The 131362-nt window shown below is 39.1% G+C and overlaps 3 protein-coding genes across 12 annotated transcripts; 1 reads left to right on the top strand and 2 right to left on the bottom strand.

Moving 5' to 3' along the window:
- Positions 1-23712: 23712 nt before the first annotated feature.
- On the bottom strand, positions 23713-27155 carry ABRACL (ABRA C-terminal like). The gene is made up of 3 exons (XM_084201755.1): positions 27116-27155; positions 25489-25555; positions 23713-24283 (listed from the first exon to the last, which is right to left on the bottom strand). The coding sequence occupies exons 2-3, from the start codon at positions 25547-25549 to the stop codon at positions 24099-24101; spliced, it is 246 nt and encodes an 81-aa protein (XP_084057881.1). The 5' UTR covers positions 25550-25555; positions 27116-27155; the 3' UTR covers positions 23713-24098.
- An 18904-nt stretch (positions 27156-46059) lies between these two features.
- Positions 46060-107736, top strand: REPS1 (RALBP1 associated Eps domain containing 1). Of its 5 annotated transcripts, none has more exons than XM_084203161.1 (20): positions 46060-46368; positions 61642-61765; positions 65648-65847; positions 73798-73951; positions 79905-80032; positions 80510-80672; positions 80975-81038; positions 81888-82042; positions 86577-86698; positions 91262-91342; positions 94281-94368; positions 95155-95256; positions 97463-97535; positions 99809-99927; positions 100673-100737; positions 101785-101970; positions 103168-103263; positions 103861-104009; positions 104666-104771; positions 105855-107736. In XM_084203161.1, the coding sequence occupies exons 1-20, from the start codon at positions 46216-46218 to the stop codon at positions 105921-105923; spliced, it is 2397 nt and encodes a 798-aa protein (XP_084059287.1). In that variant the 5' UTR covers positions 46060-46215; the 3' UTR covers positions 105924-107736. The 5 variants fall into 5 exon arrangements, with proteins under 5 accessions (XP_084059287.1, XP_084059291.1, XP_084059288.1 ...); XM_084203165.1 differs by having other exon boundaries at positions 103861-103966; XM_084203162.1 differs by having other exon boundaries at positions 97466-97535.
- Positions 107737-114705: 6969 nt separating this feature from the next.
- On the bottom strand, positions 114706-121908 carry CCDC28A (coiled-coil domain containing 28A). Of its 6 annotated transcripts, XM_084201739.1 has the most exons (6): positions 121814-121908; positions 120797-120985; positions 118025-118188; positions 117230-117384; positions 116581-116603; positions 114706-115430 (listed from the first exon to the last, which is right to left on the bottom strand). In XM_084201739.1, exons 2-6 carry the CDS (start codon positions 120952-120954, stop codon positions 115376-115378), a joined length of 555 nt encoding a protein of 184 aa, XP_084057865.1. In that variant the 5' UTR covers positions 120955-120985; positions 121814-121908; the 3' UTR covers positions 114706-115375. The 6 variants fall into 6 exon arrangements, with proteins under 6 accessions (XP_084057865.1, XP_084057860.1, XP_084057862.1 ...); XM_084201734.1 differs by lacking the exons at positions 114706-115430; positions 116581-116603 and having other exon boundaries at positions 117119-117384; XM_084201736.1 differs by lacking the exons at positions 114706-115430; positions 116581-116603; positions 121814-121908 and adding an exon at positions 121691-121774 and having other exon boundaries at positions 117119-117384.
- Positions 121909-131362: the final 9454 nt, after the last annotated feature.

Raw genomic sequence — 131362 nt, forward strand, 5'->3', positions numbered from 1 at the left:
CTGGAGCTGGAGTCGCTGCCCCCGCGGCCGGGGCGGGGTGACGGGCGAGCGGGGCCGGGGGTCTCCGTGCGCGCCCCTCGCTGCAGCCCCGGCCCCGGCCGTGCGCCTAGGGCCGCGCTCCCGCCCGGGCGTGCCGGGCGCTGTGAATGTCCAAGCAGCGGGCAACACTTGGAAAATGTCACCTGAACGTGCAGGAATAAAAAGGAGATGGAAGGAAACCAAAACAATGCGGTCTCGTGGGGAAGGGGGGCGGGTTAGGGAGCAGAAAACCTTCCAGCAGCACAGCCCTGACTTTGGATTCCTCAGCTCATGTGGTTCCTGATGGGGGTAGCTCCGTGGGTGACGGACTGCGGGGGCGAACCTCCAGGATATGAGTTACAGGAAGACTCAAACTGCTGCGCTCCTGTGGAGCAGAGCTGGAAGCGCTGTGCCTCGACAGAGGCGTCGTCGAGGAGCAGCAGCCTCATCTCCTCCGGGAGTCCGGGCTCGGTGGGAGGCACTGCGGAAAATGGGTAACTGGCAATCGCGGGATTCCGGCACCCAGGGGCACGAGGTGCTGCCCGTCACCTGCAAAACAGCAGCACTCGTGACAGTCCTTTTCCTGGCTGACGAGCAGCAGCTCACTGCTCATAGGTGTCACCTGCCCGTATGCTCACGTTGTACCTACCAGCTTATCCAATTTGGGAATAAAAAACTGCAGCCTATCATAAGAACATTATACCAGCTCCCAGGATGAGCCGTTATTCTGAGCTTGGCAAGCTTTTCCTTGCACATAAATTAACTTTTTTTCCTTCTCATCCAGATCCTGGAGATTAGGTTTCCATGACTTCCTTACTGAAGAAGCAGACAGGCAAGCAAGAAATTGAGCATTTATGTTAGTGGTCTGTGGCTGGGAGGACAAAACCATGCCTGAGCTGTTTGGGCTCTAGAGATCAAATCAAAGTGGATGGGTCAAAATAAGTGAGATCTCTCTGATAGGAATGTGCCACATTTTGTAAATCACAATTTTGTCTGAAGTAACTGGGCAAACTGTTTGACTGGAACTGTTCTCAAATCTTTTCCTTTTAAAAATTACATACATTCTGGATCATCTTGTACCTGTAGCCAGGGCCTTAGTTTCCCAAGAAAATTAGCAGCTGCATTTTCAAATACTCTTGAAGCAACTATCACAAGAAGTTTCGAGTCAAATAGCTTAGTTTCTTTGCCTGCAGATGTCAGCATTTCAGAGATATTTTTTAAAAGTTCCTTGTGTTGGTGGAAATGTTCTGAAGTTATGTGCCTTCCAGTGTCTTGCATTCCCATAGTTAAATGTCCTGTCTGCCTCAGTTCACAGTTTTGAAGCTTCTAAATTGCATTTCTATCTAGAAACCAGAGAAATGGAGAAGTTGTGGCCAGTTTCTGCGGCCACAAGTCTGGACAAATCCTGATTCCAGCCACCTGAGCCTCAGGACTTCAATCTGTTTCAGCAAGAGCAAATGTTACCCCTAGTCCTGTAGATTTACAAAGGGAAAAAAAAAAAAAAGAAAAAATAACCTTTGCCCATTTCACAGGCACATAAATGTGCTTGCCTGCCTTAACAGGGGGTCAGACCTCCAAGAAAAACTTTTCAAGTCTTCAAGTTCCTATAAAACGGTGAAAACTCCGTGCCTGATTCACATGTCCAGAGTAGGTGTGTAGTGTCAGACTAAATGGTTCTGTTTGAGCCAAGACAGCAGCTCCTGACTGTGAATCAGAAGTGCTGGAGGAGTAACTTCTGTGGCTGGGTACAGGAGTGTAATATCTCAAGCATCAGCTTTGCAAAATTTAAGCTTCCTGGTTCAAGCTGGAAGCTTGAAGGTCAAATCTTGGTGCTGTCCAGTCAGCCTTTACACCCTTGCAAGGGTCATGCCATGTACAAGGAAGACCTTCTCAGAGTGACATCACAGACATCAAGTGCAGAGATTGAGTCATTCCTGGCAGTTTTAGTAGCCACAGAGACCTGCTGTAATGTGCTGGGACTGAAAAAATCCTTCCACCAGCTGGGAAGTACTGATGCTGCCAGGTATGCTGCCTGATTTCCCTACCTGGTCTGGCAGAGGAATGAGATTGGCACGGTCCCCCTGGAACTTGTCCTGCTCACCCATGGTGGTTGTGGGGTAATGAGGATCCCTACACATATGGGGTCTCTGCCAGCCTCTCCAGAGAGGCCTTCCCCTTCTCTGTCCCATGGAAGTGAGGTGGCTTTGCTTGGGCCTGCAAGTCCTTACTGCACACCATCAGCCAGGACGTGTCCTGGAGATGCATCTTTCTGGCAAGTGCAGCAGGTCTACACCAACCTGTGCTGCAAATTATCAGCAAATTACATCTCCGTAATCCAATCCTTTGCAGAAGCCTTGTTTTTCATAACTCAAATATAAGTATCTCTTTTTCTTTCTATAGAGTAGAAAAAGAGTAGTTGTGACCAGTTCATGCTGAAATTAGGTATTTTAAAAATCAGGTAACTCATTATATCATTCACACAAATTTTGGAAAGCTTAACCAGATTTCTGATTTCTGTTCATGCTTAGATCTTTTCCATTTACCATACTTCCTCAGAAGTTCTTTTATGAGAATAGATATGATCTCTTTAGTAAGTAAACAAAGAAGATGTTAGCAAAGCATCCCACCTTTCACTGCATTTTATTCTTGTCTGTAATTTTTTTATATTTTATTTCTTTCTCTATACAATGACCTAGCAACACTCCCAGAAAGCTGACCTTAGCAGACTTGATTTGCAGCCATTCACAAATTGTTAAATCTCACGGAATTTTGATTTAGAACATAGAAGACACCTTAAGATGCAGCTGCAGCAGTGAAAACAGCATCACATTTGTATACTTCAAAAGAGCTGCACATAGAAAGAATCAAGAGGCTGAGAAAATGTATAAAGTCTGTTTTCTACCAAGAAGAAAAATTCCTCAAAGCAATATGTTTTAGGTTTGGCCGATATTTCATTCTCGGTGTAATCTCCTTTGAGGTTAAAAAATGACCTTGAAAACATCAATAACAGAAATAAATTACTGCACCTAATTAGCATGATGGTATAGAAACAAACAAGACTTTCTCAATGGATACTGACTAGACACTTGAAATCAGGGTCAATCGACAAGAAATGGAAGATAAAATAGTGCCATTCTACTTAAATTGCTGACAGAGGGACATATTCTACTCCATGGCTGTCAAAAAGTGTGAGAGAGAGCTAATAGGAAGATGTTGTGAATCATTTTGGAATCTTCCTCTCAGAAATATTTAGTACAAAACCCCTGTTTTCTAAACTTTCTATGTAGGTGCATGTAAGCATAAGTTTTAAAAGAAATCATTAGATTAAGACAGTGAAGACTCAGACTCTGCAGTTCTCCAAACAATGAATTGAACAACAAATGTTCATTCACATCCATGTTCAAACTGATCAAATAGAACTACCCATAACAAAGAAATAAAATTCCTTTGTGGGAGATAAAATGGAGTACTTTGGTCGATTTATTGCTAGCTATCACTGTCACCTTTCCAGATAACAGATTACTGCTCACCCAGCTGCTTGAGACAACTAAAAACTCACATCTGGGCTCCAGTTAGTTGCCATTCACAAATACCCATTGTGAAGAGAAATGAGTCCCTCAGCCTCTCACTCTGTCACCCCCATCTGTGATTTCCACCGGTGCCACTCTCACCGCCCATCCCCTGTTAGTGAACCCCTCCCTGAGTGCCTGGACAAATCTGTGCTGCAGCTCCCCTCTCCTCAATGGCTTGGGCACAAACTCCAAAATCAGGAGATGAAGTGACTTTGGTTCTTCAACCCAGTCTCAGTGATTTGGTCCTAGAAGTCACTTACCATTTTTCCTAAGTAGTGTTATGTGACGTTTTCCAACTTTAAAGACAAAAGAAGCTGGGTTTCCTGAAGCATCTTTCTCTGTCCCTAATGTGGAATAGTGGCAGGCAGGCTCGTTGCAGTTGGCCAGTGAAGTTTGTCGGGGAAAATGTGAGCTTCTCAGCTCAGAGGTAATTTGTGACAACTGACTGAAAGCAGACTCTTGTGAAGCCCCAAGTATTTTTCAAGTCTTGGGAGCTTTGCTTCCAGATCATCACATTCATAGCTTTTGCAGCTACTGAGGGAAAATTGGTGGCATTTCTCACCTTCACTGCTGCTGTTCAGAAGTTGGTGGGTGATGAAGCTGAAGAAAGATATATCAATTTCACATAGTTATTGCTGAGATTACAGGCAGGGCACAGATTTTCCATGGGAACATCACGTGTCTGTGAAAAACACCTGATTTTTGGGAAGCTGCAAAACACAAAATTATTCATAACCTGGGAATTTTCCCAGTTCTCCACGAGTGTTTACTACAAAGAAGTTGATAGTTAGCATTTCTTCCTGCCATTTCTTAAGAAAAGGAAAAGGAAACACAGCATGTAATGTGTCAGCTGTTACTCATTCTTTGAATAATGGATGCTATTTTGTGCAGAGGCTCCAAGACACGCACGGGCAAGTTTTCTCTGCAACTGTAGGAAGGTGATATAGCAACAGTTGTTGAAGGAGAAGGGATGGGAAAGTCTTTATTTCACTTTGTGGTGTTTGCTTTTGAAAAACTCAATTTAGTTTCCAAAAATCCAGTAGGGAAACATTTGCCATCCCTGGGATGAGCAACAGGCAAGGGATTAGTCCCTCCTGCTATCACTAATTATGTGTAAACGCATGGGTTTGGGGATTTATAATGAGATCTCAGGAGATGGGTTCTGCTATTACTAATTGCTACTGCTCAATTGAATGGGAAGATTGGTTTAGATATCTGTGGTAGGGATGCAGTAAAGCACTGCAGAGCTGTACGTGAAATTCAGGAAAGTGGTGCTGGATGCAGTCCCTTGAGCTCAAGGGAGTTGAGCACTCGTGATCAAAGGTGAAGGTCCTCACTCCAAAGCAAAGCATGAGCATGCTGTTCTCCTTGTGCTGAAACTCAGTCCCACTGACCCAGACCTTATTTCCTGGTGATGGGACCAGGGCAGCTGCAGCACAGGGATGAGGCTTCTTCCTCCAGCCTTCTAAACACAGCCAGTGCAGCAGGCTTACCTGTCCCTTCTCGGTGACCAGTCAAAGCCCTTTGTGGGAATAACAGTCAGCTATTCCACATTCCATGTCTGAAAGCATCCCTGAGGTTTCCAGCAGTTGTGTATGCCTGCCTTTGCAAGCAGCAGGGCAGGCTGAGCTCAGCACTTGCCGTTCTCCCACCATCCTCATCCTTATAAACAGATGGGCCTCCTGTACAAGTCATGTCTTGGTTGCATTTAGCTAACAAAAGCAACAATCCAAATCTCCACTGCCCCCACAAGGAATAATGAGGATTAGAGTCTCATCCAGAGTGCCGAAAGGCTCATTTGCATTCCCGGTCTGGCCATTCCCCTCTTTTCCATTTTGTGAAAGGACACTCTCCCCAAGGTCTTTCTGTTCTGTTCCTAAGACAAGAGAGCTAAAAAGCTTTCCTTGATGGGGGAAAGTGGAAGATCTTGTTCATCACATCTCATTTATACATAATTCCTACACATCATACGCTTCTGGCACAATTACCATTTAATTCATTTCTCTCCAGAAGAATACACCAATCGTCTCCGTGGCTGCCCTGTTTGTCGTCTCCGGCTGTGGGAGCCGTACCAGCCAGGTGCAGGGACAATGGCTGGCTATTCATTGCTCTGCACCAGCTGTTACCCTCAGCATGCACCCAGTCTGGGTCCTGCTGCTAACAACCCTGGTATGGCTGCTGCTGCAGCTTTAATTTTATTTCAAGAGCTAATCCCAAATGATTGTCCTGAGAACATGCCTAAGTATAGTGAGGGGTAAGTATATTTTGGGGAAAGACACGTTCCAGGCTTTAAATCTGTCACAGAATAGCTTATAGCTCTGTGTGAACTTTTAGGGGTTTTTCCCCCAGACTCCTGGGAGCTGCTGACTGGTGCAGTCAGATAATGCCAGGTAGTGAATCACTCCCCTGCCATCAGCATCCACCAAAATCTGTGTTCCAGCATATAGGTCAAATTGTGACTGACTGCACCGGCAATAGCCAGTGCCTGATAAAAAATGTATGGGTGCCAATGTGGATGCCATGGGACAGAGAGAGAGACGGCAAGCGTTTCTCACAGCGGCTAGTGAGAAGTTTTAGGGTGCTGGAAAGATGTGATAACCTGTTGACTATAAACAATTTGCAGGTGCTGGTTTTCTACTTTATTTTTCTGTTCCTCTCAAAGACAGTGCGTGAGAAAGATGTTTCTGTTAGTTAGCCAGTGGAATAGAACTTATCATTCCACTCTATAAAACTGCGTGTTTCTTCTGAATAAAACCTTCTTTGCCTTTTCTACCATCCTGCCTCTCACCTGTTCCTGCCCCGACCTCGGCGCACAAGTGACGTGCCAAAAAGGAGCCCAGAGTATATTTCAGCCCTGCAAAGATCCTGGAGCCAGCAGGGAGTCCATTCCATTGGGTCTGCTTGTGACCACGGGAAGGGGTCTGCACCAGGCAGCTTAGAGGTCACAGGACACTGCTGATTCTGGGTTTTTATTGCATGGGAGAGGAGAGGAGAGGAGAGGAGAGGAGAGGAGAGGAGAGGAGAGGAGAGGAGAGGAGAGGAGAGGAGAGGAGAGGAGAGGAGAGGAGAGGAGAGGAGAGGAGAGGAGAGGAGAGGAGAGGAGAGGAGAGGAGAGGAGAGGAGAGGAGAGGAGAGGAGAGGAGAGGAGAGGAGAGGAGAGGAGAGGAGAGGAGAGGAGAGGAGAGGAGAGGAGAGGAGAGGAGAGGAGAGGAGAGGAGAGGAGAGGAGAGGTTCATAATGAGCTGATGGCATAGGAAACAAGAGAAAATTTGCACACTAAATGTAATGAGGCCTCTGAAGCCTGGACTGAGGATCCAGGTCCTAGTCATTGGCTTTCAGAAGCATGAAATCCATCATTTCCCATTTAAAAAGTGAAGAAGACAGTTTGGGTTTTCAGAGAATTTCTGGTTCTAGTTTCAAGTCCTACTGTTCACCAAAACATTAACTGTGAGGTTTTTAAAAATGGCTTTGAACAAGATGTGTTGTAGCAAAGGAAGTGATATAATTTGTAGCTGTATGAAAGCAATGTAAAAAAAGGAAAAAGAAAATAAACTCAGAAATATTTTCTTAGCCTTGATGATGTCATTCACAGATGTCTTCCAAATAATTATCTTTAAATTAATAATTTTCAGCTAATTGCTTTACTTTAAAACTTTTTTCATTATTATTAAATAGAGACAAAACCTACTCATAGCTATGTCTGTTACATTTAGCTTAAATTGATTGGATTTTCCTCCCCCACATTCTCAGCTCAGTCTGTTATATTATCAGTCAAAATCCCACATCGAAGAATGTACTTTCTGCCTCTGAGATTTCTGCTCACTTCCCTCCAGATGAGAGAAGGAATTTGCCAGTGCTTTGACCTTTCTCTTTCTACTTATCCAGCTTGAACCAGTAGATGCCAAAGGCAGCTTAGTTACTTCATATTTTTCCAGTTTTATATGCCAATAGGGCATCATTCTTTATATAGACTCAGGTCTGAAGAATAGTACATTTTGTTCTTTTACAGGCCAACAGAACAAGACAAATGGGATGCTGTAAACATATAAACAGAACTAAAATGAATGAATAAGTGGAACTGCAAGCTTTGAGAGAGGTCATTCAGAAATAGCTTTAATTCCAATAGACTCTGTATTAGTGACTCAAAGTTGTGTACACAGCCAATTAAACCATCAGTTCACACTGCGATACAGGGATGGGGTCTGCTGCATATGTTTTGTGAATTATTGACTTTCCCTACAGGAGAAAATCTTCCCAACAATTCCACACATGTATGGTATGATGTTGAGCAAATCATCCTCTCTCGTGTGTTTAAAATCTCACATTCCTTAGAACAAGGGCCATTATATGGATGTTCTTTGTAAAATTCCTTGAAATCCATGGCTAAAATCATGCCTTACACTGAAAAATCAATGGCATTATGCATTTAGAGAGGACCTTCTCTGAATGCTATCCTGAAATTACACAAAAATGTATTCAGTAGTTCAGGAATGTTCTAGTGAGATGAATCTGTCTGAAAAGGCCATATTCCCAGTTCAAGGACAATATTTTTTTTTTCTTTTTCATTTTCAGCTTTGGCCCAAATTATATCAAACTCAGAAATCATTAGTATTTCCCGCAAATGGCAAGTTCCAGGGGAAAAAAATAATCAGAAATAACAAGGAAGGATGGCTTCCAAGAGAAATTACATTCCCAAGTGAATCCTGGATTCTAGACAATGAGTGCCTCAGGCAGGGGGTAAGGAGGAAAAGAAAATTAGTTTTGCAGGACGCCTGAAGAGAACCAAGCAAACACTGAGTATTTAAATTAGCATTTATCTTCTTTTTGTGTTTTAACCTCCATGCCTAGCCAAAATTCACGGTGCTGTAGTAATTTTCTGGCGAGAAGAGTAATGATAAGAGAAGTGGGTGGTTTTGACACAGCTCCACTTGTTTACAAATAACATACAAAACTTTACTTCCTTGAACAAGGCAAAACCAGCAAGCTGGAGACAGCTTCTCAGAAGGGGGTCTGGCACGGCCACCCGCCAGCACTTGGAACAGCAAGATCCCAGGAGATTTTCCCAGCACCATCTTCCCTGTGCTTATCCACACTGCAGCTTGTGTTTGGCTTGTTCCCCTCCCTCCTGGGTCCCCCTGAGCTGCTTGCATGGAGACACAATCCAGGCAGTGGGTGCTGCAGACTGAGGCCTCTCTCAAAGCCCCCGCTGCTGGGCACAGCATTTAGCTAAAAGAGGTCACTGCAGATAGTTTTGGGGAAAAGCTGAAAAAAAACTTGTATGGCAACTTGAAAATTCAAAAAGGAAAAGATAAGAGGACACCCAATGTCCTTGCTTTGCCAAAGAAACATACCCTTACTACGAGGGTATTCGTTACTCTGGTCCTGGTTGCTGCTTTGAACATCTGAGGTTTGTGATTTTTCAGGAGCAGACTCCATTAGGTAACAATTCAGTAGCCTTCTGCCACAAGAAGTATTTGGGATGACTTGGACAGGATGAGGATGGGTAAAAGTCATAAATAACACAAAGATGGTACACAAATGCCATCAGCATCTCCACTTGGCACAGCCAACACCATTCCTGTCACAGGCTGAAAGGTCTCTCTTTCTGTAAGAAGTCCTTTTCAACTTCCAAAAGAAAAGTGTGTTGGATATCACAGAGTTTCACACCAGGGAACGTGCATGAAATCACTGTAGATGATAATAATGAAATTGTAGTACATGTGGGTAGCTACATTTCTCTTCACAGAGAAAAGCAAGGCACAACTTCCCAAGAATTTTCTGAGATTCAAGTGCTCTGAACCTCAGAGAAAGAAAAAACAATTCTTATCTCATTTACTACTCCTGTGTTTTAGAACAAGTAGAAGGCATTGTAGAAAATTGTTTCCCTGAAAAGAATTAGTAATTAAATTCTAGTGTGAGAGTTTTGATTCATTAACCAATTAAATCCGTGTTTCTGTGTCAGGACTGTCGCCTAAGAGTCACGAAATTCTAATCAATCGAGTACAGTTGAGTGCTTGTACAAATTCAGTTTAGATGTAATGTAATATAGTATAAAATAATATAGTGTAATAAAATAATTAATTAACCTTCCAATATCCACAGAGTCAAATGCATCATTTCTCCCCCTCGTCAGGGTTGCCTTAATTTACAATATATATGTAATTTCCAGCAGAAAAAAATCTGCTACCAACCAGAAAGGAGACACTAGAAAAGAAATGGAGATGTCTTTTTTATTCTCTAATTTGCCATCGTCCCTTGATATCTCTGAGTAAGACTGAGGGCTCTGGAGCAGATCATTTGGGCTCCTTCCCTCTTTTCTGTAATATAGGCCTCTGCATTACAGAAAGGAAAAGCTGATATTGGAACCACAAGATCAAGCAATTCTAGTGAATCCATATGAAATTTATGGAGTATAGCTCCAGGCACATGATGAAAAGGGTGGAAAGTGTGAAGGTGATATTTAGTCTTTGGAAACGCTGAGAAGAGATGAAGAGTCTTGGAAGAGCTGAGCTTTTTTTTTTCCTAAATTCCCTTATCTCTAATCTGAAAGAGTAGGTCTCTCAGGTATTGAGTTTAAATTTAGATTGCAGTGTTGTTTACCACTCTGTTACAGAAGTCAGATAGATTTAACTTCCAGACCTGTAAATCCTTTGCAGTAAAGCAGGGAAAATAATGAAGTCACAGAATGAGCAGCAGTTAATGGAAGTGTATGGATGAATGGCCTGTGGGGTGTTCCCATTGACTGCTGTGCTGATTTATATTGTTGTCATCACAAACTTCTGGAATCATTTCTCATTGTACTCAAAGAATATTGTTACGATTAGGTTGAAATTTGTCTTTATGGGAGGTATTGCCCTGACAGAAGGATGAGGATGATCTGTAATACAATTGGCCCCTTAAGACTGCCAGATGACATTCACTGCATCTCCATCACCACGCATAGGGCCAGCCCAGAAGTTGGGGAATGGTTAACCAGGGGATTTCAAAACACCCATACCTCCACTAAACCTTCAGATAAAAGACAAACAACCACCTTTGTGTGGAACCGAGGAAGGGGAAAACCAAGCACCTCCCTCCATGGTTGAGGAGGAGTTGAAAGCAGCTGCTCCTGCTGAGGTTCATGCTCATGCTGCTGGGGGGTGATGTGTGCACACATTGCAGCTAGTCACACTCTGTACATCAGACTGCAAAAACCAAGACAAATTAATCATCATTTCTCTTTGCCAAGTAAATACTGAAACATTCATCTTTCCTACAGGAAAAACGAGTCATCAAGCTGTCACAGAAAGAGCTGGGGCTGGTGCCAGGACCAGGAAATAGCTATCCAAGCTCTCCAGTGCACTAGCTTTCATCCTGCTTCCCTCAGGCAAAACAACTGATCTCCATCAGAATTAAACTCAAGCTAGCTCCTCTGGAATAGGGGAAAGTGGCAGCCCACCTGTCATGGTATCCCTTGGACCCGCTCTGGGAGGAACAGATTGCACTTCCTAACTTTTGGATACGTGTAACTTGCTCTTTGCTGAGAGGAAATGAGGAGCCCCATGCCGTAGTTCCAGGGGGTTCTGAATGCTTCTATAGCAGCAAAATAGCAGGCCCAAAAAACAAGAGTGACAAACTTTGAAGACCGGCTCATGTTTCACTTCCATCTAATTTTCCAAATTTCCTATGTGTGCATCCAAAACACAGATGAAGATTAAAAGCTTCCCATTAAAAAATAAAACCAACAGCCTGGACTTTTCTTAACCTCAGAGGCATCGCAGTGAGATCCTCACAGATCCCATAGCTGACTATTTTTTTCAAAGGCAGGCTAACACAGGCTTCTTGGTCCTGTTCTTATAGCTCAGCTCATCCTACAGACTCTCTGTTTGTAGGACCGTGAGATTGCCTGTCTTGATACACACGTGCAGATGTGGTTCAGTTTGAAGAGTTTTCATCTCCCTACAGGACAAAGAAAGGCAATAGAATAACTAAATAAATAAATAAATAAATAAATAATTAAATAAGCTTTCAAACTTAGCAAAGAAAACAGGATGCTTGGACAAACCTAGTGCTCTCGAGGAGCTGATGTTTGCTTTTCCCTACTAACTCATCAGTAATTCTCTGTGCTACAAAAGAACTATGTGGTGCAGCTTGTTTGCTCTCAGGGTTGCTGCTAGCTAGCCTGAAATCCCCTGGCCACATACTCAGGAAGGAATCCTTTCATCAAGAAGCTTTGCACTTTGCACCACAAGTATTGCACCTGCCTGATACTGCCCTTCATTATAGCCTTGAGTGGGACTGACCATAGTGGCAGCAATGTGCTGACAACCCAATTTAGCTCCAGTCTGATGAGATAAGGCAAAACTCACAGATTTTGGCACTGCCATTCAGGAGGGCTAATAGCAAGAGCAAACACCAAAAAGTGTGGTAGAGCAAAAGGAATATAAGGAAGAGAAAATAATTTGAACCAACTGGAGGAGTTCATCTCCAAGACAGAACCTTCACAGAGTGAAGGTTGTATTCATGTGCACAAATATAGAGGGGACAGATTTTATGTCTGCTCAAAGCTGGTTAGGGAAGGCAATAAGCTCTGCCCTTCCTTTCCAGAAAGTGAAAAGATAACTTGTTCTGAATTTAAAAAAAAAAAAAAAAAAAAGAAACAGGAGAATTGCCACAGTGGGCTGCTCTTACTCCACCTGTGCAAATACTTTTGTGTCCATAGACAACAAATCTGGAAGGTCCATCTGCTTCTAGCCAACGCATCAACATCCACTGATCCCACCTCACATGCACTTATTCTGTGTCCCTTCATTTTACCAGATCATAGAAAGGGAAGAGAAGGGAGAAATCCAGTGATCCAGTGGATTTACTCTGATCCTTGAATGCAGCTTTGGATCTGCTTTGTATGGTCTCAGAGCCATCCCCTTGTTTATATAAACAGCACCCCAAGCTGAACAGGAGATTCTCTACAACTCATGGAGAAGAAAAAGGAGAGAAGAAAGGGTAGTGATAAAGAGTATTTAGCTTAGGGAAATATAATTTAGTAGTGTCAGAGTTTGCATTTTATGCCAAAAAAATCCCATCAGTTTTCTCGGCTTTTTTTATGAGAACTTGCTGAAGTTGAGAGGCAGAGTGTAATTTTACAGACTCTGACAAATTTAGCTGACTAGCAGAGCAAAAAAGCTTAGGAAATACCTTTTACATTCAAAGGTAGAAAATAAGACATCTTTTGGTTAGTATCAACCTGGTTTTTTACATGCCTAGGATATAAATGTAAATCTCTGCCAAGCATAAGGAGTTTTTAAGAGTGTTAATCACCTAGCCCTTTTTATAGTGTGGGAAGTGATTTGAAATCATTGGGGAACATTAATACTTTGTGGAGAGAGTTCCAGGATAGAAGACTGCAGTTTGCAGCACTGCTAAGACATATAAATCACTTCAGCTGTGGTGGAATGTGATGATTTGAAGGCATTTGGTTTGGAAATGGAAAAAAGACATGATCTTGAAAGATTCAAACCGCTTTGAATATACTGAGCCAAATCTTATAACTCTGATTGAGATATTTTCAATAAACATCAAAATACAAACTGCAAAATCGACTACTTTCTTCTGGAAAACTTCCAATAAAACTTACCCTTTCTAGATCAGCATATGTTTAGAAATACTGGGTTTAATCATACAGCAGTTTGCACTTGATGTAATCACCTGCTGTTGTGCAAAGTGAGCTCAAACACCTTTTCTGATCTACTAATTTTGTACATAATTTAGCCATCTGTGTGAAATGCAAAGCTGCAATGGAGGAATGCTTTGCTCTGCAAGGGGAAAGAAGCTGGAGAGACAACATTCTTGCTTCCACAAGACTGCCAGGCTGTAATTAGCAGAAAAAAAGATGGAAAGATGGACACTTACAAAATCGTGTAAGTTACATAAAATGGAAGTGGAAAAAAGTGGGAGCACAGCAGCTTCATTCCTATAAGCAATATCAGCCAGAGTGTAGGAAAACTGTAATCTTTACCATCTCGTCCTCTGACCTTGCTCATAGGCAGTCTTGAGGACTGAAGGGAAAACTCATCCTGCATCCAGTTTACATATTATTTATAAAAGTCTTGCACTCTCTGAGACCTTGTACTGAGCTAATATGAAATGCTAAGAAAGGAAATCTCTAAAAAAGGATTTAAAACAAACAGCTGTTGATTGGTGATGCTCAGTAAGATGTCATTAGTGACACGGGATCAGACAGGGTGTGTTTGAAGATTACACTTGCTTCTAAAAGCCATTGTGTATCCACAGAAAAAAAGGAATAAAACACATTTATAAGTTTACCAAATTATAAGCACACCAAAATCATTCTTCTGATGAAGTTTCCCTGCCTTTTGCCATGACTTAGTTTAACAATAAGAATGACGTGAGAGAGCGAATTGAACTTGTATGTGCAGGTTGTGAGGAGTTACATATTTAGCTTGATTCGTTTTTGCTATTGCAAAAGATATCTGACCTTTTCTGGAGGAGCTCAGTTGCTGCCTCTGCCTTGTGGCAGGCCTTTGCAAGTCTGGGGCAGGGAGTGGTGATGCCTTGCCTCCCATGAGCTCCATTCAAGCTTGGATGACAAGCTTTTTTCAGGCTGCTACAGTCCCGTGGTCATCTGCATTTACCCCTTTAATATCCTCCCAAATTAATGGAGCACAAGCATTTGTGAAGGGGTGGAACAGAGTGGGCTACCAATACTCATACACAGACCCAGAGTGAGCCCTGCTTTCCATCTTCCTCCTGAAGGATTTGTATGCAGAAATGCTTATCAACATGAAGATAATGCTTATCCATGGGCATTTAGATTCATCATACAGCACTTACATGGTGTGCTTTAGAATGAGGTTAAACACCCTAGAATTATAAAATGCATCTTCCATAAAGCCTTAATTTGGATCCTAGTGTATGTACAATGGAAGATAACCCTTTATTATTTTTTTTTCTACAAGGATCTTGTTATATAGGGAGAACAGTGACAAGAAGTTTGGGAATTAATGAGGCTCCTTGCTTCACTTGTTCCACCATGTAAGAAATTAAATTTCTATGAAAAACAAAGGCAGGAAACTAAAGTAGAGACATCTAATTCTAATGTATTTTAGAATAAAGCAAGTGAATATTACAAAATGAAACCCTGCCACTGCTGCACACTTCCTCCCTGACTGTAACCACAGGTCCCTCAGTCTGGTCCATGGGTGGTGAATGATTGTTTAGATATGACAGGGTGGAGAAGTGTCTGGGTCTGTATAAAATGGGCCAACATTAGAGTACCTGGTAGCTCTGGAAATCAGAACAGACCAAAATTTTGCAAGAGGAAGGCCCATGACAGCACATGACACCAAGCAGGATTAGGTAGGTTTTAATATCCTAACTCTATGTGATACAATGAAGTTCTTACATTATAGGAAAAGTCTATTTAGCAAAATTCCCAGCAGGACAATTTTTAATGTCCACTCCAACACATGAAACACTCAAGCTCTCATGAAGGCCAGTTACCCTGCTTGAAAACAACATCTGAATGTACTTTGCCAATTTTTTTCCCATTTTCATGAGTACATTAAATGACTTCATCTCAGAAGTGAGACAAGGAGTGTTAGGAGGAATCAGCTAAAATTCATCTGTGTAGTGATCCTGACCAGGAGGATGCTGTGCATCAAGGAACCCATCACCCTCCACAGCAAACCTGAGCAGTGCCAGGCCAGTGCTGTGCCACCTTGCAGATCCAGCATGGCCTTCAGCCTCAGCTGTGCTGCCCAGATTGACCCCTTGACCATGGGATGAACTTGGCCACCTCATTATTCAGAGAGGAGACTGTGGGCAGCTTGCCTTTGGTACCAGCAATTGTACCATCCTGTTTGGCCTTGGCCTCATCTGAAAGTGCTGTGAGAAGCTCGCATGAAAACATCCTTCAGGAAAAGAGCTGGGTTTTTTTAAAGGAAATTATCTACTAGCTCAAAGGATCATAAAGGGAGAGCCTTTCCTTAGAAGGTTCTGCCCTGAGAAAATATATATGGGGCCTGTCTGATGCTGTGGGGACTTAAGAATTACTTACTATGTTTCTCTCTTTATTCTCTTATTCAAATGGCTATTTTATTAATCTACTTGTTGTCAGCCATTCTTCCTGCAATCCAGAAACAGCCCTTCACTGTATTTCTCTCCATCTCTCTCTCACTTTATCACCAACACAGTGCAAAACAATGTCTTACATGGATTTTTAAAAATCTTTTTGCTGTAATAGTGGAAAAAAAAGTCTGACAAGAAAAATATTTGGAAAGCAACTAAATGAAAGTCTAGATGATACTGTCATTTACAGCATTACATCAGTAAAACAGATGTTCCAGTCAGGACTGGCTTTGTGTTGCATAATTGGACAAATTCAAAGGAACAATACATACTCTGAAAATTTTCCACCCAAAAACCCTGGTGCTACCAGAAAAGCCACAGGGATAGGATCTGTGATCAGATGCCTTAATGAGAACATATTCTGGGGTTTATAGGCTAAGAATTCAAAAGGTGGTTTTGTCTACCCATTATGCAAAGATGGAGATATTTTGTAGTATAACAGGTATGGTTATATAGCTTGGGCATACCCTAGAGATACAAACAAAACCAAAAGAGAATAGGTACCTGTAAAATGGACTGCTGCTGTTATAGAGGCACAAACCCACACTTTACCTTCCCCAACAAGGGCAGAGATAGTCACCCCGTTGGATAGTCACCCCAAAAGGCACATCTCAGGGTTGGGAGGTAGAAGTGCTCACCCCTCAGACTGTGGACCTCCAGGTGAGGAGGAGCTACATAGCTGTATCCATGGTAGAGACAACAGTGTCTCTGGAGCAGAGCCTCTTCTCATCACCATGGGCAAGCCTGGGCAGAGCACACAGTAGAACCTCAGATTTTCTCAGAAGTTTCATCCTGGACTTCTGCCCCAGGCTTGCTGCCTTCCAGCAGCCAGGTGACCAGATCACCCAGAAGCCTGCCCAGCTGTACCACCCCAGTGAACCTTTAAACCTGAAACACAGCTCATGCCAGGTAGATTTTTTAAAATGATAATGGCAATGGGTTGAGATGGTAATGTAAACCATTCTCGTGAGACAGATGTGTCTAGAGTATGATTTTATGTCCAAGCTGTGGCCTTGGTACCATCTGGTTTAGTGGTTGTGAAGCCACAGGAGCATGATGTGACACATGGGTGGCTCGCACCCTACCTGTGCTGAGGATGGGAACATGCTTAGATGGTGAGTGCAGTAATAAAACTCATGGTTTTCACACTGATTGCTTCTTTTCTTCTATAGCCACAGCCTAATACATGGTTTGATCTCATGTGAACTGCCCCACTGGCTTCTAGATGCTTGCAAAAATAAAGATTCTATAAGATACAGAAGCATTCTTAGAAATTTGATGCAAAGAAAATTTTGTGGCCTCACCTTAGCCATACAATACCCTCAAGATTTAGATTTAATGAAAACATTACTCTTGTACTGCAGACAGCAGCTTGGAAATATGACCAGAAACATTAGGAAGGCAAAGAAAAAGCACCTCAAGCATTCTTTAAAAATGAACTTTCCAAAATCTAATTTTTGCATCAGCCTCTTGATATTCTTGCAGCCTGACTCATAAAATGCTGAGTGTGTGTGGGAGAGGCAGAGGGGGAGAGAAGGGATGGCACTGCCATTTAAAAAATAATTATAAATGGATAAAATGCCAGCTGTCTACATTTTACCCTAAAGACATCATTAACTGGCCAAGATTATTGCTATCATCTGTAACTAACAATGCAAAGATGATTAGTTTTTTTTCTTAAATTTAAAGGAGACTATCATGAGATTTGACAGCAACACATTCAACTTGCAAGGAACAGCTCAAGTCAGGAGTTTTCTAGACAGTTTTAGTGATGTTTCTGTTTTTGTTCAAAACATAGCAATTTAAAATATGTGCTTGCATGATCACGAGTAGTCTGGATTGCCATAAAGCAAAAATTCGCTGTATCATTTAGTTTGCTGTGTTTATACCATTTACTCCCTCTTGCTTCTGCTGACATGAGCTGGTTTTGTTTTCTTTTCTGCAGAATGGTTTCACCCCTGGCTGTCACCCACCACAACATCCTGCTGGCGCTCGGGCTGCAGACCGCAGGAGGAAGGTTTGACTTTTACATCCAAATGCAAACCCTGCTGTCTTTGGCTGCTTTCAAAATGTAGGGGAAGCATGCTGTGTACAGGCCTAAACTTAGCAAAGGCAGTGGGACTCTGGTATTGCCATGTTTTAACCCTTCATTCTCTGGGCCATGTATTCTTGTACTTTTAAGCCAAGACGAGTTCAGTAATGTCAACAAAGCTGTCAAGACCCATACTAGGGTGCACATCTATGAATGGGGTCCCAAGCATGATTGGGAACTCCTTTTTTCCCTATGCAGGGTGTCTGAGAGAGAGCCAAGTGATGTGGGCTACAAACTTATGGGTGCCTTCCAACTTGAAACATTCTATGACTTTATAAACTGCCAAAAGTGCTCGTAGGGAAGAAAACAGCTCTGAGAAGTCCCACTGGGGCAGCTCCCTGCCATGGGGCCAGCTGGCTGGATATGCTGGAGTGGGACACAATGCAGATGTAAGCACACAGAGAGGCCTTGTTTTCCAGACACAAAGACACAGGTTAGGGAATCCACTCTTGGCACCGAACAAACTGTTCAACCTCAGTGTCGCTTGACACAGAAGCACAGACCAGCTTCCCAAGGAGCCTGAGGCACAGCTTTTCACACAGCAATGTCTCTCTGCCTGCTGACGTTTTTTGGCACACCATGTGCCTGGCAGCAACCTGCACCCCACTGCTGCTGATGTTCCCACCCCCTTCAGGCCAGAACCAATCCGTCGGGATAATGAAAGATGTCTGAGTGGGTGCGGGGAGAGAATTACAGACATTTTTGTATCAAGCTAAGGACTACTCAGTCCTGCTTCCCAACACACATCCTCGGTTGAGACAAGGTGGCAATGCCTCTGGGTATAGGAATGTTTGCATGATTTTAGGTTCCCAGCAAAGTTTTCCAGTGAAACCTTTGGTGCCTACGGACTTGGAGCTACCAGAGTACCTTGCAGATGTCACATAGTTGAATTTAAATATTCCAGTGCCACTGAAGTTACCTGCAACACAGTTATTTCCATGTTTGTATCTTGAGTTCTGTGTGAATTGCTTCGAGGTGCTGAAGTCCTGATGAATTGTGATGAGTGTCTTTGACAACTGTTGACTTTCTTTTTTTCCCTAAGAAAACTGAAAGCAGATTTCCAAGAAAATCATACTGTGCTCCAAAATAGGATTTTATAAAGGGAGCTTTTTAGAACATCAGCTGCAGAGGGACCAAGGCTTCCTGACTAGTAAAGACCTGGCAGTAATATGTCTTCCATTACCAAAACTTTGCAAAAGACCTAATTCTGGAAGTTAGAGACTATCAATTTTACTAACATGATCTTCTGTGGCATTTAGCAGGCTTAGCAAAGAGCAGGAAATGCAGATCACAGTATTCCCATTCAAACATAATTGCCATTTTACTGCTTGTTTCCCCACTGGGAAAAAAATTAGTCAGATTTTGAATACCTGTTGTACCAATAAGTATGCATAGTATGCATATACAATTACATGGTACATGCCATTGTCCTCTCTGGAGAAGAGCTTTAAGCATGGCAAGGTGGCAGCACAACCCTTAGTGTCACTCAGCTTTCAGTGGTTGTGCAGGAAGAAGCTGCAAAAAGGAACAAGGTCATGGATATAATGCTGCTATATTTGTGAAGGTGCTGTACTGGAAAATGCTCAGGTCTGACTCTAAGCATTTCTCTGAAAGGAGTTTTGATCTGGATCTGATCTGACAAGACTCAGGAGAGCATTTGTAGGTCAGACTACTCCCTCTCTAGGTTAGCAGGCTGATATTTGAATCACTCAGGTGCTCTGGTAGAGATAAGCATAATCTGCAATGACATCTAGGCTACACCAGAAGAAAATGCTATTCAAAATGTGTGCCAGCAGAATGGTTTTGGCTGCTTAAATACACACTGCAGTGCGTTTGTGGCTAAAGCTGCACTCAGAGTGGCAGAACTAAACTGAACCACCACCCTCAGGAAAACTTTATTAGAATAATTTCACATTAGGCAGTTTATGTAACTGGATATTAAAAACACTGCTTTCCAGAAACACTGTCAAGCACTTATCCTCAAATAACCCATCTGACTTATTTTTAATCCAGAGGTACCTGGAAATACCAACCATACAGAACACTGGAAATTGTTGCACTGGAGCGACACTTCAACTTGCTCTTGACTTTCTTTGAGAATGACATTACAGATCAAAATGCTGAAGATATCTTGCATTGAAAAGCAAATCATTAGGAGATCTAAACTGGTATGGTTTTTGCTGCTGAGAGAAAAGGCAGATCACATGAATTTTGCAAAATTACTGACTTTGCCAGCTTCCAAAAGAAACACATTGTGCTTTTTAAAGTCCTTGAAAGCATGATTCCTATCATGTTATCAGACAATGGATTTTCAGGTAATTCTGAACATAACTTCTGCTGGAGACTGTGGAACAAACTTCTAGCACTGTTTTATATACTAAGTGGAGATGTACAAAGATATCATGAAGGGTTAGTGTTTTGGTATGGAGCCATAAGGCCAGTCCTGTGACAGTTATGTGGTGTCATCTTGGCAAAGGCTCTGCAACTGTTTAAACATGCTTAATATTTTGTTCTGCCAGACTAAAAGAGAATCTCAGGCTATTTATAAAACTAATTTAAAATAAAACCACTAAGTATCAGTGGCAATATAATAAGTTTTCAGTATATAGGAATTTCCTGCTTCTCTTCCTCTTGTTCTTTCCTTCAAGGGTTTTTTGTAGCAAAGCTGTACACAGGAATGAATGGTGAAAGTGACATTGCTTTCATCAAGTGAAATCCCTCGGAGCAGAAAGAATACCTCCAGCAAAGTTTTGGAGGGAACTTTGAGAAACAAGTAAAACACAGCATGCATTTTCAAAATTCATTCCAATAAGAGAGGCACATAAAATATAGTGTTGCATATATTTCAATCCTTGCTTTGCTCATGCTCCCAGTAAAAACTAAAAACAAAAATAAATTTAAAAAAAACTATGCTCACAAGAGAAATAGCTGCAAAGTTTAAGATGTCACCACCCCACACAAGAGGCTATGCAGACCTGCACCTCGGCACCTTCACAGCTTAGTTAAAACTCCTTTGAAAAGCACATTTATCTCCAGTCACTGGATGTTGTAGGGAAACAGCTGAGATGAGCGAGTGTGAGAGCACACACTCCACTCCACAATCTACTCTAACAGTCCCAGCTGAAGATATGCACAGGTGACATCGTAAATTGTATCAGTAAGCTTTGCCTGGGGCTCATCCAACCTCTCTTCGAGTTCCCACCATGCTCTCAGATCTTGTGAAGATGGAGACTGAATCAGCCGAGCTACACTTCCGCTGATTTCCCAGCATTATCACAGGCAGGTGACTGCTACCAAGAGCTCCTACATGCCACGATTCAGGACATTCCTCTGGCTGCCCTGGGTGATTCTAGACCCTGGCAAGGGGCTGAGAGACCGTGGCACAGAGTCAAAAACACCTGTGCCTTCGATTTTAGTCCATGGAAAAAATTACCAACTTTGTGTGAAGATTTACAAGCCACAAGAGTTTGAGTAGAATGATAGTTAATTTGTCACAGGGTAAAAAAGTAGAATTTAGGTTAGGGGTTTTAGAATGGGAGTTCAAGAGGCAAGATGGACAAATCTGGGTGTGTCCTGCCCTTCTTCTCCTTCTTCTTGTCCTCCATCTTCTGCTGGGATGGTGACACTTTTTGATTGGTTTAGAGTAGAAACAGACTGTCTGACATAGGTGATAGGTACTGGAAAATTACTGTAAATAAAGGCACACATAGTTCGTAGTATAAAAAGTTAACACCACCCCAAGGGCAGACGCTGTGCCACAACCTGACCTGCTGGACAGATCTCAGCAGGTCAGAGAAAGAATGTAAAAGATAAGAAAAAATAAACAACCTTGAAAAGCAGAATTGACAAATCTTGACTTCTTCTTCGGTCACGGGGCTGGGAAAAAAGACTTTCTAATACCTCGGGGGTCATATCAACCACAGAAACCCAAGGCTTACGCTGTTGTCAAAAATCTCTGATTCTTTCTACTTCCCCACAATCAGAATTACTTTCTGTTTTGGAATGACTGGTGCTCCTGGCTGCCCTGCAAATTTCCTTCAGAGCTGTAGCTGGCACGATCACAAACCCATCACAGAGGAGTGCTGATTGTACTACTGTTTATAGAAATAGGTAATTCCTCCCCCCAGCTTTCTATTATTGTATCAAGTGCTCCAGGAACTATGTCTCATATCCAGGCCATTTGCTGTGGAAATTATTTCCTTAACAGATGTGTTGTCCCATGCATGGGAAGAAATGTTAGTATTTGATTTTCTCTGGGGAAAAGTAAATTATAAAGTCAACAGTGCTTGTCTATAACCTGAAGTGAAAACCCTACACAATTCTGAGGCCAGTATATACTGGATTAAATTTTGCACTGGACACAAATTCTTAGATACACATCCTTGTTCCTATTGTTCCTCTCCTGCTTTCAGAATCAGAGAGAAAATGAAACTCAACTGCCCCAGGCAGTACACAAGCTACACTCTCCTCTGATTGTTACATTTATTTTAATTCCAAGTTTCTCTGTCTCTTTCTACGTGGTGTTCCCAGAAGCCCTGAGCACTTTTATTAGTATTGTTAAAGTGAGAGAGATATAAAGGTCTCTTCATAGTCCTGTCTTGGCTCAAACTCAGCACTGAGCCTTACGTTTACTGGTTTGGTTTTTACTAAATTTTCAAGGCTGAGCCCTTCAGTGCCTAAAGAGCCGTCATGAGCTTGCACAGAAAGCTACTTCCTGGCTGGGAAAGGTTGGTACCCTCTGTACCAAAACTGGCATCTCAGACAATCACAAAGCACTCGGTATCTGTCAGCATACTCGGACTATTCTGTAAATCCAGACAATCCAGACTCTTGTAGCAAAACAGAAGCAGAAGAAAATCCAGCCGTAGTTATCTGGCAACTCACAGCCGTCTGGTCTCACCCCTCTGGCAGAAGGCATGGGTTTCTGTCCCCCTTCTCTCTACCTGAGGAGCACAGGGGTGCAGGCACTTGCCAGCTCACGTCTGGAAGCAGAAGAGCTGCACCAGAGTGACAGAGCCCTGGAGCCAGTAAGCTGTGCTGAGCTCCTGCATTCCAGCTGGCTTGGACACAGACAGCTCAAGTTTCTCTGTGTATCACTTCCCTGCTCTCCAGATTCTGGGGCCAGCACAAGTAGAGGCAGCCCAGATCTGTTTGCACACAGGATCTAAGTTGTTTTCCTGTTGCACAAAGCAGAGCAAAACAAGTCGAAAGGGGCAGCAGCTGGAACTACACAGCTTTGTAGAGATTCCATAACAAGGCATGCATTTGCTGGATCTGTAAATGAGGAGACACTTTTCAAACATTTTGCACTTGTAAAAGGCTGTTAAGGGAAATTCACATATCCTGCAACTTTAAGAGCTGCAGCTGTGGAGTGCAAGCACAGAGCAGTAAGCAGTTTGTTACCCACTGCTGCTTTCCTCATGCAGCAACTCCTTCTCCCTACTGGAGGGTACACTTCTACCTGACAAAAAGAATTGGCAGTAAGCTAGAAAACAATCAAAAGGGCTTTTTTCTTCCCCTCCCCTGCCACCTACTGCCTGGAGAGATTTAGAGAACGTAGGACTTCTATGAGGAAAAGAACCACAGCCTGAAGCTGCTGTACTAACTTCCAGTTAACACTGCATGGAAGCATTCAGGGAGCTCCTCACCCACTTCCTTCACAAGTCTAGAGGACAAGAAAACGAAAGCATATGACCCTGCCACAGATGAATGAGGTACATTTAACATTCATGCCTTTTTGTGCACAATCTGGTCAGTCCAAAGGGCAGTCATTCTTCTACCGAATCACGCCGCAAAATTATTTCTATCTCACTGTTGTGCTTTCTGAACAGTTGGCTAAATATGCTTCTTGCAGGAATTCAGTTTGCTTTCATTTCAGATTGCAAACAAAAAGAGAAACCAAAGCAAATTTAAGAATGTGCTTTTATTTTATACTTTCATGGCACATTTTCATTTGTAAACATTAAATTATCAGTCCTCTTCTTCATATGTTGAAAATAACCACCAGACATTTGAGAGAATTACCTGAGATTAAAAAAAAAAAAAAAGAAAAGAGAGAAAAAGATCTGGCATCTTTTACATCACTCACATACAGTACCACTTTAGGAAGACTTACAAAAGGGAATGTTTTCCAAAATAGGACAGTTTTCTTTTGACTATAAAGATATAGAAAATACATCAAAACACCTTGGAATGATCAGCCTTATTAAGAGCATGTGGCAAATCAAACAATTGTTTGATTGATCAAACTGTTTCAAGCAATTCCATTAACACATGGCTGAAACACTGCCTCAGTCCTGCAGCAGCATGATATCCACGTTGTCATGAACACCTTGTAAAAGCAGCTCTCCCTGGTAAGTGACGATCTTCCGTCGCTTTGCCGCCTTAAGCGTTCCCACCAGGGCTTCAAAGAGGTTGGCACACTTCTCATCAGCAAACAGCACACCAAATTTCACGCTCACTTGTCCATCAGCATCTAAATAAAAGACATAATTTAGATTTCCTTCAAGTTAGGAGATTCCTGGGAAGATAAGGTGGCACAGACCCTACTGTGTTTCCCAGTTTATTTGGGATCATATTATGAATGCTGATGATAAATACTAGGCAGAACTTCTGCCTAATCTAACTTTGCCTTTCCTTCCAGAGAGTTGTATCAAGGACCATATATCTGCTCTGTTTACTTTTATTGATGACTTTCTGAAACCTATGACAAGCAGAGGCTATTGAACCTCTTCACAGTGTTTGGAGAAAATTAGTTTTAAATAATTAAAATCCTAAAATATATCAAATTGAGGGAGACCCATAAGGATCAAGTCCAACACACTGTTCTTCCAACCTAAATCTAAACCATACAGTAAAATATTTTCTTCACAATTTTTTCACTCATTAATCTTTGAGGGTCACATCGAAAAGGCTGCAATGCGAATTTTCACACGAAGCAAAAATTTTAAAATGTACATTAAAGTTATGCTATTCCTAAAAGCAGAAGCAGCCATACAAAATGCAAGATGTACATATGCATTCAGTTTTGAAAAACAAGTGGAACTGAACAAATGGCACCAGAACTGACACATAGGAACAGGTAACACATCCACAATCTGCATAAATATTTGTAAAGAAACAGGAGTTCTAGCAATGAAAAACAATCTTAAGAGAAAATGGTACCTTCTAAGCAAATTTAAGGAAGTTTGGAACTACACATATAACTCCTGGATTAGTTTGAGGCATACAGACCAATTTCTTCCAAACAATACGATCATGAACAGAATGAAATGCATGAATTCTGAAGTAAAGAAGTTACCAAGGAAGGAGGTGAAAGGAGAAGGTGCAACTTTCTTCTGTGGTGACTGTAGCAACTATTGAAAGCCTAAAGAAAAGGTGACTCCTACAGCTGACTCAGGATTCAGGGAGCAGGATTTCAGGCTTATATCCTCTCTGCTGCAGAGGCTTAAATGTTTAACTTCATATCAGAACTACTTTAAAGGATGGAACACAGGCAGTGCTTTACAGTCCAACATGAGTGCATATGCAGGTTTTCAGGTTACTTGCTCATTTGAATTTGCCAAGCTCTTAGTTTGATGTAACATGACTACGTGTGTATGACATGCATGCATGGTGACACGTATGTACATACACACATCAACAACGTGACCACATCCATAGAGATACTACAATACTTACTTTTGGTTCCCAGCCGCCGAATCTCCTCAACTAAGAGGCTAATTTCATGTTCCACATTCATTGTGTTCTAAAAGGAAAAAATATTTACAAACTTATTAGGAATCCTGTAAATCCTTTGCACCATTCTGGTCTGTTCTCAGTTCTTTAGGAATGTCACAACACTTCACAAATCCCAGTAGCTGAGAGATGCATGACTACAGGATAATCTAGGATTTTAGTCTTGAACAGAAAAAGAGTCTCTGCGCCTCTGCATTTGAAGGGAAGAGAGCAGAAGTTACAATCTTGTTACATTCTGAACACAAATATAAGGAGCCACTCCGTCGTTCAAGAAACCGGGATTTGCACTAGTATGAAAGTGGAGTTAAAAAATAGACATCTGAATGCATCACAAACTCTTCCTAAGAGAAAAGCTTCCCCTCCTTTCTTTTTTTACTGAGTTAAAATAGGCAAGAGTGACATAGTTCCACTTCCTGATCCCTTATGATTTACCCAAGACGCAAAAAAACCTTTGCAGCAGAGTCTGATTTTTAGATCCAAAATTCACAAGCAAAAAAATTAAGTTTCTTTTTAACATGCAAACCTGAGCAAGATTAATTTTCAGCATGGGTTCCAGGCAAAGCCCCAAGCAAGGCACAGCTTCATCCCTAGTGCACGGTACCAGCAGCACTGCAGCAGATATCAGCTGCAGACCGACAGGTGACACTGAAACTGGACGTGCTGCCGCGGGACCACCGCTGCAAAGGGCAGGGCAGCAAGGCTGCACAGCTGCAACTGCCTTAGGTGAACTCCACAGACTTCCGGATTTTGTTGGACTCTGCACTAAACTGATCAAGTCAGCAAGGAAAATATGACCCATCTCTCAGAAAGCTTACACTCCCATTACTTGTCAGACTGCCAGTTTTGATATTGGTCATCAGAGCGGCATAATTGTCTTCTCTTTAAAAACGGTCTTCTCACTTTAAAGGCTCCTTTTTACACTCAGCTCTTTTTAAATTCACGTTGATTTCTAATTATTTTCATACAAGTACATAATCAATATAAACAGCATTATTTAGAATTTTAAAATTTAAATTCTACATTATTAGGCAAGACTTTAGAGATCAGAGGAGCGTGGCTGAGCAAGGAGTAGGGATGCTCGGTATTTCAAAACTTAAATACTTGCTTTATACTGTAGATGCTCACCACACCAACTACCAAAAGTACACGCCAGCTATTAGACTCTGATACTCCTGACGCAAATACGCTGCTGCAAGGCAGTATATTGGTGGTATGGAAATTAAACTTCTCCTTATTTGGCAGAAGGGCGCCGAACCGCTGCGAGCACACGCACACGGGCGCATCAGTCACCCACCGCGTCCCTGTCCCCTCGCAGGCACCGATGGCCCCTGGGCCGGACCGCGCTGGGAGGCAGAGCGCGGCTCGCTGCCCACAGCCCGCCGGGATCCGGCTGCCGCCGCCGCCAGCGCGGGGAGCCCCGGGAAGCGGGCCCCGCCCGGGCGAGCGGCACCGCACCCGCAGCCCGGGCAGCGCCTCTGCCCCCGGCGCGGAGGGAGGGAAGGACGGCTCCCTGGGCCGGACAGACGGACGGACGGCTGTCCCCGATCTGCTCCCGCCCGCCAGCACTCACCCGCTGCCGCTGCCGTGGCCGCTCGGAGCCGTGGGGCAGCGCCGGGCGGGGCCGGGCCCGGCGAGGGGCGGGCGGAGGTGGCTCTGCCCCCGCCGGGCCGCGCCGCCTCCCGCGCTGAGCTCCCGCCGCCCCGGGGCGGCGCTGCCGGCCATCTTGGCTCGGGCCGTCATGGTGTGCTGTGGGAGCGATGCCGTGCTGCCCTGCACTGCCCTGCCGGGACCCCTCTCCCCGTGCTGTGCCAGGGTTAAGTTCTTGCCGCGGCACGGGCGCTCGTGAGTTGGCTAGGTAAAACGCCTTCCAAGGCCAGCCCTTCAGCAGGTACCCGTCTTCCTTCTGGGCCAGCTATCTGTAACTTACAGTGTTGCTTCAGTCACTCTCCGTCACCGTCCCATGCCCCGTATGCCCCATCTCCGCTGGCTTCCCGGGGTGACATCATGCCACATTCCTTAGGCCACCCACATTTATTTTCTCCTAGAAAACTAGTTCTCCTGCCGAAGAAAATGAACGAGCTAAATTAACACCATTTACCGTCGATAAAGTTGTGTTGCAGTGTATCTGTGTTTCCATTCAGCGCCCATATCCTCGCACCCTACGCTGCAGAAAGAATGCAACTTAATTTTTTCTGTCTTGGATTATGGCGTTCACTACTACTCTTGTCTCTCTTCCTCTTCACCTCATAGAAGCGTTTACGTCCTCTCTCAAGGACTCGGGCATCTAAGCTGAGAGCTCCACCAACTCCTACAAAGCAATGAAGCTGCCGCCCAGCCCCCAGTCAGAGTCAAGGTTCGTACCAAGGCTGTCCCAAAAACTCTCACTGCCACAGCTGAAGGCGTTGCCGTTGCCGGCTGTCTCTCCCACCTCCTCATCAGGCATGACTGCCCCTAAAGCAGACTCGATCAAAGAAACTATTTCCAGCCCTTGCAATTCACAGCTTTCATGCGCTAGTTTCTGAAGGTGAGGCTCAGATTCTTTCTCAGACCGTGAGCTGTGCCATGTGACGCTGGTCCCTTATTACATTCTCCCATCCCAGGTGTGAGGAGGAATAAATAGGTGATGGCACCTCAAACCATTGCAGCAAGCTCTGCTAGGGCTCAAGCCTGCAGCTAGATAAATTGATTTGCGCAGTGGAAATGATGCCAAGAAGATCACATTTTTATCGCTCCAGGGATTGTAGTCCAAGCCCATTGCTTTTCCAAGGGATTTTTTGGATGGTGTTTTCATGAAAAGATTAATTTTTCCATTTAATAATCACTATTGATCAGTTACAGAATCTCTGGTAGTTAAAAAAAAAGAAAACCATACTGCTTTCTGGTTTCGATATGCTAACAAAATATTTTCTGGAACAGATTAGATATTATGATGATTTTACATCAGTAAGGGGTGCTCTTTGCAAAAAACAAATCTTGATAGTTAGAAAAACACAAGATTAAAAGGGATACATTCCTAAACTGCTAAGGAAATAAATGAAATTTAAATCTATCTGGATTAGATCAAAAGACATTGAAAATTTCCAGGAGCATGTAGTATCTCAAGAGCACTGATGCTCTGTGCATATGATGCCATATGTGCGTACTGCTTTTCTAAGGTCTTTGTTATATTGGCTGACAAAATGCTAAATGCTACAGTAAAAAAAGGTAGTTTTTTAAGGTAGATCTGAGATAAAGCTTTTAAAAGTGCAACTGATTAGTATGTTACCAAATACGCCAAAGATTCCAGTTGTTTAGCAGTATAGAATAAAAGTGCTTATCATCTGGTTTTATTGTTAACAACATGCTTTCAGTTGCACATAATCTAGATTTCTTAATCATCAAAAAACCTCACTACATTTGCACAAATAATGTAGGCCTTTGCATAATGCGATTGTTGTTATGGATTATTTGTTTGATCAAGTAATTGTTTGTGACTTTTCAGACTAAAGGTAATATTATTGTACTGATGATGAAATGTATGTTAAATATTATTTTCAGTTTTGACTCAGACCCTAATTTATCAGAAGCATCAACTCTATATCTGAGAAAGATGTAATTCCTCATCTTGTTTTCTTTTAACCCATGTTTTTGAGTAAGCCTAATATATTTTTTTTATTCTGTCTTTTGAAAAGGAAGTGTTATGCCCAAGTATTTGTCTGCAGGCATCAGGAGATTATTTAAACACTTTTTTTACTATTTCTTTCATGACCCTTCCTAGTCATGTAATGTTAAAATAGGTTAATAAGAAATCAAAACCATCTTTTACCATGACAATTAGGGTAACAGATAGTGCCAAAGTACAAAAATTAGCTGGGCAACATCAGAACTCAGTGACTGATTATGTCATTACAGGGGCAGCAGGAGTGAGCAGGAAACATGATAATTATGGAGATGGTGATTTCCCATCATTCTGTTTCCACAAATTGATGCTGTTTTAAAAATGAAAGTGCAAAATTGTCCTTTACAAGCTCACAGGACAGACATGGAAATATTGCTCATACATATTTCATATAAACGGTGAAGGTCATCATCAGACTCATAATTCATTGCACATTTTATCTGAATAAGAGTGCTCCCTAAAACTCAAGAAATTCTGCCTTAAAGCAGACCATTCTGATTTGACCTTCCTTGGCATCTCACTTCATTGTTGCTGTCCCCCCAGATGCCCATGAAAGCAGCCAAACAGAGGAATTATGCCCAATGTAAAAAACATCACTTGAGAACAACACAGTAGACATACTGCATCTGATCAAACCATCAATTTAACTGGACATTTTGCCTCCAGCAGGGACCAAGAGAAGGCATTAGGAAAACAGTGCAATCAATGAAAACTATCGGTTTTTCTCCTGGCTGCTGGCACTTACTGGAGAAAGTAATTATTCAATCTTCTCCTTTCTCCAACACGCTCCCTAATTTAATCTCATATAAGATGAATGGGTCTCCACGTTGCTGATCCTTCTTGTTTCTCTTTATAATTTTTCAAACAGTTCTGTGTTAGTTTCTGGGACTGAAGTAGCAGAACTGTCAGTATTACTCAGCATATGCGTATAGTATGTAAGGATGTTTTCTGTTTTGTTCTCACTCCCAACAATAAAAATTCCCAACATTTTACTTGACTTTTTGAAAAGTCCTAAGCTCTATGCACAACGGTTTCAAAAGCTATTTCCAAAGTGGTAGTAATTAATTGTTCTGTTACAGGTAATTAGGATTACTCTTCCCCCCAGTACACTACTTTGCATTTTTCAGTACCATCAGGTATTTTACTGTGTAATTTAAAATAGGATCACACAAACTTAATCACCTCTTTCCCCATGTCTTCAATGACAGCTTTGAACAGCACAGAAGGTCCAAACAGAAACAGCACTAAGAGTGCACTAGTAGTTAGTAACCTCTCTTGCCCACGACTATCAGTTACTACCAGCTTTAGCTCTTTGTCTCCTTCTACCTTTCAGCTCTTCATTGATTCTGAATAGAATCTGAATAGCTTCTCACCCCATGAGAAATTAGCTTTATAAAAGTACTTAATGTTTACAGTAAACACATGGTAAACATTTGTTGTTACACGTTTCTCCAGAGACAGGTGTGTACACCATTAGGGCCAAGCCTGAAAAATGTAGGGGAAAGTTACAATGTCCTTTGCTAGGTAATAGCCATTTACATTGTTTTCCAGCATATATTAACTAGACAGTCTCACTTTACTTGTATATGTTGATAACCCATGCTGTTCTTGTTTTGTATAATAATGTTCTTTTCAATTTTTGTTGTATTAGATGTGCTTATGCGTAGGCAGGCATATGCATCACATGTGCATACACAGTATTTTCTGTTGAGATCCTCCCCAGCTAAAAACTGTTAGGACTGACACCATGATTGCAGATTTCACTGTTAGATAAGATCATCTTAATAGGCTTCTTACATAATCCAGGTCTTACTTTCATCTTACAACACATTTTTGTTTGACATATTGATTTAATAGAGACATCAATTCCTGCTGCATCAATTCCTCCTGTGTCCCATCCCCTTGCTTTAACGCCAGTAACTTGTACCTGTTCAAAGTACCAGACTCTCCTTACTGTCTCCAAAGGTGGATGGAAACTGTGGTGCTGTGATTCAAACAGGAGTGTGTGGATGTGTCTTGTCTTAGCCCAGCCTTATCAGGTATCTGTGCCATCAACCTGCCCTGAGTCTCTTCTCACCATAGGTGTATTGCACACATTGCACAGGTGTGCTGTAGGGTTGTGACTCAAAAGCTTCATCAGCCCAGGCTAAAACAGGTCTTAAAAGTCTTCATATGATTTAAAGATTTCAAGTGGTAGAGGACCTACTATGTCCCTTATTCCTGTGGACTTCGTAACCCCACAGAAAATGTATGATATCTGTTTCTAGAACGTGACAGGGTCCTTGGGTACAATGAGAAATTAAAATTCAAGTCAATGCTGTTATAGAAAGCTGAGGGGAATAAGTAATATTCAGAGATTATGGATATTAGGGGCAGTCAGAAGAATGGCTGTATTTTTTGAGACAAGCCAATCAACGAGGAAAGCAGCACTCCATCTCCAAAGCAACTTCATAGTTTTTGATCCAATCATTGTCTTCCTTGACCACTCTCTCTGTCTTAAGTCAGCAGTTGTTTCAAGGGAGAAAATAATTTAACCAAAATGAAAAGCATAGTGATGCTCTGGAAAACTTTCCATGAATTTGCATGTAGAGCCACATTTAAAAATATTAATTGTATGGGCTCTTAGCTTTACTTTTCCTATAATGACCAAAAAAGACCAAACCAAAAGAGAACAATCGGAAGAAATCCCAACACTTTCTCTTTTTTACTCTCTGTGAATTGAAAAAGTAACTTAGCAAAACATAAATATTTCTTTTAATGTAAAAGCAAATATGCCAGACCAGCCTCAGAGCAAGAGAGACTACAAATACAAACACAGTGACTGCTGATAGTGTTGGTTCTTGAATGAGCACTTCAGTTGAGGTAGGTGGAATGATTCACTTAAGCTCACTGATGTCTGTCCAGGAGAGAGGAGTTATTTCAGGAATGGCCTCAGTGCGTCACAGCCGCCTTATTATTCACTAGGTGCCTTGAGCAGCATAACGCTTCTGCTTCCTAAATTTAGCATGTAAACCTTTACTACAGTGGAATAGAAAACAGGAGTATTTAAAATCTTGAAGTAAATCACTGAAATTACTTACCCCACCCCTAAGCCAAGAGTAAACCTCTGCATGAAATGACAGAAAGATACTGTATCAATACAAGCTAAAAGACAGGTCCCATAACATCAGTTATGCAGCAAACCATGTGTCTGAGAGCAGTTACTTGAAAACTGTTAAGGTTGAACCCAAAGCCTTTCTCAACAGGCACAAAGTCAAAATTCGTTGGGGGGTGATGCTTTTCTGCACAAATGGATGTGAAGTAAAGAGGATGTGCATGAATGTTTTGAGAAAGCAGTGCATTAAACACTGTTTGGAGACAGTTTACAAAGAGAAAAAAAAGTATAAGTAGCTGATTTTATGTACTGTGTTTTAGATTGTTCTTTGTTATAAGAGCTGAATATTTGAGAGAGAGCTATATGAAGACTAAATACTTTCTTATATTCCTGGTGTCAAAAAATCTGGCAAGGAAACAGCAGCACATCTCCTGATCTCCAGACAGCATGGGAACAGCTGAATCATTCAGACCCTCTGTCCTCTTGTTTGGTATGCGTCATGAAAAAAATCACCTCCCTTTCTCCTTTCCCTCTACATATATACATACACATACTGATATTTTGGGGAGTTTTTCAGAAAACTAAAAATACAGGCTTTCCATAAAATATGTCAAATAATGGCAGCAGAGATGACAGTTACGTTAATATGTAATTACTATTCACATTCATATAAAATGCTGTTGTAGATGCAATATCTTTATTTATTGGTTTCATATAAATTTCCTTCCTGAAGCTCAGGTATTTATCATGAGTCATGACAGAAGTATATCAAACCTTTTCCTGAAGAAAATCTTATTGAAATGGAACTGTGGATCTGCATTTGTCAGAATGAATTTACTTAGCATATGAAATTGTGTCATGGCAAAAGTCATCACAGTAGTTTCCTTTTAATTAGTGAAATGTCAAGACCTGCTGACCATGCAATCATGGTTCACAGAAGTTTACAGTTAGCTAAAAACAGGGAAGAAAACTTTCTTTATCACTGGATTCATGACAGTGATAAAGATGATAATGATCACTTAATTCAAGATTCCTGTTCATAAGCATTTTTAAGGATCAATTTTGTCTGTAATTTTGCTTATCTGCATTCCAGGTTCTTAGCTGAAAAACAGTGCTTATGGTGCAAATCGCACCATTTGAATCTGATAATATTTGCAATTGCACTGAATTTACATTATATTTTTAACTAACACTTTATTGTTTCCTGCATATTGGGAAGTGTATTTTTTTAGGGTAAGATCTGTATACAAACTGCCTTTTAGGAATTCTTTTCTGACTTCAAGATACAATGCCAGCACTGAAATCCAAATGAGGTTCAAATTCATGTGTCGTCAAATTTTATTAATTTCACTGGCACTGCAGCCACAAGTCATTGGATCCTAAATAATTTGATTTCCTGCTGTGTGAAACTGCAAGAGGGAGCAATGATCAGACTTCCAGCATAGCTCCCCATGGAGCACTGGCCATGGTCTTGCATATTGTCCTGATAGCCCAGGAGGATTCCTGTGATGGTGAAGAAGGTTAAGCTGTGTGTTGATTTCAGAGAGGAGATAAATATCTACCAGGGATGTACTATGAGAATATCAAATTAATTAGTGCTTTTGTCTATGCCACATGGTTTGATTACAAATGGGATGATTTTCTCCTGCATTTAACACCTAAGTTTTATGAATTTTTCATCTGCAAAGTGAATTGCAATTGTATATCCCAAGCTTCTTGGATAAGTCTTACCCTTTATTTTCCTTGAGGAAATTATGCCTAAGGATCTCACACATATGGCTGAAGTTTAGATTTAAAAATACAGTTAAGAAAATTATATGGCCACCCTTTTGTTTGGTTTATAGTTGTCCTATGTGATTGTGTTACATGTACATGAGTAATATTTGCCTCTGAAGGTATTGTGATGTCATATTTTGACATATTTGTTCTCTGTCCCACAAATAATGCAGATGGATATCACTTCTTTTATGTTTACTGATAGAAGCACAAAAGCTGTCTTGCACACAGTGTTTTCTCTGTGAACAGTTACAGAAACTTCTCAATGCACTTCCCCTGAATCCAAGCCTTCCTTAAATAAGTTTACACCAAGTTGTTCTTACAGTTTCCTGCCTCTGTTTTTCACAATGTGTCATTCAAAAAAGCAAGGGTTTACCACTTTGAGTGCATCACCACTATGCAGTGTTTAAGGAACCAGCATATACTCCACTGTAAACAGTTAATCTCCATTTCGACTTTAATGTAATCTTGTAAAACAATATTAGATGACATGAAAGTAGGCTTCTGTTCATCTGTGAATTTGGCAGAAATGATGAGGGTGAGGAGGAGGCTGATGATTCCAGAATTTGTATATCTATTGCTGCTCCAAAATCCAGAAATAACTGTAATTACAGTGCTAACAGGAAACAGAAATTGGAGGGGTAGGTTGTTTGGGTTTTTTCCCAAACAATCAGTTGTATCACAGATCAAGCAAAGTAAGTCAATTTTAACTAATAATTAGTTAAGAGTGTTAACAAATACAAAGGCTCAGTATTAACCGCTTGCATATAGCAAATAGTCATGAATAAAGACTTGGTATGTTGGTTAACTGGTTACTACAGATCAAAATGTTTCCATCACAGAGTCAAGCAGAAGGCTTGAGACTAGTGTCTCACTCCAGAAGAAATGAAGGCGTTGTTTTGTTTACTCACTTTCTGAGGAATACATATCCTTTATTTCATTACTGGGAAATAGAGCTTATATGTGTTCCCAAGTTAAAACTGACTGCACAGGCTATTTTTCTCACGGGTCAGATGTGAGGAAACAGAACCATTTCACTTCCTTCATAATCTCTATATAAAGAGAAGAGGAAAAGGGGACCAGACCTATTGTTCTTACAGTTTCCTGCATCCTTTTCTACTATGCCTCATTCAAAAAAGCAATGGTTTGCCGCTTTGAGTGCATCATCTCAATTTAGTGTATTTGGATATCTAATTATATATATATATTTATATACATATACATACATACATGCATATATACACACACACACACACACACACACATATATATATATATATATATATATATATGTGTGTGTGTGTGTGTGTGTGTGTGTATGGTTTTTCCAGTACATTGACAATGTCAGAAAAGCCCTTATTGATAAAAAGGTTGTATGTGAAAGGTAGCTTCTGAGTTTGTGGGAGGGGGTTCCAAGTAAAGTATTGTAGCTCTGCATTAAAAGTGTTCTCTTTCTTTCAAGTTAAAAAGATCAAACTACACAAATAAATAATCTGACCAAAAATCTCAATAAACTATTTTTGGGTTTCCTTTTCTCAGCAGTTTTTCCCAAGTCTTCAGTCAATTGAGGGGCTGGAGTACTGTGATCAAATATAAACAAGAGAAAGGTTTTGAGTTATAGAATCATAGAAGCATTTAAAAATACCTCTAAGTTCAACAAGTCCATCATTACAAAACACATTTGGTGCGCTCTTGGCCACCCTGGTCCCAGGCTTTTTACCAGGGCTGCAACAACTCTTATTGAAATGGACTGGGGAGAGGAACAAGAAATTTCTGTTCTCTCTCTGTAGATGAGCTGTAGATGGAGATGTGGGGAAGTAAGCATGAGCCCACTGTGTGCCCCTGGCAAGCCCTGCTTTGCTCTCCAGGGCTATTCCTCCTATCTCTATCCTCTATAATGAATTGCAGGGATCGTCCCTGAGGCTTGCCCTCACTGTCTCTCAGACATTTGTAAGACACCTATAAAAAGAAGCACTACCCAGACATTTCCCACAAAGAAACCTCCTACTAAGTACATCAGTCCATGAGTCAGGAGAGGACAAGGAGGCTTTTGGTTCCTGTTCAGGCCAAGAGATCTAGACTGCTACCTTAGCCAGGTAGCAACAGGTTCTTGCAAAGAATCAGCATTGCCTTTTATCACAACTGGTTTTTGATCTACTGGGGAGTACAGAAGAGATAAGAATTCAGGACACAGCCCTTCAGTCAGAGAGGTGACCGTACATTCTAATAGCTTCCTGATTTAATTATTTTCTATGAGTATCAAAACTGCTCTTAGCCTAAAAGAAAAGGCACACGGGAAGAGTAATGATGCAAAGGGCTGCTTTTCTTCACCTTTTACTTCATATTCCAGTATAAGAGAGAGATGTGCTTCATGCACTCAAGAGTATTCTCTCTCCTCTGTCAAAGACACAAATTCTGGAAAATTATTTTGGTGGAAAGCACACACAAGTTGACAGTTCAATGTAAAAATGCGTCGACAGCAAAAGATGCAATAATCTCTCTGTATTTATGCACATAAATCCATTCCATCCTGCCAGTCTATAACACACTCATTTTATGATTAAAGAACTGTAAAATCTGAACTTTTTTTTTTCCCTAAAGGAACAGGGAGAAATAAAGTACTTTGCAATGATTCCACTTAGAAAGTTGTAGCTCTACGTAGGCTTAGGCCAAATTGTACCAAATATAGCCCTGCTAAAATGACTGGAACAGAACATGATGTTTCAAAAATAAAGAGATTGCATTTATTTAGAACACTTGAATGTGTGTTAATTAAGTGTATTTCCACTCTGCTCAAATCATGGGTTTAGTTCAAATAACTTTTATTGATTTTACATTACAGGACTGTCATTAGCATTTGCTAACTGAGTCAAGTTTCAATGGTAATAGCTTTTCTTCAGGAATTATTTATACACTGACAGGAAAACTACATCCTTCTTCTCTGACATCTTGAGAGTCTCAATGCAAACAGAAGAGGTTTCAGTTCTGTGTATATTTTCCGTATCTTACTGTCAAATTCAAGAAATGGGGTCTGTGAATGTTTTCTGTAAATAGAAATGTTAGTACAATGAAAATGCTACTGTATTTTGAAATCAAGTTCTGCTGTCAAGTATACCGAGGTAAGTACAAATTGCTCCTCAATGTGATGGAATTATCCTAGATTTTATAAGAATACAGGTGAACTGGGGATGTGTAGGTGAGGTCAATGATCAAAGGAGATGGGGATTTGGCTGTGGGAGTCTGGGTCAGCTGCTGGAAGGGCAGCCGCAGCCAGGGCCACCCTTGTCTCAAGTGCCTTCATCCCAGGCTCTGCTGCAGGGCCTGGCCAGAGCTGCAGTCCCCCTGCATTGCTGCCCTGCGTGTCCCTGGCTGTGGGCTGCTGGTGCAGACCACACAGTCCTACCCACTGCCCGGGCTGGGGTGGCAGCGTGGGGCTTTTGCCAGCAAAGGTGGCCACTGCCTGTCTTGTGATCATGCATGGATCCCAGCTTCCCTTGCTAATCCCTCACAATAAATGTGGATAAAGAGATGCAGTTGGAAATAGATCTTCAAAATAAGTCAAGATGTTCAGAAGGGAAAAAGATAAAAACATAAGACAGGGGACAGAAAAAACTCGCATAAAAATTAGAAAGTGGGAAGATATGAGAGTCTGTAAAACATATTAAAGCAAAGCTATTTATAGAGAGGAAGACCTTTAATTATCAGACTCCTTCCTAGTGCCATCACAGATGGAGCACACAGCATCTTAATATCCCTCCTATACCTGACTGAAACATCAGAGAAATGTCACAACAGTGTTGTTTTTTCATTAAATGAAGCATATTTGAAAGTACATGGGGGTGTTTTTGCTCCAGAGGAATTTAAGAAATAAACTAGATTATAGCTATCCTAAAAAATTTAAGACACAGAGGGGGTTTTAGATTTTATTTATCTTAACATACAAAGAACATCACTGTGGACAAGAAAAGAGAATTAATTAGAATCCTTGGGGAACTGATATAAATGAAAAACAGCTAAAAGAACAGGCTGAGTCAAGTTCTGACCAAGAGGGAGAATCGCTCTGTGAAATAGCAAACCCATGAATCCAGAATAGAGAAGGTACCAAAGCACAAGGAACAGGCAAGCTGGAATACAAACCTCGTGACTATCAATATTGTGCAGGATTGTATTGCTGTCTGTGAAGTAAAAATATGCAGAAAGAAAGGTTAAAGGGGGGAATTAAAAATCTTGCATAATTGATTATAATTGAAAACTATTTAGGTAAAAAATAGTAAGATGGAAACTAAACTGTAAGTAAAGTAATCTAACTGTAAGGAAAAGGAGAGATGCATTTATATATACAGCTAAAAGCAGGGAAGATAAAAAGAGGAGAGGGTTGAGTATGTGTGTAATATGGGAGAGATGTGAAATTTTGCTTTCAGCACTTCTTCCCACCTCATAACCAATTTCTGACAAATTCAGTAATGTGCCAGAAGTTTCCTGAAGTAGCTATTAACAACCCTCACAGATGGAGATCATTATTCAGTGGAATAATGAGGAATAATCAGGAAGGAATAATGAGGAATAATCTCATCAGGAAGGGATAACATCCTGTTTCATCATCAAGTTACACTGCACTTCCACATTCAGGGAGCAAGAGGAAAGAGTGAAAGGTAGGAAAACAATGAGAATGGCTCAAGAATCCAGGGTGACGGAAGCTGAGCAAATAAAGGTAATGGAGGTTAAGCATGTTTTCAGACTAGCTGGGACTTCAGTAATGAAAATTCTAGAGCTTCAAAAGAAAAAAAGAAATTGAAGGAGTACAAAGGTATTCCAAATTATTTTTTAAAAGTAATTTGAATATAGCCTTATATATATATATATATGCCTTCAAGGCAGTTGCTATCAATATATAAATAATTCCATTAATAAATACGTAAGTGTCAAAAGGTACAAAGAAAAGTTAATCTCATCCCTCTTGACTCCAGAAAATTACAGAGAATGTATTTATAAAAGATGATGTAGACATTGTTATGAATAAACTGTAAATAAATATGGCAGCAAGACCAGATGAATTTACAGTTAAATACTGTAAGGATCTAAAAGGAGTTTTAATTTCAGTAAGAGACTTATAGTATCATACAAGCAAGAGACATTCTTTTCTTTTGGAAGAAACAAGGATAGTTTTAAAATCTAAAGAGAGGTGGTATCCAATCAGCTGCTGAGGCAGGTAAATATCATCACTCTGCCTTCAATATATTCTGTAAAGGAATGCCTCTCTGAAAACTACCAAACACATGTAGGTCTGGCAGGGTAAGCGTAGGGGGCTCACCACCTTCTGACATGCAGAAATGAAATCTCCTGTAGATATCTGCCAAACTCATAAGGAGTAAATTTGCTCTTTCCCAGTATCTTTCATTTGACTGCTTTAACTGAAACCCTTTCCTTTAAAGGCTTTCTTTTGACTGCTTTCTCTTTTCAATCACATGAGGTATTTAGGTGAAAGAGAAAAGAATTAGTTTTTTAAATATGGGCAACTTTTACAAGGACCCTGATATACACATTCTGTTATAAACAAGAAATAGGTTATCCATTTTCTTAGGCTGCTATGCTTACAACTAGAACCCAGAATTGCCAAGTGGGAGCCCAATTGAAAGTTTGTAATTTCAAGTTGTTGGAATGTTCTGTAACAATGTACTTTTTTGCTGCCTGTTCTCAGTGACTGCGGGCCCAACCCCCCACCTTCGGCGCGGTCCCGCCGGGGCAAGAGACGAGTGGAGGCGGCTCCTCCCCAGCGCGGGTCCCGGCGGGGCCGGGGAGGTCCCCGCGGGTGGTGTCAGCGGGGACCGGCCCGTACCGGGAGCGTCCCGGGAGCGGCGGGCTGCCCCCCCCCATGGGGCACGGGTACCAAGGGGGGGGGACGGGGCACTCCGGGGATGACAAGGGGGGGGAAGAGACTGACCCCCAGTCCCTTCCCAGCAGAGACAGCTGCAGGGCGTAACCTACTGTCCTCTAAATGCTAGTAGATTGAAATGCTAATGTAGTAGTTAACGCTGTATTGTACCAGTATCACCTTGTCTGGGGCTGTTTCTCTAAAGGGATGGGAGGGGGATATCCAGAGATATGCAAATAAATCCTAGACCCAAGGTGCAACGGGGGGTGAAAACCCCCAAACTCGTCTAATAAACCCCCAAAACAACGAGCCAACTCAACTAAGAGTAGAGCGGGGTCAGGATATCAGAGTCCCAAGCCTGCAGAGATGCTGGAAGCCTCGGTCGCCCCTCACCCTAGCTGAAGAAGACCACAGCTCGAGTCAGGACCCCGGGACTGGCCGGCAGGAAAGATGGGTAATACCCTAGCGCTCTTGTGAGGACGGGACCCCCAGCTCTGCCCCTCAGTGGACAGAGCTGCTGCACGATTCCTCCTCCTCTGAGTCACCCGGGAAACAGCGACAGGAGCTGCAGACCTGCCGAATGCCCCTATCCTGAGCTGATCACTTTTAATAAAGGCATCAAAAGGAGAATCGTCTCCTGCCCATTTATTACACATACAAATTAAATGTTTAAAGGACAGACTGGGGAAAACTGGTGGAATAGTGAACAATATGTAAAGGACACTATTCATTCAGCACTAAGGAGGTTTAGAGACAGTAGATGTCTTCAGCCAGGATCCCATGCGTATTCCAGTGCTGACACAACACTCTAGGGAGGCTGCTGAGAAAGAAGTTATTATTTTCCCTTCTACGATGTGCCTGCACACTCACTTTGGTGAGTAACCACATTACTTTAGATCCAGTGTTCACATGACGAATGCTCCTTGCAAAGGTGCTCTCCTTGTATAGAAGGAAAAGAGCAAAACCCCCATTGTTGTTACTGTCTGCTACCTGGCTCTCTGTGGAAAGGATTTTTACATTCACCATGCAAAATCTCATAGCCTTAAATGTCGGATGCCCTTTTGATGGAGAAACAATCCCAACAGGACTGCTAGAACTGGTAGGTTCTTTGAAATATGGATGCCATTTCATAGAAGGTAAAAACAGCACATGATGAAACTGATGTTTTTCAAAATGGCAAAAATGTAGGGTTGGAAACAGGTTGTAAAATGTAACACAGAACATACATGCAGAAATTTACTAAAGTATGGGTACAATATCTGTAAAATGGCTATATTCCTACTAAAATGTTGCTTCTATAAAAAGGAAATACATCTGCTTTTAGAAAAGCAGAAAAGGAACTTCTTTCATTTGTAATTGTTAACACTGTTCTCAAAACCTGCTTCTGTGGGGAATAAAGTACCTTATTTCCAAAGGTATCTTCTTTTTTGAAAAAAATAAGGCAGTAACAACAAACCAGTTCTAAAGTCTGAAACAGCAAATATTTTTAAACATCTCCCATTCATTTCTAGACCTAATCTACTTCTCCTTACACTAAAGAATCAGGATAGAACAAGTTCCCAGAACTCCTGATGAGCTGCAAGTAAAGGGAGTATATTGACAGAGATTGTAAAACCTGCTCCACAGCATTATGTATGCGGAAGAATTTAGAAAGGCAATGACAAATAACCTCAGGGCTATTTTTCTAAACTTGGAGAACCAGATGCGAAATGGAAACTGGACCTGAATACATACTTTATAAGGCTGAAAGTCATTTGAAAGCATTTTAATTAAAAAAAAAAAAAATAAATCTGAGCATATATCTTACTTCAGTGCAAATCAGGTGGTACCTGAGACCCACTAACTGTAATAAGAACATCAAAAGCAGGTAGACTGTAGACATGGCACACCCCTATCACCTGATGAGTGCCAGGCCCAGCATCTGTTTATGAGTTGTATTTATTTTTAGAAATTAGTCTCAACATGTGTAACAGCTAGTTTTCAGAAACCAATAGTAAGTTCACAGCTGATAAAAGACACTGGAACCAGTTTTAAGTGGTATTGCCCTTAAACAAAATAAATTTCCCTTTAGTTTTTATTACTAATGAGCATACATAGTTCTGGTCAGATATCAAATTTTAAAAGTATGTCTTTTCTAAGAATAATGTATTATTGATGTATAATTTAGGTCTGATTTTAAGAGTTATGGGCAGCAAAACAACCTTGCACTTCAATCCCCTTGCGTCACTGGACTTGGGCTTCCTGTGAAAACGATGATTTTCTGTAATTCTGATCTCTTAAAGAACGAATCCTTTGATATCAGTATATGAAATCTAACAGTTTCCTCACAGACAATAAAATACAGTAAAATTAGGCACCACATGGAGAGTAGTTTAACTCTAAGCTATTCAGAACTCTGAATTCTAAGAAGGTACATTAAAAAGAAAAGAATAGGTGCAATACCTAAAAATCCAGAACAAAATGGTCCTTTTCTTGTTCTGTTTAAAACACAAATCAAGATACTTGAATCAAGTGTTTCATGTACTGAAGGCTGAATCTACTGTATCAAAAGTGTATCACTACTGATACATTTTGGTGGGTACTTCACCATGAACCTTCTTTATGTATCTAATATGAGCTCTGGGGAATGCTGTGATACAAATCTTTCCAAACCAAAAGACCTAAAAGTCTAAATTGTTTGGGTCAGTTGCACTGGCAAGTGCCAGTACAGAGCAGTTACTCACTTAACTAATATGCATGAGTACTATTTTCCTCACTTCATCCTATAGCAAACAGCATATTCTCCAGACAAACAAAATGAATTGCCATTGAGAAGCCACTGAAAAGATTTAATTTATCTCAATAGATGCTAAGACTGGCATGAGGGGCACCAGTAAAGTTCTGAACAGAAAATCCCTCCTTGGGCTGGAGATTTTCAGGCTGATCAGGAGAGGGAAGGATGATCCCATAGTCAAACACAGAAACCTTGTAGTGGAACTCTCTGAGGCAAAAATGCTTTGTCCACATGTAGATCTTTGGAAGCAGAAATTAATTTGCTACATGTCATGTAATTTTTATTATTTCTGCTCAGTCTTTGAACTGGCACAAAGCAAGTAGGTAGGTTTATGGTAGGTAGGAGTTGGAAATGAGACCCAACAACCTGATTCCCAAACTATCTACTTGAACAGCTTCAGAGAGATGCTGTAACACAGGGAAAAGCATTCATCTCTCCAGTAAGCAATGATGTAACATTTTCACATGACATATTTAGTCATGATTTAGTGAAATGTACGGTTATTGAACACACTTCAGAACTGTTTGACACTTGCACATGTGGGATTAGTCCATGCTGGGGAACTTCCTCCTTGTAGTAGTATTTGTGTCTGGTACAAACTGCTGCAGCCAAGTGATCTCCATTAATGTATAAAGAGAATTCTTCCTGCAAAGATGCAAATAATAAAATAACAACTCAATTAAAATAATAAAATGTCCACATTACTCTTACAAATAAACTTCAAAATTATTTTGACAATAAGAGTATTTTGAGGTCCTTACACTAACTTATAAATAAAGATACATGTACATTAATGTTTCAAACTCCAATGCCTGAACTAGCACACAATCACTGTAAGAAGCAGAGGCACTTGGAACCCGAACACTTAAGTGTAAGTGATTTAAAAACCTCTTCTACATGTGCCTCTGTGTAACTAATAGGATTGCAATACGCAATTGAGCTGTGGAGCGGGGTAACAATCATTTTACTTGCAGAGATACTGATGGGACAATAGCTCCAAGTAAGTGACAGATCATGCTAAATTTGCCTTAAGTATATAAAATCATAATAATTAAATATAATATTTTTTTTTAAAGTTGTTTCTTTAACATAGGCTATTTTGAGGAATTTTAACTGAGAACATGATCAATGTGTTTGGTTTCATCATTAGTGTCATTGGAGTTGACAAACTCCAAAAGTTTGATAATGGTATGTTTCTGGGAAGAACATTTTGTCTATTATTTTAACTATAAACTAACGTATCTGTGATTTTCAGAAACTTTAGTTAGCAGAAAACTTTAGTTAACTGTGTATTTCAAATAGCAAGAAAGATGAATGTCTACTTTAAGTTCAAAATGTAACTATCTTAAGAGGCAGAAAGGATGAGGTGCTTAAGGGAAACAGAGCAGTCAGCAACAGCAATCTGAAAGGAGAAACATTGGAAGACTTGTGAAGGAAGGTGAAGTGGAAAAAGAAAAGAAACATAAATTTAAAATGACAGAAAAATATTAAGTAGTTGATTGCCAACTCAGCAGGATTTAAATCAGACCAGGTAGTCAAAAGGTCAGGCAGGAGACCATGGCATTTGTTACACGCCCTCCAGAAGCTGAAGTAGCTTGGAGACAATTTTGTTAGTGTACTGCAGGAAAAGCATTGATCTCCCAGGGGGACTTAATTTCATCTTTCTAGAATCTGAAGGGAGTCTACAAGAAAGATGGAAAGTGACTATTTACAAGGGCATATAGTGACAGGGACAAGGGGGAATGGCTTCAAGCTGAAAGAGAGTAGGTTTAAATAAGATATAAGGAAGAAATTCTTTACTGTGGGGGTGGTGAGGCACTGAAAAAGATCGCTGAGAAATGCTGTAGATGCCCCATCCATGGAAATGATCATGGCCAGGTTGGATGGGGCTTTGAGCAACCTGGTTTAGTGGAGAATGTCTCTGTTCATAGCAGGAACGGTAGAACTACATCATCTTTCGTGCTCCTTCCAACCCAAACATTCTACAATTCTACCCAAGGAAATACACAGATGCTTGGAAAGCACATGCAAGGGAGACACAGGGAGCAAGAGCTCTTGATGTGGAGATAGGTGAGCTCTTGCCTATTCTTCCTTGCAAGGCTGATGTATGGAGCTATTATCCATTTACTGTGTGCTATGTGGTGTTGATGAATACTGTAGTGATGGTGGAAACAGGAAGCACACAGAGAAGGGCAAGCACTTACAGCTGGGCCTATATGGCACAATAGGCTGCCCTTCACCAGTTATCAGCAGAATCTGCACTGGGGATGATGCCAAGTGCCCCAAGCCCCACAGAAGTGATTATTCTCCTGTACTCAGCACTGGTGATGCTGTACTTCAAGTCCTGTGTCCGGGTTCTGGGTCCTTCAATTCAGGACAGACACTGAGGTGCTGGAGCAAGCCCAGAGATAGGCATGAGGAGCAGCTGAGGGAGCTGGGGGTGTTCAGCCTGGAGAAGGCTCAGGGGAGACCTTATCACTCTCTTCAACTCCCTGAAAGAACGGCACAGGCAGGTGTGGGTTGTCTCTTCTCCCAGGCAACCAACGATAGGAGAAGAGGACATTGTTTCAAGCCGCACCAGCGAATGTTCAGGACAGACATCAGGAGGAATTTCTTTACAGAAGGGGTGACCAGACATTGGAATGGGCTGTCCGTGGAGATGGTGGCATCACTGTCCCTGGAGGCATGTAAGGAAAGCCTGGATGTGGCACTGAGTACCATGGTCTAGTCGACATGGTGTTGTTCAGTCACAGGTTGCACTCGATGATCTCGAGTCTTTTCCAACCTAATTGTTTCTGTCATTCTGTGAAGGCAGGCTCGGGAAGCCGCTTGGCACTGCCTCAGCCTCTCACACGACTCACTAAACCGGGACGGCCGGGACGGTCGCGCAGCTGAACATCCCCAGATTTACTGGGCAGCTTCCCCGGGGGCCTGTGCAGTGCCGGCCGAGCCAGAGCGCGACACTCCCCCGCACCGGGCTCCGAGCGCCCGCGCCCCGCCGAGCTCGGGCCCAGGGGCCTCCCCCGCGCCGCCACACCCACAGGGGGCGCTGGGGCGCACGGCCGGGCCGCGGAGCGGGCCCGGGGCGCGCGGACCGCTGCCGCTGCTGCCGGCCCCCCGCCGCCAGGGCGCCGCAGATGGCGCCGGCACCGCGGGGCGGGGCGGGGGCAGCGGGGAGCGCCGCTGGGTCTTCTCCCCGCTAGCCCCGCCCCTGGGCCCGGCGCTTCCGCCGCCGCCGCCGGCGCGGAGGGGGCGGGTTGCCCGCGGCGCTGGGCGCTCCCCACGCCTCCCTTTCCGGGCGGCGGCGCGCGCAGGCGCGGGGGAGGCGCGCAGGCGCGCGGCCGCGTGGGCGGGCGGCGGGGGGAAGGTGCGAGCAGCCGCCCGCGCGCGGCCGCCGGCGGCGCGTGTGTCCCGTGTGTGCCCCCCCTCCGCCGCCGCCGCACTGCCGCCTGCCCCCGGCCCCGCCGCCGGATGCGGATGATCCGCGGCGCTAAAAGATGGAGGGGATGACGCTGAGCGAGGCGGAGCAGCGCTACTACTGCGACCTCTTCTCCTACTGCGACACTGAGAGTACCAAGAAGGTGGCGTCCAACGGGCGCGTCCTGGAGCTCTTCCGCGCCGCGCAGCTGCCCAACGACGTGGTCATGCAGGTACGGCCGCCGCCGCGGCGCCCCCGGGGGTCGGCGGGCCTGGGCACCGCCCCGTCGTGCCGAAATGGCCCCGGCCCGGCCCTGCCCTTCCCCTCCGCCCGGCCCGCGCCCCCTGCCCGCCCCGCAGCCCTTGGGCGGGGGCGTCCCGCCGGCGGGGACTCGGGGATCACAGAATCTTTGGGGCTGGAGGGGACCTGTGGAGATCATCGCGTCCGACCCCCTGCCGAGGCAGGGTCACCTAGAGCAGGTGACACAGGAACGCGTCCAGGTGGGGTTTGAGTGTCTCCAGAGAGAGGGACGCCGGGACCTCCCTGGGCAGCGGGTTCAGTGCTCCGCTGTCCTCGGTGTAAGGAGGCTCTGCCTCGTGTAGAGGTGAAACTTACTGTGATTTAGTTTATGTCCATTGCTCCTCATGCTGTCGCTGGGCACCACTGGAAAGAGCCTGGCACCATCCCCTTTGAGATATTTATGTGCATTAATGAGATCCTTTCTCAGTCTTCTCTAGACTAAACAGGCCTCGCTCCGTCAGTCTATCCTGATAAGAGAGCTCCAGACCCTGATCACCTTTGTGTCTCTCCACTGACTCCCTGTGTTAGCTCCTTGTCATTCTCGTACCGAGGAGCCCAGGACTGGACACAGTAGGATGGAGCTGTTGTCTGACCACCTGAGCCCCTCCGGCTGCAAGGGAAGGGCAGGGGACACAGCAAGTTGTGCACCCTGTGCCAGCTCCCTCTCCCCTTATGCACCTCCGAATGCAGGGCTGGGAAGGGGCTGGTGATGTCTCTGCTGGCAGCGTCCAGCAACTGGTAGGAAAATATCCTGTGCCAACAGAGGCCATCCACAGTGTGAGAACTGTAGAGTGTAAAACTGAGGGTGAGTGAGATTGTCCCCATGATCTGCTGATGAAGAACAGCATAGAAGGAAATTGGTTTTATGTCATTGGGAGCTACTGACACTGGTCCACTTTACCTAAGCTATGCAGTCGTTTTTGGACATCGCTTGCTGGCAGGTATTAACTTACCTGTAGTCAGCCAAATGTTTCTAATAACAAAAAATGTGGTGTTAAGACTGCTGCGGGCCCATACTTGCAGTATGTATGTGCACAGTTTTAGCGCTTCCTTGGCCAGGTTATGTCTAAGACTTGTGGCAGTATTGCAGAGCTACCTGCATAGGAAAGGGCAAGTCTGCTTTGGTGTGCATATGTGATTATTTGAGGAACGTATTCCCAGTGAACCATTCTTATGAACAGCTATTTGTAATAATTTGCTGCTCTTGCAGTTCCCTCTGTCATTGTTCAGTGCTTTAAAGTTTACATAGTCTTTTAAGCTGCTGTGGGTAAAGCTGTATTTAGAAAGCCATGCCGCCTTTTATGCGGTTTCATCCTCAGCCCAGTGAGATAAGCAGCCCTTTTAACAAAGTATTAAACTTACTGTTGCTAGAAACGCAAATTGCAGGATACTGAAATTCAGTGCCAGGAAAACACTTACTGACTAGGGGTTACTGTTGGTGTGTTTTGGGCCTCCCAGCTTGGTTAGTTGAAATGAGTTTAAGACACAATCAAGTGGAAGAGGGTTGAATAAGAAATGGTTCTTCCTGGTAAAACCAGTAATCTCTTATTTGATGACTTGCTAGACTGGACTTAATGGTTAGGAGAGTCTGCATGCTCAGTATTATGACTGAGGTTTCTCAAGGGCCACCCATGCCTGCTTTTTGTGTGTGGCCAGCCAGTTTCAGAAAAATCATCCCAGGGAAAGTGAATATTTACATCTTTGCTATATGTAGAAATTTCTTTTACATAAAACTTGCCTGAATCAGTGTATCGTACGCTAGTATTAGAGACTTTATTTTATGCAGGAATTTAGTGCAAGAACTTGGAAAGACCTGGAATTCTAAAAACAACTGTCCACAGATTATATCCTTATCTTTTGCAGAGAAGGTCAGATATTTTACTGCAAAGTAGAATGCATCTGAAGAAGAGAGACTACTCAGGCGTCATTCCATGGGTCCTAAATAAATTAACTCAAGAAGCAGACCTGGCTTATCACTCTAGTGATCTCAAGGAGAACCTTGCAGTTAAAATGGCAAACAAGATATTAGATTGCCTGAGGAATGAGACTGTAAATAGTACAAAGAAAGTTGAAATGCCCTTAGCAGTTTGACCCATTATAAGTATCTTGTGCAGTCACAGTTGGTCACCTCTAAAGTACCTCGTAGTTTGAAAGTAATTTAGTTGTCTAGTTATTTTACATTCTTCTTAAGGTATGGCTCTACACCATGTTAACACAGGCATGAATATATTGCATTGGGGTTCTTCAAAGGGAAGTTGCATTTGATGCTTTGAAAGCTGAGACTATGTAACTTAAATCTCAAGATGAAATAGCTTAAGAAATAAAGAAACCCTGTGAAGGAGGTGGAATTTTCTTTTGACTATATGGGTGCTGTGTTTTTACCTGTTCATTTGAAGCACCTGATGCTTGTGGGGAAATGAGCTTGATTCAGTTACCCAATCCTTACATAATCCTGGAATGCAAGTGTAGTACTGGTCACATGAATGCTAAGTACTTTTGTAGGTGTGCAAAACATAGCGTAAAATGGTCGCTCTTCAAGCTCAAGGGGACCAAGTAGTCCTGAGGAACTACTTTGTAGTTTTTCCTTTTCAATGCTACAGGTTGGTAGGTACCTTTGAATAGTTCAGAACTGATTCCATTAGAAATGAAAATGTCTGACAGTTGCATTTTTAGACTCATAACTTGTTTTACTTGCAAATCTGTTGTATAAAGGGTGGATATATTTGCAGCCTTTTTTGCAGAGTTGCATCCTTGTGAGAGATCTGTCTCACAGGAGCAAATGTGTCTCATTGTTCCTAATCAATTTAATTTCTCCCTCTGAGGGACACTGTCAGCTGCCTGTTTAGTGGGGATAAATGAACATATAGAAGACTGAAACAGTTATGGGTGTTGTATGCTGAGCTACAGCATCCTGGAAAAGAAAAGCTACATGTCTATTTTGTACACATCTGCAAAAGGACAGCTTTATTATCAGAATAAAATACCATACCAAAGATGCGTGTGTCAGAACACCAGTCTCTGTTAACCCACATTTCTTCTTTTTTATGCACGTCCCTGAAATGAGCATTAAGGTAGAAGACTTGCATAAAAGAGCGAACAATAGTACATGCGTTGGGGTAAGAAGTCCAGCTACTTCACAACAGTTATGAGTCTTTAGATCACTCTCAGGGTGTGGTTTCACATTGCAGCTGACAAAAATCTAATGGTGAGTTGGCACTGAAGAAGGTGCTCCTGTCTTCCCTCAGCTTTGTGTTCCTTCTTGCAAAGACACTTCTGCCTGTCCAGTGCTGTTGTGGCCAGAAAATTAATCGCAGCTTTTTGTTGGTTATAACTCTGTATCAAGTGACAGTGGGGTTGAATGAATGTCAGTGCTAGCACAAGAAAGGAGGCAGGAAAACTCTTTGGCAGAGGGGAAGTAGAGAACTTTCTTTGTTCTAGAGCAATTGGATATTTTAGTTGTGACCTGGCTTGGGGTTTGTTAACTTAAAGCACTGGAAGATAGAGCTGCCTCTGGCTTTCCTTTGAACAGACAGTGAGCTGGTCCAGGGAGCTTGTTCAGCCAAAAGTTAGAAGGTTGTGTCAGATGTAGTTTTCACTTGCCTCATCTTGTGTCTCAGTTGCATGTGCATTAGTGTTTGTGTGTGCAAGCAGCATGACACAACACAAGTGATCCTGAGGAGCTGTCATCCACCATATTTATGCACTTCAGGAGCTTCCTTTTGCTGGAGTTGCAGCCTGGTCCTGTGGGCTGGATGTTAGCTGGGATTCATTATGTGCCTTGATACAAAAGAAACGTAGTTGCCTGTTCTGGAGTGGCTGCACAGAGGAGCGTGCTTAGGGAAATTGGCTTCAAAGGCATGTTTCACATCTGACCTAAAATGCTCATGTATGTATGCTAATAAAGTCAGTTTTTGGTTGCTGCAGTGGTGGGGAAATTGCTTGTAAAAGCTACAGTTGGCCAGAAAATGTGTTGTGAAATTAATTACTTGTGTATGGAATGAATATAGGAACTGTTCCATTTGATTAGTAGAATTCTTACTTAGGTGAGTTAATCACAGAATGTTTTCTGAATTTGTGCTCTTGATTATGAATCACAGAAACATCACCAGACAAGAAGCAAGTCAGTGGTGCATATGATACTCATCTGAAATTAATGAGTCAGAGCATCTTGCTTTAAAATACATCATTACTATATAACTACAAATGTGTGAGTATTCACGTATATCTTCTCTAAAATGAATGAACTGTTGTCTTCAGTGCTGGCATTGTACAGCAATGTTACCTAACTTCTAATTTAGTGTTAGAAAGTCTTTGACAGATGAATCACACAGTTATGCCCAGTTACTTCAATTACAGTAAGCTTCCATTAGTCCAGTAAAAACCTAGTGTAAAGCTATTTTTGGCTCTTGTTAGCCACTTTCAAGCTTTTTGTTCATTTTTTAAGGAGTCTTTATGGACAGATTAGTTTTGCTTCTTCTTGTTTCATTGATAGGAAAAAATACACTCTGGTTGTCTACCTCAACTCTCCGAGTTTGCTGTAAGAAAGTGCATACCCATGATGCAGCTGCTTCATTGAGAAGTCCATACTCTGAGATGCAGGCATGTGCTCCTTCTGTTCTTGGGGTGGCAGTTTTTGGCAGACAGAGGGAGCAGAAGATGCAGTGGTGGTTTTCTCAAATGCCAGAGCTCATTTGCTGACAAGCAGCACAATTATGAATGGAATAACAATCCATAGGCAGAACATGACAAAATGAAATTGCAGGTTCTTGATTTAAAATGTTGGCTCCTTTGTTGGAAAATGGCTGTAGAGAGAAAAGGATCTAAGAAAATAACAGCTTGCTTGCAATTATTGTGTTGTTGCAGTTACTGTTTCAGTGAATTTTCCTACAGAAAGACTACCTGTTTGTCATGTCAGTAGGGTCTACTGAATGCCAACTTTGAATGGAAGCTGAGCCAGGGTATGCTTAGGATTGCCTGTTTGGTAGAGACATGCAGAGGACTCAAACTCATTCTGGATAATTTGCTGAATTTATTATTCTTTCAGAGCTGATGGGGTAAGATAAGAAATCAGAATTCCTTATACACGGCAAATTTCATGCCTTCCTTTCAGTCATAGGAATTCAGAGTCTATTTAAAATAATAGCACTTTTAGGTCTTATAAAATGTATGCCATGTAAAAAGCTTTCTTCTCTAATACTGACCTTGTTACTAGTCTGTAACAAGTTGAAATGAAAAAAATCACTTTATTTTATCCAACTCATATGTTTTGTTTACTTGATTTTTTTTTGTTATTTTAAATCTTATATTAAAATGTCACTTAGAAAAGATATAAAATTTGTTTAGACTTCTTTTGAGGCAATATTCACAACAGATATTCATTATCAAGGTATTCTTCCAGTGTAGATACCTCTAACTATAGCAATTTTCTTACTAATCTATAGTATGTTTTTAGCCTGAGTACCATAAAATGGATGAATCTGTAGACTTAGGAATATAATGTTACCTAATTTACATATAATTTTACGTGTTTATATATTTTCATATAGAATATGTTTGCACACATATATTATACTGTATCCCAGTCCTCATTTAGTAAACAAGAGTTGTTAAAAACCTAAGTGCCTGGATCTGCAGTTAAAAATATCTGATTTGTGAATCACCTATTTTTTCCTTTCAAAGTCACTGTAATAGATTATTCTTCTTTCAGCTGAGCAGTAGGTTAGCTTTGATTCCCTGTATTGATGAAATACATAAGAGTGTACTTTCTGTTAGTGCCAGGAATGGCTTTTAATCTGCTGTTTATCCTGTGAATTATGCTTTGAGTTTCTGCAGAATTCTGGTAAAAATGTTTATTTAAACATTACTGGTGTTACTTTCACAGAGACTGTAGTGGGCTGAAAATGAATTTATTTTTACAGTTAATTAGTTGGCGTGGTCTCATGTCTCAGCAGCATTTAGGAAGAGAACAGTCCTTGTTTTTTGAAACAAAAGGTAGGAAGTTATGTCAAAACTTTAGGACTTTAGATTAAGTCTATTAGACTTATATTTGTTTTTAGTGGAATTCTTGGTGTAATTGGTTTTGAGCTTTTGAAATTGATATTCATACTGTACAGTCACTTATGTAGTAAATAATTCGTTCATAATTCTGTATGCCAACACAGCACTCAGATAATTTCAAGTATCACAGCTCAGCTTAGTTTGAGAACAGTTTATTCTTTTCTTTTTAAACATGCTGTCAGATGACAGCAGGGGTGATTAATATCCTTTCTGACATAACTGGATAGAATTCTAGAATCAGAAATATCAGGGCCTTTGGCAAATGTAGCTGTCTTAGAATCAAGTTGGCTGTATGAAATTATGGATTGTAAATTTGATCTTTTACCGGTAACAGCAGTTTTTTCATGTTAGAAGTTTTAAGTACTTGACTGACTGTGAAAAATGGTAAACAGGCCTTCGTCTTAGTCTAATCTTCAGTAAATGTTACTGCAGATACTGTGAAATTACAGGACTTTGCTGGCAGTCTATGTGACTTTTCAATTTTTTTGACTAGCTCTCAAAATATTAGTCCTTGCAGACAAGTTTCCTACCTATTTGATCATAAATATTTTCTGGTTTAGGTTAGTCCTTCTTGTAGAATTCCTAGATGTCAGATTGGAATTCTGCTGTTCTTTTAAATTAGTTTGAAGACAGAAGTGAGTGTGGGAAAAATATGTTGACTATCAGATTTCTCACTGGAGTTCCAATAATGATTAATGTAAGAGTATATTTCCCTCTTACTCTCTTTCCTTTGGCATTTCTGTTGACCATAAGGATATTCTTCAGCCAGCAATGTCATTCTTTCTAAATTAATGTACCAAGTTAGTGATTGTGTTCATGACTTGCTTGTTTTTCCACCTGGGGTTAGTGTCTGAAAAGTTAAATTATCCCTACACTTGTTATACAAAAAATACAGCATAACTTAGGCATGTCTGACTATGTATAGGAACTGTGCTTTGAGAGGTTAAAAGACTTGGAAAAGATGTCAGTCTGACCTGAATTTCTGGAATGATTGACTTCTGACGTCTAAAATGCTTCTGAAGTATGGTAACAGAGCAGTGAGTAGGCTCAGTTTTGAACATATCTTTCAACTTCAGTAATCCCAGAAAAGGATGACCAGGACTGAGCTGTGTAAAATTTAGCATTAGGTGCTGACATACTCCTGTTGCAGACTAGTAGTTGGGAATTTTGTAGAAAGGTCTGTTGTTATTGTTACAAGAGTGTAACAATTAGTTTTTCTGATTTGAAGCATCTTAAAAGAAATTAAGACCTAATGTTAACAGTGGAGTCTCCAGTGCAACTCTGTAATTAGGCAGTTTTTAGAATTTTAACCAAGGTTTGTTTAAACTTTGATAGACACATCGTTAAGGCTTCTTGACCTCAGTGGGAGAAATAGAGCAGTGCAAAGCTAAGTAACTAATTAACAGTGCTCAGAGAAAAAAGAGGCTGGGATGGGAAAGGAGTGTAAAGTAATTAACACAGTAGCTTCAGGTAAACTTACATGGATGTGCTCAGGAATAACAGAAACAGACCAGAACAGTCCTATTTGTCCAGGCCACAATATGACCACTAAATCTGGGACCAGCGAATGCCTTAATCTTTGTTTTACATTAGCAAAAGAACCAGAAGCTTGTGCTCATTTGGGGTTTTTCTCTGTTAGTATTGTTCTGGCATAATAATGGAAGGTGATGTGTGGGGGAAATGTTAAAACTGGAGAAGCAAGAAAATAATTATTAGCAAAGAACATAAATCACTGGAATACTTCAATTATAGAGAAGGTCTGAAAAGAATGAAAATGTCTGTATAAATGCTCCTCTCTTCAGCTTTTAGTATTATGGAAAAAATATTCAACTGAATGCTGCATGATAGGAGTATCCACAGTTAGAATATATGTGAAGTATCTCTCCAGTGCTTGCTGAAACTAGATGCTTTCTTGATAATTATGTGCGAGTAATTCCATTCATTTGTTTATGCTAAGGAAGATAAATTATGTTTTGAAGATCGGTAGAGGTTCAGAAGTTATTTACTCATGTAAACTTCAACCATACGAACAAGCAAACAAAAGTTTGCTTGCTTAAAGTTAGGGCAAACTTGGTTAGTCTTCATAAGTATTCAGTTGGACTTTCAGATATTGCAAGAATAAGACCAAGTGCCTCAAAAGATTGCAGACGAACAATGTAATTCTGTGTGTGCCAGCTGGGGCTTGTTTGCCATTTCTGCTTCAGCCTTTGCTTGTCAAAAACATAAACTGCAAACCTAAAGACCAAGTTCCAGCTATCTGATGTTGACCAGTGAGAGATAGATGCTATAAGATTCATTGCATTTGTTCATAAAAACTTGTACTTTTTTATTGTAAATAAAGCCTGTGAGTGAATAACTTCTGAAGCTCTGAGGTGTTTGTTGGTTGTACAGTAGACAGATTCAGTTTAATAAAAGAGAAAATAACTAACACAGTAACTTTTTATTGGCTTACTGAGTGGAGTAATCACATTGTGTGACCAGACAGATAAGCAGCAGTTATTGCTCAGGAATGGGGAACTGCAGCTGAGAGCAGAGGAGGGAGGAGCTATTTAGGTTAAGCACTAATGTAGAATTACATCGTAAGAGAAGACAGGTATGGGGAGTATCTCACTTTAAAAGAGCCTCTATGCATCAAAAATGAGAAATGGTTCTTGTAGTTCCCCAGGCTGTCTTTTGCTTTCAGATTTTTTTTTTAATTTCCAGTTCTTCTGGGTACTTTATTACCATTTCTGCTTGTGAAGTGTCTTTCTCATGAGCACCAACTGTGCCAAAGAAAAAGCAGTAGAGAAAGTCTTAATACAAGCAAAGAGCAACTCTGCCTTGAAGTCTACCAGGTGTGACTTCTTACTTGGGAGGATGGTAGTTGCTTTCTAAGTGAATGTTCATCTGGCTATCTGTATTTTCCTTTGTTGGTGCTACTGAACATACAGAAGGGTGTAGAATTCTTTATTCTGCCCTGTTTTTGAGGGTGTATGACAACATTTTCTTTGAGTTGTAGTCAAGTAGGACAGTCAATTACTATAGATATTTGGAAAAATGGATCCTCTAAGTCAGGGTCAGTTGCACGTAGGGTGCATCTACCTTATCTTTGTGGATTGATGAGTGGTGGTGGTTGCCATGTACTACCAAATCACAAGAGAATTACTGACCTCTGGAGAGCCATAGAGCTCTGCATGAGAGACTCTGCAAGTCAGATTCATGTGAAGAGATTGTAACAGCTTTTGCAGAAGCTGTTAGTAAGACCACAAATTTTGATTGCAAATGGAAAAATCAAAAAAGCTACTACTGCATTAGGAAGTGTCTTTAATAAATGAAGCTAATGCACTGGGAATCTACATGCTACCAGGAACAACAAGAGGTGTTGCAGACAACTTTTGGGAATGGGTCAAGTTCAGCAATTACCTAAATATAACTGTTTCAAAAAGCACCACCAATAATAAAAGTTCTGTGAGGTTTTTGTGTGTGTGTGGTGTTCAGCATATTCACTTGTTAAGAATTTATCTGTCATAAATCAGAGTTTTAAATTTCCGTTGATTTTCACTACTTTTCTATTAGCAAAGTGAAAGCATGACTCCAAATCTGACAACCTGTACTCAGGGAGTGGGCATGCTTGTAAAACAGATCCCAAAGTACAGGGGCAGAATAATTCCTCTGAGCCTTAAAGTACTGGGTCATTTTTTGAACAGCTAATTATTTCTGATGTGATTAATTCTGAAATTTCATTTAACTGAAACAGATGTATGTTTGACCCTGGAATGACCTGTAGAATGGGAAATCTTAGTTCTGAGTATCTATAGAGAATTAATTGTCCAAGTAGATGAGTAGCTTTTTCTTCCCGATGGCATTTTCTTCCACTGTATATCTGTGCGGTGTGAAAATCAAGGGCAGAGGAGTATTAGGAGAAGCTCAGACAGTAAGAGACTCGAAATAGTTCACTGCCAGAGAGCGTGTGTTGGCTTGGAAGTCCTCCAGCACTATTGGTTTTATTTCTTTCAAAGCCTGTGTTCTGAAGCCAGGTTCGTGGAATCGGCTGAGATGTATCTTCATGGAACAATCAGTAAAACCTTACTATTTGTTATGCAACAGAGAACAGCAATGCCCTAAATATACTCTGTGCCTTGGAATTCTTAGTATCAACTGATTAACTATATTTACTACAATGCCTAAGTACCTAACAAGATAAATGTACATATTAGAGGTAATTTTACACTTGCTGTTCAGCAGCACGTGAACATTTTCTGCTTCACAGTGACTGAATATTAAATACAGCAGTATTCATTATCCTTCATAGATGCATTTTGCAATTGATCTTTGGATAGGTGTAAGACTGTTGAAATGTTTGCAATGTGTTGAAACGTAGAATTCAGAGCAATACTTGGACTGTTTCTTTTAGTGGCATTCTTTTTTTATGTCTGCGATTGTTTTTTTATTTGCATCCACCTTGTGCCAAGCTTTGTGGAGCCCCGTGAAGAACTGGGTCAGAGACTTGACTTGGTTAAAAATAACTCATCAAAAGATAGATCTTTGTCAGTTCTCTGTCTTGTTCCTGTTGCACAGTGCAACAGCTGTTGCATCTGTGAAGCTACCTGTAAAGGGATATCTTTGAAGAGGATTTAAAAATTCTAACTAATATTAGCAGACTAATCAGTATTCCTTTGTCCAGTTGACAATAGGTGAGAGACTGTAGTTGAAAAACTGTGCCAGGCTGTGGTCAGTGATTAGGGAGGTAGATTGAGATAAATGAAGTGACAGGAATTGATCTAACAGCAGTTGCAGAGTAATGTGATTAGAAGATAACGAATTGGGATGACAGAAACTATTCAAGCTAGGAAAAAAATGAGTGAAGGAGATTTTCATAGTTCTTCAGTGTGTAGGGATGGTCAGGGGTTTTTTCCACTACAATAGCAATGATGAGGAAGCATTTTTTCAGAATCACAAATCCCTGAATTACATTAGAGATGTGGCTAATTTTTGTTCAGCTGAGGTGAGTGGAGTACGTGACTTCAGGACAGCATCATTGTATGACAGTGTGTTCTAGAAACCAGTTTGAGGTTGTATTCCAATAAACTATTAAGTTGGAAAACATTCTGTCATGTGTTTTCAGTTTGAAAACTCATCAATGAACTACTGTGTATGGGATACAGAAATAACATTGTTGATATGGTGCATTTTTAAATTTTAAATTGTGAATTAAAATCAGTCCACAATCAGTTACATTTTTATTAATTACAAAACTGAAGCAAAATATGTTTACTTTTTAATCTTTTTTGTATCTTGACTAAACAGCTTTTTCAAAATGTAATGCTTGTTTTTCATTTGAAGGCTGTTAATATGCACAGTAAAACTCAAAATAATTTTCTAAATATTGAAGCACAAGTATATTCATATGGTTTGATTTAACTCAAGTTTGTATCAAATATATATTGTATAATGAATATGAGAACTTGTTTTGTATTTCTGGTGCATGGTTTACATGGAATTGTTCATGGTCATTGTTAAATTTAAACATAAGAGAAAACTTTGTTGCTGTAAAGGTGATCACTTAAAGAGGTTTTCTAGAGAGGTTGTTGAATTTCCCTACTTGGAGATAAATACTCAAAATCCCAACTGGACACAGTCCAAAGCAACCTGCTGAGCCTGCTTTGAGCAGGGGGAGTGGAGCAAATGATCTCCAGAGGACCTTTGCAAGTTCAGTTATTGTGTGATTCTGTGCAGGGTTTCTTTGTGTTTAACAATTTTCATGTTTATATTCTTGGTGTAAGACTTCTTTTTTAATCAACAATGTCCTAGTTTGGATGAGATGATACAAAAGGTCCTCCTCTAAGTTTGTTCACTCCCCCTCCCATGAGCACCAGCATGTCTGCTTTTGCTTCCAGCCTGCTAAAGTTGTCTTCAGGTCTTGCTTCTTGCCACCCTCTGGTATGTATGGAACAGTAGGTACTTAAGTAACTCTCTCCAAGCAGATGAAATATTTTTGTCTTTACTGTGTAGGTGGCGTGTATGTTGCTTCATTTATTGTTTTAGCATTGAAGTCATCCCTGTTTAAATACTGTTTTACTTCTGCATGAATAATATTTACAGATAATGGGCTTCATTTGCCTTGTAGAAGAACCTGGGGGCAGGGAGACTGTGATATTCTGGAAGACACTCCCAGAGAGATTTCATGAGTTCTGGGAAGTGTGTTTCACTGCATTTGATAGAGAAATTATTTATTCCACTTCACCTGGCATTTGTAAAGGTGCACAGACCTCTTGAAGGTAAAACGTATTATTTGAAACCTGTAAGGGTTCTAGAAGGTATCTGCTTGAAACAGTGCCCTTTGACAGCATACCGCTTCCCAGCCATGTCTGGTCTCTGCCAACTCCTGGTATTTCTGATGCTGTTGTTACATATTTGTGGTATCATGATTGAGCATGCAATTTAGTAATTCACAGCTACTGCACAGAGGTGTGGTTTTGTGAGTTTTTTGTTTGGGGTTTTTTTTGTGTGTGTTTTTTATCGAGGGCTTTCAACAATTCTGGAGCTTTACTGAGTTGTTTGCCTTACTCTAGTAAATTGCAGTAGTATGACCTCAGGTTCTTCATCTCTAAGGAGACTAAAACAATTGTGAAGCATTTTGTCTTGAAGATGGCTCTGCATTCCTTGAAGAGTTTAGGGAAATTCCTTATCCTCTCTCTTCTTAAGCAGATGAAAGGCCTAAATCTCAGAGAAGCAGTTATTTGATAATTTTTTCTTATTATTCCCCCATTCAGTATAACTTATTACCTGTTTCTTGTTTAAATCCTGCTTCAGGGAATTTCCAGGTGCATTGTTTTGAGTATGTTTGGGCATGATGTCACTCAGCAGAGGAGTTTCCATTAGGTGCTTGCATCTAATGATTTTACTCAACCTTCAGTCATGTTTCTAATTAGGTTATATTCTGTATTTGAAACAGAGGACTCCTTTAGCTAGCTGTGAGTGGATTTGACGCCTCTCGTTCAGCAGCAGCAGAGCATTCTTTTTTGAGGGGGGATGGGTGGGGAGGACTGGGTGGTTTTTGCTTTGGTTTTTTTTTTGTATCCTTAGCTTTTTGCTTTTCTTGATACTTATATCTGGTGTATTTCTATATATTTACTTCGAATCTATGCTTGCCTTTCCTTTCTCATACTTATCTGTCACAGTAGCTTAGTTATTAATTCAGTTTTTAACTGAAGTTTTTTTGTTCTCTGGCAGTACTGACAACAAAAGGTAGTTTGTAGTTCAGCCGTGACTTTGAAATTGCACAAAGCCATTACTTCCTAATGATTCCATAAGCTCAAAATGCCTCTATCAAAATGCTTCTTTTCATAAGACTCATGAGAGTCTGGTTAACTCATCTCTTGGTGCTAGGCCACTAAATCCATAAGCTTTTTCTACTTTGCCTGTAGTCAAGTATGTTGATGTTCCATCAGTCTGCCGGCATGCAGTGCTTTAAAGAAGAATTGCTTTTGCTATCACACTGGTTTTGATTCCTAGCTGTCTCTTGAATCTCCACTCCTTTAGCTCTGCTAGATTTTAAAACTCAGGATAATTATTTTTGGCATTAGGTTGAGTAAAGGTTTAGATGTCAATGGCTCAGTTTTTATTTGAATTGTCATCTGTCACTGACATTTACACTGTGACTTCTTTCCTGGTGGAGCTTTCTGTAGTCCAACCAACCAGTTGAAATTAGTGTGTGATCCCCTGACTTCTCTCCAGACATCATGCTGCAGAAATACTACAGTGGGAAAATGCATATAACATAGGAGCTGTGGGACAATGTGTGAAGTGTGATGCAGACACAGACAATTGAATTAATGCAGTATTTTTTGTCCAGCAAGATTTGAGCCGCATGTACAACCCTAAACCTGCTGATCCTCTTGTGACTTTTTTGGAACTAAGTGTCAACTTCCTACACCTTCCTGTGATGGCTTTTACAGCAACTTATTTTCATGAGGTTCCAGAATCCTAGTGCATGGCAAGGAGGTAACCAAGCATCTGGCTCAGTTGTAGTTGATAAACTCATCTGATTCATGGGATAGAGTTGCTGAAGTCTGTTTTCTGATCCAGTGGTGCTGAAGCACACAGGCTTTGTGCATTGGGTGGCTCAGTTACTGCTATGTGAAACTTCAGTTCTTCAGCTGGAACTTGCCTGCAGCTAGGGCTCCTCTGCACTCAGAACGGTGTCCTCTGAAAGCTGGGAAACCTTTCGGGACAGCTTTCTCTAAGTCTAGTAATAGTACATCCCAGTAGTTAGGAAAATGAGCAGATGTGGCAAGACACCAGGTTTGCCAACAAGGGAACATGACTGAGCTCATGTGGGAAGGGTGAGGACAGAAATTAATGGTCATGGATGTAAATTAGTCTGAGATTCTCTGCACTGATGGTCACAGGCAAAGTCTCATGGACTTGTGTGCCTGAAATGAGATTGAAGGAGAGAAACTGGTAGTATTACAAAAAGATGATGGGTCTCTAGAGAAATAGCAAGTCCATGGGATTAGATGGGATCCTTCTGAGCACGTTGAGCTAGCTAATGTTGTTGCAAGCCATATTTCTCTTTGAATAGTTGTGGAGATCAGGGTTGTGTCTCAATGACTGGAGAACGATGTTGCAGTCATCTTCAGGAATGTAAAGGAAGATTTATTTGGGGAACTGCATGCTGGTCAGGTGCAGTTTGGTCCCTGAGGAATTGTGGAGCCAGTCTGTTTAGAAGCCATTTCTAAGCATATGAAGGTGAAAACAGTAATTAGGATTACCAAGAGTACTTGTCCACCAGATTGTCTGGAACTGTGGTTGAGGGAATAGAAGCAGTGATGCCATCTACATTGACTTCAAGTGTTTCACTGTGGTATTCCAAGAGCATCTTTGTGTCTCATTTGCAGTCTAGATGAGATAGATACTTGCTCAGTAGATAAAAAGGCAGTCTGGATCATTTAGCTCTGAGAGTCTGATTTGGAGTGTGTCGTGTTTAGTGTCTTATCAGTGACCTGGCACAAGTTGGAATGCCCTTCAGCAAGATTGCAGGTCATCATTGTGGAGCGGGATGCACTCAGTATGTTTGAAAACATGGCATGCTAGTCCGAAATGTATGAAATCTGTATAGCTGTTGTGTTTAAAATTTCTTTCTATAAGTAACTGTGTTTCATTTCAGATTATGGAGCTCTGTGGTGCAACAAGACTTGGCTATTTTGGAAGAAGTCAATTTTACATTGCTTTGAAACTTGTTGCTGTGGCCCAATCTGGTCTCCCTCTAAGAGTGGAAAGCTTAAATACAGGTAAACCACAGGAGCGGGGGAGTGGGGATTGAGTTGCTGAGTGCAATTATTGGTAGTTGGCTTACATATTCTTACAGAGTGCCCTTGTAAATTAGTGGGATGCGTCTTTATCTGTCTTGCTAATTTAAAAATGTGGAGAAACTGAGAGAGTGTTTTCTTACTGTGCAGTAAATACAAGTTGAAATACCTTACTCATTGAATAAGTATTGCTTTCACCATGGGACAGATGAACAACTTGTACCTTGCTACATAGGAGCAAGTTAATTCTACAGATTGCTGATGTGAGAAATTGTGAGCCGTGTCCTCTGAGTGAAGCACTAAGAGGAGTAATGTAAACTGGAAGGAGAAGAAGTATGCAGCATTTGCAGGCTTTTGTAGCTGCTCGGTTTCCAAAGCCTTGATTGTGACAGATGGAAGGTTATCTTTTCTGACATTACATTTCTTTGCACTTGGTTTGACAGTTTTTTCCCTTCTAAGAGCCGATATGAATAGTAGATTTTTCCTAGTGAAAAGCATGATCTTTGAAGTCTATTGTCAGCCAAATCACTGTTACCCTATTTTCAAAGGTCTTCAAAGGTCAGCTGTGGTGTGGGTGGTGAAATACATAAAACAGGAGGAAGGCTTGCTCTAGAATTAGTTTAGAGCTGCAGGAAGAGCTTTGGTGTGAGGCTGTCCTGTAGCCTTCTGAATGAGATAAGTGGATCCATGTCCTTGTTGTTCTGTAAGATGAAAAGAGACTTAGGAGGACGAAGTAATGAGTTTCAAGGCACTGTAGCCCATGCATTATTGTACACAACTCACAAGCGAAAAATATCTTTGGAGCACACTAAGGTTTTGCCTTAGAGTGACTTTCCTAATAGATTTCATCTCTGTAGAATAATGACATGATTTTATATGCTAGTAAATAAAAGAAGTCTTAGGAGATTTTTATGTCTTAAGGATATAGATTAAACAGCAATTAAGGAGACTGTTCAAAACAATCTGATATGACTGAAGTATTTGACAAAGCTATATAAAAAAAGAAATGAATCACTGTGTATACCTTCACAGTTATGTTTATTCTAGGTTCATACAAACTGTTTATGCTGATTTCATGGGGTATTGTAGCTTTTTGGAAAAGTGCATTGTTTTAGTCAACATTTTGCTAGTATTCAAGTCCTTTTCTGTTTATAAGCCATTGTGTGTTTATAAACACACAGTTTTCCTGATGCGTTCCCTAATCTAAAACCTTAGCAAGTTGTAGCAGAATGCCCTAAAATCAGAAAGCTGGAAAAAGAACCTTCAACTCTTAATACTGATAAAACTGGAACTTGATCAAACAACTGTGGAATTTCTCATAAAATGTCTGTTGCAGAAGAAAAAGACAAATCTGTATGTAGGCTTTTTGCAGGGATTTTGTAATCTTGGTTTTATTTTAATGCAAGGTATCTTAGCTGGAAGGAACTTTTCTATTAAAAAAAAAAGAAAAATCACAAGAATTTTGAAGGAAAGAATTAAATGAAAGTACAGGGTTAATTTCAAAATATAAAATGTTGCTAAAAAATTAACAGTGATTGGAACTTTATTTCACGTTGATAATTTTCTTGATTCGTGACAATATTAGAAATACTTGTAATGATTTCTGAACTTCTAGGAATAATTTTCTGTAACTGGTTCCAAGGCTATAAAATACACCAAGTACAATAGAGAGAACATTTATTTTTACCCTAACTGTTTTTAGCTATGGCCTGTTGCCTTGGTTGCAGTGGTTCCAGTCCTATCTATGAATTTCCTGCTTCCAGAATGATTCAAGCATTGTTGTAACAGCTAACTCAACAACTAAAATGCAGCAGGCTGATAAAATGATTCTGAGCTTTGCTAACTTAGTTCTGCACATTCCATCTCCAAGATGTCTTGAAGAGAAAGTGTTAGAGCCGTCCCAAATTAAGCTGTATGCTCTTTGTCTCTTCAGACATTTTAAATTAGTTGAAGCTTATATTTTTGGACATCTACTTTTTAGCTCTCAATTTTATGCACGTTTCATTGATTTTCTTAATTTTCTTCATTCTTTTAATGAAGGGAATTTCCTTTACCTTCCTACTTTTTCCTTTTGTTTTTTGTGTGTCCTGTCAGTAGACAAGGAATTTATTTGTTTTATCTGAATTGCTGAGTGGAAGCTCAGTCAAATTTTAAATATAAGTCTAACCTAAGTGTGGTCCAACTGATTCTTAAGTACTCTTTTGATTACTCAGATGAGCAGTAGAGTAAGAATACTGGCATTAGTTATTATGCTACAAGCCACCAAAGCTATTGTTCCTTTGTCCCAGAAAATTTTCCTTCCAGGAAGCTAAAAATTGAGACATGAATAAGCAATGTCTATTTCAAAGCAATATTTGTTTTTTAAGTATGGAATGCAGGTTTTGGTGGAAAAAAATATTAGCAAGGATATGGGCATGAAGAGTACAGAGAACTCTTTAATATACTCAATATCGAGGGTTAGTTCCATTCATGACAACTCTCACGTTTATAATTGAGGGATTTCTGAATGGTAACAAATGTTATAGTGTTGAAATGAGAATTTTCTGCTGTTACTGGAAAAAGTCAGAGAGGAGAGAGGTAAAAATAGCAGGTTAGTCACATAGGAACTTAGTACAGCTAGACAAACCTATATTTATCTAGTCTTGTTTTTAAAGAAGACAGTAGACTATTCTGTGTTTCTTTTGAGTTCTCTATTATTTTGTGACTTTTTCTGGCACAGACTTCCCCTGTGTCAGTTGGATCATCTGGTATCTGTATTTTCCTGGTTTTGCAGACATACACATTTTCACTTGTATGCAATAGCTTTTTCACTTTTTGGCTGCCTGTGGTTTGCTGTTTAGTTGTGTTACTTTCCTGCTGCAGCATGGAGTACAATGCTCATGTAATAAACAGTATGCAATTTCATCTTGTATTTTAATGTAGTTGTAGTACCACTGAGTCATTTTCAGTACCAGAGGTAATTTATGTAAGCAGCCAGCAAGAGAAATTAAATTTGAGCCATGCTTGTAATTTTGTGTTGGAGACATGATTTCCAAATAAGCTGTACAGCAAATTCACAATTTATGTTTATTCAAAGTGGAACACTAAGATTGCAGTTGGGAGAAAAGTGGTAGAGGTCTTGCAGTGGGAAATTGAAGGTTTACATAGTCTCATTTCTACATTGGGCTACTCTGAACCATGGTACATTAAGCTAATGGGCTTCCTAGCATTTTGTAGAAACTTTGTATTTTGCTTGTTCATATCAAATGAGGTGACATTGGCATATTTCCAGTATTCCAAATGCGCTAATTTATCTTTTGTTGTAAAAAAGTATGCATAGATGTATTTAAGCCATAGTCACACTCTTGGTACAACTAGATTATATTATCTTTTGTAAATATGAACATGACATTAGCTCACCAAAAGATGATGGTAATATACTGCAGTATTTTAGCGTTTGTTTTGCTGATGAAGCGTTCTGTATGAAGACCCTGGTTCTTGATATGTGCTAGAAATGGTAGAAAAATTTTGAAAATCATGCTTCAGTAATGAAATGTTGACAAATCTAACAAACAATGAGCTAAATCCTGGTTATCTGGTTGCTGCTGCATTTAATGCACAGTTGTGGTGCAAAGCTGTGATGGAGCAATATGAAGTCATCTTTGTGTACCAAAGTCAGAACTTGGGTAGCAGAATCATGAAGTCTAATGCAGAATAGGTATTTGCTTTTTCCAGCTGCCAGGTGTTGGCTTGACTATAGCAGCAGTCTCAGTGTGTAAGGAATTGAATCACGTGAGAAATTTTAACTTCAAAATAGAAGTGTTTTTATTTTTAATCATCATATTTATGTGAAGTGAATGTCCTGCTTTGTGTTTTTTTTAACAGTAAAGGACCTCCCTCTTCCCAGATTTGTTGTGTCAAAGAATGAACAAGAGTCAAGACACACAGCCTTGTATTCCTCAGATGCTGATAACCCAGCTTCGTATTCAGGTGTGATTCCTCCTCCTCCGCCTGGCAGGATACAAGTCAAAAAAGGCTCTGTGAGCCATGATGCCGTTCAGCAGCGTGCATCAACTGATCAACAGGTAAATTCACTTAAAAGACTAAATGGGATTCTTAATCACCATTTTGCTGTGTAGATGTCAGTTAGATAGGGCTTCTAAGCTAGGTTGCTTTCAATATAGTTTCTTAAGAAAATTATATGTATTCTACATGTAGACCATATATGCCTCTGAAATACTTGCATGTAAGGAAACATTTATTATGAGATCTTAAAATCTGTGTTTAAAATATTGGCAGTAATGGACAAAGAATTGGGACAGAAAAGAAAGTATGTAAGTTAGGATGGCAAATATATAATTGTCATTATGGTATTAATAGCTTGTTTATTAAATCATTCCCATCAGTTTCCTGGTCATTGGAACAGTGGTACTGAGTGCCATGGAAGACTGAATTTCTAGTCCTTCAACATGCTCCAATACATGCAAATCTGAAATACTGTATTTAGAAAAAAAGGTCTCTAAATTTTCGCAGCTGCTTTTCTCTGCCTCATGTTTTTTTGTTCAGTGGTTTAACTCTTAAGGAGAGACAACGAGAACCAGAAAAACAGACCACAGTTTTCAAATAGCTTTTTCTTATGTTTTAATAATGAGAAAACTGATTACTTTTTGTTCACTGGTTCTTTCATCTTCAGTGACAAGATGTCTGAATTAATGAAAACTGTAAAAACTTACAACTCTGCCTCCTCATGCACAATTCCTTGGGTTTACAGTCTTGATACTCTTTGTCCATGGGGAAATCCTTTCTGATTGTCTTTTCTACAAACAAGAGCTGGGTACAAATGCTAAGTTTTGCTGGGTGTATGTATTGAATTACCTGTTTTCTTCCCCATGGTGTGCTTTTTTTCCCTGGGCGTATTTTGTAAAGAATTGAGGAACTTGCAAATGTCCCATAGTCTCTGCGGGAATCGAGGAATCACTCATAAACTTTTATTAGTCTCTATGGAAATAGCCCAGACTGATCCAATAGAAAGAAAAAGTAAATTAGTAGTGGAAATCCATAATCAGTGTTTGGCTGCCACTTCCTTTCTTTGAAAGAGAAGATGGGGAATATAACAAAAAAAGAGCTAGCAGTAGGTCTCAAGATAGCTTTTTGCTGTCAGGCTTCTGTTAGGTGTGTTTGAAAGAGCTACCAAGCACTTTGCACATTACAAATTTCCTAAGTCTGATTGTGAGGTTTTGGTTTTTTATATGCTTCCATCATGATATTGAGTTTATTTAGTAAACAGTTGTAATTTGGTACAGGAATCTGTATTGGCATGATGTTAAAATAACCAAAAGAAAAGTAAATCTGGTGTTTGAGGTCTTCAAGTTCAGAATAAAGAAGCTACATATTCACAAAAGTGTATGTGCACCCCAATTGAATTTCTCTGTCTTGGCTGATAAAAGCAACTTGGTATCTCTTTTTTTACACAAGTCTGTCTGGGATCTTCAGAATAAAGAAACTCTGTATCTAAGTCCTTCAAGTAATCTGGCCCAGAAAGAGGGTTTGGAACAAATGTAGCAGATAGCATAGCATTGAGTCCAGCAGTTCTAAATTTCACAGTCTAGAACGTCAGGGTAGTATTGTCTAATTGTGCATGCTGTTGTAAAGCTGAACATTCTACGACTAATGCTACATTTCTGTACAATGAACCCATTCAAGCAGCCTTATTGTCCCATCTAATACTTAGTGATTCAGATACCAGGTTAGAAATAAACTGAGAAAGGAACTTGAGCCCAGGTTTCTCACTTCCATATAAATACTCTAATTGGTTTGTTTCATAAAAGATGAGTACTGTTTTTATCCATGTTTTCATGGAAATTGCTGATTTAGTTGTCTTGGCCTGGAGATACCATTCAGATTTATGAAATCTAGAAAGAGTTTGATTCTGAATTCTCATGCCACCTTTTTGACGGATAAGTATTTGAAGAGATGAAGTCTGACAGGTAAATCACAATGTGTCATCTTCCTAGGGATCACTCTTCTTTCTGGAGGTGTATGTCAGTTAAGCTTGGATATTTCACTCATGGAGCTTATCATGTACTTGTTAGATTCTCCATTAGCAAATTTGGGGGTTTGTTTTTTCTTCAACTGTTTGTGGCTTTGAGAATGTGACCAGCACTTGAAAATTCATTGATTTCTTAAAATGCTATGGCTGAAATATTTTTTGTATGGCATCATAAAGAATCTTCATCTTTAAAAATTGGTTCCTTTTTATGCAGCTTTCTGTATTGGTGAGATTTGTCATGCATAGTATAATATCTGATAATCACAAATAATTTGTGTAGAAGAACTTTACGGAGTATGTTGTCTACTGAAATGTTCTAGGTAAAACTATTTCTTTTTCAAAGCATTATTTCAGCAGTTCCGCCAATGAACTTTACTTGGAGGCAGGGAATCAGGAAATAGCAGTTAGGTTGTGTTTCCAAAGAGTAGCTATAAATGATTTTGTGGTAGCTTTTCTAATTTATAAAGATAGCACTAGGCAGAAGTTTATATCTTTTTAATATTGTTAGAAGGTGACTGAAGTCATGCTCAGCTGTCATGGAAGCTGCAGAAGTGATTTTAGGAGTCTAGTTGAGTAATGAAAGTTGCCATCACTCACTGGATAGCATGTTAACTACACATCCTAGTGGAGATAAAACACTGGGTGGAAATATTTATTTTTTTTTCCTCTGACAGAATTCCTTAGAGGCTAAGTAGATTTGAGCACTTCTGCTGACAATGTGACATCTATACAAGCACTTTAGTGACATAGGTATGCTACCACAGTAGCATATACATATCTATACCTTGATAGTAGCAGCTATGTTACTAAAAATGTTAGTGTACTGAAAACTTTCATAGAAGAGCAGCAATGTTGAGATTAGGAGGAATTTTGTGTTTTCTGAAGGTAGCTTACGAGTGACTAAATGTTCTCAGTGTTGGAGACGTTTTGTGTTTTGCTGTTAAAGCCAAAAAACAAATACCTTTTTCAGGTTTTTTTTTTAGTATGATCTGATGTTGATCAGGTACTGTTTTATGATACCCCCTTTTCTGGAAAAGAGGTAAAAGTATTTAGCCTCAATAGATACTGAGACGTTAACATCTGAAAAACACGTATCTGACAAACGCTTACAGGCTGAAACTTGCTATACCCCTGTGAAAATAAAAGGTAAAGCTGAAGGTACTCCTCTGCCTGTGGGTTCATTAAGAATATGACTGGCACTCCAGATCATATTGATTTAGTGCTATGTCAGTGTAGCCTTAGGAGGAGAAGCTCAAATTTGGTACACGTAGCAGACAGAATTTGATTATTTCAATTCTTTCAACTATATGAAAACCAGTGTGATTTTATTTTAAGGTTCTGCTAGTAGTTCTGGTAGTTTGTTTCTGTGCACTTCTGTTTTGTAGATTGAACCGGTAATTTCAGGTAAAATATACCTGGTTTACAAGCACAGAACTGGAAAAGATCTCATATATAATTTTATTATTATAAGAAATTTTAAAAAAATCAGGGTTCTCTCTTGAAACTGCGAAGCCTTTTATTCCAAACTGGCTTTGTTGGGGAAAACTATTCCAGGGCCTTAGTAGGAATATTCATGGGAATATGGTGGGAATTCCCACTTAACTCAGCCTGTTCATTTAACGACTTTGTCATTAGTATTTGCTGCAGGGCACTACCAGTGTTTACTGGAAAACTATTGCCTTCCACTTTAGCTCTGTTTTGCTTGACAAAACAATCCATAGTCTCAGTTTCGTTTCATAAAGTCCTTACCAGTAATCCTTAATCCTTCTCTGCCTGTGATCCAATTTGAATTTGCATTTATTGAAAATATTTTGCTACATTTGTACTTCTTGTTCCAAGTGATATTTGACCAATATTAATACTATTTGGTAGGGTTCTTTCTTGTTTTTGCTTGATATGTCTCACCTCCTATACCTTGTCAGCTGTGAATAAAGCAAATCTGTCATACTTGACATACTGTAGGGGTCTGATACGTGACCTGTGCATCCAGTCTTCTCTTTATGGCCTTTGGTAGTAAACATTCATTATGCAAGAAAAATTGTATTTTATGTTTTAAAATTTGATAGCTGACTGTTCCCTATGTCCTGAAAGGGATCCATCTGTCTGCTGCCTTACATTTGTTGTTACGATTTGTAAGCATGCTATGTAGTGTGCATAATCGATTACGTAAAGTATCAAATTAGGTTATTGTCCAAATCAGTCATTCAAGAGCATTATTAGAAACTTCCCTTCAATCTTGTGATTTCCGTTCTAATACAACCCAGCTTTGCCCCTTCTATAGCCAGTTCTTTTTCACCTTAGATCCTTGTATTAATCTCCACATTGCTGAAACTATCTTGTATGAGACCCTGCTGAGGTAATGCTCAGCTTCAGATTAAATGTAGTGCAGTTCCTTTGTTGAGGAAATCACAAAAATACCAGTATGATTTCTCATGCTGTGATTGATCCCTTTTTCGTTTGTCTCTGGTTTAATTATTATTTTCCTCAGTTGGCTGAACCACACATCCTGTCTTGAAAAATGTATAGTGCTGCAAGTGGAGAAATTCTCATTGAACCTTGGGCTGTTTTGTTCTTTGGTGTGAAAGCCAGTTGATTAGAAAAACCTGGGTTCTACAGTGCAATTGCCATCTCTAAATAAATAGTTTTTCATTATGGATCTGGTGACTAACTCATTAGCAGGCTGGATGGTGTCAGGGCCTGGATTACAACACCTTTAAAACTATTCTTGAGATATCATGTCTGGCTTCATTGCCTCTGGAATTTTCGTTAGGCAGTTTTCTAGCCTGATGTGTGCAACCCAGGAAAAGGTTTATAATCTCATTTGTCTTATGTATGCTTATAATGCCCATGTGAGGCTGAGATTTCTCTGGACTTTTCAAGCTTTGAAAATTAATTTCTTTTATTAGTAGATTGGACAGGTGAAAGCAAAGAACCCTACTTGCTCAGTTGCAACAAACGCTTTCATAAACTCTCAAAACACTCACTTTATAAAAATGTGCATTGCAGCTGAGAATAAAGTTGGTTCTGATAAAACTACTCTGACTCTTTACCAACAGTGTGACGCTCAAGACAAAACTGAAGTGGAAACTGTACAATAAACCATGTTTTCTAGGTAAAACAGAAAACTTTTTATCCAGTGTAAAGGCAGATAAATAGTTAGTAGTTAATAACCTATATACAAGGGGTAACCTGTATATAATTGAAGTTTCAGTAAATCTCTACTCATTGTGTTTCCCCATGACTGCTTTAGAATGGGAGTCAGTATTTCTACTGTCCTGCCTCCTCCCCAGCCTTTTTTGGCTTTCATCTTCCTTCTTTACATTTGCATCAGGCCATCAACATTTTGGCCAAGACATTTGCTATATATATGCACGTATATGTGTGTGGTTATATAAATATGTTAAAAAAAAAAAAAAAAGTAAGGGTATTAGCTCTCTTAAGATTCTAGTTAGCTAGGTGAGTGAATACCATGAGTGGCATTTGTGAGTGACTAGGATCGTGCAAGGGAAAGATGGTGCCAGAGAAATCCTGTCAAAATTGGGTTTAAACTGGTTTGGGAATGTGTGCCCATTGACAGTACAGCTAAAAATGTGGATTGTCCACCTTGCAGAAGTTTGGCATCAGAGCTGGTGACATGCTTTTGCTATTTAATTACTTTGGAGTCTGTAAGCTCCAAATCAATTGTGGGCAATCTGTACACGTTCAGAATTCTGATATAATGTTGTTTGCATGCTGAGGACAAAGTTAATTATTTCCTATGTTTGTGCTGCTGATGATCTGATTACTGTCACTACATGCTTTACAGAATCGCACGAACCACATGTATAGTAAAGATTTAGGGGGGATCATATTTACAATACCTTCCTGTGCCAGCAGCACAGGACAGCTGTTAGGCAGAGGCTTACTGAAGAGTCACAGTTCCCAGCCTAGGGCAGGGCTGCCTCATGATGACTGTGTGTCAAGTTTTAATGTTCGCATGCAGTTACTAGAACTAGTGAGTCGTTTCCTCTAGGTAGACTATCAAACATTTGTCTGCTTCAGGTTTTCTTCTGTGTCTTTCTGGACCATCTGATTTGCAAGAGTACTGGATTAAATGAATAACATCTGTGTCCAAGCATAGCTTTCTCTACATTTATTCCATGATGTTTTGTCTAAAAAATTCAAACATCCCTCAAATCTTGTTTGATAAAAGATGGCTTGTATAAAAGCTAATGGAAGAGGGAGCTTTTCATTAAGTGATGCAGTGTCATGTTGCACCTATCACCTGTTGCACAGTAGCCTTTCAACCTCAGCTCCATTTTCCAGCCTGCAAAGTGGCACTTTGGAAACCCTGACTCCTCCTTCTCTTGCCCCATATACCAGTGAGAATAAGAACGTCCTGCTATTGAAAATAAATCTGTTAACTAAATACAACAAGGAGAAATCTTCAGACAAATTTCAGAAAGTCATGTAGCTGCAACAAAGTATATTGAGTTGATGGAGGTACTCTGGAGGAACAGTAACACAGACTGTGCAGTCAGCTGATCCCTCAGTTAAAAGCTGAAGTGAATTAGTATTGCTCCCAGCCATTTTGTAACACTCTTTCCCAGTATGTATGAGTATGATTTAAACACTTGGAATAGAAAGTTTGAAATCTTGTGGCCTAGAAACCTAGTTGAGGAAATCTGACTTGGTAGTCAGAACTTCCAGAAAATACCTCATTTACAGAATCAACCAAAGTGGCTTCACTTCACAAGGAATGGGAAAATCAGAAGGCAAAAAAAGTGCAAAAGTTCACATCAACACATTTACAGTCAATTTACAGTAAATTTACAGTCATTGTGGCTCTAGAACTTTTTTGTTAGGATGCCTGTATTTTAGAATATACCTTGCTTGGAGAAAAGCTTGTTAATGGCACTTTCTAACTTTCTAAATGACTTTTAGACTTTCATTGGTGTAATATTGTTTAAAAAGTTTAATGGTCTTTGAATATTAGGCAATGTAAATCAGTTTGGGTAATTTTGGGGAAGCCTACATTTAGTCTGTCTGTTGGTATATGTTAACACCTGTTTGCATAGAGAAACTTTCCATGTTCTGCTGAAACAGATTTTGAGGTTTTGGGCTTTGTTATTACTTTTCAGGATATTTGGAGTTCAAGTTTTGCTTTCTTTTACTTGCTTTCACTAATACAGTTCAGTTCTGATTGAGAGAACTAGAAAACAAGAATTTCAAAAGATAAAGATATAGGGAAGAAATTACTTTCTACTACATGAATCCTTTGTACAATATAAATTATTTTTCCTTTGTATTTGATTTGAAATGAGATAAAGTGGTAATTTGAATGTCTTATGAGAACTGATTCCGTGTAGAAACTGCACATGTGATTCTCTTTTTTCCCACCTGTTCAGGAAGAATATAGTGTAGTATGGGATTAAAGAGAATTGGGAGCCTTAGCTTCATGGCAACATTGCCTTGTACAGCAGAGAAGTATATCTTATCGTTCTTTTTTAAAAATTGAATCTGTGTTTTTGCATATTAAAAATCAAATGTCCTATTTGGTGATTTTTTTTTTTCACCAATCCTTAATTCTGGTTTGTTTTAAATGAAACTAAATAAGTGTGAATCATTTGATTAGCATTTGGTATGATAATAAATTGCACAGTAAGTATTTCTTTTGAGACCTGGTTTCAAATGTAATTTTTATCAGAAGTGAAAGTGAATCTTATAATCTAGTTTCCTCTGTATCTAAGCCATTTAACTCAGCATAGCTATTGTTTTAAGAATGCCAAGTTAAAAATATATTAGATTACACTGTTTGATGTAAATGTGTTCAGTCCTAGTTGTGTTATACCTGACTTCTCCTGTTCCCTCATTTTAATAAGTACTAAAATTTTCACTCTATAAAGTGACAGTTTAACAGCAGTGATGGTTGTTTCTAGAAATTATGGTTTTAGATAGGCTTTTAGTTATGTAGTAAAAATCTTAAAAGATTTCTCTGTTTTAATAGGAGTCCACATCTCCAGTTGTTTCACCACAGCAATCCCCACCAACCTCTCCACATAGCTGGAGGAAGCACAGCCGCCATCCCAGCGGAGGGAATAATGAGCGACCCCTTGCTGGACCTGGGCCTTTTTGGGCTCCATTTAGTGAAGTACAACCAGGTATAAATGTCTTGTTATGCTTCACTGGTAACCCAACGTTGTGGAATTGTTAAATTAGTATAGTAAGTGAGCTTAGGACAGTTTATCTTTGTGTTTTCCAGTCCTGGAAGTTTTCTTGCAGATTCAAGTGTCTGTGTTGATAGCAGCACTGTAGAGTCTGTGGTCTTGCATATGGCAGATCCATTTATTAGTGTCACATGGGAAATGCTAAGGGTTTGGAGGGAGGGAAAGAGTGCTTAAGTTTTCCAGTGGAAAGTTTTTAAAAACAAAACTGATAATCCTGTTGAAATTGTGCAGAAGCTGTCAGTATACCTGAAAATGTGGGGACCTCAAGGGAAAGCAGCAGATAATATATTGTTTGCTTGAATTATATTTCTGATAGATTAGCTGAATTGCCAGAACAATTAATTTTATTTCTTTAAAGTTTATGTAAACAACTGAAGTGTCTGCATTTTCAATCTGTCAAGGTAGAAACACTTATTTCAGTGAAGCTTTTCATCCTTTAATGTTTCTCATTTAACATGAAGACCATAATTGTTATTGTATCACTGTATTCAAATTTTCAAGTTTTATCCCTTAATATGTCTTATTTTAAAATAAGTTCTGTTTCCTGATACCTGGTAGTCTTAATAAATTTGGGAGCAACTGTAATTCAGGTTTTGATTTTGATGGTACTGCTAATAATGTTGCATTTTCTAGGTTGTAGTTTGAACTGTGATTGCTTTGTTTATTTCAGTTATGATATTCCAAAATTGGTCTGTCACTTTTCAATTATTGTCATTCTGTAATTCTAAGTGTCCATGGAGGAACAGGGATTCTATTAGAATTGGTTCGATAAGAAAATAAAACTTCAGAAGTGAAGTGGGTTGTATGCAGAGGTTTATGCCTGTGTCCTGAATGTTGTTTGCTAGTAAGTCCCAGTCAATTTACAATTAAAAAAATTTAGACTGCTCATTGCTTATATAATCCCTTCTAAGGGTTCAATCCAAGCACTGTCAGCACTCAATTTCTCAATGTTTTTTTCTCTTGTAGTTCAGCTGACTTTTGTTTCTCTACAGCTGAAATACATGTCTGTCTGATTTCTAACTTGTGAAGTTTTTCTAACTTAAAGTCACAGACTCCAGGACAGTATGCAAACTCTTCCTTGTGTTGAAGAGTTCAATATTGTTATCTTTAAAATAAGTTGCAATACCATGTTAATATTTCAGTTTGGTAATGGTTTCCCTGTGATGTTTAATGGGTAAATTTTTCAGAAGTTGTCTGAGCATGTTTCTGAACTAGCCCAGTATTCCCTGATTTTATATTCCATACTGGAACATGTTCATAGTTTATTTAAAATGAATGCAATTATATAAGGATTGTGTCTTCTGGCAATGCTAAAGTTAAAGTGGTTTTTCATACATTAACAAAAATTTTCAGTGTAATTTACTGTGGATGATCCTTTTGCACTGCAGATGATTAATTATTGTTATGAATTTCAGCTGTTGTAGGCAGTTCAGCTTTTTCCCCCTCCTCTGGATCCTACATTTTAAGAACAGTGTTTATAGAAAAATTATGCTCTCATGACGTTTAGATAGAGCCAGATAGACTGCTGGTTAGTTTTCCTAAGATCAGTACTACAAGCTCATCTTGATTCCAGTGCAAGATACTGAGAAACCAGGTGAAGTGTTATTGTTTCAGTAGGGCTGTGCCAGTTCATTTTTGATCCAAGCAGAATGAGAATCCAGGTCCTCTCTGCTTGTATTTCACTTTATTCTCAAACATTATTTCACACAGTGAGGTTGTCAACTGTAATAATGGAATCTCAATTGTGAAAATCTTTCTGGTGGGTCAGATAATAAACAGCATGTTGCTTAAACCAGAAGGGCAAAAATCAAATCTAATTTTTTTGTTGAAGAAAGATATATTTAAACAGGAAGATTCTGACTTATGCATAGTAAACATTCCATTGTATCCTCATACTCCCACTATGAACAAAGTTAAACAATGTTTTCTCTACTGAATTGGGCTGTAGAATAATTATTAGATAATAAGTCAATTGTTGGTTTTAAAAATCTTACACATTGTCTTGCATTAGAAATCTAACCCATACCTGTAGTTATCAGTTGCTTGGAAGAAAACCTGTTCTCATCTCAACAGAGCAAAAGAATTTGGATTTTACAATTTTTTGTCACTTGTGTTGTCCTGTCACCGTAATTCAGTTAGGATAGTGTTAATGCTTTGTATGATGTATATTACTGGTTTCTGAGACGCTGTCACACTAGCTTACTGTGCTTACAAATAGGAAATCAGAAGCCAAGGCTTGTTACCATCTCTCTTCAAGAATTTTAGTAAAGAGAGCCCCAAAGGATGCATTTATTTTACTTTAGTATCAGGAATTAAAATTCAGTGACAGACATTGATTACCTGTGTAGAATATTTATAGTTAGCTCAGGTCTCATCCTGCAGTGTTGGAGTCAAGTCTGTTAAAACCTGAGTGTCTCGAGTGTTTCAGGTGCCTTTGATTTAGCAGTTTAAGATAAGATCATGATGTTGACAAACTTGGGAGAAAGAACCCTTCCCTACTTTAAATGATAGTTGAGTGGCATGTCAGAACAAGAAAACATTTTTTTATTACCCTGTTGTCTGTTGGGACTGGAAACAAAGCAGAATATTTATGTTGGTAGTATCCAAATAATGATCTAAAACAAGTTTCAAAATCTGAGATCTTCTGTCCTAGGATATGTGTTAGCTTTCTTTGGCATAACATCAGAGTCTTGTGTTGATATCTGAAATATGCATGAGAAATTGCAGCTCTAAGCCATACTTCTTTCTTTTCTCTTTGGGAAAGATTTTGTAGCCATTTGTGAACACTTCAGGGACAGAAGTGGAACATGTCTACAAGTAGAAAAAAGTTAAATATTGATAATGAAGTTGAATGCTAATGTGTCTACTATGCTAATGTGTCTCCCTTGTATCTTCAGAGCCCTAAGATATTTACTGGGCTTGCAAGGGACTGAACAGTCCTTTGTCCCCTAGTTAATGCTTCAGTAACTGATGATAATTGACCTTATTGCAAGCTTTAGAATACTCTTACCTGGGCATAAGAGCTCTCCAGTATGTTATCTTATTGTCAGAATTGTATTCAGCTTCTGGTTTTGTTTCACCACAGATTGATAAGGAAAGCAATTCTTAGTTTGCAGAGTTAGTTGAAAATTTAGTTCTAGTAAACCATATTTGCTTAGTTGTTGAAAAGTACATGTTTACTAGGCAGAATATTTCTTACATTTCCATTTCTATCTCAAAGTAAAGAGGGGAGCTTTTATTCCACAGGAAATTAGATAATTTTCCATAAGTTATCAATGTGTTGGTAAGATATTCAAGCTAGAGGAAGAGAGAAGCTACAGCAATTCATTAGGTCTTCATACTAAACATAGAGCATTAGACTTCACCAGCTGTTCAAATCTGATGATTGGTCTTGGGCCTATTCTTCATTTAAAGTATGGTGTTGCAGGTGTTTCCACTGATGAAGATGCACAGAGACCACTGAAGGTTTCCTTCATTGGGTTACAAATCATAAAATAAAAATAGACCAATGGCTTTGAGTCTTCTCTGTGACCCTGTTTTCCTCCAATTTCTCTTCCACATTTCTGTTTCCAATTTGGTTTTGTCAAATTGAGGTATTAGGTGGTGACAGTCCATGAGTATGTGTGTAGATCCAAGTCTTTATGGTCTTTCTTCAGTGTTTTCCAGCCATCCCATCCTGTGTCCTAAAACATTGCACTGGAGAGTAAATAACAAGAACAGTAATGCAAGCATGTTCTTGCTGGTATTATTTGAACAGGAGAGAAAGGAAGCAGTTCTTGCAATAGCAGTAAAGTACTCTGAAGGTAATCACAGTTTGGTGCTGCTGGCATTTCCATTGCTGTCAAAGTACTGCTTTGGAACTGATACTGTGCTAAGCGAGATATGAATTGAATTGTACCAAGATGAGTTGTTGAGAGAAGTGAAGGAGGAGTAAACATATAAAAGGTTCATGGTAATAAGGTCAGTGTCTGACAGGTAGAAAAGGGGAAAGTCAGTGTATCAAAAATAAAATTTGGGTGTCACATATCAGAAGGACTGATGGGAAGGTCTTGTCTGCCTCTCTGTTAGTCCTGAAGGAGAAAAGGTGGAAAGAGACTGAGCTTTTCTCTTGAGTTTCCTTCTAGTGTTTGAGTTAGATGAACTGCTGAAGAAGAACCTTGGAGCAAATAAAGCATTGTCAGATGCCTTATCTTTATTCTCAGCACTTTTGAATAAAGTCACTAGAAGCTCCAGGCCACATCGGGAGCTTCCAAAAGTGGAGGATGAATTTCAGGCAAAATGAGCAGTTAATAGTGCCTTTTCATCATATTAAAGCTAACTTGGAAAGAAAAAATCCGCCACAAAAAAAAATTTATTAAATTCTCCTCATGCAAATGCTATTTTTTTACTCAATATAATGCAAAATTAAATGTGTTCTGCACAATTATGACTACTGTATGTAGGAAAAGAGCAAAGATAAACTGGTTCTAAGCATTTTTCATATTACTTTTCATTTATGGAATGAAAGAGTAATTGCATGTTGCCAGGTATTAGATAGCAGTATTGTATACTAACAATTATACTGCCACTTAAGATGTTAGTCCTCAACATGCCTCACAGATTCTCAGATTTCCTTCATTCTGTTTACTGCAGTGTAGTGTCATAAAGGCTTCAAGAACCTGAAATTGTTGGTGTTTGTCAGCTTCATAAATTCATTACCTCTATATGAATGCACTTCTCACAGCAGGTTTTATAGCCAGCATCATAACAAGAAATTCTTGGTGTTTATTGTATGAAATTAAATCTTACTAGCAGGATTCAATTTATGACATCAGTGTCCTGTTTCTTGTTGTGTGGAGGGTTTACAGAAACTCACAAGAAGCTGACCTGACTTTTAAAAGGAAGTCTGTTTCTTCATACAAGGCAAAAATTCTTATCTAAGTATGACTTTATTTGGCATATTTCAAGAGAAGGCATTTAGTTGTGCAAGAAGAGTAGATTCATCAGTTTCACAAATGTTGTTTAGATTTAAGGCATTCAGCATTTCTTTCAGGAATTGAGGAGTAGAATGGAGTCCTGGGATTCTTCTAGACTTGTTCTAAATAGTTTTTCTCTCTGATCTGAGTTTCTTAAATTTTTAATTGGCAACTGCAATTTTAAAGAATTTTAATGGTTTTGTATGTAGAGCAGTGGATGACCTTATCTTTCTGTAGCTGCTTCATCCTTATTTTAATATTAAGATATTAAACATTGACAGTTCTTCAGAAGTAGATTATAGCAGGGCATTGGGTGAATTTCAACTTTTGTGTCAGATAGTCAATAGATAGCAGATATCAGCATTCTATATGGATGCTTTTTATTATTCTTGGCCTGTTCTTAAGCAACTGAGTTAAGTTAGTGTGGAAGTGGTGTAGTGGAAAAGGATTGTCTGTGCCAAAATCCAATTCTTAAAAGGAATTTCCAAGACTTTGTTCTTTGAATGGTGAACTAAAACGTAAAAAATAAAGTTTAATATTGATAATGAAGTCAAATGCTAATATAATATGCAACTTTTAAATAGTATTTGTCCATACAAGTGTTGCTTATTTCAATTAAATAAAAATGTGGAATGTTTATTAACTTATTCAAAACCCATTAAATGGATAAAATAAAATTTACATTTTACATGTGTTGCAATAAGCTCATTCCTCAGTTCTGTCTTTTTAGTGCAGATTGAAGCTAACATAATGTAAAAATCTACAGAAGCGAGATGTCAGGACGTGAACTTTGTCACCTTGGTGCACTTTGGTTTTCATTTTTCTCATCATTCTATAGTATATCTCCCTGACAGGAGTTATTTCCATATTCACAGTTCTTTCTCGGTTTTCAAGGTTGTCTTTTGAAAAGGAAATGTTTCTTCTAATTTCAGGCTCATCGACTTCTAGTGATCCCATATGGTCTGGCCATTCACCACCACCCCATCAAGAAAATTGGGTCAGTTTTGCAGATACCCCACCAACCAGTGCTCTTTTAGCCATGCATCCTGCTTCTGTCCAGGTGTGACACTTTATTGGTATTTGATTTGCCTCATTCAGATTGATGTTGCAATCCTTGGGTTCTTTTTTCCTTCATAATTTTCATTGCAGCTGTTTACTGTGTATCTGTGCTGTAGTCAATTCAGTGCTATTTGCCCAACAGATACTTGTTTCGTTGATTTGCCTTAATTTGGAATGATTAAAGAAAGCTACTAATTTTAAAAATGTCAGCAATTATGACTTTTAAACTTGTGTATTTAGCTTTTTATGTGTATGTGCCATACTTTTTTTTTCTGCTTACATACCTGCGGTCATTCCATATTGTATCAGTGTGCAAAAATACCCTGCCATTATCCTGGAGATGCCATCTGCTGATGGTTTCCTGCAGTTTTTAAACTATTGTGAGTTTTAAATATGCTTTATATTTTGAAGGCAAGAAGTTGAGAATTCATAGAAGCATTTTAGGTAGATAATACTGAGGAAAAATATTTCATTTCAGGACCAGACAACAGTACGAACTGTAGCATCAGCTACAACAGCAAATGAAATTCGTAGGCAATCAAGTAGTTATGATGACCCCTGGAAAATAACTGATGAACAAAGGCAGTATTATGTTAATCAGTTTAAAACCATTCAACCCGATCTAAATGGATTTATACCAGGTAAGTTACTCTTTACAAAATACAATTGTGGGTGCATCAGTTCTGTTACAAAGACTTTGTTTTATACTTAGGCTTGCATACTATTTTCAAGGAAGTTCTGCATTTTGCTGATAATATTCTACTATAGTTCAGTGAAAGTCAAGAAGGACTAGAAACTAATTTGCCTTTTTCCCCCTCATTTAACCCTAGTCATTATTGCCATTTTTTCCCTTTGCTAAATAACTCATCACCTTTACAGTAGGTCTGTCTTCTAATGATTTCACTTCCCTTAAGTATTAAAAATGATTGTTGCAATTTTTTAGGATCTGCAGCTAAAGAATTTTTCACTAAGTCAAAACTACCTATTCTTGAACTTTCTCATATTTGGTAAGTGTGATTATTTAAAACAATTCTTAATAATAAATATTTAGAAAGATGACAGCTGTCTGATAGACATCTAATAATTACTAGGAACTGTTAAGTAAAATTTTGCTACTACACTAGTATGTTCAATCCTGCTCATATTTATGACAGTATTACTTTAGTGGGTTTTAAGGGGCCTGGGCTGGTACTATTTACAAGGCACTTTGAGAAAATTTCAAACTCCTTAGAGTTACAAGCAATTTGTTTGAGATTTTTATTGTTAAAAATGCATTTAAATTAAAACAATTCTTTCCTTATCTATATTTATTTATTCATCTATGTGTAAGTAAATTTAAATGAAATGTACACATACACATTTTTAAATAAATTTGTGGTACATGGTGACAAATTCAGCTTTGAGTTTGTGCAAATCTTCTGTTTCATTGTATTCTGGAATTTGTACTGCATCATTGCATGCTGTCATTAAATGGCTTACCTTGGCAGGTGCTATCTTTCTTTCAGTGTAATGATTTCTATTTCAGGTATTTTCCCATTTAAAATAAATTATAGTGCCTCAGCACTATAATTTCAGTAGTGTACTTTGCCAAAAATCTGAGGCCAATAATATTGTGTAGTACTGTCTTAAATGGGTTAAAAACCAGGAGACATAAAAGTGTCTTTAAATTATCTGTAAACTGTTATCAACTAAGGCTCATCATCTTGAGGAGTAAAGCACATAGTGCTATTATGAAGTGCTTAGTAGGATAAAGGGACCAGTAAACTTTGCTCATCCTAGTAGCAAAATTGGAAGCCTGTCTTTTGGAAATAAAATAACCTTTAGAAATTTTATTTACACTAAGTTTTCCTTCTTAGGGAACTGTCAGATTTTGATAAAGATGGTGCACTGACATTGGACGAGTTCTGTGCTGCATTTCATCTGGTAGTTGCTAGGAAGAATGGGTATGATTTGCCAGAAAAGTTACCTGAAAGTTTAATGCCCAAACTGATTGATTTGGAAGACTCAACGGGTAAGATACAGGTTCAACACAAATGTCAGTATTTTAAAATTATGGTCTAATTGTTACAGCAGATACTTGTTTGTATGAACAGAAAGCACTTGTCAATATGAACTAAAGCAGTGTACAATTTTTAGAAGTCTTATTGCTCAAAGCTAATTTGAGAATGTACATATTTCTGTAGAGGGCAGTTATTTAGGAGCAGTACACATACACTATTACATTTGGAAATATTGACTGTGTCTTTTAAAGGTTAAGGAAAACAAAATTGTCACAGTATGGATTTTATTCATGACCAGCTATTGTATTTCAATTTCCCAAGCCAGCTATACTTGAGACTCACTTTCAAATGAGTATGCTTTCTATTCCCCCTCATTTATGAAAATACAGTATGAGTTTCTAAGTATCAAAGGTACTTAAAAAATATTCCCGGATTCTATGATAAGGGGAGGATAGGTGTTTAAAAATGCAGGATCAGTATCACAGACCCCTTTTTTTTGAAATTCACCTTCTGACTTGAAAGCAGATTTATCCTTCATTGTGTTGGCACTTAGTTGTTCTGTGCATTGCCTTTTACTTTTTGGAATTCCCAGAAAAACCACTGAATGTGTGAGTTCTGCTTGTTAATACATGTGCCAAAAACTTAGTCCTGTAACTGAAAAACAAACTACTATTCCATGTTCAAGTGGTGTTTAAAAACAGGATGTCTGTGGCCATCTTATATTTTTATATTTTAAAATAGATAAAGGAAACTGAGTATTTTAAAGTTGCTTTAGATTATTTTTTAACAAGCAGTCTTTGCTTGGAAAGTCAGGTTATATTCTGAGTGCACAAGTACTATGATTTGCTAGAATTTATTTATTTTCACTAAATTCTTCAAGGGGACTCTTTTCATACTGTGTTTGTAGGCGGTCTGAGACTTTAATCTCAAAATTATGGATGAGTTCTTAAACTAGATACTGTGTTTCTTATTATCTCTGCTTTAATAATGAACCTGTTTTCTGTGGGAGTAGGTTGACTCTTCAAAGAGCTGCTGCTGAAGTGTTTTCAGTATGAGTAAGCATTTTGCTATGATGAAGACATTTGTGAGAAATACCTGCAACTAACTGGCCTAAAACCTAGCAAATGTCAAAAACCATTCCATTCTCTCCATTTTTGTATTAAAGTGGTGATCAAGCAAAAAATCTTGGTAGGAAGTAAAATAACATTTATTTGTATAAACTGTTGTTACTAAAAACAAACAAACAAAAACCACTAAAAAAATCCCTGAAACTCCACATCCAACAGATATATTTGTCTTGGTCTGTTATTGGTATTAGAGTTCAGCTAAAGTTGTCTTGAAACTTTATACATCAGACACTAAATCAAAAATATTATGTGTATGTTTATTGTTCTCATTTAACAGGCAACTTGCTTTTAGAAGTTTTTCCCTTTAGTATTAAAGGGAAGTTACCCTGTTCTAGTGAATTTTAAAAGTTTACCTTGCTATGTAAGCCATGCTTAAAAATAGGAAAATCTGATACTTTATTTGCGGCTATTAAAAGCTACAATGAAAAATTAAAGTTCTGCAAACTTTTGGATTTTTATCCAATTAGCTTTATTTTATTTACATATTTATTTGGATCAGCAGCATTGGAAATAGCTGATCTTATCTAGCACGTAACATGATTTCTTGCCAGAATTTCTATGTTGAATAAAATACTTCAGATGAAATTATTGATGTGGCTGTAGTTTTATGTTTCGTTACAACAGCATACATTTACTAATTTAAAAGTTAGTGATAGGTTTGTCTACTGGACATTATGAATTACAGGAATTCATCTTAAGAACTGTAAATCAGCCTAGAAAGATGAACAAGTTAAATTCTGGTGATAATTTTTCATTTCAGTTCCTGTAAAACTTGTGTTTCATTAAAGCTTTCTTCCAAAATCATCTTAGAAATAGAAACTAAAGTATGACACCAGAGTGTCTTTTTGAGTGCACTTTTTGCATGGGATAAAACCTTCTCAAAGAAATGGTTGATGATCTTCTGCTGACATGCCTCAGTATGAATAATGTACAGTCAAACTGTTGAAGAAGATGAATTGCTTGAATGTCTTTTAAATCAATGTGCAAGATGGCAAACTTTATTTCAAAAGCATTGACAGCGCCATTATTGATCCTGTTCTTTTGTTAGAAAGTTTCCCATTAATCTTCTGCACTTATCCTCTGCACTTGAAAAGTGCTGCTTTTTTCCATTTTGACTTCTGAACTAGTGGCCAGCAGAAGGAGGAGTAGTAGAGGGCTCCTTGCACACTCTGGGCTGTGTTCAGACAGCAAAGGAAGAAGTCTTGTTAGCTCCTCTGACAGCTTCTCCCTCATCAGCCCTGTGAATCCAGTATGTGACCAGCCGCAGGTGTTCCAAACCTGTCTGAGATATGATCTTGCTTTGCATCTGGTTTCATAACTAGAGATATGGATTTCTCTCACATGGCACAGACTAGTTGTATAGTTAAGCATTTGTTTAGTTGGTTGTTTTTCTAGTACAGCAGTACATCTCTACAGAATTGTAATTCCTTCAAATTTAATTTTATCTTGGTTAGCAAAATCTACCAACCCTTACAAAAGCTGAAAAGCAAGTCTTACTTTTCTGTGAATTTTTGTTGGAGTTGGTGCAACAATGCCATTTCTTTGTAAGAAAAAGAATCTGCTATGCCTTATGTCTTACACAATTAAAATTTTCCATAGAATGTCATAGGTGTGTTTCGTGTTGGTATTTGCAGAACTGTTTGAATTACAAGTAGCTATGTCATCTATCCATAGTAATTTTCAGCCTTATCTTTTGACTTTGTGTTTAACACTGGAAGTTAGTTCAGTTATCTAGAGTACCATCAGTTAAACAAGAATTTTGAGGGTTTTAACTTAATAGAATTTTTTTATTCTTATTACGCTTCAGACCAATTAATATGTGATATGTATTTCCAAAATATTGCCACTGGTGTATTTTGGACTTAGTATGTTACTTTGTTTACAATGACCACAGCATGTCAGCTTGACTACTTGGTGACATGGACACCTCAATGTAACCTATTTTTATTGCTTGACCTAGAGGAAAACAATTCAGGATGCTAGGTGCTGGGCATAATTTTGGAAACATTATGGAAACAGCCTCATGTCTGGCTATTTAAAGGAAGTTTACATGACCTTTGAAACTCTGAGGAGTTAACTGGTTTCTGTGTGTGGTTTTTTTCATGGTAGTAGCACTTCAGTTGCATCTGACCTCAAGGTAGCACAATTAATTTCTTTTTGGCCTTCACTTTTTTGGCTGTACATTTTGCTGTCCCTGGCAGCTCTCTGGAGGCAATAATGGGTTGTTACTTTTCAGAGGTACAGGTGGTCACCACTGACTATTCAAGTGTTTTCAGTTCAGTTTGACACTGGATTTCATTAAGAATAAGCTAGTAACAAATCCAATGTCAAACTGAACTGAAAACAGAATATTGACTTGTCTTAGTAGAAGGCTGCAGAGTTCAGCTCTTCAGGAATTTGAAACCAGTAAATTTTATAAATGTCAAAGAAGTTTTGGTAAAGCATACTCTTGTGGCAGTTATCTTCAATCACATGCCCATGAAGCAGTCCTTTTTAATGGTAATTTAATTAAACCTTTTTTTTTTTTTTTTTTTTTTGTTTAGTATTTTGTCTTGTTTGGCGTTTTAGTTCTGTGGACTGCTGACATCATGCTAATATGTTTAGCTACTTATCAGTCACTTTTTCAACTGTTTCTGTTGCTTATACACTGTACAGTTGTAATCTGAACTTTCAGGTTTTTTTGAGGGTCTTAATGCCTGGCTTTACCTTGCATTTTGATATCTAGAATAGGAGACATTGTAAGCAGGATTTTACTGTGTTAGACAGAATGTTTGATCTGCTGTTCAGATTTACTTCAAAAGAAAACTGCACAGTGCCAAAGGACAGTTGCAATGTGACAGCTGCTAGACTTATTCAGTTTGCAAAATGGGAATGGAAACACCACTGTTTTAGTAAGGAGGCTTGGAACTAATATTATTTGGGGATTAATCTAGGGGGAATGGTTTTCTTAATCTGTTGTCATATTTTTTTGTGCTTGCATTGAGATACTGGTTTTGCTCTGACCTTTCATACAAGGAAGTATTTTATTCTGTAAGATGAAATGCTCAGTGCAGGATATGATGTAATGAACGCTAGTGCGAAATTTTCTCATGCTGTAAGAAAAACTTTAATTCTATATATAATGAAAACTTAAAAAAGCTACTTAAAGGCTAAGTACTGGGAGGATAGGATGGCATAGAGTAATCTTTGAAGTCTGATTTTAAGAAACATCCTTAAAATAAAAGTAGTACCTGATAAACAGTTTTTAACAGTATTTAACTAATGAGTGGGTTTTTTGGGTTTTGTCTGCTGCTAAGTATTTGCTTGAAAAATATTAAAATAAAGGGTACTTTGCACTTTCCATGAGATGTGAGCAACTCTTCTAACTAAACTGAATGCAATTTATGATTTTTGTTCATAGTGATTCCTGTCGTTTCAGAAGTTGGGGAACAGACTGGTGAGGTAGGTTACTCTGGCTCTCCAGCAGAAGCACCTCCAAGCAAGTCTCCATCAATGCCATCCCTAAACCAGACCTGGCCAGAATTGAATCAGAGCAGTGAGGTTAGCACTTTTATCTAAGAGTTCTTTCACTGCCAGTCAATAAGTAAATTGTGTATGTGTCCATAATTTGTCAGTGAATTGCTGATCACAAATCATGAAACAGTTAGCAGGACAATAGACACAAGAAGGTTCTGTGTTAAAATGCAAAAGAAAAAAAGTTTTCATTCTGGTTTTTCTAACTTATTGTGAGATACTATTTAAAATGTTATTAATGGTAATTAAGCTTTATATTAATCACAAAATTTATCTCATAATGTGTTTTGGAAAAGTTGAATTAATTCCTAATTTTTTCATTGAGGGCGTGTTTTTGGTTGGAGTTTTTTGTTACCTCTGAAGAACTTTTTTTAGCAGACACTTTGGCTAAACTACAGACTAAGTTTCTGACAGATCTGGACATTGAGACTTATTTCTGGAGGTGATTTTAGCCTGAAATATCACCAGTAACATAGAGAAGTCATGACCCTGTTTCAGAAGTAGAGACTCAGAGTAGAATCTGAAACCAGCCATTGGCGAAATTTATTTAAATCTTAAATTTTTACATACTTCTGCTTCATCATACTTAAGCATATATATTTGCTGTATAAGCAGTCTTCTGCAGTAGAGCTGTATTTTGTCAAAATTTGAAAGTGAAGTTAGCAAGCAGTATTTTTTATATTATTTTTTCCCCACAAGTGTCCTTTGCTTAAAAGGCCTGTAAGGGATTGATTCCTAGATTTTTTCTTGTTACTCTGTTTTGACATTTTTGCCTCTGACTTAGAATATGCCAATATTTCAAGAGCTACTTCTGATCCCCAAATGAGTTTCTGACTGGAGCCATATACAAAGATGATGTACGCTTACTTTTCATTATGAGAGGGGAAAAAAGAATGGAATTATTTTTGGAAAACTATTTTTGATATAAGATAGTTCTTTCAGTAGCTGAGTATTGCCTTCTATTAAAAGAGCTTTTTGTGGTTCTTTTTCTCTCTTTGTTAGACTTCAAGAGAATAGAAAATTGATATTAAAATATTTAGACAAACCAATGGAAAATCAGCATGAAGCAGGAAGTAAGGACATTTTTAGGATTAAAGTTAGGAGCAGAGGAAACTTCCTTCATTTCTCAGCAGGGAAGGACTTTATAAAGTCTGCTGTTCCTTGTAAAGGCAAATGCTAGCCTCATAGTCACATCCTTACCAAATTAAAAATGTTGGAAATTATTTAGTGATTCTTAGTTGTTCTACTTGACAGAGTGATTCAGACTGCTGGTAGGAAGCTATGTTTTAAGAGGGAGGTGGAGCAGGTTCATTCAGTTGTTGCTAAAAAGCTGTAAATGTCTGCATCTCTATTAAAATTTGCCCAGACACATTCCCTTGTGTTTTCAATAAAGATTTAATAAGCTAATCATTTCACACCAGCATCATAATTGAAGAGATTCCTTCAGTGTCTAATGCAACTCAAGCCAATTGAATAGGGTAATTCCACTAGCAGAACAAAGTGAATTACAATTTTGTCAGCCAGAATCTTGACTTACAAAACTGACTATCCATTCACATAAGATAAGGTGGCATTTTCTTTTTGAAAGTCTACTACATCTTAAGAGGTTTGGAAAAGTTCTCACAGTAGCTATACTGCTGGATACTAACTATACTAAAATAAGAGTTGAACTAAATGTTTAGGTTTTTTGTTCTAACACAAGGAACTTCTGATTTTTCAGATGTGTTGCTGTGCATGTTTCTTTCTTCTTGGCATTTTCTTTTCAGCATGGATCAGGTCAAAGTCCTCAAGGTTTTAATTCCGTGAAAAAATTTCTGGTATTGCTGCAGGCTCCAGTCTAATTCTTTCCTCTCTCAACCTCTTATAAGTGTCATCAACAAATGAATTGCTTGTAAAAGATCTGCCTCTTTGTATTATCTGTCATTCCAGGCAGTCTCATCCTTTTAGTCTCAAAGCTGTTCTTTCTAGCTCATAGAATGCAGTTGCCAGGCCCAGTTACTGGAGGCTCCCAAGTGTAGATCAAGGCATCAGTTTAAAACTTCAGAATAAAGAGAAACATGAAAATCTTCCTAACTTTGGACATACTACACGCTTCACATTCTCATCTCTTCTTTCTCACTTCAGATGTCTTTTCCATCCAAGTCTCAAGGCTGAGCACTTAGTTTTGAAGCTTAAAATAATAGAAAAACCTACTACATTTTTTTTGTTGAAAACTGTTGAGTGTCGTGCAGTTGTCGTACTAGCTTTAGCAAAGATAGGGAGATTTGCTTTTAAGTTCACAACTGTTACACCTTGTTTCAAATATCTTGATGTTCTAGTCATAATGGTTCAGGTTGCTGTGAGTTTTAGTTTCTAGTAATTAACCTTTTGAAAGTGATTTTAAAACATTTTTGCAGTTTGACAGGACAAATACTTCAGCTTTAGCTAGCATGAGTTTTACCCTGTCAATGCTTTTAAATTTTGCAAAGTTTGAGATGCAGTCCAGTAGATTCTCAATATATTTAGTTTTCTGTTAACTGGGGAATTAGCAGTAGCTGGCTTCTCATAGTATTTCAGAATGGAGCACAACAGCATATTTCCTAGAGCAGGTGTTGGTGTTTCTCTGTCTGTGTCTAGCTAGAGAGCCCAAGGACAAGTAATAAAGGTACCTGTAGTTTGGCTTCAGAGCAGCGTGGTAAGAGAGACTAAGTATCCATCTGTAACAAATAATATTTTACCATTTATCTTAACTGTAACATAACTGCTGTGTGCCCTATGGAATTTTTGGAACAATTAACAATATTTCTGTAATCAAGTGCTCTGTTTGGCCAGTCTCACTAGTAACTGGGAAGCCACTGGCCAAATCAAGTTTAAAAGGGTAGTGGTAGACCTAAGATAAATATTAATATGTTTCATGAAAATGAGCAGCTGTGCAAATGCATGAGGCCAAATCAGGAGAGAGGCTGGCAGAACTTGGCAGTTAAATTTCTAACTTAGCAAAAACTGGCTCTCTAACCGGTTTGTGGAGCTCCAAATTACTTGCTATGCTGCCTCTTCATGAAGAGGTGGAGTGACACAGAGATGAGCTGTTTAATACAGGGAGTGGTAAACAGGGACAGAGCAGCTGGGAATCCTTACTAAAAACGTTTTGTTATCTTCTGTCTATGAAGAGGGTAGTTTTGTGTTAAAAACAAATACAAACAAACAAAACCCTCAAACAAACAGAAAACCACAACAAAATCAACCAGAAAAATACCCACTCTCATATGTATAGAATTCCATAATGTTTGCCCTCATTTAAAGTTTGAAATACTTTAGGAGGAGATAAAGCTCTTACTCTACAAGAAGTTTTACCACATATGACAGCAATTACAAATTTAGTTAATGTTTTTCTGAATTTCATTTAATCTGATTGTAAACAGTTATTTAGGAATTTCCTTAAGAAGTTATTTCTGAAATAACTGTTTTAGAATTGGTTCACATACAGGCTGTTCACTGAATATAGTTTGGTGTCAAGGAGAACACGAGATTAGGTTGGCTAACACCATATAGTTTCTGTCCTGTGTCTTCTGGGATCACTTAGATTGATTTACCTATAGAGATGGGACAAGAATATGACACAGAGAATGTTCTGAGTTGGAAAGAACCCACAAGGGTCATAGAGCCCAACACCCAAGTTGTTTCCACAACTATATCAAACATAATTTTTATTGAATTTTCTGAGCACTAAAAATTTTGTGATTTTAACTTTAGAAACTTGTATTTGTAGTGTTTGAAGCTTGCTTAATATTTATTTGTTATTTTACCAAAACGTAACAGGTTTAGTATTCTTGTTGTGATTTTTTTAATCTGGTTTCCAGATCACAGACTAATTTTATGTACTTTGATGCTTTTTTGATCCAGTTGTGGCTATAACTTGACTCAGTTTGTATGAGGATTCTTGACAGCATGCCCATATCTTATAAAATTGTTCAGAGATTGACTTCTTTTGCTTTTAGCAATCAACAGTATGTTTGGATTTAATTCTTTGCCTTGTCAGTGATTTAGACTTGTGGAAATGCTCTTTTACAGCATAGAATCACTTCTTGGGGGTTGCACTGGCAAGCTAAAGTGGTGTGATTGGAGTACTCTGCTCAGTGTTCATTTGTCTGGGATTTTGTAAGAAAATCAGCATTTACTAAATAGATTTGAAACTTGGCAGCTACAAAGCTGAGGAACCTTTCTGTGGATTTAATGACTACAAATGCACACAACGTGTGTCTGATTTTTATCTCTAAATTGTATGAACGGCTTAACCGGTTATTTTACTTGTGTGATGTTCATTGGCAAGCGTGAACTCTGAAGGTGCTTCTGGGTTGCCTGTGCACCTGTATCTTCATTATAAAATGTGAATATAAAGATTAATATTGACAGATAACAAACTTGGTTCCGCAACAATCTCAGAAATAGAAATACTTAATATATATATTAGTGTGCTTCCCAAGTGAAGTACTCTCCTGTGCAAATATCATTCTTTCCAGTGCAACCTCTGAACTACTATGCTAAATCTCCTCAGTGATCTTTTACTCTCATCTTTCTCATCATGCTGACTTCTCTCCTCTGTCTGTTCAGCAGTGGGAGACATTTAGCGAACGCTCTTCAAGCTCACAAACTCTGACCCAATTTGATTCTAACATTGCACCAGCTGATCCTGTAAGTCAATCACTTAGCTTGCTTGTTTGAAATTAATTTTATTAACACTGAATTTCCATTCATTGTATTTACCTGGTATGCATGATTCCATGGACTGCTTTTTGGGGAATGGTGGCAAATAACTTGTTTGCTTATTTTCAGAATATCAATTTTCTAGTACTGCTCATGTTTAATCTCTGATTGCAAAGAATGCTTTTTCCTGTTGATTTTGACCTAATGCAACACTTCTGTCAAAATCTGCCATACACAAACAATTTAAACATAATGTTTTTTTGAAAAAATGTGCAAGTTGATGCAAGGGCCACTCCCTGTGATAAACAAGTTCTGTTGTAGATTTTGTCTTTGGTGTTGTTTTGGGGTTCTTTTGAGTTGCAGAGCCTGATTTGCACAACAACAGTGCCAACTTCTGTGAAAAAAAGGGCTTTAATGGGTGTGGTATTTCATATTCCAAATGTTTTTACCAAGTTACTTATTAATAAGGCTTTTAGTATCTCTCCAGCTAAACCTGTGGTGTTCTAAGGCTTTACTCAGTGAGGAGTGCTCTGAAGGATTATGTAGTTAAATATCTTGCCAAGTTTGGGAGCCAGAAATACACTACAGTGTTTCAAGTTCTGCTGGTTTTAAGCTTTACACCATGTGACATTAAAGCAGTCCTGAAATGCATTAGAAATACAATATTTAGCTGCTGCTTTCATCCTGCTTTTTTTACAGACTTAATTAGCACCAAGTGTCCATTTTAATTTAATTAATTACAGTGTTGGTGTCCATTTGATTGTGTAGCATTGTAATAGGTGCACATAATACACATTTAACTGGTTTTAGTATTAAACCTGTCACATCTGAAAACATTGAATACATAAATATGCCTAGATTTTCAATACATCAGCACTCCAGTCTCAAAGTTAACAGTGGTGTTCATGTAGAAATCGTGTTTCCAGATGCTGAAAGCTAGAATTTAAAGTGCACTGTTCCCCATGCTCAGAGTTAACCTTTAATAAACATTCAAAACAAATGAAAATGTCCTCCTTAAAGCAAAAACCAGCCCTCTTTCATCTGAGATGGTTTTTGTTTTAAATACGCTGTATTTTTATGTTTTGAGGAGGTAAACATGATGTAAATTAGTTCATAGTTGTTACTTGCTGTGTATAATTGCTTGACTATCACTGTCTTGTTTCTGCAATAAGACAGTAATTTATTTTCACACATAATTAGCAGATGACAGAAACCTGAGGTTTGAATTTTTTCATATGTTGATAATCTAAAGTAGAGCAGTGATGGTATATGAAAAACTCTTATATAGAGTACATGTTTGTATGTATGTATATAGAGAAATTCACTGGGAATGCAAAATTTTTTTACAGCTGATCATATTCTTGAGTTCTTTTCTTGAAATTATTATAGTTTAGAAAAGAATGGTGAGCATCATTGATACTTGTTAGGGTAGCAGACTTTGGGGTTAGAGTCTTTGTTTTCAATATTAAAATAAGAAAAAAATATGACAAATGTTCAGTTAGCTGAAGGCAGATGTTTTGTTTTTAGCAGTTTCAATAGTGATGCATAGGAATGATTTATGGAACAACTGGTTCCCCAGAGGAGAGAAAGCCAGTTTTCTTGATGAGTTGTTAATAACTATCTAAAGAGTAAATTCAGAGACCAGGTCTTTTTTAGTTGGAAAAGTAGCTGCTTTGGAGGTAAAACATAAGTGGAAAGAGTAAAACAGTGCATCTATCTTTTAGTATGGGAGCACAGTATGCCTTTTGTAAGTCAAAGTTGGTAACATGTTGTTTTATGTAAAATTAGGTTAACGATGTAAATTAATGCGTAAATTAATGCATTATATAAAATCCATTTAACTATTTGAGGCATGACTTCTGTACAGCTGCAAATTAGAGTACAGCAGAGGTCTGAAGCAGCAACAGTAAAAGTGATCCTTGCATGATCATCTCATTACAGAGGGAAGAAAAAACAGTATATTTTAAAGTGGTAACTATTCCTAAAAGCTCCCTGCAACAAAAATGTTTGAGCTGTGACTAGAAAGTGGTTTTGCTTGCAACAAGGGTAGTGAATATAATTGAAATAGTTTCAGAAAATACCAGTATTACACCTAGGGAAATTTATCTACTTGAATAGTCAGAACAGATTAAATTTCTGATACAAAGGTAGTTTTGAAACTTCTTGTTATTTCTAGGATAGACTATAATATAATCTGGGGGTGTTCTTGTGCTGTCATTGGCCCACCTATTCATATATTCTGAATAAGGATGACAGTAAAAAACCTCAGACAGCCATGGTCCTATTTTTAGCCTGCTTCTGAGTTTTGAGATTATTTTTTAAGCTGTCTGCAGTCAGTGTTCAAGCTAAATGGAAAGGATTGTCTATAGAGTACTTTAAACAGAGGCCCTTGTCTCAATGACTAATGCCTATGTGTAAGGCCAATGCCTGTCTAGAGGTGTATTCCACAGAGCTTATTATACTGACATTTAGAAGATTTTTGCTATTTTAAAGACTCTGGAAAATGTCTGAAATTACTACAAAGTACCTATTTCAAAGTACCTCATAGTATTTAGAGAGGTCATTATTTTCTCAGGCATTATAAGTGAAGCTGAGGAGTCAAGGTTTAAATTTTTTTTTTTAATTTTTTTTATTTAAGAAGTGCTAAAAGTACCAGATGTCTGATATGCTAGAAATGGTGGAAAGCTGGTAAAATTCAGGTCGACTTGCAGTTATCTATAGAAACATATTCTAGTGCCCTTTTAAGTAGCTAAGTTAACATTACAGAGACTACAGCTTAGAGAGCTCTGGTTTTCTGGGTATATTGAATTCCCTGGAACTGTGCAAATAAACTAAATTTTGTTTAGAATTGATATTGCACATGCTGTCAGAGACTCTTTTAAGAGTGATTTGAGCTAGGTTAATGTAACTGTGATCTCTTCCACAGGACACTGCAATTGTGCACCCAGTTCCTATAAGAATGACTCCAAGCAAAATCCACATGCAGGAAATGGAGCTTAAAAGAACTGGAAGTGGTAGGACACTTTCTCTTGCTAATTTGGGAAGTTTCGTACTGTTAGAGTTGGTCTTACTTCCTTGAATGTACTCACCAAGGATGAATGAATCTGGAGTTGTAATGAGCATCATTACTGAGTTAAGAATTGCTGTTCAGATGAGTGCAGAACTTGAACTGGCCATTTGCTACAGTGAGGATTTTACCATCTCTAGCAGAATGTTTCTTGGAGAGTAGTTCAGCATCATTATAAAGATCGTATTTGGACCTGCAGGTGAATGTCTGGGTTTCCTTGTTAACTACTGAAGGAAACTGGAGATGGAGAGCATTCATAAAGCTTGTTCTTTGGTGGTCAGAAATACTGTATTTATTATTTTGAAACTTGAAAGCATTTGGGAATATTGGCAGGCCTTTTTTTACTCTGGTCAATAATAAATAAGGTGATTTGATAAATTTTCTTAAAGGAATGTGGGGGGAAGGGGGGTGAGTGTCTTAGTTTTCAGTTGTGTTACAGTATTTCCTAGTCATGGAACTCACAGAGAGTCTTCAGCATAGGAGAATAAATAGTATCGACAGCACACTTCTTTTAAAATTTCCTTGGCCTTGTAAGTAGCTGAAAATTCACAGCTCTTAATGCTGAGAAATTGATGTTTTACATTGTAATAGTGTTACTTCTGAATTAAAATACACCAATTTTAGTCTTGAGTGCAGCACTTTAGATGATGGCAGAAAACCAGTGTAAAGCTTTGGTGCCAGAAATAAAGGCTAATTTGAATAAGTTCATGTATCTAGATTTTTTTCCCTCTAGATCATGCTAACCCTACTAGTCCACTACTTGTGAAACCATCAGATCACCCAGAAGAAAATAAAATTAGTTCGTCTGTAAAATTTACATCTGGAAATACAGTTAGTAAGTATCAAAGTGCTTTCTGGTCTCATTTCTTACATTACACAAAATGTGGATCTGATATATCCCTCAGTGAATGAAAGCTGACTGGATAGTAGCAGCTCTAAAAGGAGATAAACTTATCCTAAGAACAGAAACATTTCCAATATAAAGTATGTATCAGAAGTAGTAATTAAGAAAGTTCTACTGATGTCACTGGAGTTGTTTTCCTAGCCTATGTGCTCAAGAAAATTCATTTTTGTCAGCTCTTTTCCATCTTGCTGTTTTCTCTTTTAATCCTAGAATGAAAAATTCAATGCAGATAAAGTGGAATTCTCTAAGTAGCATTTGATTTTTCTTCCTCAGAACCATGTCACATGTTTTCTAAAGAGAGAAAATGTGTTTCCACATTTCCAGGGAATTCTCATCTGGTTTTGCTACTAAGCAAATCCTACAGAGTTCTACGATCCATTTTTAATACAGCTTTTCAACTGTTTATTCCCTTCCAATAGCCTTTTCAATTTCCAGTATCTTCTGTGCCCAAAGCATGTTGCATTATGTTGATTTGATTAGTCTGCTTGTCTATTATTGAGAGAGATCCGAGAGTATAGGATGCCTGAATGAATCTCTGGAGTCGTTCTTGAGTTTCTGTTTTTTTTGTTTTCTTCAAATTAGGAGCTTTTCTTCAATAAAAATAAAGTTTCAAGAAGTCATTATTTTAAATCCTTTGCATTATTAAGACCAGAAGTATTTTGATTGGTTTGTAATACGGGAGGAATTCAGAAAATACCATCTTGCAATATGTTTTGTTCTTCTCATGAGCTCTGTTTTAGTGGCACTCTTCGTTCTGACCAGTGTCCTGACCATGCCTGAGTTTTACTTTTCAAGCAGAGTTCTGTTTTTACTAAGAAGTTTTCTAATGCAAAAGAATGAGCAAACATCATCTTTTAATGTGAAACTACTGCTATATGCAGGATCTAAGTAGCAGGATCTAAGTTCAAGAACCTTTTGGTGCTCCCTTTTCCTTATCCAAGTGTAGCCTAATCTTTTAATCTTTAATTGAGTGTTTTTCCCTGAGAGGAAGAACATAGTGAAATAAAACAAACAACAAACCACATTGCAGTGTAAGATATAAGCACTGTGTAGTACCTGCAGTGTTAAGGAGAAAAGGTATAAAAAATGTAACAGGTAAGAATGTGCCTTGCTGATCAGGAGAGTCACCTCTGAAGGATTCTCATTTCTGTGGCCTGGACATGTTCTTTGATGTGTCTTACTACTTTTGAAAACTTCAGTGTCCTAGGAGGTTAAAGTAATCCTTTGAGAGCAGGTAATTCAGAAAAATCTTGATGGTTTTGAGTAGAATTTTCCTCTTCACTGGTAACAAATTAACTGACTCTTTTTGCTCCAGTGACTTCCACCTTAAACTTAGATTTACCCCGTGCTCTAGAATAATCCCTTGTGATAAATTATCCTGAGGTCAGTTTTTCTATCTACATTCATTCCATATAAATCTTGTGATTTTTGTGAGGCTCCTCATTTCTGGGGAAAAAGCCCTCAGGCTTTGCAGACCTTCTAAGGGTAAGGGTGTCCTTGAGAATCTGTCTGTGATGCTTTAATAGCATCTTTCATTTCTGTAGGTTTCCTTAATCAAAAGCTGAAAGTTTTAGAAAAGATTTAGTCCAAAATAAGGTTGACCACCAGACTTGGAGGTACAGAAGTTACAGTAGTAGCAAAGCAACTGCATTAATCTGTGTCCTGTACATACCCTTTCCTTTTTCTGATTTCTAAGGTTTCTAAGTCCTTCAGCACTTCTAAAATCAGGCATGTTCTACCCCTTGCTTTTTTTTCCTTGGATGTCCCTTACTCTTGTTCACTAGATTGTTGCAGTGATGGAATGCCAAGTGTTTAAAAATTACTGTTTGTAAAACTTAGGTTTTGTATTTTAAATATAACATTACTGTCATTGTTTATTCTCAGTACATGCCACAGTTGTTAGTAGCTAACAACTGATAGTGTTGGGTGAATGGAGTTGGTTTGTATTGTCCTTCAATTGTTCAGACTTGAGGATTTCTGAATCCTGACCAGATGATACCTTACAGGGAAGCAATACAAGGACATACACCTTTTTTGTAACAAAAGAAATTGGATATTTGAAATTACTGGTTACTTCTGTCTGTTAGGGTATTCTAATGATGCAAAGCAAATATGAAATTGTACTTTCTTTTCCCAGCAGATGGTTACAGCAGTTCGGACTCTTACGCTTCAGATCCGGAGCAAATCGGAAATGCTGTAACACGGCAACGGTCAGTAGAGTAGCAACTGAAAAAAACCCAAGTAAACGGTGTTTAAAGAAGCCTGTTCTCAGCTCCTGCTTGTTTGGCAACTAACTTATAAAATGGTGGCAAAACAGATTGCTAACTTTAACACTCAGGAATCTGGAAACAGTCTGTTTTCTAATGCATTAACAATGTATGTTGCTTTCTTTAGTGTGTAAAGTGAAGATTAAAAAAGAAAAGTTGTCTAAAAATTTGTTTGAGATTGGCCAGTCAAGTGCTCCACGTGAAGCTCCACGTTCAGTCAGAATCTTAATACTTTCCCCTTAAACACAAAGGAAAGTAAGCACGTGAGACCATGCTGTTACTTGAAACCAATTTTTTGTATTTTTAGAAATACCCATTTAGGCATTATTGGAGAAGAACCTTAAGACACTATAGCCTAAAAGAAGAATAAAGCACACATTAGGAATACTATGGCAGTAACTCCGTCTCTTTTAATAATGGACTTAAAAAGGGCAGTCATAGGCCCAGTGTAAACTCAGGGTTTGGAGAAAGCTATGCAAGCACAAAACCAACAAGTGCATCATTTCACATAAGAGAATGTGCTGTACTAGCTGGTGCTAGTTGTTCCCACTAAATCTGCCTGAATAGGATTAAAACCAGCTACGCCATTAACTATCTTACAATCCGTTTCAGAGGTCAGTTTCAAAACAAAAATAATTAGGGTGACTTCAATAGCAAAGAAAAATTTCCATTTGCCTGTCAGTACAGCAACTTGAAAGATTCTTTCCTGCATTGTTGCTTAATGGAAAATGTGACTGTCATGCTTTTATGTATGTTTTTGCACTATCAACATGATGGTTTCAACGTCTTCTTTTACTCTTTGACCTCAGATTAGGTTCTCTTGCTGAACTTGTGTAGATGAGTGAAGCTTTCTGATGAGCTCCCACATTATGACACAGGGAGCTTCTGTCTTCACCTGGTAGTTGTGGCAGTATGCACGCAGGAAATTTGTCGTACCACTTACTCTTTTATTTCTTCCACTGGCTTCTTCTACCAATTGCAATTTTGTATGGAGGTTACATGGTAGTTAATCCTACCATTAGTCTAGACTACTTTTTGGTATTTTCACATAGCAAAAACTGACAAGGCTGTGTCAGATAATGATACTTTGGAATTCTCCTTAAACTACTTTCTCCCATTTTTAATTCTGCTTGTGTTTTTTTTTTTTATTATACTAGCTAGAGGAATGACCCAAGGAGTCAGTATAATTAGATTTTAGTTTCATCAGCTGGAGAGTTACACAGTATTATAGAAGCATTGCCATAGAAAATATATTCAAAAAATAAACTTTTCTGTTGGGATAACTCAGCTTTGTGTCTGGACTCAAACATTCAGGAATTCCAAGTTTTGTCTGAAACTTGGGTACCCTTTACCTCTCCAAGTTTACATTTTACAATAGTTGGAGAAGAATGTTGCAGAGGTCAGTCATAGAAAAGATTTTATCCTGACTTGAATAAAAAAGCAGCTATATTCAGGTCAGTGATTCAATAAATCTGTCTTGTTCAAATTAGACTAGTTAGGAAGCTTCTGCAAACTGATTTTAAAAGGAAATTGTACAAAAATTCCATATACAATGAATCCCACTTAAATGGCACTTACTGCAGTAATTTATCCTTCTATCCTTTCTGCATGTGTTCTCCATGAATTTGCAGCAGATATCCACTAGATGGTGATCCTGCCTAAGAATGAGTCAGAATTTCTGAAGATTCTGTCATGTGTATAGATTTGGAAAATTTCAAGCAGAGAATTAAATTGCTGTTTCATACACTGAGATCCTTCTTGAGCTTCATATACATGGAGGCAGGTCCAACAGAAACCCAGTATTATTCTTTGATGAAATTGAACTTACCTCATTTAACATAAACAGGATGTTGACTACATCTTAAAAATTAAAGTGACTATCATCTGGATGGAATTACCATATTTAGCATTCTCTGTTCCTGAGCTGTCATTGTTTGGGATAATCATCAAGCTGTTGGTTTCCCAAAGATAAATTGCATGTGATAATATAAGAATAATTTGAATAAATGATATTTAAGTAAATGGAAATATAAAAGCAGTTGTAAAATCAAATAGTGGAAGTTTAAAACTAATCTTGCAGTCTTGAAAATCAATGGCGATCAGGGGTTTTTACCTCTGTCAAACTTAGTTTTATAATTGCATGCTTTGAAGAACTTTTGATTTTTAGTTCTGTTGTAGCCTCCTAAAATCACTACAGAAGCTTATGTATTTTGCAGATCACATTCAGGAACATCTCCAGATAACACTGCACCACCACCACCCCCTCCAAGGCCTCATGCTTCTCATTCTCGGTCGTCATCTTTAGATATGAACAGATCCTTTTCAGTTACCCCAGGTAGATATGCTGTGTTCTGAATGTATATTATTTTTCAGCACATGTGTTCCTGAAAGCAGACAATGCTTTTTTCTGTGAAGAATGATTTAGAATATTGGTTTTTAAAGCACCACTTCTGAATAAAAAAGTTGCAAATGCTGTCATACTTACTGTATTGTTTGTATTAAAATTTATATTGCACTTTACTTAAGTAGCTAATTTAAAAGTCAATTCTGAATTCTGGCTTTGTAGTTTTTTGGATGAATGTGGGAAACAAAGTCAGGAAAGAATATTCTGGTTGTATACCTACATCCAACCAATTGCATCTGCCAGTAAATTTTCAAGGGAAGTGTTTCTGGAATCGCATGTATTAAAGATGAGTATTTAGTATTTGACTTCAGAGGAAATTATTCAAGTCACTTCTGCTGCTCTGCTTCAAAACTTTTATTGGACTTCTGACTTGTTAGTACTTTTAAATTCAGAAAATACTAAGAACCTTTATTGAGGGTAAAAAAATCCCAAAAACTAAGATCCTAAAACCAGAAGAGTATGACCATGTCTATACAAGATCTATGTTCTGATTAATCCTGGTTTTGTCTGTCTGCCAGTTTGAAAGGAGGTGACGTTACAATTATGAGCCCAAATATGACAAGTGGCAAATATGAGGCACGATGCAATGTTTCTTCATGTTGACAGTTAAGAAAATTTGATAGCACTGTAATGTACAAAGTAACAATCTTGGCCAAATGTGGTGCATCTTTTACAGGACAGCAACAGGCTGGAGTTGTTGCCTATCCGCCTGCAGTGCCTCCAAGACCACAGCCTTCACAGGTGATGTCACTTCTGAAAAATCATATTCTAATTCTAACTTGGTACATTATTTTTATATAACTTGAGTTTTAATATATCTCTTGAATGAGTGTCATTGCTTGATATATTTTTGAAAGCACCAGGATGTGAATGATGGCAAAACCTAGACTACGGCCAAATGTTAGTATTTCCTAAATAAAAAAATGCTTCTAGTGGAACTGTGGGTAGGGATTAAGGTAGATATTGGGGAGGGATGAGTGGTTCTGGAGCTCTGAATTGTGGGAAGGAGAGAAAAGTTATCCTTTCACATTTCATTGTCTATTCCTGTATAGTGCATAGGCCGTAACAAAGACTGCGAGAGCCATTTTCCAAAGTTTTGCAAAATAAGGGTTTGTCTTCCATTTGTCTGGCACAGGAGAGACCTTTATGTAATATGCCTGCCCCAAAAAGGAGGGATTCCACTTCTTCATTTGTCACAGACTTGGTGATCTTTGCAGTTGCAGTCTGAGTGATATCAGTTTGCTGATTTGGTAGAAAGGGCATCTTGAAAAAGTTTTTTCTTTGTCTTGGCCCGCTGAATCCTTCAACTGCTGTGCAGATCTGACATGGGACAGATAAAATTGCCTTTCAGTTGTTTCTCACCAGCAGCTACTTGTTAGAATTTGAGTTACCAGCAATTGAAATCAGTCAGTGATTCAGAAATCATTTACAAGGATTCAGAAATTATCTGAAGGGATGAAAGGAGTGTACAAGAACAGACATGTTCCACAACATAAGCACAATGAAACTAGACTAAAAGTCTGTGTCAAGCCCCCAGAGGCCAAATGGCTCTGTCACAGCAGAAATATCTGTTGTTGAATGAGTCTAGCTAGTGCTACATCATGTCCCTCTTTGGTCTTATTTCCTGAATAATAGCATATCTGGACTTCCTTTCTCTTAAGTGTTTCTTCATGCATATCTTGCCTGAGATGCATGTTGTCCTACTGGTAGTACATAAATTTTTGTCCACTAAAAAGGCAAATAATGCTTAACATTGTGTCCCTAAATATTTTTGTTATTTTATTGTAGGGCACAGGTCCTCATGTGCATCGCTCAGTGGATGCTGATGGCCTAATAGCTCATAGCAGTACCTCACCTCAACAAATACCAGAACAGCCAAATTTTGCAGACTTCAGCCAGTTTGAGGCATTTGCTGTTTCAGGTGTAAACAAAGAGGAAGAAGATGAAATTGAAACGCACTCAGAAGCCTTGCAGGTGAGTAGAAAGGAAGATCTTATTGATTGCTTTAATACCACCAACAATTATGAGACTCTGTCAAAACCGATTTCTGCTGTTCTCTGTCAGTGGTGTGTTGTTTGTTGGGTTTTTTGGTTTTTTATGATGTCTCAATCCATTTCTAGAAATTACATTGCACACACTGCTGCACTTCTTTAGTAATTGCCCAACACCTAGGCAGAAGGAATTCTTTTTGTCTCAGCTCTTGATTGTAATTTAAAAGATTTTTGTGCTTATTAGTATACGTTGGCACAAAATTGTGTTGTCAATACACATAATTGTGTTAGTAATACACATAATTTGAGACTTAGCACGGGCAAAACCTTTCTTCTGCTCATTCTTGCCAGTTTTCCAAATGACTTGCTGGTAATTTTTAAATAATGTCTTTAAAAAGACGTGCCTTGATAAAGGAGATGACTGTCATGTATTGTAAACATCTGCTAAAATTCCATTAATTTGCTTTTCTTCAAAGTAATTGGACAAACAGCTTAAGTGAATAGAGCTCTGGCATCCTTCTGTTATTAAAGATGTTTACAAAAACTTGTTTCCTACCACAGACATAGGACATGAAAGTTTGGAAGCATTAGTATTAATGGCATTGCTAACTGCTATTGCAGAAACTACTACATGTTCTCCTTTGATAATTTGTAGCTTTTATGCAGATTGTAAGTTCTCTGGGACACTTCTGCATCCTAGCTTGCAAAAGTCCCTGTGGTGCTTTAAAGCTCTCCCAGCTGTCAGCAGCATGGTCTTGCTTCACTTGTTCAGGAAGGTCAGTGACAGAGCCCCATTTGAGCACTCTCCATGTACCTCATTGCAAAACCAGCTATGCTAGCTTAAGCTGCCACTGCAAACTGCTTAAGTTAAGCTTGCTGATTGTTTTGCATTGAGGTGGATGTGGAACAGTCACATTGTGTTCCATTGGAGGGATTAACCTTCGGTAGTGACAGATAGATAACAATAGCAGAAACAGCTACAGCAGCTTGTGATCAGGCCAAAGCCTCTTTTGTGCCTCATGACATTGGACTTGTGTTTCTAGATGAGAATTGAACTAGAATTTTAGGTGTTAACTGTATTCATGTATCAGAACGCAGCATACTTGGTTTTATTCCAACTGTTGCCAAATGAAGTATATGTTAAGTAGTAGATCTCTAAATACAGTTTATATTCCTTTAGGTTGAAAAGCCCTCTGATTCTGCAAGTTCTCTTAGAGTTGCCAAAGCAGATGGAAGAGTTGAAGACAAAGCACCTGCAAATGTCCCCAGTAGTGCGGTATGCAAAGTACCCTTGGAACAAAGCACAGTTGTCTGATATATATTAAATGAAATGTTTGTTTTGATTTGCAACAGCAGCTTTATATGTGTCCACTTGAACCCAGTTTTCTAAGCGGACAGGTGCTTCAAATAGGCATGTGTATGGTGAATTTTTGCAGCAGATGATGATTAGATTTATTCCTGAGACAGCAGAAAAGATACTTGTAAGTTTTCAAATTTTTGAAACAGATCAGAATGTTTAGTGCAGAACTTGATTAACAGTAGCTTTTTATTTTATTCCAGACATATAATTACTGAGGGGAAAGTGTGCTCTGCATTGCTTTATATTTACAGTACTCAGTTGTACTGTGCTGTTTGGCTTGCACACTTCTTTGTCAGTGTAAAGCAACTTACTAGCTTTTTACCATGTGGCAGGATTTAGTAGTTCAGGTTTTTTCCAGACCAATTGAAAATGCAACTAGATGTCCATCAGAAAATACCTGATGGGTTGTAAATTCAATTGCCTCAGTAACTAAATATGAAACACAAGATACCAGGTTATAATCTGAATAAAATGCAGTTACAGAGAATTTATAGGCTGTGTTTTCCTCTTCAGGGTAAAGGCACTACCCCACTTGCTCCACCACCGAAGCCTATTCGTAGAAGATTAAAATCAGAAGATGAGCTAAGACCTGAAGCTGAGGAACATACACAGAAAACAGGTGTCATAGCTGCTGTTCTTGCTTCACAGCCATCTATTCCTAGGTAACCCAAGAAGTATATAAATACATCTGTTACTGGAAAGTTTACATTTAAACAGCATACACACTTTCTGTTCCAGGAGCTGCAAACAATTTCAGTGTGTTTAATTTAGATTATTTCAACAATTTAAGTAGTTTTTGGTTTTTAAAGATGGTCATCCCAAAGCTGCTACTGCTGGGAGACTTTTGAGAGATTTTGAATTTTGGAGTGTGAACTCTTTTTAACTTCTGCAAGTATGTTGGAAATAAGTGGTAGAAGTATTAAGATGTAGCGTTTAATTTTAAATGGTTGCTATGAACAGTCCAAAATGCGCAGTCTGTGTCCTAGCATGAAAATAGTCTATTGCAGTAGTCACTTGGAGGTAAATGAATGTGGTTTGCTGTGTTGGGCCTTCAGAAAGTTGATGATGACAAGTTTTCAAAATGTGCTGTGTGCTCTTTGATTGAAAGCAACTATGTGTGCATATATAAAACATATATATCTGTGTTTCCATGCAAACAAACATGGTTAAGCCAGACAGACGCGGGAACATGTAACAGTATAAGGAGTAAAAGAATTTTGAAAAGAGGATTCTGCTCACTTAAAGAAGGGGGACTATAAGTGAGATGTTCAGCTAAGTGGCAAAATTACTTATTACAGCACTTCTGATATCTTCTCAGATCAGTGGGGAAAGACAAGAAGGCAATTCAGGCATCAATCAGACGTAACAAGGAAACCAACACTGTTTTGGCCAGATTGAACAGTGAACTACAGCAGCAACTAAAGGTAATTCCTTCGTCTTTGTCTGTGTAAGAGAAGAGTTTCAGAGAGCCAAGATGTTAGTGATGCACAGTAACAGGCATTTCTGCAATCCACTGATAAATGCAGTCCAGGATATTGACATGAAATATTTAGCTATTTTTGTAGATCATAAAATATACCTATTTGTGACAAGCTTTGTGAAATTACAAATCACACTTTTGCTGCTACAGCACATATTTTGCAGTGTATTGATTTGCTTTTAGCTACACTTAAGTTTTACCTCACTTTATCAGTACTAGGTTACCTGTTGTCATCATTACATACTTTAAAAGCAGTACTGAGAAGAGCAGCTGAAGTGGTTTGTGTTCTTCTGAAGGAAAAAGTCTTAACAAAAATCTTAAAGTCTTTACAAAATTCTATATTATAAATATTTTTAAACAAATACAATAATCTGAAATACAAAACTTGCAGTTTAACAGTTAGTGCAACAATAGTAATTTGTTTATCTAGGTCAGCTATCATTGTTTTGGAGCTATCTGTAGGCATCAGCTTAATGTCTTTCGCCTGCCATCTTTCTTACTTAAGATACCTGATTTTAACCATGAAGATAATTTTTTAAAAATATCTTAAATTAAAACATGAATTGATAAGATACTGTCTAGAATGGAAGTTAGATGATTTTAAAAACTCAAGCCTGAATTTCACTTGTTGCTGTTCATGAGAGTCAATGTATATAAAATTCACATAGGAGGAAAAACTGGGGACAAAAACTGTGAGTTTTCCAATACTCTTAATTCAGGTGAAAGCTTACCCCCTTTACATTTTAGACTTCATTTGAAAATATTATAGTTGAGTTTGCATCTGGTTACAAATTTGGGTTTGAGTGATTTGAAAGAAAGGAAAAAATACTTGGCATCACCTTGGAGCAAAGTACTGATTTCCAATGATAAGTAATTACCAGCCAGGCAATCCATTCAGTGTCTAGGAGGAGTTACCAAGAGTCTAGAATATAAATTAGTTTTCAAACTGAAGCAGATTTTGATTGCATGAGGAAATTTTCTGTACTCATTCTCTGTGGATCGTCAGTAGCAAATCTTTCTTTTGTAGGATGTTCTTGAAGAGAGAATCTCCCTGGAAGTCCAACTGGAACAACTTCGACCCTTCTCTCACCTCTAAGCCTACTGCCGTTAACTGTGAATTTACTAATTTTGAAAGGGGTATTGGTTTCAAGGCCTATTTAAATATCCATGCATCTAGCTCAATGCACTCTATTCTACATTAAATGTTGTGGTTCTGTTTTGTCAATTTGTTCACTTTTGTATTTTAAATATTTTAATTTCAGTACAGAGAGAAAAAAACAAACTACTTTTTCCTTGAATGTGACACTGCCTCTCACATCTTTCTCTGTGGGCATCCGTGATCTTTGTTGGACTTGAGTTTGCAGAGATTGTCACCAAAATTGCCAACTGGAATTTTTTCGTAGTTTTTTTTTTCCTATTGAAACATCTTTGCAGAAGAGGGTTGCTAATCAGTTGATTTTAACCTTTAAGCACATAAACTCTTCATTCACTATGGCATTTATTTTGTTGTGCCAGAAAAGAGACAAACTACTAATCTGTCATCAGCCAATGTTACTTCCCAAGCTGCCTTTCACAATTGGAAATTGTTCACAATTCTAGAAAGCCTGCCTCTTTGCAGTTCCCCAACTTACTGAGGTTGGAAGAGTTCTGCAGGCTGTTTGCCATATCAACTGGATTGGATTTTGTGATTTTTGTTGCATACATTACTGAGTATGTAACCACAGATTGCCAGGTGTTCACATTTTATCCATTCATGATCCTGATTCAGCCGCATGCATAGAAGCATTTTTGGCACAATTGGTAGTCGATCAGACAGGTCTTCTTTAGTTCTCCCTTTTGTGAAAAGAGTTGGGTGTAATCCCAAACATTAATTGCACATTATCTAAGCACCACCTGTAATTGCATGTCTCACACGTTACCTTTTAATATTAGCAGATCACATCCACCAGTCTTCACTATAACAAATTGTATTGTCAAGTAATGTGTCAATACCTCTATAAACTTCTAATTCCCAGCAAAAAAAAATATAAAACAAAAAATGAACAGTTTTGCTTCTTAGGAATTCTGGGGTACCTTCTGTCATCTTGTTTCCAGGCCTTACTTCTCGGGCATATAGACAGGCTTCACTATTAACAGAGTTCCTTGAGTGTATCTTGCTCTTCAGGTTGATGTACTGTATTAGGATTTGTTGTATATTGTACGATACACACATTTTGATCTCATATGTAAATTTGCATTAATTGCTGACTAACAGCAGATATTCTATTTAATGGCTTCTTCTGGCTGTGGGATCATAGATGTTTAACTGCATGGATGTATCTCTGCAGAATCAGAACTAGCAATTGTGTGATTTTTACACCAATAAAACAGCACAATATTTTAATTTTGTTGATTCATCTTTACCTGGGAATTGAAACTCATTCAAATAAAGGGGAGGGTTTTATTACAGGTCTGCAGGTAATTTCTTGTAATTTTGTGGCATGTACAAGAAGTGATTGATTGTAATCTTTTGGCCATTTTCTTCCCTCATTTTTAGCTGTTGATCAGAAGTGATTCTCATGGTAATCTGTGGCTATACTCCTTTTGTATCCTCCTGTAAGCAAATTTCATACAAATGTAATTTCTAAAAAGTAAATGTTGGTATTGACTTGGGTCAAATATATTTATAGTTCTTTGGGCTTAATATCTGGTTTGATTTCCTCGAAAATTCCTTTAAAAATTAAAATATAAATCATCATCTGTTAGCAGTCCATAATATCACTGTCTCACTTCTGTGCATAAATGAAATTCTCTTAACATCTGCTTCCCTTCCAAAAGGATAGGTCAAGTCAGATTTACCACTGGTTATGCTGTTACAGTGAAAAATAAGTATCTCTCTTTTTGGTTATAATAAACAGACTGGATAATTATGGTGAATTTTTACTACTATAACTTTTTCAAGTGTCATGGAAGTGTTGCAGATGGTTTATGTATATAATCTAAAGCAAAATTCTCTGGTATGAAAGGATGTCATAGTTGCATGAAATGTGGTAGTTTTGGTTTGCATGTAAAGGGATTAAGAAATGACAGCTAAATGGTCACAAAGGTGACATATAAATATTATTTAAGGTGCAAGGCTTTGACTTCAGAAAACCATATATGACTAGGGAAGTGTGAAGAAAAACCCAGCAAAACAAATTATACACCCACCCCCCCACAAAGTAAAGTAAAACTTTAGAGTTGTTGGACTGATCACTTCTGTTAAACTGACAAGTAGGAGGAACAGAGTGGGAAAAAGTTTTTCCCTTTTTTAAAAGTCGAAAAAGGAGTCACTGCAGTTAAAGAATGTTGATCTTTTGAACCAACTGTATCTTGTCCATAGTTTATTTTAAAGTTTAAAATACATTTTTAAAATAGCACTATTTTCATATTAATGTTTAAGTATTAAGCCTGTGTTTATAGCAACAGGATTCTTAAATCAGAATTTAACATTTTAAGCTTAAATGTAAAAAGCCTTTTACATTCAAATGTTACATGTACATATGAATTTCTCTAACATCCGTATCTTCCTAGGAGAATGGCAAGTTAGTGTCTCAAGTGAAGAACTTTGGCAATCTGAACCTTTTTGTGTCTTGCCAACAAGTCTATTTTTAAGAATTTTTGTGGATTACTTTTAATGCATTATTCTGTACATTTTAAACCAGTTTTTCATGATCAGAAGACCTAACTGAAAAACTACTTAATGTCTTAAGAACATCACTGCCAATGATGTTCAGAAGTTACCTCATTTAGTAATGTAACCCAATTTTAATCCCTTATAAAATTATCTCCCTGTCTTTCCCATTTCTTTGATCTTGATCCAGCTACTTGATGCATTCTTTTGTATGAACTTAGATTGTAAGCTCTTTGGGGCGAGGAATTATGTACAGTACAAAAGAGGTGCTCTCTCTATTACAAGTGTAAATGTAGACTACTAAATAGTATGGAGTGTGATTCATGTTCCCAGCTGGGATGGATGGACAGCAGCAGGCCTTTCTGAAACACCTGGGGAAAGTTTTTCTCTGGACTTTGTTATTGGAAGAGTGTCTCTTCTCATTTGATTTGTGTTTCTTTTGTGTCTCCTAACAATGTGCCTCTTTCTTCATTCCACTTGCTTTGGAGTTGCTTTTTTCTCCATTCGTTGCCTATCTTAGGACTGCAGAGAAAATTTCCAAAATGCAGAGGTAAAAAGCTGAAAAGCCACATTGTTTTGAGCAGTATTCTAAGTCTATCCAATGTAAGCGAGTATTTTCAATTTTTTTTTGTACTTCACATGCACCTCATTTTCCTTGCAATTGTGATGAACTAGATGATCTCATATTACTGAAAATGTCTTACGTGGGAAAACAAAGTTGAGGTTAAAAAAGCTTAAAACTAAAGAAAATAAATTTGCAGCATTGTTTCTTGTGTGACATGTCTCTGTCCCTTATGGATGGGGTGTGCTGTGTTTCTCTACATTTAGGGCAGAGTTGAGAATTACTCTTCTGGTTTCAGCTGTGCAGTTTGTCTCTAAATGTCACTTTCTGGGTGGCCTAGCCTTAATCACTTTTTCCTAAAATGGTAAAAAATAGTAAATCATTGTCTCCTGACTCCCAGCTCATTCTAGTCTTAGTTTCTGTGGAATGTAGTTTCATGAAATTGTAATGTATTGCAAAAGCACATTACCTCTAAGTGAGTAATAACAATTCAGTTCTTACTCTTTGGGGAAGATGAAAAAATAACTTGTTTATTTTGAATATATTTGCATGCTTATGCAGCATGCTTGTCTTGCCATGTACCAATCTTTTATCATATAGCTGTCTAGAGGAAAACCAAGGATTTCATTATCTAATAACAAAAAAAAGTTAAATAAGGCTATGTTGTTTTAATAGTCTTAACAACAAACTAGGGATTGTACAGGAAAGATGTTAATGTCTACCAATAACCAAATGAGACAATATAGGGTTGTCCTGATAGTACACAAGTAAAATATAAATTTCACAGGAGTCTTCGAATTAATTGCTTTTTTGGGGGGACATGGAGGAGGGAAGTTCAATACTGTGTAATTTCCTTTCAGTAATATTTCTTTGAATTGGCAAAATGGGTTTTAAAGATGCAGTTTCTGCTTTAAAGGTAGATTGTACATGATTTGTACCTAAAGCATATACTGATTGTACACTAGTTGTACCTGGTTGTACACTCTAAGTGTGTTTCTAAGTGATTTCACAGTATTTTTTTCCAACCTACTGGTATATAGTTATTCAATGTCTTGCATTTAAATTATTGTCCAAAACAGCCTTTGTTTAGTTATAATACTTAAAAATTTGGTATTGTGACTCTATGAAATATGAAGTTCGTGATCTCACAGCTTAAATCCAAAGCCTTGAGAAGACTCTTAGTACTGTTTATCACACTTCACCAGCATACTGGGTTACAGAAAGCTAGATGAATTCTATTTCATCTCTGGTAGAATATATTGTTGACACTTTCACTCTTCCAGATTAAACAAATCAGTGTTTGTAAACAGCTAAAATTACTCTTGTTTTGACTTGTCTTGTTTATGAGAGGCCTATGAAATTAACAAAACAGTATGTTGATGGAAACCCCAGTTTTGGCAATGCTGCTGTTGAACCGTGTGTGGCTGTATTGTTTCCCAGTCTGTGGGAGATGGGAGCTACATCATGCTTTCTGTCACTTAACCTCAGAGGTCTGACTGCTTTTCTGTCTTTGGCTCAAGTAAAGCTGCATTGAAACTGACAGAAGAGGGGATGGTCCGTGGGGTGGAACACGTTCATTGTAAGAAACTGCACTCTGGATCAGGACTGTCTTCTACAAAGAGCCTGGGGATTTTACTGTCCAACCAAATGGCAAGTAAGGAACACTAGCATTTGAAAGACTGGTTGCATATTGAGAAAATAAATTGATTTCATATTGAAAATCAGTTATTTTCCTGACAGCAGGAGGAGCAGGAAGTGGAATAAGCATTACAACTGCTGCTGTGAACACTTACCTAAGGGCTTCTGAAGGCCTAGCGTCCCTGACTGGCTGTGTCAGACTTAGTAAGAAATTTATTGTATAGTAAGGAGTTTCAGCAATATATGATTTCTCTGCAGAAGGCAAAGGAAATACTTTGGGAATCCCTATGTTAACTTAGGTGTGTGTTTCATTAAAATGAAGTGAAATTCAGCACTCTACTAAGTGCTTTTGTGCCTTATTTTGCATAGCTTGAGCTGATAGAAAGCTTGAGTTAATCAAGGTATGGAAATACAGAGTGTGTTTCAAGAAAAAAAATGAAAGGAATTTTGTAGGAAGTTGTAATTGATTGTATTCTATCAGAAAATGCAGAAGTGCCATGCCTCGAGCATGTTACTTGTTTTTTCTGTTACATATCCTGCCTTTGGAAGAAGGGTGGTTTAGTTTATAACAAGCCTTTCTTCTAGAGCTTCAATCCATTGTCTTTCACTGCCCTTGTGAAGGAATTTGGTCACCTGCCTTCTCATCCAAAGAAACCAAGAGATCATAGACCAATCAGGAGGTCCTCTTGCTGTAGAAGGGTACCTAAAAACATATTCCCTGGTTTACTTCGCATTTAGCCTTTCAGGATAAAGTAGCATTAAAGCAAGATGTTCTGTGGAAAAACAGTAATTATTCACATATCAATTTTTTTCCAAAATTAAGAGGCTGGTAATTTTGACAGATTCTATGGTTTTTACCACATTGCCTCCATAGTGAATTTGCTAACCAAAAAACCTGCTAAAATTGATAATGTCTCAGAACTTTTCATGTCAAAACCAATTTTGTCAGTGTTTTTGATCCTTTTATCCACTAGCTTTTTAGAACATTGATTTTTTTTTTTTTTTTTAAACTTCCTTTTTGCAAATACCCCTTCATGTAGACTTTATTTTCTCTTCTGGAAAAGATTATTACATCTTGATGTAAGGGGTGTTGCATTCAACTGTCACAGCTCAAAACGATCTGAATCCAAAGCGAGTACTGTCTAAAATTGACAGTAGATGTAATATGGATTGTAAGGTAGGATTTGGGGTTAAAAATTTTCATGAAGATGGCATAGATTTTTGTTCTAACATACACCTATTTTCCTTCATACATGCATTGCAATTTTTAGAGTTCTGTATACTATTTCTTGTATTAGCACTTGCTTAACTGTTAGACCGTGTCTGTTTTAGTATTTCAGCTTGATTCTGCAATATTGCATTGATCAGGGTGATCAGATAATTTGCAAACTACTCATTGATTCAGTCTGGTCCCAGCCTCTCAGTTTGTTGGGAATTGTTCTTGGTTCTTGGTTATTTCATGTTCTGGTTTTTGTTGGCTTAATATGATTAAAGAGCTGCAAGTTGGAGGTCTCATATTAATCTTACTATTTCTAAATAGTGGGAAAATTATGGTCTATTACAATGACTGATTTTTAAGATTTAAAATTTATATCTAACATCATCTACTAAAAACACAAGGTTTCCTTTTTTTTTTTTACTTAGGAGAGAGGGATGTACAGGTCTTGTGGATGTGTGCCACAAGTCTCTTTGTAAAAGCTTTCTTTCAGCAAAGCTCAGTGCTGATTCAGAAATCTGCAATGTCTGGTCTCATTGCAGAATCAATCTTTCCCAAAGGCGTACTCCTTTATTTCTTTGACATGTTTCCTCCTTGGTGTTTTCCTGTTGCCTTCTGCTACCAGATGAGTCCCTGGGATTGCAGGTGTGCTCCAGTGGGGCCAGGACAGTTGAGAGCAGCAGAGGACCTTTGCCACCACCCTGTCCCTCTGACCTCTGCATCTCATCCCACGTCTTGCCAGCAGCAAGCCTGGTACTGTCTCAGTCTCCCTCCACATCTATTGTAAAGCTCTGCCACTGAGCCCTGCTGCTTCCTGAGCAAAGATTCTTCCTCACTAAGAAGGATGAATCCCATCTGATGCCAGCAGGCCTGGTGCTGCATAGGCAATAGCATTGTCAGAAACTCCAAAATGTTGGCAGTGACACCAGCCATGCGCTAATAGACTCAGCCCATCTGTTTCTTACAGTGTTGTTGCCTTCAGCTGGAAGTATAGAGGAGAATGTAACTTGTGCCCCAGATTCCCCACAGAGATGCAGCAAAGAGCACCTTCTTCCAAACACCAAACCCATTTATCAGTGTGAGTTTTTAAACCACAGCACTGGCCTAAACTCACACTGGCAAATATATTAAACATTTAATGTTGATACACTTTTATCTCTATAAACAACTCTTCAGGAAACAACATAATAGAAAATGAGCTCATTTTCTGCAGCTGCTTACATACTTTTCTAATTACAAAAGACTTTCCACAAATATGTTACGGTAGGGTTTTTTTTCTTTTCCTGCAGGAGCCCAGAAATGTGATTAGCCCATTACCACATAAAAGAGTTCTGTATCTCAAAAGTCTTGCTGCAAAATTTTCTTGTATGAATCCAAGTTAATAAGCACCAACCATTAATGGTCTGTGTTAAAGACACAAAGTTGTATCCAGGAGGAGGTAAGGGGAAAAGAATTTCTTAATTTCTCAATTATTTGCTAATTAGTGCATTCTTTGGGACTTGTAATTGCCCACAGGCTTAAAGAGATTGAAGAAAAAGGGGCTAATTCTTGTATAATTCTAAACAGCTGCTTGAGAAAGGTATTCATTTATGTCTCTATCTCAAATTATACCCTCTGTCCTTGCATAAATTGCTACAGAAACAAGATCAAGACATCCAACATGTTTGTAAGCGATTTGAAATGCGTTTGACATAGTAAGCCTAAGCAGTTTGATGTCAGAGCCCAAAAATGGAGAAGCGCTGCCTCTAATAGAGAATATCTAAACTAAGAGATTAAAAGCGTGGTTTGGGATGAGTGTGTGTTACAATGCTGATACACTGCACTTGCTGGCAAGAGGCTGCTAGCGAGCACAGAGCTCTGCTCCTGCCTCCAAGTCAGCTGCAAGAATACAACTTTGTAGAACTGCAGCTCTACTAGTCACTTTTGCCACACCTGGTATGAGGCACAAGGCTAAAAGATGCTACTTTTTAGCTTGTTGTGCAGAAGTCTGCCCAGAAACGAGGGCATAGTGCTGATGTGAGAAGGTGCTGCGCAGAAATGGTAATTGCCCAATAATTGGTCAGAGGTGTGTGCGTGGAGAACAAACATCAACCTTGGCTTCACTCTGTGAGAAGCTTGTTGTAGTGTAGTTCTCTTAAGCTGACTTTGGATTTCACAACATCACAGGTACGTACCCAGCTGCAGGCAGGGACTCCTAGGTTCGTTTACACAAGCTCATGGAGAGTCTTGGCAACGAAGGAGAAAAATTGTGTAAAGAACAAGAACAACCTGAGGGGACAACCACTGGGATCCTACTGGTTTGTAAATCATGGAGATGTGCGTGATAGGTGAGGCATGGAATTTGAGGCTGAATCTGTAGCCAGAGCACTCAGTGGTGGTTAAAGGATCCTTCTGTCCCCAGTGTGCTGCAGGCTTGGTGCTGCACAGTCCAAAACTACATCTTGTGGCTGAAGGAGCCTCTTTTCCAAAGATGCCGAACAAAAGCAATCTTCTATTCCCTGGCCACATGCCCACTATGGGTTGATGAAAGCTTTGGACTCAGGTAGAAGGATAAAGATTCCATTCCTTGTTCAGTAAGTGTAAAATCAGTGTGGAATCTGAATGTATTACCTAAAAACTGAATATAAAATAAATCCAGAACCAAAGGCATGGCTTGATGGACCAAGATAGAAATTTTGGATCTAAAACCAGCCTGATTTTATACTAATACAGATTCTTTTTTTTCCCTCTGGCTGTGCACAGAAAGATAATACCAATTAATAGTAGCCTATTTAAACATCAGAGTAACTACAAAATTGATTGTCCTGGATTTATTGAACAGTAACTATTTAACCAATTTTGGAATTTCACACTACTTAATTTATGTAGGCTGCTAGCATGCACACTAATTCTAATTTGGTGAGATTTTACAATTATTCATAGTATGGAAAAACAAACTCTGCAAACATTTGGACAATGCTAAAACTCATCTTCCTAACAGAGCCAAACCAAAAGTAGCTTGTGAAAATGAAACATCATATATTTTAAACTTTTCACTTTATTAACAATAAATTATCTGTGGCATCACCAATCAACAAAACACTAAAAAGACAGTGAGCAGATTGTCTGCATAATGATCAGAAAGGCAACATTATCAGTACCTTCATAAAAACTGGAGAAATGCCAATAACTTATATACATTTACCACTTGCAACCATATGAACACTGAGAAGAAGAAATATTTTTCCAAGTTTCTCCAATTTTTCTGTTAAATAAGGCAATAATAAAAAGCACAGCATCACAATTAACTACAACTCTAGGTACTGAGCCCTAACATAATGCAGTCCTCAGAGGAATGTGCAAAATAAATACCTGGATTTGCACTTTGATTCTTTGTTGTGTAAAATTAAAAAACAACACAAAGTCACAAGTTTTCTTGATTCCATTGTCCAAAAAACAAAAGCAAAGCTGGAGAATCCAGACTGACAAAGATGTTCTCTCTCAGCCTGTAGTACCATTTGGAATATCTTGAGCATCGGCTAAATGTAGCTTTTGGCTGAAGCAAATCATTAAGGAATATAACACTTTCACATACAGATAAAGCATGAACAAGACAGCAGTGTTACATGAAACTGTGCTTACTCTGGGGTATGCACCAGTCCAGACAAACTCTGTTCTGGTGAGTCCTATGCTAGTTCCCCACCAGTAGATTAACATTTCTCAATGAGATTTGAGCATTACATACTTCCAGCGTCAGTCTTGGGATCTAGGGTGATGGCAGATTATTTTTATCACTATTACATATTATTGTCACATTCCACTTGTTCTCTTTATGAAGTCTGCCTGAAGATGCAGGAATGTAGATACCAGGGCAGGATCTTAAGCCCCAAAAACTAGAGCCTCGCCTCCTCAATGCATACCAAGTGTGTAACAACAGAAATAACCAGACTGCAGAGCAAACAGAGTGCTACACTCCTCCACTGCCATCCTGGCTTATCAAAAGCACAGTGTGAAAGACAAGCTGAGACATTCAGCTTTATCTTCTCTGTGGGCTAAGAGCATGCATTTGCTCAGTTTCCTAAGCTCTACTGAAGTACCTGACCCTAGAAATAAAAAATTAGGTCAGCTCACTCTCCACAGTCAAGCAGCGATAAACAACCACACACATTGCTAGAAAAAAACTAAAAGGTAATAGAATTCACTTATCAGTGGGACAGATGCCTCTGAATATTGTTGAAGGAATATTACTATGGATGTTTGTTCCAGAATGTCTCAATAACTTGCATGCAGAAAGACCCTGCTGCTGATGGGTTTTGCCACTGGCAACACATTGTGGTACACAAGTGGTACATGGTAGCTAAATAAATCACCAGGTGAAAAAAACAACCTATAATTAGATGTGTTAAGATACAGTCACTTATGTATTGGAAGAACCTAAAAATTGATGCTGTATTATAGTACTAATTTAAAAGCACAGCATCACAATTAACTACAACTCTAGGTACTGAGCCCTGCAGTGCTCAGAGGAATGTGCAAAATAAACACCTGGATTTGCCCTTTTATTCTGTGTAAAATTAAAAAACAACACAAAGGCATTATCAAAGGAATCTGACTCTTTTAAAGATATCACTTACTAGGGAAACACACTGCAATTTGACTACAGTTAGTAATTATAATGCAAAATAAACATTTTAGGAAAAGGATACATAGATGAATTTAGTTCTTCTAGCTGCAATATAAATGTAGAAATTATGAGAAATGGCACTTCTGTTAGTCAAAGAAATGCAACAATTATGCTGGTATGCTGAAATGAATACATTAAAACAATGAAGGAAATAACTAATAGTTTGGGCCAAAATGTATGATTTCTTACAAAAAATCAAACCTACACTGAATTCTACACAATAAGCTAAGTTCCAAATTAAGTTTAAACCTGCTGATCTCAAGAAATTTAAAGAAATTTTAACAATTCTAGTTTTTATGGAAATACACTAGACAAAGTGTAGAATGTACTGATCTATATTCTTTGTGGTGTGTCATCTTCCCGAGATGTAGGAGGATGGACTGCCGGGAAAGTGGTCGTAGTTCCCTAGTACATGGGCTGTCCCTAAGCAGGCTGACAGGCTCAGGTAGCTTGCAGCCAGCCTGCTTCCCTCCCCAAAGCAACCAGCAGCGTAAAAATGAAAACAACTCCTGTGTTTTCTCAGAACCAAGAGGAAGGCAGGGCACCCCTTGGTTCATTGAAGAGCTATGTTCTCCTCAACTGTAAATCACTGCGCGCACAGGAGCGGTGTTTTCCTGAACCGAGCTTTGCTGTGGGCTATGTTCCATGATTTCTGCCTTCCCAGTACTTACATCTGACAGCAGTCTATCCAGGTTGGAATCACTGGCTAGTTTTCTTTTGTCTTCAGGGAGTTCTTCCATCTCCCCATAGAGCTCCAGATTGAGGCGAGCAAGTTTCTCCTGCATACTCCGCACGTGCTCCATCTGCTCTATGGAACACTCATTTCCTAAAATGACAAATAAAAACTTTACATAAAGAAACCCAAGAGAGAAAATGAAGGTGTGAAGATCAGAGAAGAGAGATGCAGCTTTCTACATCAGAGAATTTAAACATCAATTTTACAAGTACATTTGGTTTCTCGGTGGTTTCACTATTGAAGTTTCTGTCATTCAATTTGTTGCTGTGCTGTGCTGAATTTACAGTGGCTATCCAATGTTCCCAGAGTTTTTTAGAATGCATGAGGTTTTTTTGAATTCTTCTCTGATTCAGCTAAGACAGAAGAGTAACCTGGGTAAAATGCAGCTTGCACTGAATTTCATAAAAGTTGTTACCAATAGTTTTAAATGTTCATATGCAACAAAACTGGGTGCTAAATACAGTTACTTCTTCCTACATAAATAAGTGATTTCAAACTTGGTATCTTAAGGAAAGGTGCTTCCCTGCTGGAAGGAATAATTAAATGGCATACGAATAATCTCACAATACAGACAATGTTACAATGGGACTGTAATTCTAAAATGCAGTAAGATGTATTAATTATGTTGATTTCATGTGGCAGTCTGTCCTTGCAGCACACTTGTTTGCAAATGTTACCACTGTACAGCTATAAAAAACAACTATTGTACACACTCAATTCATGCACTTACCAAATGCCTGAAGTTTGCCAGAGTGGAAGTCATTCAAGAGACTCAGAAGTCCCCTTTCCATTTCCTGGACATCTGATACATCTGTGAGAAAAGAATGCTGGATTGGGGCTGCCTGTGCCCCTTTTGCTTCACCTCCTGGAGGTTTGGCTTTCTCTTTGATTACGCTAAAAAAAATAAATAATTGAACAAAACAAATATTACTTCCTGCTTTCAATTTCACTGTAGATTTGAAATGTAAGAAAGTGTACATCTGAGCTTTGAAAATTAAATGGGAAATATATAGTGCATATTTCAGTCACTGCTTTTAAGATAAATACTGGACCACCAGCTTGTCTTACAAATAAAGAATATCACTATCTCAACATTTTGATAGTGCAAAATGAAGGGTTCCAACAGTCTGCTCTCCTGCTTATGGTAGGAAGCATCAATGGACCACACATCTGTGATGGCCATCTTAGTAATCTAAAGTGGGCCAGCATTACCTAGCAGTGAGACGTAGGGCGTCATCAAGTCCAACCATTAAGCCAGCACAGCCATGTTCACCACTAACCCATGTCCTCAAGCATCACACTCACTTTTTTTAACATTTCCAGGGAGGGTGATTCCACCACTTCCCCAGGCAGACATTATCTACATAAAATCACCCAAAAAGCATCTACAAGCCAGAGAGAAACCCCCTCAAAAATCATACTCTCCTCTTGTCACAAACATCTGTAGACTCTAGCTCATGTGGAAAACAGCTTTGGATGTTTTGGAAGGTGACTTTGCCTCCAAACAAATTTTCTTAGAGCTCTTTCAGCCCACAAATTACATCCCAATTTTGTAAATCTCACAATCAAAACCACTCTCCCACTACTCTAATATACCAAATGAAACTAGTCCGTGCCCAAACATCAAATTGCTAAAAACTCTACAACCCTTCCTGCAAGAAAATCATCAAAATTCCTGGATCCCATAGACTTCTCTCTAGACATAGCACTTATTCAGAGCACCAAGTGCCCAGAGAAACTACATTAATAACTACTTTAAATCCCTGTGAACACAAAACTAATATGGATACTAAACAGACAGCTGTCAGTGAGAAGCAGCATGTTCCATCTCTGACCCAGAAACAGATAGACAGGCTGCATCCTAATACAGTTTAGGTAGGAGGCTGTCGTGCAGCCTTGTGATGAATCTGTTCAGAACTTGATCCAGTGAAAAAATCTAAGCCTAAAAATTTTAATTTAGAATACTATGGGATATTCAAAAAAAAAACCACTGACTTAAAAAAGAGGCTTGATTTAATTTGTGAAGATAATGGGGTTTAAAGCACAGTAAGGCCTACCCTTCCCATGCTCTGCAAACTCTGTCTTTTCTTATGGGAAATAATAATTCTTTGTCCAGCCCAAGAGCTCCTGTAGTCTATAAAACATCATATAGACTATTATGCTATAGAAACAACCAGCAGTCCAACAATCACCATATCCAGTTCAACTCAGAGCAACTCCATTTAGGTTCTGCTTCAATTTCAGACTTAATGGTTTGTACAACAGACAGGTCATCCATTTTTCTACCTGATTCTGATGTTTAATAAAATATACTATTGATCTTCATTGGATTCTTGCAGATAAAGTGAAAATCAATTAAATACTCTTATTCCATTATCACAGTAGCAGTTCCTCACATTATTATGTCAATTACCTCTTCTGCTTAGTAAGTTCAAACAATTATCTGTATTAGCACTGCTTGGTAAGTTTAACAATTGTGCAAGAATGGCCAGAACTTACAGTAAAAAAGGACATTTTCTTCTCCACACAATCTTTTGGACTGCAAGAAATTAATTTCTAGTAAATCCCAGGATAATGCTGAGACTTGAGTAGACTGTTCAGTCAATTGCAGAAGCCACCAATTTATAGCACATCAGTATTTACTAATATTTCCCTCTAAGTATTAACACAATAATGTATAGACTTTACATTGCAGAAATTCATTATTTATCAGGCCAATACTGCATCCTTCAAACAGACTCTCTGTGCTGATGCTGACAGTTCTGTATTTAATCTTCACCTAAACCCAGAGGTCAGTAAATTCTGCTGCCTCTCTCCAGCTAACATTTCACTTTAAAATTCCTCTTCATTTATTTATCTACTATGTCTGCCACAGCCAAGATACACATTTTCTTACATGCAGATAAATTAATGTTCTCAAACTGAAACCAACTTATCATCAAAAAACACAAACTATTCTGATGTGGTACTTTTTGAAGAACTGAATGTCTCTCTTTATGCAAGACACTCCCCCAGCTGAGAGGGGGAGTGTCACAAAACACCTGGAAATTCCAGTTCTAGCTCATCCTGTTCAATTTATGTCCTTAATTTCCTGCCATAGTTGTCAGTTCCAACCTTGCAGTCATGTAGTATTTTATTTGTTGCTCACAGCTGTACATCTGGGGCTCTACTATCTCCTATATGATGCCCAAATCTGATCACCCAACTCGTGTCTTTCACCAGGTACATCAGGCTACATTCAACTAAACTGTTGTTGGTATGAGTTTACAGCATTGTGTAACATTTCATTAAGCTTACAAGAAAAGTGTAGAACAACTTCCTTTGCTATAAAGTAACCATTACATTGCACTAAATATGTATCATGTTGCTAAAAAAGACACATCATCAAAACTTTTCACAAGTCTCTTCTGTCACAGCCAGTCTAAACAACCTTTAGACTGTCTTAGCATTGCCAAGTTCCTGGCTCTCACTCCCTCTAGGTCTGCAAAGGGCCCGAGCTTACCGTTTTAACTTTGGTTTTTGTACGGCAGGCTGTGGGGCAGGGTTGGAAAAGGCTGTACTTTTACTGACTGGCACTGAGCTTTTCTTGGAGTTAGCAACCTGAGCAGAGTGACTGGAAGATGATTTGGGGCTCCTCCTCTTGATCTTCCTTTCTTCCATTTCTTCCAATTTACTGCATCTAGACTACTATCTTCATAGGGAAGAAAAGAAGATGAGAAAAGATCCATTAAAACTGGCATTCACAATAAAAGCAAGTAGAAAGGCAGCTCGTGGAAACGAAACTTGTAGTTCCTTCAGAGATGAGCAGTCACTCATGGCTGAGAAGAAGAGAATCCAGTTTTTAGGAAAAGCTGCCTGGCCTGCTTAATGAGCGGAAAGGGCAGGACTTAAAACCTCCATCCGCCAACAGGTACCTCCAAATGATCTCAAGCATTGTGTCCCGTGGATCACGGCTAGGGAACACCACGACCGCTCGGGCCCACGGCAGGCAAAACACCGACCGGCGCTGCGGCGCGGGGCTGCCGCGACCCATCGGTGCACAGAGCCTCCTGTGCAGCGGGACACTGGGCCGATGCCGGGCTGTGGCTGCCGTGGCGCGGCTGCTGTTACGCTGTTCCAGCTCCGGCTGGCACTGCCGTGACACGCTTACGGTGTTGTTATCACTCCGACACCGCCCCTGCCCAGCTCCGCACGCACAGCCCACGCCGTGCGCGGTTACCGGGCGCTCCCTCGCCGCCTCCTCGCCGGGAAGCGCCTCTGACACCCGTTATACCCCGGAGGCGGCCGAGGGCTCCCCGGGCACGGCAACGTCACCCCCCGGCGCCATCGCGGACCGCCGCTACCTCCCGGGATGAGGAGACCCCTGCGCGCAGCCTGGGCAGTCGCAGCCGCGTACCGCCGCTTCATTACCGCGGGGCTCGGACGCGGCTGCGGTCCGGGAGCAGCGGGAAGCGGACGGAGCCCGCCGCCCCGGGCCCCCGGCCCCTTGGCCCCCCGCCCCGCCGGCCCCGCCCCCTACCTGGGGGAGCCCCGCCCCCGGAGCGCGCGCGGACCCCCGCGGAAGCGGCCGGCTCGTCCCGGCGCGCGGATCACGTGACGGCGGGCCGGCCCGGCGGCGCCGCGAGGTGCATTGTGGGAGTCCCGCCCCAAGCCACCACCTCCCCGCGGGCGGACTACAGCTCCCAGAACCGCTCGCGGCGCGGGGCGGGGCCTCGTGCCGGCGCTCGGTGGCCGTCACGGCCAAGGGTTTCTCCCGAAATACATGATCGAAGTCCACGCGTGTTAAAACACGCGGGGAGAAAACCACCGCACTGCCGACCTGGTCCTTTCCCCAGCTGACGCTGTGCGGTAGCGCTCTGCTTTCTCCCCTGCTCACTCCATCTCCTGCCTGGAATTACACCCCAGCCACAACACTGAATAGGCCTCAGCTGCTTTTGCTTTTTTAGGGCTTCGCTGAGCACCGGGCACCTCAAATTAAAGTTTAACACGGTATGGAAAATCACAGAGTCATTAGGGTTGGAAGGCACTCCTGGAGATCATCTAGTTCCGAGGCAAGGTCACCTAGAGCAGGTGACACAGGAACGCGTCCAGGTGGGGTTTGAGTGTCTCCAGAGAGAGGGACGCCGGGACCTCCCTGGGCAGCGGGTTCAGTGCTCCGCTGTCCTCGGTGTAAGGAGGCTCTGCCTCGTGTAGAGACGAAACTTCATGTCTGACTTTGTGGAGCCCCAGTCAGGGGCCTGACTCATTTGTAGCCTTTGTTAGCTGTGTTTATTAGCAAAAGTTTACAGACAGCTGAACTGTGCTTATACAGGCGGCAGCTGAGCCCGCCGGGAAATCATCCTCAGGTGTTGCAAGGCATCGCTCTCTCCAGATGGGGTCAGCAATAGGAATTCTCCCCACGAGGACATGCTGGAAGAACTCAGTAAATTCACATGGAGCGATATAGGCTAGGAATGCTGCCGGTGGGGCAGCAAATTCCAGACGACAAAAGTACTAAGCTGAGCCAGGGCAAGTTTAGGTTTGACATTAGGAGGAATTTCTTCTCGGGAAGGGTGACTAGACATTGGAATGGGCTGCCCTGGAAGGCGGTGGAGTGACCGTCCCGGGGGGTTCTTAAGGCGAGACGGGACGGGGCACTGAGTGCCGTGGCGTAGTTGACGAGGCGGTGCTCGGTCACAGGTTGAACTCGATGTTCTCAGAGGTGTTTCCCAACCTCATTGTTTCCGTGCTCCCGTAGCCCTGGAGGGTGGAGGCTGGGAGGAGAGCGGAGCGGTCGGCAGAGGGGCCATCACCCCCGGCGGCAGCGCGGGCCGTGCCCGGGGCGCTCGGGGCCGTGCCGGTGCCACCCGCAGGGACAGGCGGGACGGCCGCGGCAGTGCCGGTGCCCGCCCGCAGGGGGCAGCGCCCCCCGCCCCCGCCGCCGCTCCGGTCCCGCTCCCAGCTCTCCCTGCCGCGGCACCGCGGGCGGGAACGGGCGTCATGGACAAGGGGGACCATCCTCGTCCCCGCGACAGATGTGCCCGGAGCGGCTATCGTCCCAGATAAACGGGGAACCCTGTTGCCACGCTGAGTTGGATGCAACTCTCAGTGTCATTTCCGACCTGGATTTCAGTCCTGAGTCGTTGGCTGGCAGGAACTTAATTTTCAAGGCAGGCAGTATAATTAGCAGGGTGTGCCAACCTAGCCTGAGTAATTAACGAGTTCAGCCCCGCCAAGTCTATTTCCTGGCGCTGTCGCTATTGCGTTTCTGGTCATCACTTCTCACCTCAGTGCTCCCTGTCTGGTCGTGCCTTTGTGGACTTGAATGGTCGGCACACCTTTCCTACCTATGGCTGGCAGCCTGAGCTGTTTTCCTCACATGTGACAGTAGTTTGTGGCCTAGAGAAATTAACTTATCAACTATCTCTACTCCTTGTACTCCTTGTCAGCTTGAATTTCTTAAACCTGCGACGAGATCTTATTTTTGACTTGAGAAGCGTGTTGTTCATTACAGTATGTTTTGTGATGAAAACCCTCAGACGTTATTCACCAGCTGCAAGGGGTGCTATAATCTGCATCAACCACAGTGAAAAAACAATGACCAGAAACTTTCCTGGTGTTTGCAAGAGTGTGTCTCAGTATGAAGCTACCTCATAACTTAACAGGAGTGCAGCACCTAGAATGCATCCCTATCTCTGTCTAAACTATCTATGATACCAGAAGCATGATTGTCCAGTCATACCCTGATACTGAACCTTTTTATGGACCTTGAATTAGACCCGAGGGGCTATTAAATAAATAGCAGTGTCTCATTGAGACTTGGATGGGATGTTACAGCTGTGAGATCCAGTGGCCACTTGAAGACCCAAAAGGGGAGATTTTCTGTCAAAAGGAGATTGCATTTGGAGTGGTTCTCAGGTGAATGTCAGGGACCAAATGTCCACTGAAGGTCACCCTGTCGTCAAAGTAACTCCTTGCAGCAGGACACGGTTTGGGTCTGAGGAGCGGGACTAGTTCTGATACATTATGACCAGTCTTGTTGCAAGAGGTGTGTGACAGACTAATGATACACTGACAGCTCACTTGTGGGAATAAAGAACCTGAGGGTGTTTGCATGTAGGCAACTGAGAAGAAAGAAATTTATCTCTGTGAGGCTGGAGATGCATTACACCAAAAGGCAGTGGTACAAGACTTAAGGGACAGGTAGAGAAGCTGAAACAGTTGATTCTGTAATACAAAGGGCTTCTGATATCTGGTTTGGCACGCATTACAGGGAAACAAGAGCTAGCAAAAGTCACACGGGCTGTGAGCCAGACACAAATCCTCAGCCACAGAGCTGCTCACAAGTAGAATCCTCATTTGCACACATTCATATATGTGTATGCATAAATATAGAGAGGGCTATGAAAAGTGGACAAATTGAGACAGGCCAATTTCTGCAACCATTTGGGAAATTTGTAGGAGATAAATACTGCTTCTCCATGGTAATGGAGAAATGTTGGGAATGTTTGTGTTCATGCAGCTCATTTCTCACATGCTATATGAGCAAGTAAATGTACCTGCCTTGCAGTTGGTATATAGAGGTGTGGTTTGTTTTCCCCTGTGTGATTAAGGGTGTTCTGTTTGGATGGAAGGTGGCTGGGTGTCCTTTGTTTCTACCACAGCAGTTGAAACAGAATGACTGATGGTCTGTTTTTAAATAAAGGGGAAATGTTTCCATCACTAAGCATTTTTAAAATAAAATGACTTTCATATTCAGGAAGCAGTTGGATTCCACAGTTAACCCTGCTTCAGTTTAGTATCTCAGTAGGAGGGAACAAATACTACAGAAAAGACAATAAATTTTAGCATGCAGGAAATATTTTGCTCCAAGTGAATTACTTATCCCTGCACACTACACCACATTAGAATTATTATTAAGGTGCCTCTGTTATTTTTATATCTGATTTAACAGAGCCTACAAGAGCAGATAATTGAAAAGCATCAGATTTTATGTTTTCATAGAGAAAGTAATTCAATAGTGAATAATTTATTTATTTTAAAACATAATAGTAAGTTAAGAACAAAGAATTAAAGGTAGTATGGTCTTGATTTGTTACTAGAAATCCTATTGCAGATAACACTGTTGCCTAGAATCAAATAAAGTCTGAGGGAGAAAAAAGGCATGTTTTGGACTATCTCTAGCTGAGATTTTGCATAATTTTGTATTGTGATAATGATTCATGGTCCAGAAAAGGCTTTTTTATTCCTTTAAAAGGCGCTTTTTTTTTTTTCTGACAACTCCACCATGCATTACAGTGATATCATTTGTATATACTTGTTGACTGAAATACTCCAAGGGTAACAGTGTTTTAATGGCAACAATGTTATTGTTAAAGCAGCAAATTAAAAACTTAATTGACTCTGATTTTATTTACATGTATATCTCCTTACAAACTAGAAGCCCACCTTTGAAGATGCTTTGAAGAAGAACTTCAAAGAAGTTAAGTCTGTATGTTGTATTGAGATATGCATGCAAATAAAATCAGATTCCTTTTTCTGAAAACCCTATTCAGTTAACATGAGATGGCAAGTCAGTTCTAAAGGCTTCCAAGACAGTGATGAAAGCACTGGGTTCTTTAGCTTCCATAATTAATTTCAGATGTATTTCACAGGTTGGCACCTTGTACTCATGGAATCCTGACATTGCTGTAGCGTCACCTTCTGGAAAAGAGCATGGTCTGGGACCTATCTGCTCATGGGAAGGAAAGTACTTATTGCAGGTTTGAGGAGCAGCGCAACAAGGTGTGTATGTATCTATCAGCCAGATGAACATGCAGAACAAAGCAGCAAAGTTGAAATTATACATATAACTAATTACCACTGGAGTAATATGAGTGTAGAATTGCATGGGTTAGACACATGTACTCTTTACAGATTGGTGACAGATATGTCCTCAAGAAATGTGACTGAAAATGTGTCAACATGTATGCTTACATTGTATCTCTCTCCCCACACTATCATTCTGCTAAGCGAAGGAATATAATCACAAATAAGTATTTAGATTTATGTATTAAGATTTATGCATTGTTACTGATCAGTTTCCAAATCTCTGGCATAGTCCATTGAAATCAGTGCTGTTACACAAGAACAAGCAGTTTAAAACCTCCACCAGTATTGTGTGCTTATGAAGTGTTCTGATTGCAAAAAATCAATACATGATTAGCCACCAAGATGTGAAATACATGACCTGCTTAAGAACTGAACAAATCTTTTACCTGAATGTGAATGAAGAATAAAGGACCTCCTTGGGCCCGCAGTGTGGTGATTCAGGCACTCCAGACATAGTGACAAGGGAGGAAGGAGGGAGAAACAGAAGGGACTTGCTGAATCCCTTGGAAAGCAGCAGTCACCCCAAGAACTAGGCCTCTAAGGCCCAAATGTCCCCCACCCCACTGCCCAGGAGTCCGGGAGTCCCACTTCAGCTCAGCCTGGGGACTTCAATGCCTGCCTAAGCTAAGCATCTCCAACTGTCTCTTCAGCTCCTGCATGGACACCTGGAAAATTATTTTTAAAGAATGTTATGAATATATCCACTAGATAGTCTGGATTTCACATTCACAGTATCATGGAAGTAATAGTGGTTGGAAAGCACTTCTGGAGGTCATAGCAACATGAGCTAACTCAGTTTGTAAGAGACGTCATGAGTTCTTAGTCAAAGCAGGTCAACTCTGTGCATAGACCAGGTTCCCAGATTTTATCCAGCCTCTCTTGAAAAACTTGCAGGATGAAATCTGCACCAGTGTTCTCTAGCATAGCTTCCTTCTCAGAGTGGGGCTACTGCCACATTGGGCCAGCTGTGTCTTTGTCTGGCCAGGCCTTGAAACATTCAAGAATGGAGACTCTACAGCCCCTGCAGACGATTTGTTCCAGTTGTGCATTGCTATCCTGGTGAAGAAGCTCTTCCTTATGCAATTTTTAGTTGTTTAAAAACATGTTAATATTTTGTAGGAGTTCAGTAGATACAGAAGATATTGTACAGTTACATTTACCCTTCTCTAAATATTTAACTAGTTGTAATATGCCTTAAGATTCCCAATGAAAAAGCACTGTACTCTAGTTGTTTTAGCAATCCCAATACTCCAGGTGGAAAAAGAAGAAGTCTGTCATTGGCTCTGCCAGCACAACCAGTATTTCAGGTATAGTCCCAAACCTAATAAAATTCTTCAGACTCTGTCAGGGTTATAAAACTAAGATTATCCATAAATGCAGTGGTGGTTCTCTAGTGCTTAATGTGTTCTTCTTTGGAATTATTTCAAAATGGTTTCCACAGTTTTAGATGCTGGCATGTTGTAAAAAGAGTAGAGTTTTCTGAAGGATAAGGATGATAGCTGATTTCCATCTCACACCAATGTCTTGCTTGGACGATGCTTGTTTACATGTTAAAATACATTATAATCAAATAATCCCATTTCACTAATTTAATCATAAAAAACCCCTTTGTTACAGGACTCAGCTCATTGATAGACATGAGAAAAGGCTGGGATGATATGGCACCACTCCTGCATGCATGTTCAGTAATTGACAACAATGAACTTCATATGAGGTTTTAAAATAAATTAAAATAAACCTTCAGCAAATTCTTCCCCCTTGGGCAGCCTGCTGAATTGTTTTTGCAGGTACTCATTGGGCTACTCACTGTAAATAGATTAATGTTTACAATCACTCTACCATTGTCATCACAGTGTTTACAGAATTCTATGAAAATCAGCTAAAATGAACCCTTGTAAACCAAAATGGGGAGTAAATTCTAGAAACAAGACCAGATCAGAAAACACGTGACAAAAGGTTCTTCTTCTCTACAGCTGGGGATGTATTACTCAAAGTATGGTTTCTAATGTATATTATAGAAGTAATACGTGGAAAGGGTTGTTGGATTTTATTTAAGGTAAAATTGGTAACACCTGTTCTTAGCAGGCACCTGCTCTTTTCCACTTTTAAATATTGAAAAATGTTTATGATTGATTTCGTACAAGATAGAACATGCAGCTCATATCACAAAGAACCAATCCTTTGTTTTCTGTAGCCTATTTCTTAAGCTGTTCAGTAATTTATCACAAGAGGATCATAATGGAGTAAGACCTTGCAAGGAAAAAAAGCTAATAGTCTTAAGGCCAAAATTGAAATAAAATACTTGTTTGGTTGTTTTAATAGTTTGTTTAAGTGCCTACAAACATGGTTTTATTTTCTCTGCTGATGTTTACACTTCATGTCAGTAAGAAGAAACTACTATTCATATTGTCTCCATAAGATGCCACTGAACAATATTACTAGGACAGAGTAACCCAGGCATGCCAGGGAAGGTTGAGTAAATAAAGTTTAACTTTTCAAAGCAATTTCAGCCTCACCTCCACTATGTACAAACATAGGCTTGAGGACATAATTAGCTGTACACGCCTCTGAATGTCATGGGCAAGAATCCCAATGGTGTGAGACTCTGTACAAACTCAGGGAGCAAATAAACACAATTCCTATCACACAAACACTAAACCAGATGGATACAACACAAAAGAAGAAAAAGGATGTGTAGATTCCTGTAGATAACCACTGTGTCAAGGGTTCTGCTGGCATCTAGGGCAATGATGAATTCATAGCTTACAGAAAAGAATTTGTAGGTGATTTTTTTGGATGGATCATTTGGCTTAAAAGAAAACTGGTCAAATTTCCGATTTCCTTCTTAAGCCACACAATACAAAACTATCTCAAATATGTGCTTTTTTTTTTTTTAATGGTAAACTCATATCCAAAATTATAAACCTCATTTGAAAACTTCAACTCAGGAAAATCCAGTAATTTTTCCAAGTGGGATCTGTGAAGATTATGCCTTCAATAACTGTGAAGGCAAACAGCCGGGTTTCCTTCACTGAATGTGCTAAGAGTGTGAAATACAGCTCTCACAGTTATAGAAATAAGCTTATATTCTAAAAATATAACTCAGATTATTGTCTTAATATCAATATCAAAGTAGAATTGTGAGTTATTTACAGTCTGCAATTTTTCCTGGTCAGATTTGTAGTTGCCTTCAAGTAATTTCTCTGTGTTGTTTAGAAAACTGAATTCCCTTCCCCCTCTATATCTTGATGGCTTAGCACAAATACAATTGCTTCGATGTTTTAGGAGCATCCAGTGACTTTTTTTTCCAGGCTAGAAGATATGTTACCGAGAAGTTCCACTGACTAAATGTCTGTTCTCTGAAAACAGACATTGGAAAGCATGTTTGTAATTTCAGACAGTGTTTTGTTAGACATATACAAATGCAGAACTAAAAACAAACACAAATCCATTCCCTGAAGAGAGTAAGTGTACACAGAAATATCTTTGCAGAAAACTGTTTCCAAGCAATGCAATCACTAAACAGTATTCTAAAGTTTTCTTTTTAATATGATTTTACTCCAGTAACTCTAAGTAGCAAAGGAAAAATTAAGCATCTGGAACATTTTCCTTTTCATTGGAAATGCTAAAGAGGAATAGCAGATTAAGTTCTCAGCTCCAAACAGGATAACTGTGACAGTGGGCACCATATTGATGTAGGATAAAGAGGGACTTTGGAGAAATATGTTTAAGGCTTAAATATGAGCTTTTAAAATAAATCAGTGATGGAAAACAGCGGGCATGTGAGCAGCACTGTTTCACTGAAGGCAATTGTTTATAGACTAATAGTTAATTATAGTATGGTACAGTAGATATTTGTCAGACAAATTCTATTTTAAAGTTTCCTTATCTTATTGGTAATAGAATAATAGGTTTAAGTGATACCTCATTTTAAAGGGATATTGATAACCTCCCCCCAACTATTTTGAAAGCATGGTAAAGAGTTATAGAGTTCAGTGGAAAATGGCTGACAGTATGGCTTCAATGGATTGTGGATCACAATGATTGTGTTAGTATCTGAAACTGCAGTTGCAGCTGTCATTAAATGCAAAGCACAGAAAAACTGACACAGCAAAGAGAAGTTGGAATCATTGTAACACTGTTTCTTTGGTTTTGTTTGGGTTTTATTTCATTTTTTCTGTGTATGTACAACTGGGGATTAAATATTCAAACTTCTGGAAAGAGACCAGAAGGGTGAGTCCTGGGAGGAAGCGAAATACAATCAATTATTTTTTCCTTCTTAAGAAGCTATTCCTGAAATACACTGAAATTCTTTACACTTTCTTCCACCTTATTTCTAAGAAAAACTAAACAGAACTTCTTTAGCTGGATTTCACTGTATTTAAAAGTTGATTCATATGATATTAAGCAAAGCATAATATGTTTTTGTCCTTGAACTAAAGATTTATTTTCCTAGAAATTATTAAAACTGGGCATGTTCATAATTCTCTAAGGAATGTGTACTCTGCCAAATCTAAAAATACTTGGAAGAGAAAGAAGGTCTATCTTGCATACTGTGCTACATGTTTTTTACTGATTTATGAACAAGACACTAATGCTTAGCTTGTACAGTTTGTTGGATCCATGCAGTGAAATAAACACAGCTGCATTTATTACAGCAATTGCATAATCACTTATTTGGTACTCCCAAACTTCTGGGAATATTCAAAGAGTAGTAAAAATCCTAATTTCCTTTACCTTTCTGTTACTCTCAATTTATTTTATATTTAATGTAAAACTTTCATTTGTATAAGTTAGATATTTTAGTAGTAATGATTCTGCAACAAAATTAATTTAGATCATTTGCACTAGTTGTAAAGAGTGGTACTGCCATTGAATAGTTCATAGAAAATACAAAGGTGCCACTTGTCACAGGTATTGCTTTGAGTGATCCTCAGCTCAGCTACTCCAGGTAGGACAGACTTTACTACTCAGTGTAATTTCTAGATAGCCATAATGCCATCCATTTTTTGAACAATTATTTTGGAATATGAATATATTTTATTCTACTTTATTGGCAGTATGCCAGTCTTTGAGGTTGACTTTTTATATAAACAAAACAACCAAGATTTGCAGCACAAATACATTGTATTTCATCACAAACATCATCACCAGGTAGATGAAATTGTGCAAAGGAAAATAAACAAGACAGCCAGAGACATTTAATGATCTTCCATAG

Source organism: Fringilla coelebs (assembly GCF_963513975.1).
Source record: "Fringilla coelebs genome assembly, chromosome: 3".
Taxonomy (NCBI): domain Eukaryota; kingdom Metazoa; phylum Chordata; class Aves; order Passeriformes; family Fringillidae; genus Fringilla; species Fringilla coelebs.

Coding starts and splice junctions, on each gene's coding strand:
- ABRACL (XM_084201755.1), bottom strand. CDS start 25,549: ATGAATGTGGAACATGAAATTAGCCTCTTAGTTGAGGAGATTCGGCGG. Junction 24,284..25,488: donor TCGGCGGCTGGGAACCAAAA/GTAAGTATTGTA, acceptor TCTTTTATTTAG/ATGCTGATGGACAAGTGAGC.
- REPS1 (XM_084203161.1), top strand. CDS start 46,216: ATGGAGGGGATGACGCTGAGCGAGGCGGAGCAGCGCTACTACTGCGAC. Junction 82,043..86,576: donor TGATTTGGAAGACTCAACGG/GTAAGATACAGG, acceptor CTGTCGTTTCAG/AAGTTGGGGAACAGACTGGT. Junction 100,738..101,784: donor CAAGACCACAGCCTTCACAG/GTGATGTCACTT, acceptor ATTTTATTGTAG/GGCACAGGTCCTCATGTGCA.
- CCDC28A (XM_084201734.1), bottom strand. CDS start 120,954: ATGGAAGAAAGGAAGATCAAGAGGAGGAGCCCCAAATCATCTTCCAGT. Junction 118,189..120,796: donor CAAAAACCAAAGTTAAAACG/GTAAGCTCGGGC, acceptor TATTTTTTTTAG/CGTAATCAAAGAGAAAGCCA. Junction 117,385..118,024: donor TGGCAAACTTCAGGCATTTG/GTAAGTGCATGA, acceptor TTGTCATTTTAG/GAAATGAGTGTTCCATAGAG.